This window comes from Cyrtonyx montezumae, unplaced genomic scaffold (genome assembly GCF_038088225.1).
Source record: "Cyrtonyx montezumae isolate F1298 unplaced genomic scaffold, pur_monq_1.0 scaffold_23, whole genome shotgun sequence".
Lineage (NCBI taxonomy): Eukaryota > Metazoa > Chordata > Aves > Galliformes > Odontophoridae > Cyrtonyx > Cyrtonyx montezumae.
Window position 1 is genome coordinate 266,933 of NW_027071970.1, and position 139,882 is coordinate 406,814.

Consider the following 139,882-nt stretch of genomic DNA (forward strand, 5'->3'; position numbering starts at 1 on the left):
TCACCCTAACCCTAACACTAACCCCAACCCTAATCTGTGCCCAAACACTAACCCTGAGCCAAAAACTTACCTTAATACAAAATCTGAACATAACACTATCATCAAAGCCAGTCCTCACCAAACCCGCTGAAATTAACTAAATCCTTCCCTAACATTTAATGAAAGACTAAATCTTTAACCTGAACCCTTACTCTAGCCTAACAGTAATTCTAACACAAACCCTAAACCAAACCCTAAATCCAATCATACACCTAACCCTATCCGATAACCTTAAACATACCCTAACACTTACTGTAGAACTAAATATTTAAACTTAAACCTAAACCTAACCCTCACCCTCACTCTAACCCTAAATCTTAGCCTTACCCTAACCCTATACCTTAACCTTAACACTAACGCTAACTCCAAAAGTAGTCTGCACCCTATCCCTAAACCCTAAGCCTTACACTTACCCTAACCATAACGCTAACCCATAACCCTAACCCTAACCCTAAACCAAACCCATACCCTGACCCTAATTCAAAAAGTAACCCAAACCCAAACACTACCCTAAACCTAACCCAACTCGAACTGCAACCCCATCCCCAAACCCAACACCAACACCTAACCCCTAACCACACCCTAAACCTAACCCACACCCTAAACTTAATCCTCACTGTTGCAAACCAAGGTGTTTGCCGCGTTTAGCCAAGGTTAACCCAGAGTGACGTGGGGAAGCATACACATACTCAATGTGAGCAAGCTTCAATTTTATTAGCAAATCGGTGCCTATTATATAGTATTTTCTTACAAAGATCATGCAGAGCACTCGTGATATGTGTTTTCTGATTGGTTAGTTTTAGCTTACATAATGCATTCCACACAAAGATTTGGTATGTTACACATTATCACTTAAGTACACTATGAGCTACGCGGTATAACATTTTACTTTCTTGATCTTGTTCTGGTTGCTAAATCAAGTACATGTTATTCTTTCTTCTGCACGCGCCATTTCCCTGGGGGAATGCTACGCGTTTAAGCGACCATGCTGTCCCAAATGTATCGTTCCTAACATTTCCCCTGTTTTTTCTTTTAAAGTAATAGAGTCGTGACCTCCTTGCTCTATTAGTCAATTTTGAAAGATATCAGCTGTGGCCGCAAGATTTCCTTGTGGCGTAACTAGTCGGACTGTGCAGGAGACGACTATGCGGGCCACAATAATAGCTACAATGATGATAAGTATCCACTTTATATTTTCCTTAAGCAATTCATATAAGCAGGATGAGAGTCCCGGAAAGATTGACCGAAACCAATCATCGATGGGATTATGGTCTTTCATTACCTGTTGTGTGTGATTGAGCAACCAATGAATTTTATTATGAATAGATTGACTATTATCAGATAGGTTAAAGCAACACATACCCTCAAAATCTTTACAACTATGCCCCTGTGCTAGTAATAAGAAATCAATGGCAGCGCGATTTTGCAGTACAGCGTGTCTCAAGCTATTCATATCCTCCAACATTTCTTCAAGAATTAATGATGTAATATTACTTTGCTTAACAGTCCAACAAGCTAGTCTCTCGATTTTGGTTAAGGCTTGGGCTGCTGCTACACCTGGAACCAGGAAAGAAGTGAAGACATTTGCTGTTGTTGTCCATAGTTTTATCTCGTCCGAGCACTAGGTTGTCAGCGCTGAAGCGGCTCTCCGATGTCGACGACTGTTGCTATTGATCAAGGCTTTGGAGATATTCAGCCATTCCTGATGGCGAGGAGCAAACAAAGTTAATTTGCCAAGATAACATGGTCCCCCTACTATGTTCTTTGGGAGGCCTGCCCAGGCCCTATCGCCACATATAAGGAAAATTCCTTAGCTGACCGATTATTTAGTAAAAACTCTCGTCTCCTAACCCCTCCTTCAGATGTATAACGCAAGCCATAAGCATTTCCTTTAGAGAAACTAAAGAAAGACACTTGTCCAAGATTGACCTAAATAAGGACTATGAATAACCATTAGTAGTTTTGGATTATTGTGCGCAAATTTTTCAAAGGTACTACCTAGACCAAGCAACAAACAAGTAGTTTTAGATCCATTTACATTATCAACCGCGCGGGATCTCAGTAAATCCAATTCCTGGGGGTCCCATGGCAAGGAACTATTGAGGCTACGGATTAAACATGCACTTTGGGTTGCAGGCTCTGAGTATTTACAGGCAGAAACATTTCTGACATATGCCTTGAATTCCCGAGTCTCGTACCCTGGCCACCCAATTAAACAGGTACGAAAGGGCTCTCCAGCTGATTGTAAGCTAAGACAAAAATCTAGATTATGTGTAAGGTTTGCCCATGTTACCCAGACATTTGAACTAGATGCCAATAGCGGTGGTTGCCTGGTCGCTGCTACCGGGAGAATCAGCAGGAATGTCAGGATGTTCCATAGCAACTCGTGTCCACTTCGTAGGGACCCATAGTGGACCTGTGGGAGTAAGCACACACATGTATCCTCTACCCATAAATAATACCGGGGCTTGATCACACCAAACTCCAGATTTCGGATCCCGATACTTTACACGCATTGCAGATTTTTGAACAGGAGAAGGAGTGTCCTCAATTCCCTGCTGGTGTTTGAGGATAGGTGGGACCGATTCTCCTTCTAAAACACATAAATGATTCAATGTAAAAAGAGCATGATGTAATTTTTGACCGGGATCTGGATGGTCAAATTTATCGAGATACATTTTTAGGGTACGATGCGCTCTTTCTATAATAGCTTGACCAGTCGGAGAATGTGGAATGCCGAAGATATGCTTAACTCCCCACTTTTGAAGAAATTGTTGAACTTTGACTCCTGCGTAAGCTGGGGTATTATCTGTTTTAATACTCTGTGGAACTCCCATAATTGCAAAACATGCAGTGAGATGACGAATAACATGAACTGCTCGTTCTCCATTTTGAGCGGTTGCCCACTAAAACCTTACTGTAGGTATCGATTGACACATGTAGGTAATGATATCTGCCTAGATTACGAACATGAGTAACATCCATTTGCCAAATTTCAAGCGGACCAAGTCCTCTAGGATTCACGCCTATACCTAATCCTGGGCCATGGTTTGAACACTGAGGGCATGCGCGAACAATAGCTCGTGCGTCGGTCAATGAAATATCAAACTGCCGTTTTAAACCCTTCGCATTTTGATGACGCATAGCATGAGTCTGCCGAGCCAGCTGAAATGGGTCTACAGAGAGTGCGGACGATACTAGTTGATCAGCAATCGCATTGCTTTCGCCTAGACCCAAAGTAGTCCGATGGCTTCTAATGTGCAAGGCACAATATTGGGCAGTGCGAGTGGAAATGGCTCGCTTCAAAGTACATAGTAAGGAAAACAATCGCTGATTAGAAATGTCTCTTATGCGCGCTCCCTCGATTCTTTGAACAAGTCCTACTACATAGATCGAGTCCGAGACTATATTAATAGGATGATGTACCCAATTCAGGAGCGACCATACCACAGCCAGGAGTTCGAGGGTCTGTAAGGAATCTTCAGGCGTAGCTGTCATCACATGTGATTGCCACTGCGTCTGATTTTTACATACTGCTGCTGCTTTTCGGGTCAGAGTTAGTTTTAGGGTTAAAGTTTTTGTCTTACAGAAAGTGTTAGGGAAGGATTTAGGTTATTTCATAGGGTTAGGTGAAGATTGGCTATAGTAATAAGGTTATGTTTAGATTTTGGAATACTGTTGCGGGTTGCTTTAGTGTTAAGGTAATCACTGTTATGTTGGAGTCAGACTGCAGGAAGCTGCGGCTTAAAGCCGCTCTTCAGTGTACGGCAGCATGCTGATTCGCATCTTTCTTCAGCGGCTCAAGTAGCAGAAACCGCGATTGATACGCTTTAAGCGGAATCTGAACTTCCGAGCGATTCGAGTGTGACGTTCGTTGCCGATCCAGCTCAGTTTTGTACGGGCTAATCAGCGATACTCCGGTGATGAAGTTTGTTGGAAAATATTTAGCCCGGTTCGGCAGACTGGTGTCTGCGAGAATCACTGGAATCTGCGAGAGGTACAAGCTTCACTCAAATTTCGCTTGTACATTGCTAAGAGAAGAAGAGCATACAATTTTGGGAATCAGTAATGTTCGTGTGATTGAAAAATAAACGGGGAAAGATGATGACTTAGTGTTGAAAGAAAACGACATCAAGAATCTTCAGAAAAAAAATTATGAATACGTGGACGGAAAAGGTCGTTTGATGCGGACATTCGTTGCCGTCGGTTGCAGAGCATAACGGGAACAGAATCTTTCCCCCACACTAACATCGGCGTTCTCCTCATCTACAACGCCAGGCAAGGATTATGTCATAAGGGTAATCACTGATCTGTTGGAGTCAGACCGCAGAAGGCTGCTGTTTAAAGCCGCTCTTCAGTGCATGGCAGCAGGCTGAGTCGCGTCTTTCTTCAGCGGCTCAAGCAGCAGAAACCGCGGTTGATGCGTTTCAAGCGGAATCTGCTGTGACGAGCGATTCGAATGTGACGTTCGTTGCCGATTCGGCTCAGTTTCGTACGGACACATCTGAGATTCTCCGGTGATGAAGTTTGTTGGAAAATACTCGATTCTGTGTGACAGACATCAGAATCTGCGAGAGGAGCCAGTTTCACTCAAATTTCGCATGTACATTGCTAAGATCAAAAGAGCAGACAATTTTGGGGAAGGAATCTGTAACGTCCTTTTGTGCGAAAAGGAAAAGGGATTGACGAAGATTCAAGAAGAAAAAGACATCAAAAAGTTTCTGAAATGAAGTATGAAAACGTTATCGTCTGATGCAGACATACATTGTCGACGGTAGCAGAGCAGAAAGGGAACAGAATCTTTCCACCACACTAACATCGGGATCCTTCCCATCTCTAACGACAATTCCAGGAAGGGATTCTGTCATAAGGGTCATGAATTATCTTTTCATTCTGTCATAATCACTGAGATGTTGGAGTCAGACCGCAGAAGGCTGCGGCTTAAAGCCGCTCTTCAGCGCTTGCAGCCGGCTGATAAGCGTCTTTCTTCAGACGTTTATGAAGCAGATACCGCGATTGATGCGTTTCAAGCGGAATCCGAGGTTAAGAGCAATAAGAGTTTGACGTTCGTTGCCAACTCGACTTAGTTTCCTGCGGGCTCATCTTCGATGCTCCTGTAATGAAGTTTGTTTGGGAAATTTTCGAACCGCTGTTGCAGACAGCAGAATCTGCGAGAGGAGCCAGCTTCACTCACAATTCGCCTTTTCTAACCTCAGAAGAGCAGACAATTTTTGGGAAAGGAATCAGTAACGTCCTTTTGTGCGAAAAGGAAACGGGATTGACGACGTTTCACAAAGAAAAAGACATCAAAAAGTTTCTGAAATGAAGTTTGGAAACGTGAACGAAAAGGATCGTCTGATGCAGACATACATTGAACACGGTAGCAGAGCAGAAAGGGAACAGAATCTTTCCCCCACACTAACATCGGGGTCTTCCCCATCTCCATCGACAACGCCAGGAACGGATTCTATCATAAGGATAATCACTGCTACGTTGGAATCAGACAGCAGCTGGCTGCGATTAAAGCTTCTCATCAGTGCACGGCAGCAGGCTGAGTCGCGTCTTTCTTCAGCGGCTCAAACAGCAGAAACCCTTTTTGATGCGTATCAAAAGTAATCTGCTGCTACGAGCGATTCGAGTGTGACGTTCGTTGACGATACGGCTCAGTTTCGTACGGGCACATCTGAGATTCTCTGGTGATGAAGTTTGTTGGAAAATATTCGATCCGGTGGGACAGAGATAAGAATCTGCGAGAGGAGCTACTTTCACCCAAATTTCGCATCTACATTGCTAAGATCAGAAGAGCATACAATTTTGGGAAAAGAAATGAGTAATGTTCGTGTGATTGAAAAATAAACGGGGAAAGACGATGATTCAGAGATGAAAGAAAAAGACATCAAAACGTTTTTGAAATGAAGAATGAATACGTGAACGGAAAGGATCGTCTGATGCAGACATACGTTGCCTTCGGTTGCAGAGCATAACGGGAACAGAATCTTTCCCCCACACTAACATCGGGGTCCTCCACATCTACATCGACAACGCTTACATCGACAACGCCAGGAACGGATTCTGTCATAAGGGTAATCACTGATATGTTGGAGTCAGACCGCAGAAGGCTGCGGCTTAAAGCCGCTCTTCAGTGCATGGCAGCAGGCTGAGTCGCGTCTTTCTTCAGCGGCTCAAACAGCAGAAACCGCGGTTGATGCGTTTCAAGCGGAATCTGCTGCTACGAGCGATTCTAGTTTGACGTCCGTTGCCGATTCGGCTCAGTTTCGTACGGGCACATCTGCGATTTACCGGTGATGAAGTTTGTTGGAAAATATTCGATCCGGTGGGACAGACATCAGAATCTGCGAGAGGAGCCAGTTTCACTCAAATTTCGCATCCACTTTGCTAAGATCAGAAGAGCATACAATTTTGGGGAAGAAATGAGTAATGTTCGTGTGATTGAATAATAAACGGGGAGAGACGATGATTCAGTCTTGAAAGAAAAAGACATCAAGAATCTTCAGAAAAAAAGTTGAATTCGTGGCCGGAAAGGATCGTCTGATGCAGACATACATTGTCGACGTTAGCAGAGCAGAAAGGGAACAGAATCTTTCCCCCTCACTAACATCGGGGTCCTCCCCATCTACATCGAGAAGGCCAGGAACGGATTCTGTCATAAGGGTAATCACTGTTGGAGTCAGACCGCAGCTGACTGCGTTTTAAAGCCGCTCTTCAGTGCAAGGCAGCAGGCTGATTCGCGTCTTTCTTCAACGGCTCAAGCAGCAGAAACCGCGGTTGATGCGTTTCAAGCGGAATCTGCTGTGACGAGCGATTCGAGTGTGACGTTCGTTGCGGATACGGCTCAGTTTCGTACGGGCTCATCTTCGATGCTCCTGTAATGAAGTTTGTTGGGGAAATTTTCGAACCGCTGTTGCAGACATCAGAATCTGCAAGAGGGGCCAGCTTCACTCACAATTCGCCTTTACTAACCTCAGAAGAGCAGAAAATTTTTGGGAAAGGAATCTGTAACGTCCTTGTGTGCGAAAAGGAAAAATTGAGGGAAACTGTGTTTCTGAGGAATCTAGAAGGTCATCAAGAAATGTTAAAGAAAAACTGTGAAAATGTGTACTGAAATTATGTTCTGATGCTATTATTCTTTGCAAATGCTTGCTGAGCCGGCAGAGAACAGAAAATTCCCCTCACTAACGAATGGGGGCAGCCCAACTTTCCTATAAACACCATGAACGGAGTCTGTTATAAGAATAAACTACGTAATGTTGGAATCATTTGGCAGTGGAGATAAGCCGCATTACAGAGCAAGGCAGCCGGCTGATTAGCATTCTGCCTTCGGAACTGTAGAAGACACAAATTTTTTCAAGCTTAATCCATGGTTATGAAGCGATTACAGCCAGACTTTCTCCCTCCATTCAGACCTGATTATTTGAAAAGATTTGAAAGGTTTTATAACCAGTATAAAAATTTCTAGAAAGTTTAAGGGTCATGGTTACGGTTATAGTTCAGGGTTATAGATTAGGGTTAGGGTGAAGGTTAGTGTTAGGGTTAGTATTAAGTTTAGGGTTAGGGTTAGGGTTAAGGTTACCTTGAGGGTTTAGGATTAGGGTAGGGTTTAGGGGTATGGTTAGGGTTCTGTTTAGGGTTAGGGTTAGTGCTTGTGGTAGGGTTAGGGGTAAGTTAAAATTTAGGGATAGGATTAGTGTTAGTGCTTGTGGCTGGTTTTGGTGTAGGGGTAGGCTAAGGTTTAGGGATAGGATTATGGTTAGGGTTTGTGGTTGGGTTAGGGGTAGGTGTAGTGACAGTGTTAGGATTAGGGTTATGGTATAGAGTATATGATTAAGGTTAGGGTTATTGTTGGAGTTAGGGTTAGGGTTTGTGCTTGTGGTTGCTTTTGGGGAAGGGTTAGGTTTAGGGTTAGGGTTAGTCCTTGTGGTTGGTTTTGGGGTAGGGGTAGGGTTAGCGTTAGGGTTAGGGGTTACAGTTATAGGTTTGGGTTGGGGTTTGTGTTAGTGTTAAGGATAGGGTTAGGTTTAGTGTTAGGGTTAGGGTTAGGATTTGGGTTAGAGTTTGGTTTTGGGTCAGGACTAGGTTTAGGGTTAGGCTTAGGGTTAGCGTAAAGGCTTCAGGTTTAGGGTCATAGATTAGGGTTAGGGTTAGAGTTGTTGTCATAGATTAGGGTTAGTTTTAGGTTTAGTGTTCCGGTTAATATTAGGTTTGGGGTTAGGTTTTAGGGTCGGGGTTGTGTTTGTAGTTGTGTTTGTGGTTGGTGTTGGAGTTTGGGTTAGGGTTAGGGCTTGTGGTTGTGTTTTGTTGTGAGTAGGGGTAGTGGTAGGATTAGGGTTTGTTTCGGTTTAGGGTTAGGATTAGGGTTCGAGTTAGGGTTAAAGTAACATTTTAGGGTTAGATTTAGGGTTAGGGTTAGTTGTATTGGTTAGGGTATAGGTTTGGGGTTGGGATTAGGTTTGGTTTGGTGTTGAGTTAGTTGTAGGGCTATGGTAAGGTTTAGGATTAGAATGTAGGGTTACGGTTAGGTTTATGGTTAGGGCTTTGGGGTTAGTGTTGAGGTTGGGGTTAGGTTTAGGGTTAGGTTTTGTTTTAAGGTTATGGTTAGGGTTAGGGCTAGGTTTAGATTTAGGGTTAGGTTTAAGGTTTGGCTTATAGGTTCATAGGTTCATAAGGTTGGAAAGGACCTACAAGATCATCTAGTCCAACCATCCTCCTATCACTATCCCTACCCAACTAGATCATATCCCTTAGACAGAGCAGTTCAGAGCAGTTCTTCAAACTTTTCTAGAGAGCACAGGCACCAGCGAAGAAGGGGCGTTAAGAACATTGGATTTAAATGTCTGCAGACGGCTTTTAGTTCTTTTCTCCGACAGGGTGCCAGCCTCAAATCCTTCTGTGTCCTAAACTTTTGTGCCAGCCCCAAGGTGCATTGCTCCACCAAACTTGCACACCTACCTGCAGAAGCACTGCATATTTGTAAGCCAAGCTCATACATATTCAGCAGGTTTCAGGACATTTCTTTACATACTCAATGTTTTCATCCCTCTCCCTGATACATGAACTTTGGCTTTCTTAGGTGGTCCCATCCCGCATGCCCCCTCAAACTGGTTGCTTCACTTCCTGCTCTCTGACCACAGTGTCCCCACGGCCCCCCCATTCCTTCTTTGTAATCTCCAGGGACTCTTTCCCCCCTGGTCCACCTCCCATCTGACCGCTAGAGTCCCACTTGCCTCCAGTTCCCCTTTTCTGATCCCTAGAGTTCTCTTCCACTCTCATCTAAGTGCCTTCGCCCTCCCCCATTCTGACCCCTAGGGTCCCATGCCTCCCCCCCACCTTGAGTATCCCCACTCTGTCCCCTGTCTGTCCTCTCTCCATTCTGACTACAGGGTCCCCTGTCCCTTCTCCCCATCCCCCCATAGTGAACTACAGAGTCCCCTGTCCATCCCCTCGCCCAGCCCTGTCCCCACAAGTCCCTCCATTCTGACCCCAGGGTTCCCTTTCCCCCCCCACCCTGAGGTCCTTCCTCCATCGGGTCTCACTATTCTGTCTCCAGAGTCCCTTCCCCCCCCATCTCCCCCACACCCATCGTATTCCCCCATTCTCATCCTCTTCCCCCTCCCTCCTCCTTTGTCCCTTCTGTCTGACCCTCAGCTTTTCTTGTCTCTTCCCACTCCACATCTCCTTCTTCAGACCCCCAGAACATACCCTTGCTTCCAATTCCCCCTTCAACTCCCTTTCTCAGCTCCCAGGTTCCCTTTCCATTCCATAGAAGCCCCCACAACCCCCCAGTTTTCCCTGTCACCCCCCTCTCCACCACCAGACCCTGTTTCATCCCAATAGAGACCCTGCTCACCCTTTTATCCACCCTTTATTCCCAGACCCCCTTTCCTCCCAACACAAGCCCCATTTCCCTCTTTCCCTCTCTCAGTGACCCAAGTTCCCCCTCACTCCCCTCTCTTTCAGTCTCCATGCCCCCTTTCCACCCCATAGAGGCCCCTCACAGCCTCTCAACTTCCCCCTTTACCTCTCCCTCTGCTCCCACACACTCCTTCCCCATCAGAGAAGACCCACTCAAGCCCTTCCCCCCCTCCCCTTAAATCCCTGCAAACCCCTTTTCACCTACAGAAGCTCCCCTACCTCTTTCTCCCCTACAACCCCTCTGTTCACACCTGGAGCTGTGCGGAAGGATCTGGAGATGTCCTGGAAGGTTCCATAGACGTGCTTTCTTCATTGCTTTCCCCATTCCCCTTTTTACCACCCCCCCTCTCCTGTTCCTTTTCCTCCCCCCTTTTTCCCCTTTGGCTTCCCACCCCCCCTCCCCTTCCCCTCATTGTTTTTATTCTTTATTTGTGTTTACAACAGTACCTCTTTCTACTGCCAGTGCTCATCTCTGTCAACTTACTATTGCAACACAACTTTCATAGTCACACTTTCTCTCCTTTCTGGAAAGTAAATACACAAATTCACCTATATCAGATGAGAGTCTATTATTCACAACTGCTGTGAGCTTTGTCAGGCTAGTTACTTTCTCTACTCCTCAAGTACTCTCTCCCTCACTACCTCTTCACATTACCTTGAACTCTTGTGCTTTTTTCTCCCTCTATATTACTTTAATTAACGAGAGAGAGAGAGAGAGAGACCTCCTGACATTTAGCATAAGTTCTTGAAACTTTTCCAGAAAGCAAAGATACCAGGGAAGAAGAAGCAGCATAGAGAACATTTGATTTGAATGTCTGCAGACAGCTTCTGTTTCTTTTCTCCTACAGGGTGCCAGCCTGAAATCCTTCTGTGACCAAAATGAATGCATTGGACGAAGCGCCAATTACTGGAAGAAAGTTCTAATTGGTTTGGAAACCATCCAAAGGAGCAAAAGTGTCCCTGAACCGACTCATCCTCTCTTCAGACATTTCCATCGTGTGGACATTCAGCTGCAGAAGGATTGATCAAAGATCAGAGTAAGGGGGGTTACGTGTCAGCTTGTGGTTGTGGTTTAACCTGGAAGATGGCTGAGCACAATAGCACCTGGTAGGGAATATCCCTGTTTTTGTTGTTTGTTTGTTTCTGTTATTTCTTGTTATTGTTGTTTTTGCATTGTGTAACTCAGTGGTTTTGTTCCTGTAAGACTGCTGCTGCTGAGATTTGGGAGCATCAGAATGTGTCTGATAAAGTTCTCAAAAAAAGATTCTTTTTCACCCTTTTTTTCTTGTATGAGAGGAAAATGAGTAAAGTCATTAACCTCCTCCTACCTGATTACTTCCTGGGTGCTGAAGTGCGCTCGCTGTTCCAAGTATCCGTGAGTCTGTTGGGTAGGCCTTGTCTTTTGCTTTGGTTGCAGGTCTTTCAGGTTGCAGCCTATGTAGAAGAGGTACATACAGCATTTGCAGTGTTGGAGTCAGTCTTGCAGTTGATGGCAAAACAGAGGATGCTTTGCTATTATTAGAAGCTATGAAGAATGTGGTTTCGTCCTGGAATCTTGCCAAGGTAAGTTCCTAACTTGCATTACCCCCAGTGCATTTTCTTTACTTGCATTCCAGCTGATTCTGATTAATCTAAATGCTCTTGTTTGGCTTTGCCAATGAAAGGCAGATTGGGAATGATGATGTGTTGCCAGAAGAACAAGAAGAATGCCAAATCTTCTTAACAGAAAGCATTACCCAATGAAGGTCATTGTCGAAAGCTCCTCAGCTCTGTCGGTAGCCAACACAGTGCTTCTTGCTGCTTCTTGCTCAACAGCTTGTTTGGAGAGATGCAGTGGTGTGGCTTACTGTTCCAGAGTGAAACCAGTTGCAGACTTTGCTTGAAGGTGAGTGAAAACTGACTTGTTGCCTCAAGACAGAAAACTTGCCTAACTGCAGTGGGTTGATCTGTCCTGGGCAACTTCTTTAGCACACCAGAACATGGAATGTTTTGACTCCTGCAGGTGACAACTTTGATGTGAACAAACAGCATTTTCCTGCTGTCTTCTTAGTGAGGTTGATAGATTCCAAGTGGAATTCATGCTTGTGTGAGTTGTCCTCTTACGTTAATTTTAACAGACATGGGGCTTTGCTGGGAAAAATATATAAATAAATAAGGAACAAAGCAAAAAGAACATTTCTGTCTTCCTGTAATGGAAGCCTGGTGAGCTGTTGTACCAGAGTTCAGCATGCAGCTTGGAACTAGAGGATGTCTTCTTGAACAGTAAAAGTTTCAGATACAGCTCCCATGGCAATAGGTTGAGATCAGTTTGTAAAAAGCATGGGTTTCCCACAAGTACTATGAAAGAAGTCCTCTTCAGCTGCTGTTTAATGTCTTCTGGAACTTCAAATGCACAAACCTATTCAGTAGTATGTGTTGCTGCAGACAGCTTTTCTTTTATTCTCAGGCCTGAATTTTGCTTCTTCACCTCTGCAGATGACACCTGGATGGCTCTTCTCCATAACCCTATATTGTTGGATGTAAGGCCATCCATATCATAATCCTTGTGGCAGTATCAAGATGCAGGCTTGTTCCTGATCTGAGACTTGGATTTCAAAGGCAGTAGTGTAAGACGTAATTGGGCTCGGAGGTTGGAACTTGTTATGTTGCAGCATGCTCTGTAACTTGTCTGTCCCAGCATTCTGCAACTTGGTCTGCTTATGCTATGGATGGAGAGAAAATGTGTAGGCTCCAAATCTATTTCTAACTACTTCAGAATTAGTTCTGGTCTGTAATAAGGGAGTTGTGGGGTTAGTGTTGCTGTTGTTCTGAAGTAATTTAATCTTCATATTGTGTTCAGTTTCTGTCCAAAGATGAGAAGACAGCTGTGCCATCAGGAGATCCACCGCGTGATGATGGAGCTATCACCTACCCCAGAGCAGAGAGCTCTTGCTGGCTTTCTCAAGCTGCCTTCCACATCCTTCTGTTATGAGAATAAGCTTGGATACATACTTGAAGCGGAAGTAAGGTAAGGAGTGACCAAGTTGAATTTTGTGTTGCTACTTTAGTGGGGAAAGGGTATGGTACTACTGTAACCAGCAGACCTGATGGCTGCTGCAGACCTGATGACCTGTAGTTTGTCCTGATGGGCAGTAATGCTCCTGCCATCTTCCTTTTGGGCAAGGATCTCTTGTCTCCATTCCCACGTCTGTTTTGTGTTACTCTTAATAAAATTACCAAGGTGCTTGTTGTCTGAAAACAGGAAACCTGTGGCAGACATCCAGGCTGAAGAGCTGTCACTGGTGTAATAAAGCACCTGTATGCAGACAGGAATGGGACGCTGACTTGCTGATGTGTACAGCTCTTAAATCATATGGAGAAACATATGTTTGCTGGGCTTGAAATCTGAAGGGCTTAAAAGCTCTGTTATGAGCATCGATGAGAACTTCCACTCATTTCTATAGTTTAGATGAAGACTACAAAGTCTATGAAACAGTTGTTAAGAAATGTAATGGAAGGTGATCATAAAGGAAAAAGGAAATTGCAAGGTATGCCTGAAAACACAGAACTTCTGAGATGCTGACATTTCAACTTTGAATCTATAGGACATTTAGGCTGTAAGGTTATCTGGGATAGTGAGTTAAGTGAGTTGGTTCCCTGAGATAGGTAGTTTTAGAAACACTGATGCTGAGGTCAGAAAAGCAGCACCTGTACAGACAGTTTTAGCATCAGTGATTGATATGTGAGCATTATGTGCAACCTGAATGAGAAATGGATGTTTTATCTAAACAAGAGCATCAAAGTGCTTTCCTAGCTGGAGACCTTCTGCCATTCTTTTGGAGAGTTAAGCTTCAGAAAGATGAATGGAAGACCAGGGCAGGGAGGGAGATGGAAAAATGTTCTACAGCTGTGAACATTTGCTACTTCTGCAGATAGTTTATGTTCATGATGAGTTTATCAGTTAATCAGTAGTTCAAAAATAAAGTGCATTGTTTTAAAAGCCAGCTATATGTTTTCTTTAGGTAAAACTACAAGCGCAGAGGACTGAATTTGTTTGCTTACATGCTTGTGGTTTTTTTGACAGTGCCTCAAACCTTAGTGTTTTGTACCTGAATCTGGAAAGATAACAGGTGAGGTTTGATTTTGAGAAGATGAGTTTCTGAGTGCTAGGAAGAGATGGCATATATTGAGCTATCCGATACAGAAGCAAATGTCACAGAGTGCTAGGAGTAGAGGCAGCTGCAGACTGACATGTTCATCGTTGCATGGAAGTTCTCTGATAGCAGTAGGAAACCAAGCCTTGCAAACGTGCAGTTCCTGTGCCACTCTTTGGAATACTGGTGCTGTGTGAAAAGTTCCAGCCTTCCTTGAAGATGTTCTGGGTATCATGAGGTTAATTTATGATGTAGGTGCCAAAGACTATCTCCATATTAAGCCTCCTTGTCATCTTTTTTCCACTGATTTTGGTTCTTTGCAGTAGGCATCCCAGGCAAGATTGAACTGGGACGTGAATGTGCTCCTACTTCGGCGAATCAACCAGCTCCTGGGGAGATGGGTGCAGGACAAACTCTGAAGGCTCCTCCTCCATCTGCCGGAGGAATCAGCAGCAGTGCTCAAGATGAGAGCCTGGAAGACTCTCGGATGGAAGTTAACATTCAAAACATGGAAGTATGAGCAATGTCTTTACAGAAATGTTTGTCACTAAATTTGTAGAATTATTCTCACACCTCTAAGTCGTGACTGTCTTCACATTGTGAGGAATAAAACATGCATCAGAGGAAATGCACTGACTGCTCTGACTTCGCCTCAGGTCTTTTCTAACACAGTTTCCTAAATTACAACATCTGTGGTGAATACAATTCCTCCTGCCATGTATGTAAGAGTGAATTGATTTCAGAGAGATTTCAAAACAAAACAGTTATCACTGATATCATTGATACTACTTCAAAGGTACTTCGGGGACTTTAGTCAGCTGTTGTGTAACACCACGATTAGAAACAAAAGCTGATCTGCAGGACAGAATCAAGATGAAGTGAAAATTGAATGGGTTTTGGAGCCATTTCAGCATTTTTCCCTTGATTTTTCCAGCTCCAGGAACAAGAAGAAGCTGTGAAGGGATGAGAAGCATCCCTGGATAAACTAAAAGAGATGCGGTAATTTAATGATACTTACTGCTTTACTTGCCATTATCATGGTTTTATGATTTTTTTGGTACTGGTATTCCACATCATAACATCATGTAGTGCATTTGGAGTTAAAGAGTTAATGCTCCAGCTCCGTGGATCATCAATAGTTCCAGGTATACCTGTCTCAGAAGAGAAGAAGAACTGCATTCCCCAGAGGACTGTGCGATGCTTTGCATTTTTATGTGTTTACGCTCAGAGGGAAAGATAAAAACACCACTCAGCAGTGGGTGCTCGCTGCCGTCCGCCTTCAGCGTTAGTGTAAGGCCTTTGGTTTATCGGACACTCTCTCTTGCTCATTATATTTGATTTATTAGCTTTAATTCCAATTATATTTTATTATATTGTGTTATTTTGCTTTCTGATATCTTATTTAGTAAATTAGCTTTCCTCCTCAGATCATTGCTGCTGTTTTGTTTCTAGGCCCATTTCCCTTTTCCCTTTCCCCTTCCCCTTTCCTGGGGCGTGGGTCCGTGGGTCCCCCACACCAATCGTCACGGAACCAGGCCGAACCTGCCCGTAAACTGTTGACATTTTTGGCGCCCAACGTGGGGCAAAACCAGCTACCTTAGCCAGGCAGAGACGTACTTTTTAGAGTGAATCTCTCTTTGCTCTCAGAGCTTCGTTAGCTTATCTGTACTGCAGGTGCTGTACGGCAAAACACGACCTTGAAGTCTGGGCGTACTGCCAGTTGTCCTGGGATATTTGTAAACGTTTTGGGTGCTGCCAGCTAGTTTTAGTTAAGAAAAAAAAATGCTTTATCTTTTTAAACTGCTCTTAAAGGGAATGCTTTTCATCGTTTTTTTCCCTTGTAATGCTCAGAACGTACTGGGACTTAATTAAGTTTGCCAGTCTGATCCATGGAGCTTGGTCTCTATGATACGATATGATATGATAAACTAAAAACACTGATGGAAATACCTTCCTGGCTTTTGTATATGATGTGGCATTCTGTTCCAGAGGGAGTAACTCCAGATTAAGTTGCTAACTCTATGGAACTTGTGATTTTTAAACAGACTCCTGGCCTCTCCTTTGAATTCATTATGCATTTTCTGAATGCTCATCCAATGCTTGTAATGACTGTGGTGTCAGTCTCCATGAACGTACTCCTCATCAGTATCTGTATTTATAATACTTTGAGAAAGCCTTCCCCAGAGCCAGAGAATACTGACTGGCAGGGAGTTTGGAGGGACTTAGGAGAGACTTTAGAGAAATGGGCATCATCGGTGTCATAGAACTTTTCTCCTGAACACCTGCAAGATCCTGAGAACTTAAGCAGATATTTGAGACAAATACAAACAGATCTGAGGAGGCCCAAATTATTTTGGGTCTGGCTGATGCTTACCGGGCCTTATTCAATACTATCCCAGATTGGCATGGAGTTTTTGAAATAAAGAGAGAGAGTCTCCGAGTCAAAAGGGACAGTCTCCTGATCCAGAAAGAGAGTCATTTAGCTGACAAACAGACTCTCCAGTCCAATCTAAATGCCCTCCAGACCGAGAGAGACACCCTCCAATCTGAGAGGGACAACCTCCGGTTTCAACGAGATAATGACAATTTGGGACTGGAGGTTGGGATAAAACAGCAAGGGCTTAGGGGTGGTATTTGGGGGAAATAATGTTGGAAATGTCTGAGATAATATTTTAGGAGACAGGATCTCTAGTGAAGAAATTTTTCATTTGCTATTGCAATGGCAGGCATCCTGCCTACAGGAGCTTATCTATGGGAACACCATTACAGCTCTTATACTTTTTCCCACAAACTTACACCCTGCCCTCTTTTCTGATTGGCTGGGTATTCCAGGTTCACAATCTTACCAGATATACATTTGTTAATTACCTTATGACATTTGTTAATTTGTATTTGTCATAAACGCCCAGAGTCCAATCAGAGATTTTGCAATATTTTATTACAGTCAAAAGGCGAAAAGCAGTAAGCAAACAGTGCTGGGTGTGCCAGGGAGTCTCTGCTCCAGCAACAGCACACACCGAAAAGACCAACCTCCCTTCTTTTATACACAGTTCCACCCGATTCCCCAAAAGTCTCCTCCTTCCTTCATTCCATGTCACTTTGTCCTTCTGCGCTTGCATAGGCTGTTGCTAGGGATTGTATTCTTCCCTCTGGGGGTCGTGAGGAGGAAGATAAGTTGTCTTCCTCAATGTCCTTCTATTCATCCTTGGTTCCAGGCATGCACACATTGGGTTAGTTGTGCAAGGATAATTGCTCAAGGTTCAGGCTTAGTTAAAGGATGCTGATACAACATTTTCTCTGGCTTATCGGGGGCCCACACATACATCTTGTTCTCTCTTTATCTCTTTTCTACCCTATAAGAGAGTGTTTGGGCATTTGTGATTAATGTCCATGTTATCTCTAGTACAGCATCATCCTTGAGTCTGCCCCCCTTCCTCACCCTATTGACACAAATCATCAGTCAGATTTCACATATTCTACCTTGTTCCAGCAAAGGTTTATATCTGTAAATTACATTCTGATACGTACTCTATCTTGCTTCCAGCCAGTCACCATCCTATTGTTTCCAAGATGTCTCAGAACCATTCTTATCTATTTACATGGTGATTTGTGATTCTCTCCCAGGCCTCTAGGCTTCTTTTGTTAAACAAAGTGCACCTGGGGAAGGGGGGGGGGTGCAGGTCTTCTGGATGCCTCTTCAAACAGGCAAGTTCCAACTTATCCTCACTTCCTTGTGCATGCCAAGAGACAAATGTAACAATTTATGTTTAACCAGTATGAATGTAATTAGCTATACCTGTATACTGCTAATCAATTTACAATCTTTATTTCTAATTTCTGTGATGCTAGATGGCCATTGAGACCATGAAATGGAATTTGACATAAAATAGTGAGGATTTGGGGCTTGATTTGTGGTGAAATATAAAGGTTTTAGGGCTGGTGTTTAGTGTGAAATTGTGAGCATTTGGGACTGGAATTTTGAGGTGAGATAGTGAGGATTTGGGAATGGAGTTTGGAGTGAAACTTTGAAGGTGTGAAGGGAAATAGTGTTTGGGACTAGAGTTTTGGAGAAAACAGCGAGGGTTTGGGGCTGAAATTTGATGTGAAATAGTGAGACTTGCAACTGCAGTTTGGGGTGAAATAGTGGGGGTTTGGGTTTCAGATTTGGGTGAAATACTGAGGATTTGGGTCTGGTGTTTTGGGGTAATAGTGAAGAGTAGGAGTGGAGTTTGGGGGAAATAGTGAGGATTTGGGGCTGGGGTTTGGGGTGAAATTGAATCACAGAATGACAGAATTGTAGGGGTTGGAGGGACCTCCAGAGATCATCTAGTCCAACTCCCCTGCCAAAGCAGCTCCCTAGACCAGGTTGCACAGGTAGGCATCCAGCAGGGTCTTGAACATCTCCAGAGAAGGAGACTCCACCACCTCTTTGCGCAGCCTGTGCAAGTACTCCACCACTGCACTGTGAAGAAGTTCCCATGCACATTCGTGTGGAACTTCCTATGCTTTGGTTTGTGGCTGTTACCCCTCGTCCTATAGACACACACTGCAGAGAAGATCCCAGCCTCATTCCTTGGCCTCCTGAACCTTAGATATTTGTAGATGTGGATCAGATCCCCTTCTTTTCTCAAGGCTGAACAGACTCATGTCTCACAGCCTTTCCTCATAATGGGAGGAGTTCCACACCCTTTATTATCTTCGTAGACTTTCACTGGACTCTTTCCAGGAGATTCCTGTTCTTTTTTTTTGTAGTGGGAAGATTTGGGGCTGGAGTCTGGCATAAAATAGTGAGGACTTGGGGTTGGAGTTTGAGAGATATAGCAAGGATTTGGGGCTGTTGTCTGGGGGTAATAGTGAGGGTTGGGGGAAGATATTGGAGGGAGATGGAGAAGATGTGGGGAAGGGTGGTGAGGGAGGAGGGGGTTGAGGGTAGATGGGAAGGTGTGGGGACACAGCTAGGGAGTGTGGGGAAGGGGTGAAGAAAGAGTTGAGGAAGGAGTTGAGGGGGTGTAGGGTGAATACCCAAGAATAGTACCCACACAGAATAATGAAGATGGATGGTATATTTTTGTATGGCTTATCCAAATGGTATAAAGACAACTGGTAAATAAGGAAAGGCTCACCCAGAATTCCATGGGGGAGGGATCTCCAAGAAGAGATCCTTCCCCAGTGGTGCTCAGCCCTAAAATGGGGTCTGGGAGAGGTGAAGCCAGACTCCACCCCTTCTGCTCACACAGGTGAACTGCCTTCACCTGTGCTCCTGCAGCTGACTCAGTGCTCACCTAAGGTGATCCATCAGTGGTTCAGGCTGTGATTCAACAGCTCCCATACAGGGGGCTGTTGGGAGGGTGTGGGGGAAGTTGGGATGTCTGGGGAGGGGGTTTGAGGGCAGGCAGTCACTGTGGGGTGGAGGAAATGGGGGCTTTTGAGGGGGGTTAAGGACTACTGGGGAGAGCATGAAAAGGGATTTTCAGGGGCGTGGGGTAGTTATGGCGCTGGGTGGCCTGTTGGGGGGTGGGACACTCACTATCCTTCTCATCAATATCATCCACCTTGTACCTTGGAGGGGGAGGGAGGCAGCAAAAACCAAAGTCGGCTTTGGGGGCATTCTGAGACATACAGCTTTACATTGCTCAGCAGCATTTGTGCAAGGATGGGCACGTGATCAGGTGGTGCTGTTTTTCCTCTATCAGCCTGATAACGACGCATCTGCCTGCTCGTTTCCCGCTGTTTCAGTATTTCTGAGGAGTCCCCGCGGAGCGGTTTGTGCCCCTTGCGATAGCACTGCGGCTCTCTGCTGCCATCCGGTGGTCATCGGAAGGTACTGCACACACTGCCTGTCAGTGCAGGGTAGCGCCTCTGACGCAAGAACGCGCCAGGTAGAGGGGCTGCTTACCTGCGGTGCCGGGTGGGTTGCCCGGGGCGGTTGGAAAAGCCCGTTCAGCAGCTCCTAGAAAGCTCGGTATGCCGTTTGGGGTGACCCCGGAGCCGGTGAGGTACTGGGGCTGCTCCGCACTGGTCTTGGGAACGACTCCACGCCAGTACCGTTCCTCTTAAGTCTCTGAGGTGCTCTGGATCCCCTTGCGCAGCGCAGCATACGCAGTACCGAATTCTCTCCTATGGGCAGCAGCAGCGAGTGCCGCAGCCCTAGAGCGGTCAGCCAACCTTTGCTGAGGTGCGTGCGTGGGCAGCCGAGAGCCGAGATGGCGGTAACCCGCGTGGGCTCGGGCATGAAGATGCGGAAGAGGATAAAAGACAGCACGGAGTAGGCGGGAGGAATTGCACGGAGCTGACAGCCTTGATTACTTTTCTCTCCTGCACAGGGGCTTAGGAGAAAACCACGTCTTGTGGACGTCTATGAGCACATGCGCGTTGCTGCCTAGAGGACTTTATCACAGATATCACTTTATCAAGATGGCGGATTTACTGTGTAGAAGGGTTTGAACTCCGCCACGAGCAGTGCCTGCTGTACCATCAGGTGCAACGCTGAGCAAATCGAGTGCTGCGGCGTGCACAGTAAATGGTGTGTTCCTGGGGTGGACTCAAGCGTAAAACCGCGGAAATAGACAGAGATCCTGAGGGAAGGTGGGAATATTGCTGAGCTGGTGGTCAAAGAATGGACTGTTCTGCCGCATCTGAGTACTTCGCAGAAATGGGTGCTGTTTGTACGTTTGCAGGCACATGCACGCTTGCCTGGAGGACCATTCGCAATAAAGATTGGCGAATTAGCCGCGCAGGGAGGTTAGAATTCAGATATGCACTTCCACATCTCTGTGCGTGTGCGTGGCGGTGTATGGAGGACCAGACACGGACGGCTGCAGTTCCGAGCATCGGCCACACAGGGGCACTAGAGACTGCACAAACAACTCCCATTGGCTTGACGCGTGCCCACGTTAGAGGGGAGAGCGGAAAAAAGAAAAAATCCAAGAAAACAAAGGAAAACTTCTCCAAACCCAAGAAACCTGTGCAAAGTGCTTATAAATATCTAAAAAATAATCAAATTGATGTTGTCATGCACCTTTTTTTTTGTGCCAGCGTTTATTACATTGTTCCTCAGTTTTCTCACACCAAAATATGATCATCAAGCAAATTTAATGATAACAAAATGAAAGCACATTAGCAGAAAGCACAGTGTAGTATTAATGTTCTCAGCCTCTGTTTTGTTCGTATCTTCATGAATTTGTTTACAAATGCCTTTCTTCCACTCCATTTTATTTTTACTTTTCTTTTTTTAATGCAATAACATGGTGTCAGGCCCTAACAAAACCTCAGACAGTCACTGCACAAAACTGCAGCTTTGAGCTTCTTGTGGACTACTACATTGTTTCCACAAAGACTAATAAAAACTGCAGTTTTCCACCTCAGTTTACAGATGGAAGAAGATTAATTCACCTGCATAGAAAGAATCAACGCCCCACAGCTGCCTCTCACAACACAGCCTGAAGAGTTGTGCAGGATGTGCTGAGAAGGCTGCTGAGAACATCTCAGAGCCCTCTGCAGCACCATAGCATACGGTGCATACACATGCTGCCTGTACCTCCTCTCTATTGTCTTTAGGATTCAGATTACTGTGACTGCTACCTTTTTGGTGACTTCTCTGCATTAGTTTGAATGGGTTTTTAGGGTAAAGGTATAACCAATCATCGTAAAGGTCATTGAGGTTGTGATTAACATTACTTCCTGGGTTAGGATTATGAATATTTTAATGATGTTTTCTGCATTACAATTAGTGTTAATGTTACTTTCACTCTAAACTTAATATTCTTTCTACTGCTACCATTTTGGGTTAGATATGATTTTAGCATTGGGTTAAGGATTAGGTTGAGAGTTACATTGTGGATTAATACAATTATCTTCAGAGCTATTATGGTTCAGGTCAGGGTTAACATTAAGGCTCCCTCCCAGCCTATCAGGCCCCACCAATGCCATCCTGTGCACATCGCTACTTACTGCAGCACTGTAGCTGGTAACAACAGGCAAGAATTGTGAGGGACTCATCAGAGAAGACTGAGGTGAAAAAGTTGCTAACTGCTTGTCACACAGTCCTCTAATGGTTGGTTTGGTAGGAGGGTGTTGGGAAGGCAATGCCCATCCTCACATTTTGTGCAAGGCTTGGGACAAACCAAGGCTGCCAGCTATTTATTCTAGCAGAACAGGAGGAAGACAGTTCAAAGCTTATAGGGAAGCTTGTTGCCTGATCATAAATGCAGCCACTCTGTCAGCTCCAGTTCTGGGAGAACAGGGTTACAGCTGTCTCAGCTCATACGCAGATGAGTGCAGCAGCATGAAACAGTCCTGCATGCTGCAGCCCCCACCTGGGACCTCTGCTCCCCCCTGCACTGCTTCCTGAGCTCACCCCAACACCAAAACTTGGACAGAAGAAGGTAGTGTCAGCATTGTTCTTGAATATATGTTTTGTGGGTTTTTTTTTAACTGAAAAAAAAAATCCTAAATTAAGAAACAGAAAAATGCACACACTGTGCTTTCAACACTTGCTAGCATGTACAATCAGTGCACTTGTGGCTTCTACAGCAGCTTTGTCTTACCACCAGGCAGATAAGCTGCACAAACCTCCCCCCCTCCTCCTCCACTGTCCAGACTATGCCAATCTTTGCACCTCAATGTATCCAAAGATCAGCTGGGAATCATTTGAAATCACCACCATGGGATACTGTACACAAAGCTCATTATTTCACAGCCAGCCTTCCCCAGTTTGCTTTGTATCTGTAGACCACAGTGCCACCCATGTCACCTTCAGCAAGACTGGCTCTCCCCAGCCCAGGTGAGCACAGCACAGCAAGGGACACAGCAACACAGTGGGTCTGAGGCCACTCCTAACAGCATGCTCAGAAATTTGAGCTCATGGAATTTCTGCGCTCCACAGAGCTGGAGAATCAGTGTGTTGCTGCTACCCCATTACAGGGACACAGGCAGAGCCATACCTGTTCCATAAGTCATTATTCTCACCACCCCAGCCCCAGAAGGCATTGGGGAAACCACTGATCTTCCAGAACTGTTCAACAGTCAGGTCACTCACCCAGCCAAAGAACTCATTATAGGGCAGGCTGTGCAGGAAAGAGAGGTCAGGATAAACCACACAGAGAGTCAGCCACACACAGCCCCTAGCAGTACTGTGAGAATACTCTCCCTCCATTCTCCTTTTAATGTTTTACTTTGCACTCCTGCCTTTTATAAAAAACAAAAAACAAGCAAACAAACAAAAAAAACCAACTTGCTCCTTATTTATTATTGCAGTGCAGAGGAAGAACAGTTCTTACAGGTACATGTACTTGTCCAACTTGGCTGCAAAGTGTCTCAGCATCTGTCCACACCTGTAATAGTTGCAGCTGTTTTCTAGTATGTGGTCCACACCATGGAAGATCAGATAGTCCAAGTTCTTCATCCCCATAGAATGTCTATGCCCAAGATGTACTCTGGGACAGGGGCTATAAACATTTTACACTCCCAGGATGGGAGACACCCAATCTCCAGTTTTAACCATGTTTGGGTAACTGGAATGGTGTCTTCCAAAACCACTTGTCATCACACTGTCACCATTAAATCTAGTCAGATCCCCATAAATTATCAGTGTCTCTGTTCCTGTATCAACCAGAGCCATGACCCATTGTACATTCATCTGTGACCAGAATATCATTAATTCTACTTAGGGCCTCTGGTCCTGTCTGGAGGCCCTAGGGGAACCAACATTCCCTGTCACACCATAAACTTCTCTAGGTTCAGATCTTTTACCTGAGGAGGCTCAGGCATTGTAGCCTGAGACACCTACAGGGGCTTTTTCTTCTACTAGAGACTGTGAAGTCCTGTATATTCTAAGTTTTTGTAGGATTACTCACACTCCCAATTTTCTGGGAGTACTTTGAAATTTCTCATCATGCCTTAGTTGTTTCTATAGTTGGAGTAGGATGTGATTAGGCTGCCCATCAATCTTAGCAAAGGCAAACCCAGCTCATATCAAACCATTAAGCATTTGTTTTCGGGACACCCATATGGGGCCTGATCAGGGTGCCTGTGGGGCAGCCTTCCTGGTTGTAATCTGTAGTACCTCTGCCTCTTCTACTATTCAAACATTGCACTTTGCTCTTAAGTGCTCCATTTCCCCTAAACCTGCTACCAGCTGGGCAGCTTGTTGAATAACAGCCTCCAAAGCCACCAAGGAGTTTAATATGGAAACTAAGGCTCCATAAAGATGGGAAGGAGCCTGTTGCAGGATTAGGTCTCTCATTCCTGCTATGAATTTTTCTAAAACTAGGCTCTCAAATGCTTCTGCGTATATCGCCTCCCTCATACTGAGCTCTCAGATATAGGTCTGAAGATCATAAACCTGTTTATAATGGTATGTCCATTTTATTTGGCTATGCTAAATGGCAAGCTGCTATCAACCAATCTATCATTGAATGATTCTCATTAGTGTATTGAACAGCAGCATATAATCCCTGCCTAAGGGCTGAGTGTACTGTAATAGATGCTCATTTAGATGTCATTGCTGACATTTCTATCCCATTGACTTGAATGCTTTCTGCACCTGAATCCCACAGCCTTAATAACCAACATGGCATGCTTTCTCTGGGCTTCTGACAAAAGTGGGTTCATAGGTTCATAAAGTTGGAAAGGACCTACAAGATCATCTAGTCCAACCATCCTCCTATCACTATCCCTACCCAACTACTAAATCAAATCCCTTAGCACCTCACCTAAACGCTTCTTGAACAGTGCTTCTTGAAGTGCTGTACTAAGTCCATTAATTCATTTGCTGCATATGGACAGGCCATAACATACGGATGCATCTGAGCAGGGTCCCCCCCGCTGATCTATCCTGTTTCTGAGTTATTACAGGACGGATCTCAAAGGGACCCATTGTGGATGGGGCTTAGAGCTCCACTTCAGAAGGTTTATCTTCTAGATCACCCAGGTCTTTTGCTTCAGAAACCTGTGTGTCCTCTACTAAAGTAGTACATAGTTGTTTTACTAGGAAATTCAGATTTGTTTTCTTTGCTGTTAATATGCCCAGTTGCTGCTCTAGTTTCTCAATTGTTAAAAAGTTGGTTTTCATTTCCTAAGTTATTATTTACTGTTTCTATTTGATTTAAGGCCATCAACAGAGGCAGTATTACAGTGGACACGCCTAGCTGTTGCTTTTTTGGAATTAATACACCCTTACTTAATCTGTGAAAATAGTCTACTATGCAGGATGGAGAAAAAACATCCCCCATAACATGCAGGGGACCCCATTTCTCAATTATCATAGCTGGTCTATAATATGGCAATCCCAGAAATCCTGGGATCTGACCTGGAATGGTGTGATCTAGAGGGGCAGTGCTCTCCCCCCTACCTCATTTAAAGATATTCCATATAAAGGACATCTAAGTGCTGAAGCCTGCCTGGCTCACCAAATGTAAGGTGTTAGATTAACAGAATGAATAATACCAAATGGTATTATAACCAAGATATTTTATAGATAGCATAGTTAGACAGAGTATCGTGATGGAAAAGATATAATAAAAATAAAGAGAAAAATATTTACCTGTGTACTAGGTTCACAATAGAAAACTCCAAAAGAGTAATCTCCAAAAAGAGAAATTCTTGCCGTGGTCAGCCCTTAAATGGGGTCTAGGAGAGGTGGAGCCAGACTCCACCCCTTCCAGTCACAGGTGAATTGCCTTCACCTGTGCTCCCACAGCTGAATCACTGCTTGCCTCAGGTGATCAATCAGTGGCTCAGGCCATGATTCAACAGTTCCCATACAACATATAAATATATACATATCTGAAGAAAAAAAACAGTCAAAATTCCTAGCCTGCATTTACCAACATAAATTACTTCCTTCAAATGTGAGAAGTTCAGTTCAACCCGATTTCCAATGGAAATTGAAACTTTAATTAGAACAACAATTGTTAAAGAAATACCTGAGTCATTTACACTGCTGTCCCTCTTGGCATAGGCACTAGGGACCACCTGCTCATACACCTGAGCTCCTATTGTTCTCATGTTTTCATGAATCATGATGCCCTGGTCTTGCATAATGAAGAGGGAGGTGTTCACTGCAAGAACAAACATACATTTCCATGAGCATCACCTGTTGCATTGCTTTTAAAGGACATCAATGCTTAATGATTGTTTCCTATGTTTTTCTCAGTCGTCTAACAATGAAGTTAAAACCGTTCCACTTCAGCCACAAAAGTACATGCTCCACAACAGATGCCAGCCTCTCAAGCACTAAGACACATTTGCCCTCTCTTGTCACAACAGCACTGCCCAGCTTCACTACAATTCATTTTGCGTGCATCAACTCACGGTGGCATGGAAATCATTTGCCATGGGCAAACTGAGTGGCATGGTGACAAATGGGATGTCACTACAACAACAGATGGATTCATTCCTTAAACTCTGGGTATGGTGAGGGAGATCTGTGGTTAAAGAAAGAAAAAATATGTATATAGATCCGAGTTCCTTAAGCCATGTAACATTTCTTGCCTTTCCAAGGCTCACAATACACAACTCTCAGTGATAGGGAATGAGAAGCCAGCTTTGAAGACACTGAAATAAAGCATAAGTGAATAATTATTTAGCAGCACTAACCATCTCAAAGGTATATAAGGCAATAACCAATTCTGGGAATAAAAAGGAAACTGAATGACACTGTTAAACAGCCCATCCAACTCGCACCAGCAGTACAAGTACTAGCTTTAAAAACACTTTCTTAGCCTCGCCTCGTTACATACAGCTAGAGAGTTTTCCTGTCTGCAGTACTGCAGAAAGCCTGACTGAGCGAAAAGAAACACAGCTTTCACAAAGCCTGTAAATCTGGTACTTTCTCTTTTTGCTAAGCTGGGGGCAGCAGAAGGGGAATGATGAACATATGAACCACAAACTTCCTGCCTACAGTACAAACAGGCACTGGTGGAAGGAGCAGAGACAGTTGCAGCATTGCTCAGCTAAGACAGAACATGCTCAAGGCTTGCATCTCATTTAAGACAACAAACAGCAAAATCTTTTTTAATGAAAAACTTAGAAAGGCAAGCAAAATCAAGCAGATTAAACACATCTATCTATGTATCTATTCAGGTACAAATGGCAAGCAACAGTCTGGATCCTAATTGGCAAAGGTATTGATCCAAACACATAAAAACAAGTCCCAAATTAAACTGAAGAAATAAAGGCAGATAACAGGTACATCCAATATACTTCATAGAAGGTTTTGCAGAGCCACAGTTAATGGTATTTGAAGAGGCAATGGTGGAGATACTCTTATCTGTAGTCAAAGTGTGCTTAAAGGCATAAGGAGCATTATAAGCAACGCTTCTGGAAAAGTATTTTTTGAAACCACATTGCCTAATCTTCTATCTAGTTCTTCACATGTTATCATTCAGAAACTGCATTAAACCAGGTCAGCAGGTGGTTGGAATAGAAGAGAGTTATCAGGAGTAGTCAGCATGGGTTCACCAGGGGAGGTCATGCTCGACCAACCTGATGGCCTTCTGTGATGTCATTACTGGCTGGGTGGACGGGAGGAGAGCAGTGGATGTATTCTACCTCGATTTCAGCAAGGCATTTGACACTGTCTTCCACAGCATCCTTATAAGAAAGTTGAGGAAGTGTGGAATAGATAAGTGGACAGTGAGGTGGGTTGAGAACTGGCTGACTGGCAGAGCTCAGAGGGTTCTAATCGGTGACATGGAGTCCAGTTGGAGGCCTTTACTTAGTGGTGTTCCTCAGGGGTCAGTGCTGAGTCCAGTCCTGTTCAACATCTGTCACACTCCAATATAAAGGAGGGAGACGAGGTTCTTTAGATTATGTATATACCCAGCGTGAGATTAAGAAACAACGGTTCAGATGTTGGTCCGACCAGTTTATTACCACTATAAACCAGGGAGATGGGGAAGGCAGACACTGTTAGGGTGATGGGGAAGGGAAGGCGAGCGATAGGAAAGGTAGGAAGGAAGCAAGGGCTTGTACAAAGCAGGGACAGTCACCAGCCAGGATCCCAGGGGCGGTCCGGTTGCAAGCGGCTCCGACGGTCCGAGGCAGAAGAGCAGGGGCGGCAGAAGCGGGGAGAACAGCAGCAGCGACGGGCAGCCTTGAGCAGCAAGCAGTTGTCCGTAGAAGCAGCACCGGGTCAGCACAGGAGGAGGGGTGCGGGGTCAGCACAGGAGAAGCGGCGAGGGGTCAACCCCCGGAGGGGCAGCAGCGAACAGTGATCAGCTCGTGAGGTCTCTCCAAAGAGAAGGCCTCTTCAGGAAGCAGCAGGCAGTGATCAGCTCGGGAGGTATCTCCTAAGAGAAAGCTTCTCCAAGAGGAAGCCACTCCAGAGAAAACCCTCCAACTTCGTGGCTGCAGGACCCCTCTATTTATCTCCCAGATTTCTCCAGTCTACCTGATGAACCCCTCGAACCCCTCCTGCTTGGGCATCAGGCAGGTATCGCCTGAGATGGTTATCTCCCCCTGGAGGCGAGTTCCACAAAAGAGTGTTCAATGGCCACTGAGCTGCAGCTTAGGCTGCCTCAGACATGCCCATCAGCTTGTCCCATAGACAAGGGATTTCACAACCCTTGCCCAGGTCAAGCTTGGACATGTTCGAACATGTTCATCAGCAACCTTTTAGGCAATGGTATAAGATATTAGTCTCTTACAACATCTTCATCAGTGACGTTGATGAGGGGATGGAATGCCCCCTCAGTAAGTTTGCTGTTGATACGAAGCTGGGAGTTATGGCTCCACACCATCTCACTACCATTCAGCGATCCCTGGTGTCAATGGTTTATGGGCTGGTTTGGCCCAGCTCCGTGATGATTGGTGCAGGGGACCCATGCCCCCAGAAAGGGGAAGGGAGAAAGGGAAAAGGGAAAAAGGGAAATGGGCCTAGAAACAAAACAGCAGCAACGATCTGAGGAGGAAAGCTAATTTACTAAATAAGATATCAGAAAGCAAAATAACACAATGTAATACAATATAATTAGAATTAAATCTAATAAATCAAATAAAATGAGCAAGAGAGAGTGTCCGATAAACCAAAGGCCTTACGCTAACGCTGAAGGCGAACGGCAGCGAGCACCCACTGCTGAGTGGATCTGAAAGAGAGTGTCTCGTAACACACAAACAGTTTTTTATTTTGCCCTCTGAGCAGAAAAACGTAAAAATACAAAGCACATAGTCCTCTGGGGAATGTAGTTCTTCTTCTCTTCAGAGACAGGTATACCTGTAGCTATCAATGATCCACGGAGCTGGAGCATTAACTCTTTTACTCCCAACGCATTACATGATGTTATGATGTGGAATACCAATACCAAAAACCATGACAGTCCACCCCATATTCCACATCACTGCATCATGCTTGATATATATAGAGGAACAATGATTAACATGCTAATCAGTACACACATACACACAAAGACATACATGTATATACATGGAATTACTGACTGCACTCCCTCAACATCAAATTCCTTTGTGAACATCCTCATTCTTCTGCCTCACTCATCAAGTGGACCCAGGTCCCTGAGCAAAAACAGTTCCATGGAGAGCTTTGCCCTTTCCAGAAGCTGGAAGAATGGAAACTGCTTTTCCCAACATGTTCTTTACATGTACTGCGGGGTCCTTATCTCCCTCTGCAGTAGGTAGAGAGCTGGATTGGGCAGGACCATTGCTTTCGATGGATCCTCGAGTATTGACCAACCAGGTGGCTTCTGCCAAATGCTTCTCCCAGTGTTCAAATGTTCCACCACCCATTGCTTTCAACATTGTTTTTAGCAACTCATTGTATCTTTCAATTTTACCAGAATCTGGTGCGTGATAGGGGATATGATAAATCAACTCAATGCCATGATCTTTGGCCCAAGTATTTGCAAGAGAATATTTGCAATGAGTCCCATTATCGGACTCTATTCTTTCTGCAGTACCATGTTGCCATAGGACTTGTTTCCTGAAACCTAAGATGGTGTTTCGGGCGGTAGCATGGGGTACTGCATATGTCTCAAGCCACCCAGTGGTTGCTTCCACCATGGTGAGCACATAACGCTTACCATTGCGAGTTCGTGGCAAGGTGATATAATCAACCTGCCACGCCTCCCCATATTTATACTTTCGCCATCGCCCTCCCCCCTGGAGAGGTTTCATCCTCTTGGCCTGTTTAATTGTGGTGCATGTACCACAGTCATGGATAACCTGCATAACATGGTAATAGTGTCCATAGTTAAGTCCACCCCTTGGTCTCTCATTCAAGTCCCACAAGGTTGCATAAAGACTCTTGGTCCACCCCTGCAAGGACTGTGAATCTGCCTTCAGAGCAGCCTTCAGGATTCCATTATACCTTTATATATTAGGCCTGCTCCTGTTGGATTATAGGGCAGGTGAAACCGCCATTCGATGTTGTTGTCTTCAGCCCACTTTTGCACAGTTGTACCCGTAAAATGTGTACCTTGGTCACTCTTGATGAACTCAGGAGTCTCATATGATGCCATCAACCTAATTAGAGCTTTGATAGTATTGGCTTGGTTTGCCTTTGCTTCAGGATAGGCTTGCATCAGTCTGCTTGCTGTGTCAACACAGGTTAGGGGATATCTGTCCCCCTCAGATCGAGGAAGGAGACCTATGTAATCGATCTGCCATCGTTGTAAAGGGTTGTATCCTCTAGTGAGATGGGCTGTTGTTTCCGGCAGAGGTCTTGGTCTCATTCGTGAGCGTCACAGTCCTGACATGCCTGGACAATATCCGGTAACTGTATGGGCAGCCCCCATGCTTTAGCTGCTGCCCACATGGTTTTCTGTCCTGCATGCTGTAATTTCCGATGCAACCAATGGGCATTATCTTCGTCTGATGTATTTCCTAGCCATCGAACTTGAGCCAAAGTGTCAGCTTCATCATTGCCTGGTGACTGCGAGGGTTGATGTCCAGAAACGTGGTATGCTCACACAGTCCTGTGCCTAACCACATTCCATATATCAACCCACATATCTTTGCCCCAGATAGGTCGAGCAAGGATCGCCCAGTCCTGAGTGGCTCACTGTGCTATCCAGAGCGTGAGCCCTCGGTAGACTGCCCAGCTATCCATGCAGATATTCAATGTGCCGTTGCTGGGCTCTTGAGTTATCACCATCCACACAGCTCATAGCTCAGCCCACTGGCTACTTTGTCCATCCCCTTCTTCGAACCATATTGTTTCAGTTGAGGGATGGTATGCGACAGCTTGCCACCCACTTGGGTTTCCTCTGCTGGATCCATGTAACAGGCATCTTCTGGAATAGGGTACTTTCCCTCCTGTACAGGACTCTTCTCTGGGTGAGTGACAGTTATTTCCTCAGGTGTTTCACTGTGATATGTTACTGGGCCAAGTATCTTCTGCAGTTCTTCCTTCAGTGGAGATGATGACAGGCAGCTTCTCTGACTGAGGTAGGCAACCCAGCGTGCCACTGTTTGTGATTGGGCCACCCCTGTCTTAGGAATGTGGGTTAGATCTTTTACCCACCCCTGAATGGGCGAAGTTGTTTTAACAATAACTTCTGCAGTTTGAGTTATCAGTTCTACCACCTGCAGTGCAGAATAGGTAGCCAATAACTGCTTCTCAACCATGCTGTATCTTTCTTCTGCTCCGTGCCAAACCTGTGACCAGAACCCAATTGGGGTTCGAATGGAGCTCTGGCGCTGCCACAGCCCCCAGCCAAACCCTTCTTGAGTTACATGCACAGCTAGTTTGGCTGGAAGGGTCGGATCAAATATACCCAGCACCTGGGCCTGTTTAACAGCTATTTTTGCCTGCTGGAAGGCCTCTTGCTCCATTTTACCCCAATCCCATACTTGGCCTTTTTTTGTTAATCGATATAGAGGTTTTAGGAGTTGTGCTACGTGGGGTATAAAGGATCACCAGTATCCTAATATACCCAAGAACTCCTGCAACTGTTTTGGTGTTGTGGGAACTGGGAACGCTTGAATCTTATCTATGATTGCACTGGGTAAGACCTTAGTCTTACCTGACCAGATAACACCCAGGAATGTAACTGATAGCCCTGGTCCTTGTACTTTCTGTGGGTTTATAGCTTTTTCCTGTAAATAAGTAGTTAATGATGGTACTGCCTTCTCTAATGCTTCAGTTGAGTTGGATGTCAGCATCAGATCATCAATGTAATGGTACATTTTGATGGTAGATGGTTTGTTCCAATTTGCCAAGTCACGTGCTATCAGGTTATGACAAAATGTAGATGAATGCACGTATCCCTGAGGTAGAACTTGAAAAGTCCACTGCCTGCCCTCCCATGTGAATGCAAACTGGTCTTGAGATTCCTTAGCAATTGGAATGCTAAAAAATGCATTTGCTAGATCCAAAACACACTGATATGTTTCTATTTCTCTACTTAACGTATCCATGAGGGAGGCAATGTTGGGTATGGCTGCATGTATCGGTGGAGTGACTTTGTTTAGTTCTCTGTAGTCTACCGTCATTCGCCATGTACCATCTGCCTTCCTGGCTGGCTGTATGGGGGAGTTGTATGGGCTGTGTACAGGTCTAATAATCCCTACTCTCTCCAACTCCTGCACAGTCTTGGTAATTTCTTGCCCACCAGAGTCTATATTGTTTCGTATTTGTGATCCAGCGGGGCTGTGGCAAACAAATAGGCTCAATTTTTGCATGGCCCCTAAAAATTGCCTGCATTGCCTGGATACTAATACATCTTTCCCTTAGTCTGAACTTTCCCACAGTGTTCTGGAGAGTCAGACCCCACAAGATGTCTGTCCCCAGTATGTACTCTGGAACTGGGGCAATAGATACCTTGTACTCCTGGGGTGGAAGATGCCCAACCCCAAGTTTCAACCACGTTTGGGTTACGGGGATCATCTGCCCCCCGGGCCCACCTATCACAGCCTTAGTACCCAGGAATTTAATTGGGTCCCCATATATAATGGATGTTTCTGCTCCGGTATCTACCAGCACCATCACTCGTTGTACAGCGTTTAGATGAGGTGCTAAAGGATTTAATTTAGTAGTTGGGTAGAGATAGTGATAGGAGGATGGTTGGACTAGATGATCTTATAGGTCCTTTCCAACCTTATGAACTTATGAACTTATGAATTTTTCCTCAACCAGTGAATCATTAGTTCAACATAGGGTCTCTGGTCTCCTGTAGAGACCCTAGTCCTGGGGAATTTTGGCTACCCTGTCATGCCATCAGCTCTGCAATCCCCAAGTCTTTTTCCTCTGATGGCTCAAATGTGGCTGCCCGGGCCGCCTGAGGAGGTTTACGTTTTTTCAATGGCACCATGAAGTCTTCTAGATTCCATGTGTCTTGTGGAATGAGTTCTATGAATTCCTTCCCTTTTTGAGGAGGATTGGAATCTTTGATTTTGGGGCAACTGTTTCCATAGTTGTAATAGCACCTGATTAGGCTGTCCATCAATCTTTTCAAATTGAACTCCTGCTCTTATCAGGTCATTAAACATCTGTTTCCTCGATACCCTGATGGGTCCAGATTGTATTATCTTAGAAGCTGGTCTCCTAGGTCGTGGTGGTGGATGGATCTCTGACCTTTCCACCACCATTTGGACATTGCACCTAGCCCACAGGCGCTCTGTCACCCCCACATCTGCCACCAACTGGGCAGCCTGTTGTATGATGGCCTCTGAGGCCACTAGGGGTTTCAGTATGGATACCAAAGTACCATGCTGATGAGGTGGAGCTTGCTGCAGGATGAGATCTCTTATTCCTGCTGAGAATTTCATCAGGTCTGGGCTCTCAAAATCTTATTCATAGATTGCCTCTTTCATACCAGCTCCCGAATATAACTTTGCAAATTGCCCATAGAAGACCATAGACCTGTATTTAATGGGATATCAGTTTTGTTTGGCCATGTTATATGGCACACAGCTGTTAACCATTTGATTAATGAATGATTTTCATCATTATGTTGGACAGTGCCATATAGCCTCTGTCTGAGGGCAGGGTGAGTGGTAATGGATGCCAGTTCTGAAATTGCTGGCCCATTTACCATAACACCTTCTGCCCCCACGCCTCATAAGTGGAGCAGCCATGCTGGTACACTCTTTCTCGGTTTTTGTCTAAACCTTTGTACTAGATCCATCAGTTCAGCTGCTGTATATGGGCAAGCTGTTACATGTAAAGTGCTGTGGGCAGGGGGCCACTGGTCAGGGGGCAGCCCAACTGGTCTCTCCTGTGTTTGTTTTTTTTTTGTTGTTTTTTGAGTTACAACTGGTTGGATCTCAAGGGGATCTAGCTCCAGTGGAACCTCAAGATCCGACCTTTTAGTGCCTTCATTTTCAGAAACCAGGTTATGTGGGTTGTCTTCTACAGGGTCCCCGGTAACTTCTAGAGTAATATTCTGGACCTTCCATAAAGGAGTGACCGGTTTAGGTATTTTTCCTGTCAAAACTGCAATTTGTTTTTCCAGTTCTTCAATATGGTCACGTAAGAGTTGATTTTCATCAAGCAGACCCCCTTCAGTTGCATTCATCTGGTTCAAGGCCATCAGCAGTGGCCATGCCACCGCAGACGCAGCTAACTGCCGCTCCTGAGTAGTCAGGATGTTTTTGTTATGAGAGAGAAAATACTCAAGTAGTCAGGACAGGGATTCATGGATATTTCCTCCGCCTCGCAGGGGGCCCCATTTTTCAATAATAGTAGCAATCCCGTGGTATGGGGATCCTAGGAATCCCGGGATGTGCCCGGGCAAAAGGTCATTTCAGGGGGTGGTCTTTTCCCATGCAAACCACCCCACGATATTACTCAGAAATGTCATAGTGAATGTTTTTAAAGGTATTAGGCTGCCTGGCTTGCCAAGTGTAAAGCAAGCAAAGGCGGTGACAGAGCCTTTATTTGAGGTACAGGCGCTATAGAAAGAGGTATTAGAGATAAGGGGAATGAACTCACCCCTCCTGGCAACCATTTAGGTTAAGGAACGCGGCCGCCTCTTGTTTAAATACTGGTGCACTGGAAGGAATGGAGCAAGGGGGGGGAGGCAATCTGTGCAGGCTCTGAGCGTATCTGTGCTCCCAGAAGCACAGTTGGAAACACCACCAAGAGGGAGAGAGCAAGAGGACGGGTGGACCTGGGCTCCTCCACTCCGGTCACTCAGATGCCCATTCACTGGTACAGGCTGTGACCAGGCAATCCCACTACACATAAGTCAGTGTAAAGATAAAGCACTGGCCACCTCTCTCGTTCAGCAATATCTAAGACCAGTTGGACAGCCTTTATGTCTGCAAGTTGACTTGATTCTCCTTTTCCTTCAGTGGCCTCTGCAACTTGTCATATGGGGCTCCACGCAGGAGATTTCCATCTGTGATGCTTCCCACAATATGACACAATCCATCTGTGAACAGGGCATATCTCTTTTTTCATTGTCTAGTAGTTCACTGTATGGTGGGGCCTCTTTAGCTCATGATACCTCCTCTGCTGGTAATGTTCCAAACTTTTTACCTTCAGGCCAGTCCATGATCACTTCTAGGATTCCTGGATGACTGAATGTTACAGTTTTATGATTTTTGTTATATTATTGATATTCCACATCATGTAGTGTATTGGGAGTTAAAGAATTAATGCTCCAGCTGCGTGGATCAGCGATAGTTCCAGGTATAACTGTCTCAGAAGAGAAGAAGAACTACATTCCCCAGAGCACTGTGCAATGCTTTGTATTTTTATGTGTTTCCACCCAGAGGGAAAGATAAATACTGTCTGCGGGACTGTCTCTCTTCCCTTTGGGATGGAGCTCAGCAGTGGGTGTTTGTTGCAGCCGTCCGCCTTCAGCGTTAGCGTAAGGCCTTTGGTTTATCGGACACTCTCTCTCCTGCTCATTTTATTAGATTAATTAGCCTCAATTCCAATTATATTGTATTATACTGTGTTATTTTGCTTTCTGATATTTAGTAAATTAGCTTTCCTCCTCAGATCGTTGCCGCTGTTTTGTTCCTAGGCTCATCTCCCCTTTCCTTTTTTCCTTTTCCCCTTCCCCTTCCCCTTTCCCAGGCTGTGGGCCTGTGGGTCCCCTGCCTCAATTGTCATGGTACTGGGTCAAACTGTCCCACAAACCGCTGTCACTGAGGTTCCCCATCTGAGCTCACTGTGTAATCAGCACACTCCATTTACTCCAGGTGGCATCAGTAGCATGATGGGTAGAGAGAACCTTTCCCTTAAACACCCAGTTCAGCACTGGCAGTCGAGGTGCCAGGAGGAGCTGCGTTTCAGTACCGATTACTTTGGAAGCAGCTCGAACCCCCTTGTACGCGGCTAAGATCTCCTTCTCAGTTGGAGTGTAGCGCTCCTCAGACCCCCTGTACACCCGACTCCAGAATCCAAGGGGTCGGCCTCGGGTCCTTCCAGGAGATTTTTGCCACAAACTCCAAGTGGGACCTTCCTTTCCAGCAGCAGTGTAGAGGATGTTCTTTACATCCTGTCCTGTCCAGACTCACCCCAGGGCCATGGCATGAGCTATCTCCTGCTTAATTTGCTCAAAAGCCTGCTGCTGCTCAGGGCCCCACCCAAAATTATTCTTCTTCTGTGTTACCTGATAGAGGGGGCTCACAATGAGGCTGTGGTTTGGAACATGCATTCTCCAAAAGCCCTCAACACCCAGTAAAACTTGATTCTGTGTCTTACTAGTGGGTGGAGACATGGCAGTGATTTTGTAAATCACATCTGTTGGGATGCTGACCAGATGCAACTAGTCATGCACTGAGCTCATTCACATGCACATAATCAACCAATCATAGGCAAGGACAAGATGACTTTGTACGAGATTAAGGAAGAGATAGTAGGCTTCTTGGCTAGCAATTTACGAAGCAGCAACCATAGAAACCGCAAGGCAGGAACCAAGCTTCAGCCAATCCGGAGCTCAGGTTTTGCAATATGCATAAGCCTCATTAAGAACCTTAACATAAATATATGCACTTTGCTAATGAAGTTGAGACTTTCTGATCAACATTTGGTCGCTGCATGTCTCCTTCCGCTCCGACACTTGGCCAAGTTGCTCATCCAGCAAATATCTGGACAATTGAAGTCCCCCATAAGCACCAGCACCTGGGAACATGACGCTACTTCTAATTGCTTATGGAAGGCCTCATCAACCTCCTCTTCCTGATCAGGGGGCCTTGTAATACACACCCACAACACTGTCACCCTTACCTGTTTAGTTCTATCTGTTCTGCTTTCTTATTGTGCTGTCTCTGCATTCTTGTTCTTAAGTTTACATTTACACAAGCCACTTGTCCTTCAGTTTGTACCCGTTTAAGATATGTGATGAGCTGTTCTCAGGATTCAATCCCCCTTTTCAATATAATAGGCAAATTCTTTTGCCTGCAGTATCCCACTGTCCATTCTTGAAGTACTGTCTTGTTTCCACCTGGTGGTTCATATGATATCTCCTCCAGGTGGCATAATCATCTATACCTTTCTGACAGCACCAGAGAAAGCACTGTACAAGTATGCAAGTTAACACTGTAAAGACAATTAGTATAACTTGTTACAAACAGTTGCTTTAGTCAAATTAAGTTAGGGAGCCAGCTAGTGAGTTTATTCCATGTGTCTGTAAACCCAAATGAAGTATCATCCTGGGCTACCTGATGAACTAGGCTGCTCTTTTCCCAGGTTGCTTTTATATCCATCTCTACTTCTTTTTCTCTATTGATAAAGGCACAACAAGTATTAACTAGTGCAATTGCAATTCCTCCTTTAGCTGCTAATATGTCTGGGACTACTCAATTCTGCAACACTGCTTAAGGATGAAACTTCTACTTGCAGATTTTCTAGGGCTCTTGCAGTCACATTCTCTATTTGTTCCATGGTAGCCAAAATACGGACAATCACCCTCTCCGATTCACTAACCCCAAGGAAGGGTATTGTTGTGGTTTTGTGGTTTTGATGCCGGTATTCCACATCAGAGCATCATGCAGCAGTTAAGGAGTTAATGCTGGGGGAGCAGCAGAGGGGAGGGGCGGAGCTCCGCACCGGATGCAGGCGGCGCTCGGTCTGGGCGCGTTGCTCTGGGCTGCCGTGGAGGTTCAGCATGTGTGCTTCCCCTGCAGGTCCTCCTTAACGTAAGCTCATAGCTTTTGGTTTGGAAATTTTTATCTCTCTCTCAATTGTTCAATTTTATTAGATTTAGTAAAGTTACCGTTCCTTCTCAGATCGTGCCGTTGTTTTCTTGTAGACCCATCTCTTCCCGCTTTTTCCCCCTCCCCCTCCCGGAGCGCGGCTCTGCTCGGGCGGCCGCGCGGCCACTGACGCAGTTTTTTTTTCTCTCCCCTCTCCCTTCTCGGTTTCCCTTGGGTCACTGTCACGGACAACACCGTGACAGGTATATACCACCTGATATATTTATAATTCTGCACTGGAAAGTTCCCTTTCCCAGTATGCCCCACTTTTACCGTATTTCCGGTACTAGGATTGTACAATTACCTTGTTCAAATACTTGTAGAGAGTGTCTATTCCCCTATTTAATCACAACAATGTGTCCATATGGGTATGCACCCATCTGTCAGCTTACTCTCTTCCTTTCTAAATCATTAATTAGATTCCTATCCTCTCTAGAATACTTTACAGGTTCTGACTCATGTTCAGAAAGTTGAAGTTTACCATCTGGAAATAAAGCCAATCTAATTTCCTTCAGCTTCCTGTTTTCCCACTCAATTCACCATCTTATTTCCAATTTCCTGTACAGTGTTACCTTTCTGCTGTCCTTTACAATGTATAATAGCCACACTTTTTGATAGATTCACATCATGCTGAATTTGTTTTCTTTGTGTGTGAGTAATCCACAAAACTACTTCTGTCATCCAGTGTAGGTCTGGCCAACTGGAATAGACAGTCTCCAAGCAGTCATGCACTGCTGGATCAGAGGTAGCTTCAGATTGGTGTTCTGGGCATTCAGCAAACTTCTTCCTTCCTTTTCTTTGCTCGATTAAGTTTTCTGTTGATAACCTTGATAAACATTTAAACCAAGAAATTCAGCAAACTGACAGTCCATTGCACCCAGTCCTCTTTTGTTAATTGTGACATCCACGTACTGCAGTAAAGTTCTACCTTGTGATGGAGGAATAAAAGTCTTGAGCTCACAAGCTGATTGGTTCTCAAAAATCACTGGGCTTTTCTTACAACCCTTGGTAACACTGTCCAAGTTAACTGAGTCTTTTCTCCCCATATTGGGGTTTTCCTTCTAAAAGGCAAGTAGCTTAAAACTTTCTTTTGCAAAACCAGGCAAAAAAAGGCATCTTTCAAATCCAGAATGGTAAACCCTACCTAATCATTGGGTAACATGGATAATCAAGTGTATGGATTTGCCACCATTAAGTGTATATCTTGGACAGTTCTATCAATTGCCCTCAACTTTTGAACTAAATGATAGCTCTGGCTGTCTGATTTTCACCAGCAAGATTGGGGTGTCATATTTGGATTTACTCTCAATTAATAATCTGAACTACAAAAAGTTACTTATTATTTCTTCTATCCTTCTACAGTCTTATATCCTCAAAGGACACTGCTTTATCCTGACTGGGCTGGCTCTCACTTTTAACTTAACTTCTGTCGGGGCTACAATTTTGGCTCTGCCAGGCATCCCTGATGCCTGCACTCCTAGGTATGACTGATTTAAGATTTCTGTAACTTCTAGGTGTACAACATTGTTTTCCCAGTTGAAGTTTTATTGGTCCCAAAAGTAAGCTTTTTCTTGTTGGCCAGTAGCTACTACTGTTACAAAATCAGCATCTATGGGTAATGAAATAAATTCTTGATTTGGCACAGAGAAAGAGGTACCTGTATCCACCAGAAAATTAACCTCTGTACCCTGCTCCCCTAGCTGCGATTTAACCAGCGACTCTGCTAGGGTTAACTTCCCAGGCTCCCATCATTCAGCTTTTGTGATCAGAGAGTTCCCCTTCCCTCAGCCTAGGACAGCTTCTACACCAATATACTATTTCCCTGCAGTTTGCACACTGCTTTCACTCCAGTGGGGGAAGAACCATCCCCAGGCACTTCCAGCCCCCCCCTTTTCTCTTCCTGAGGGAATCTCTGGGTCCTTGGGCCCTGCTCTAGTTCTGCAACAGTAGCAGCTGCTATTGTTCTTCCCAATTTCCTTGATATTTTTGTTCCTCAGTCAGTTTTTCCAGTCCCTCATCTCTCTTTTCAGTCCTGAAATCCCTGTTACACCTTGCTCATCTTTGCCTTCCTCAGCCTGTGTCTTTCCCAAATCGTTTTCACTTTCCAAACTTTCATCGTTACAAAAACTACTAACATTATCTTTCAGCCTCCTCCCCCCGGAAGCTTCCAGTGCTATCGCTGGGATATCGGGTTTCCTAGATCACTGCAGATGTTGGCTATTCTCACTTCTAATACCTCGTCCCCTCCCGGCTCTGCTCGCAGTAACGTGCTGTTACAGCGGGAGTCTCCGGCCTCGGCTCTCTCTCTCACTTCGGCTCTCTCTCTCACTCCGAGAGTTCTGCTTACAGCTGTGGGCTGGGGCAGTGCAGGGGGTGTTCCAGTGCCGGCAGGCATCTGCCTCAGCCGGCGCAGATCACAAGTTCCTCAAACTCTTCCTTAACCCTTTTGCAGTTTTGTTTTTTGTTGTGTTTCTCCCCCCCCCCCCCAATTCCACAATATGTACCTTCAATTACAAAATCCACGAGTCAAACAATACAGTTCTTCAGCTTTCACAAAAACCCAGTACTTGGTCTCATGATTAGAATACTCAGTTATAAAAAATCTGGTCTTGTTACTTCATTTATGTTCCCGATTTCTCATTCATTGTTTCCCATCTCACCAGTGGTGTCTTTTCAGTGACCCAAAATATAACACAGAGGGGCTTGAGTTATGTAATGAACTGTTCTCATGATTCGTAATGTGCATCCTCTCGTAAACTCATCTTTAGTGTGCTTGGACCAGTAAAGGGCAATGTGTTTTTTCAGTGATTATTGCATACAGCCCCCAGATGGTGCGAAGAGCCAAAACACTAATTGAATACATATTGTAAAACTAAATAACAACAAATTACTTTTTACTTTTTGTGCTTTGAGATAGTGAAAATTACATCGTTTGTCAGCACCACACAAGTATTCACACAGTGAACCTGCCAACTTATTATTTTACAAAGTCACAGAAGCCCGACTTTAATAATCTAATAAAAAAATACCTCTGCATAATAACAAAAAGCACGTCTTCACCAGCACGCACATATGCACATAAGCAGAAATACTGTTGGCAGTGAGGGTCACGAACATCGGTACTGGTAGTGGTCACGGGGACTGGAAACACTAGTTCTGGGGCCGCACGTGGGGACGGGGAGCATTAGAGCCGCGGGCGCACAGGCCGAGTCATGGCCCCAGCACAGCCCACTCCCATCAACGCCCCACCCCCATACCTCCTTTCCAATTCGACCCCGGCGGCGGTGGAAGCAGGAGGCGGCCCCGCGGAGCGGCGAGGAAGAGGCGGACGTGCCGGTCCACGGCGGCGGTGCCCACCGGGACTGCTTGGAGCCCAGTAGGGAACGCGGCTGCTGGCCGTCGAAGCAGTCCCAGGGCGGGAAGCAGTTGGAGGTGAGCGGGGCTGGGGAGTTGGTGCTGCCCAGCCTGCCTCGCTGTCCCCGCTCCCAGCGCCTTTCCCCTTGTCTCCCCGCGCAGGTTGCAGAGCTGCGCTCTGTCCTACAGCGACGAGTCCCTGTTCGGCACCGGGCCCGGGCGTGGACGAGGAAAGCAGGCGTGACCAGGCTGCGCTCTCTGCTTTGGAGCCCGCCACCGGCCCCTCGCTGCAGCCGGGCTTCCCCTCCAGCCCCAGGGGCACCTCTCTGCCAGGCACCCGCCCCTGGGACTTCGCAGAACGGCCCGTAGCGGACTCTGGGACGACTTGGCGAAGCCGGTCCTGCGTCTGTGAGCATCTCGATAGCTGTTCGGATGCTGGCGTCCCGGCTGCTCCCCCTGGAGGATGCTTGCAGTCCCTCGGCCTGCTGAGCATCTCTTGGGATTGGCCTCGCCTTTCTTCAGGCAACGCCACGGGAGAAAGGTGTGAAAACCAGGGCTTTCCAGCAGCATCCACCATCCCTCCCATGTGGGCTCGGTCAAAAAGCGTGTGTGGGCCTTCTAATGCCAAGAGCTCCGTGGCAGGGCATTCCTGCAAAGCCATGCCTCCCTGGTGGTAAAATCTCGTGGAAACCTCGCTCTGTATGTACATACAGCACTCACCTATGTGACCTGGGGATTGGCCACCTGGCAAGAATGTCTGCAAGGACCTGGGTCTGATGGAGAGCGGAGCTGTGCCATGTATGGAGGATGAGCAGTATGATCGCAGCACTGTTTGGACAATGACCTGGGCAGAAGGCAGTCCTGCAGCAGTGGAGTCTGATGGCTGGCTGGCTGCGGTGGCAACAAGAACACCAACTTGCAGCAACCACAAATCCTCAAAAAAGTCCTTTTGCCTGCAGAGTCTGGCCAAGAAGGCAGAGCCACAAAGGACGGGATCCAGCTCCAAAAGAAGCCTTTTTCAAGGAACATTTGGATGTTGTGTTGAGGGACATGGTTTAGTGTGAGCTACTGGTGATAGGTGAACAGTTGGACTGGATGATCTTTTAGGTCTTTTCCAACTTCGGTGATTCTGTTCTATTCTAAGCCACGGGTACAGGTCCACCATTGCTCAGGCTGGGATGGGGAATTCAGGTGGAGCTCCAAGAGTGGCTGATGCTAGGCAGGGTTCCTGGAGACACTGGGTGAAGAGACTAGAGGGCAAGAAGCATGAGAGGCAGCTGAGGTAGCTTTTGGATAGTTGGATTTAGTAATCCTTGTGCATCTCTTCCAACTCAGGATATTCTGTGGTCCTTGGCAACCACTGATTTCAACCTCTTCTTATCAAAAAAGCATGAGTGCTGTTGCAGCAGTGCCATGATGTAACCAAATAAATGGTCAAAAGGAAATCTGCTGGGGCCTAGTGTTTTGTGTGCAGGGTGCTGCTGGGTATCTGGCCCTGGCAGCAAGCTCAGGCCTCAGTGCAACTAATGCCTCCAAACGCTGTTTCAACAAAACCATTCCTCCCCTGTTTTTGTCCCTTAGGTGGTAAAGGTCTTGGTCTTGAGAGGCTCTTAAAGAAGTGCCTGCATCTAGGAATGCAGGTGGCAAGGAAGGGTCTTTTAGCTCCCCTCCCACACAAGAGAAACTTTCTCTCAAATCCACTTAATGACAAACCAATACAGGACAAGCACAGTATGATTCTCCTTCAAGGCCAGCTGGGCGTTCTTGCTGCAGAGAGTAGTAAGCACTCAGCCTAGCAAGACAGCAGTCAGCAGTTGCTGCCTTCAGCAGGTGCTCACTGCACACCTGTGTGGAGGGATTCTTCTATCTATCACAAACACCTGGTTGAACTGCACCTGGCTGCAGAATTGTGCCTTTCCAAAGCAACCAAAACCAGAATGAATCATGAGAACAGCTTCTCTATAGTAAAGACAACTGCAAATCATCTAGATGGTTGTTGCAGCACCTCAATGTCTCTGTTTATGGTTGTAAAGATAAGCAGAAATAGGGACAAGTAGTCTTCTTCGGGGTACACTGCGAAGGACAATAATACTTGTACATGGCAACAAAAGTGCTACTCCCTGCTGATTTATCTGTTGGGCCAGATGTATTACACAAACAGAGAACAAAACTTAGAAATGAGGGGGGGCCATAAATCAAACTAATACAAGAATGAGGAGGCAGCTAAGCTTGTTGATAAGAAAGCAGGACGGATATCCTGTTGTCCCAACAAGATAACCAAACAGATGTCTCTCTTAAACAAAAACCCACAGGAATGGTGAGGAGCTCTCCCCCTTCAAGGTTTGAAAATTTACAGCAAAAGTGACCCTTAGGTTTAATACCCTCGATAACCAGAGTTTGGAATGTGATGAATATGCATGTGATATACCTTTAAATATGTATTCATTTCTCTCTTTGGTGTGCATGGTTGGTGGAGAGATCCCCCATGCACCCAGTGCTCTAATAAGGGGAATACCTGCTTGACATATTGCTTTCTCGTCACCAACTGGTGAGCCAGCCAGGAGACTCTCTGCTCGACTGCAGGACCCGCTGAGAGGGTGTCACGGTGTTATCCGTGACAGTGACCCAAGGGAAACCGAGAAGGGAGAGAGAAAGGAAAGAAAAAAAAAAACTGCGCCGTCAGTGGCCACCGGCTACCCGAACAGAGCTGTGCGCTCCAGGGGGAGGGGGAACAGAGGGAATAGATGGGTCTACAAAAAACAACGGCATGATCTGAGAAGGAATGGTAACTTTACTAAATCTAATAAAATTGGACAATTGAGAGAGAGAGAGACAGTTTACAAACCAAAAGCTGGGAGCTTACATTAGGGAGGAACTGCAGGGGAAGCACATGTGCTAAATTTCCACAGCAGCCAAGAGAGAGAGAGAGCAGCCTGGCATCCGGTGCAGAGCTCCAACCCTATGCTGCTGTCTTCAACACATTGCAAGAACCGTCTGGACCGTGCGTGCTTGGCCAAGTTGCTCATACAGCAAATATCTGGACAATTTAAGTCCCCCATAAGCACCAGAACCTGGGAACATGATGCTACTTCTAATTGCTTATGGAAGGCCTCATCAACCTCCTCTTCCTGATCAGGGGGCCTGTAGTACACACCCACAACACTGTCACCCTTACCAGCCTGCCCCTTGATTCTCACCCACAAGCTTTCCACTGCTACATCACTCTCCCCCAAGTGGAGATCAATACATTCTAAATGCTCTCTCACATAAAGAGCAACTCCACCACCCTGCCTTGCCAGCTGATCTTTCCTAAGAAGCACATAGCCCTCCATGGCAACATTCCAGTCACGAGAGCTGTCCCACCACGTCTCTGTGATCACAATGAGATCATGGCCTTGCGACCGCACGCAGATCTCCAACTCTTCCTGTTTATTTCCCATGCTGCATGCATTAGTGTACAGACACTTAAGGGAAGCAGCATCCCCCCGCCTCTCACCATGCCTAGGAATTCCACTCTCTTCACCCAGCAAGCTCTGATTTGAGCCTTGAACTACCCCCTCGGTCCCAGTGGCCCTCATTTTGTCCCCGTCCCCCTTCATACCTACTTTAAAGACCTGTCAATAAGTCCCACCAGTTCCTCAGCTAGAATCCTCCTACCCCTCTGAGACAGGCTGCTGCCACCTGCAGCCGTCATGACAAGTGCCCTTTTGGGAGAGGGTTACAGTGCTTTTGCCACAGCCCCTCACCTCCCCCAGTACTTCAATAGTATTGGTAGGGGTAGGAGAGGACAGACAGCTCACTGCAGTAGGAACACAGTCTGCCTGCTGATTCCCCTCTATCACCTGTTTGCAAGGCGACAGGGGACAGCATGCTCTGGGTGGAGCCTCAGCTGCATGCCAGGATCTTGGAGCCAATAGGGACTGGCACCACCAATCAATCTCCTTCTCACAATCCTTTATGGTCCTCAGCCTCTCCACCTCCTCCTTCAGGCAGACCACAAGACTGAGTAAGTCATTTACCTGGTCACACCTTACACAAGTGCTGCCTCCATCGCCTGGCACTGCAAAGGCCTGGCTTTGGCACTCATCACAGCCAGTGACCTGTACACTAGCATGCTGTTTTGGGACCTCTGTCTGGGTCTCCACATTTTTTCTGGCAGTAGCCTTCCGCCAGGGGGCAGCCATGGCAAACCAATAGACTCACTAACACTAGCACAAATTAGAATAGCCTTAACAAGGGTGCGAATGAGCAACCCTGCCCTGCTACTGGTAGTGCTGGCTCTGCTCTCACCCTGTTACCAGGTCATTGACAGGTGCTCCCACACCTGTCACTAGTTTCAGTGACAACGACAGTGACAATACTCCTCCTCTTCATCTTGGTGGGCAGTGCCCTCCTAGAGGCTCTTTCTGGGCAGTGGGCACGGATGGAGAGCCGTTGCCCTGACGCATCAGGTTTAATCCCCTCGATAACCAGAGTTTGGAATGTGATGAATATGCATATGCTATACTTTAAATATGTATTAATTTCTCTCTTTGGTGTGCATGGTTGGTGGAGAGATGCCCCATGCACCCAGCGCTGTAATAAGGGGAATACCTGCTTGACATATTTCATTGGTGTGTCAAGTTACTTTGTCGGATTTCTCGGCATCAAGGAAATGAGCCTCGATGGGATATTTCAAGAGGTGCTGGTTCAAATACCTTTGTGTTTCTTTGAAATCCCCTGTTCCCTTATTATTTGGAGGCACTGTCTTGTTATGGGTACTGTCTTAACTTTGAGCCTGATAAACTTCATTTTTATGTTGGGACAGAGATAAAAGCTGTTAGGTCTGCGGGCTTTTCAAGGGGCTGAGAGAAGAGCAGAAGTGTGATTTGGACACTAGATGGAGACAGCAGGATTAAGAATCGGCATAGAAGTGCCCTGTTTCCTAACAGTGGGTGGATGCTGTGAAGCAAATCAACAAATTGCAGTAACTGTCCTGAAACCACCTCAGAGAACTGCTGAAACCTGAAAGCAGGACAGAGAGTACAATACTGAAGTGCTGGAGTAATCTGAAAATGAAGAGGGGTTTTATCTAGAAAACAGGTTTATGGTGGCTTGGCTCTGCTGTATGACCAGGTCTGACCAGCTCACCCCCAGCTGCTGTACTCACATACCCTCCCTAACCTTGACCCAACCATAACTCTTTGTCTTGTCTCTCAGGAACAGAGCAGGCAATTCTCTGATTAGCTTAGCTTCCAAGATCAGCTATGCCAAGCTCTAGGTCCTGCAAGGAACAAACTGTACTAGAAAGTTGTTTGTGTAGTCAGTGTTAGCTCACTCTGCCCAGCCTACATACATGTTGTGCTGCTTGCAGTGCTGCTCAAGACTATCAAAGCACTGTATGCAGGTGTTGGCAGAGCTGAGGCAGTGGCTGGGGACAGCAACTGGTCCTGTACGTGAGCTGCTTGCTTGCTGTTCACATTTGAGTTACTACAGCAATATTCAACTGAAAACAGCTGCACGTTGTGGCAGTGTGTGCATCCTGCCTGTAGTCACTGGAGTGAAGCAATAACCCCGTGTGGACAGCAGCACTACAGCAGGTTTCATCTCCTCTTGTGCTACCTTTCTGAGAGCCTGCCCTGATTCTCAGTGCTACAGTGCAGGTGCGTTGTGCTGCGTCCTCAGGTGCCAGCCACGCTCTGCGCTGACGCGCTGCCGGCGACCCGAGTGGGCCCAGGCCCAGCGCTGCCGCACCGCCGCCACTGCTGCTCGGTGACCGCCGCTGCTCAGTGACTGTTGCTGCTCGGTGACTCTCTCACTTCATAGTGGATAGGGGCGGGGCCTCCTCACACAGCCAAATAACAACCCGCGTTGCCCGCCCTTTCCTTAATGTCCGTTAAGTGTGAGGCATCCCCGTGATGCCGCCCGCATAACTTCGAGCCAATCAGCATCCTGTCTTCCCCAGATAAACATCTCCGCCACCCAATGATGAAAGGAAATGCTTAGGAGGAGGCGGGAACAATTCGTCTCCGCTCGCCGGAGGATGCGGTAAGCTGACGGTGGGCGGGGAGTAAGGGGATCCGAGCTCCGATTGGCGATCTGGAAGGAGGCGCACCCCTGGGCGGCCAATGAGGGGTGGCGGGGGGGGGGGTTTGAGCGGCGCGGAGGTGCGGCTGTGGCGCCCTTACCGGTACCGTCGGTGGAGGCCGAGTTGCGGGCGCGCCGAGGTCAGCCCGATCTAGGGTGCCGCTGGGCGGGGAGCGGAAGGGCTCGAGGACGGCGGCTGCGGGAGGTGCGGACCGGCCGAGACCTTGCTGGGCTCGCGGGGACGCAGCGGTGTTGGGCAGCGCTGCCGGGGCCCGATCTGATTGCGTTTTTCTCCGCCTTTAAAGGAATTCGACTTGGTGCTGTCCGCCGAGCACGAAGGAGCTCTGTGCACGCGACTGTACCGAAGCTCGAAGGGGTGCCCTGCGCTTTCTGCCCTACTCGCCCCGCGGGCGTCGCGTTCTCGTGGCCCCACACTGCCCCTGAGCCTCTGGGCCGGGTGTGGGGTACCGCTGGGCGTCCCCGCCGCCCCGACGGTGGTACCTGGAGCTGCTGAACCGCAGTCTGTGGGGATGCAGGCACGTGCTTTCACGTTCTGGAGGCTGGAGGAGGCCCCCGATGGAAGATTTCCTGGGAAAAGGTTTTGACAAAACTGTTCTGTGCGTGGAATTGAAGCAGGTGTTATTTGAACTTCTTGGAGGAGGTGCTTCGGGAAGGCCAGGATGGCCGTGAGCATGGACGATGACGTCCCCCTCATCCTCACCCTGGATGGCAGTGGTAACAGCTCCTCGGCCCTGCTGGGCAGCCAGGATGAGGAGGAGCTGCCTGACAAAAGTAAGGTCACACTGTCCTATCTCTGCCTGCTGTGATGTCCATGTTGGTGGCGTTGTCCTGTCTTCTGAGTTCCAGACTTGGCAACTCACAGGGCTGCTGTTTGGCATCCAGCAGCTGCCTGAAAAACCCAGGCCAGGATCTGGCTGTTGTGCTGCTTGGTACAGGCAGAGCCCACGCTGTAGCAGGTGGGGCAGAGGATGGGGAGGGATTGGCCCTAGTCTATCAGGGCATAGTCTGTGTATATTTTATGCATATTCTATCTGGTTTCCCCATAACGCCCTCTAACTCCATGCCATTACACTCACCTCTCCCTGCATTGGTGCAGAGCTTCTCCTTGGCACCAGCCTGCGCTGCTGTCCCATTGCTGCCCTGTCAGGTGCAGCAACTGCACTTACGTAACTTGGTGTTTTTCGAGAGTGAGGATCTGGCCTTTGCAGCTGCTGTTTTGCCTATTTCTAGTTTATGTTCTCACTTCTGCAGTAAGGAGGTGGATATGTGGTGATAGATCTTGAAATCCTTATTGTGTTGTTAACAAAGAATCAGGAGTAATTGGAGACAACTTATACACAGCCCTATTAACCACAGTTAGTCAGTGGAATATACCAGCCTTTGGCTGTTAGGAGAGGGAAAAACAAAGTCCCCATTGCTCAGAAGCATTGCTTTCACCTTAGTGTGCATTTGTTAGAGCCATTACCCTTTGCTAGGTGGGATGCAGGGACTAGGTGTATTTAAGCATGTTCAATGAGTTCTTGTTTAATGCAATATCTCACTGATTGTATTTTGTCAGTTTTGTTGGATGCATCTCTCTGACTCCCAGTTGACACTGCAGGTGTGTCCACCTGCACAAGTCTTGCGATCCTGTGCAAGCTCTTGTTTCTGCAAGCATGACATTTCTAACAGATACGTGGTTTGCTGGCCTGTAGTTCTTCACTGCATTGTACCTCTGTTCCCCATCTCCTCTGCGATTCTGTGGTTTGATTCCTTCTTGCAGTCATGCAGGTTCCCTTAGTTTTCTCCTCTTCTGACTTCCTGAGCTTGTTCCTAGTTTCTCAGGGTCACAGTTTTTCCTCTTCTGTCCCACCCCTACAGCATCCATCCCTGGCTAAATTGCCTACCCTGTCCTGCACTGCTGCTCCATCACATCTTTTCATTTTCATTTAAACAGGAGGCTTTGTTTTGTCATGTATTTATAGGCATTCTACTGACTACTTTTATTCGCTCTTCTTTTTTTTTTTTCCACCCTGTAAAGAAGTTATTTGGGTTTTACTGTTTAATTAAAGCCAACAAGTTTGTGTTGAAGCTCAAGATTGCTGTGTGGTTTTTGAAAACTCATTTCCTGGAATTCCTTAACCTGGGTGTCTGTTGATATTGAAGAGCTGTTACTTTGCTATATGTTTTTAATTACTGTTGAAGTTGATTTTGCTGAAAAAATATTAAGCTTTTTCTATGGAAATGATCTTGGATTATGCTGGGCTTTCTGAAGTCAGTGATGCTGCAAGTGTGGAATGACAGATTGATGTGGGAAGGCTAGCATAAGCAGCTTGAGAGGCATGTTTGTCTCTGCGAAATGGGAAGCTTGAGCGAGTGAGTGCACCAAGACCATCTCTTGCAAAATAGACTTGTTTAAAACTGGGACATGTGGTTCAGCTTTCCTCCTTGCTCCTGAAGAAAGTGTACTGTGCAACACAGAAAAGTTACCTCTTGTAGAAGCTGTGAAGAATTCCAATGCATCCTCACTCTGGTGAGGATTGGAATGGCATTAACAAAAGCATGCACTTCTGTGTTCTTATCAGAGGCTTGTCTTCTGGCGGGATAAATTGTGTGAGAAGTCCTGTTTTCAGGAGAGGCAAAGCCTGCCAGAGTGATGAGGATATGGAGACTGGGAAAATAAATTAGGAGCTATTTCCTTCTGTTTTATTTTTTCTTATGCCTAAACTCTGACTAGAGAACATTCAGCCAGATCTTGGAGCATCAGCTCTGCTGTTACTGTGCCTGGCCTTGGGCTGCTGGGGAACAGGTGACAAGTTAAACACAGTACATTTATTCAGGTTTATTCCCAGGTAGAAGGGGAGCAAACATCCACTGACTGCTTCCCAGGGGATGCTGAGGGAAAGGCAGGGTGGCTGTAGCCACCCTTACTAACCTCCAGTACATGATTTAGTGTAATAAAAAGTTGCATGCCTGTTCTGCGTTGCTGTGTCCTTAACTGCTTCAAACTTTAACCTGTATTCCAGGCTATCTCAGATCTCTCATACAAAGATGTGTATGTGTGTTCAGATCTCAATACTGTTGTTTGTTTGTTTTTAAATGTGCCATTCAAAAGTTGATCCATGACACAGCTTTCGCAGCCAGGTCCTTCAGCAAATGAATCTGTAGTCTTAGACTCTTAGATTTGTTTGTCTGTAAATACAGTCAAATTACAAGATTGAAATAAGCCTTAATAGGGTTTTTTGAAAACAAACTTGTCGCTGATGTAAAAAATACAAGACTGAGGGGCAAGAGTATGTTTCTTTCAGAATCTTGCAGGAGAGGTCTCTGAGTGATTGCTTTGGGATTTAGAATAAAAGGGCTGAATGAGAAAACTGTGGAAAATGGCATTCTTGAAGAAAATGTCCAGCTGCAAAAAATAATCTTCCTAATCATGCAGCTATTAAGCTCATAATGGAAGAAAATACTTGTGTGGGGAGGAATATTGAAGCTCTGCCTTCCTTGTCTTGTACTGATGTATGTATCTGCAAAGGAGTCCCCATTTTCATCAACCTTGGAAGGTCAGAATCCTGCAGAGCCAACTGGAATTCAGACTGCAGCCAGAAAAGTGTGGTTACTGCGATGCAGAAGGTTCTCTGAATGCACTGTAGAGGACTGTGATGCTGAGTAATTTTTTTCAACAAGCTCCAGCAGCTGGAGGAGGAGGAGAAAAGAGCTTTCATCACTTTAATCTATGACTTACATTAATTAACATGATTCCGCCCTTCCTTGGTACAACTTCTCTGAGAATCTGAATGCTCTATGCACTGTAAATAAACTTCCCAACACTTGGTTGTCATGAATAGATTTTACAGAAGGCAAAAAGAGAGATGCTGTTGTTTGACTGCCCAAAGTCATGCACTGAAAATGGTGAGCAGGAACCTGTGCTGAGTGATTTCTGATCCTCCCCAGAACTCCAAGGAAGCGTTCAAACAGAGTTCTCAGAGTGTGAGGCATGTTTTTCTTATACAAAGGCAGTGTGGATAGCCTTGAAACTCTAGGACAGTGTTTCTCCTTGAGCTGATGGGAAGTGTAAGAAATAAATGAGTACTCATTGATTTATCTTTTATTAGAACAGATATAAAATTCTCCTTTGCCTCCTGCATGGAAATTGCTGTAGCCTCAAGTGGGGTTCAGTGTGATCAGTGCAGAAAGTACAGCTCTTAGTGTTGTGAAGGGAACAATGATATTTTATGTCTGTTTCTCCCACACAATGGATTATGGCAAGTGGAAGATGTCTTTAAATTCTGGATTCTTAGGAGAAAGCAACTGCATCTGCTATTGAGGTAAAAAGGAGTTACTTTATATGAATAAGTGTGTTGTTTTCTACAAGCATTGCTGGAAAAAAGGAATCTTTAACTTTGAATAGTGAGGTGAGCCTTTACAGTCTTGGTTTCATAGATACATTAGGTTGGAAAGGATCTACAAGATCATCTAGTCCAACCATCCTCCTATCACTATCCCTACCCACTGAACTACTAAATCAAATCCCTTAGCACCTCATCTAAACGCTTCTTGAACAGCGCTAGGGATGGTGCCTCAACCACCTCCCTAGGCAGGCCATTCCAGTGCCTGACCACTCTTTCAGAGAAAAAATGTTTCCTCAAATCTAATCTAAATCTTCCCCGGAGCAACTTGTGGCCATCCCCCCTCATCCTGTCATTATTTATCTGTGAGAAGAGGCCCACCCCCTCCTCACCACAGCTCCCCTTCAGGAAGTGGTAGAGTGCAATAAGGTCTCCTCTGAGCCTCCTCTTCTCCAGGCTGAACAATCCCAGCTCCCTCAGCCGCTCCTCATAAGACTTGTGCTCCAGACCCCTCACCAGTTTTGTTGCCCTTCTCTGGTTCCTGCTGCTCAAAGAGTAAATTTTCATGAAAAATGGAGTCAGCCTGACATTTTGTGTAGAAAGCTTGGGTGGTTGGTTAAGTGTGCCTTCCCAGTCTGTGAACTGTTGTGGAGCAGAAGGTAGCCCAAAGTCCGTAAAAAGAGTACGCCTCACTGCAGGTGAGGATGGAGGAGCTGGCCCAGTTGTGTGTGGAAGAGGGGCTGGGTTTGGATAAGGTGAGCGCTGCTTGTGAGCAACCACCTCTGTGACTGATGCGTGCCTCTTCTGGAGCACAGCTTGAGAGCATAGTGGTGTCTGCTGGGCTCTTTGGGGTTGCTGAAGGAGGGTCTGGCTTCTTGGCTTGCTTCTGCCCTGTTCCTTGATTAAATGTGCCAAGAGGCTATTGGCAAAGCTGTTCTTCTAATTGGCTGAGTAAGAAACCCTTGTGATGTTTTTGAACGCAGAGACAAATTACAGCATGAATTAGGAGTTGTATACAACAAACTCATCTTTCTTTTGAATAAACTGTTTAATAAACCAGGTAAATGCATGCCTCCAGTAGTGACACAGCATCCTGAACAGCTAATATTCTTTTGAGACACAAGCACAGCCTGGTTTTAAATGTCTGCAGTGATCAATACAACCTGAAGTGATGGACTTCTCTGTAGGATCTGTTTCTAGAGTATGATTCTTATCAGTTGTAGAAGAAAGCAAGTCTGTCCTCAAAATCTGCAGCTTATCTGTTTGGCAAATCCCTGTTGTCTTCTTCCTTCTCTTGTTTCCTTTAGTGCAGTGAGTGGAGGAGGGAAATTGCAAGTGTTAACAAGCATGTGTTTTTTTTTTTTTCTGATGGGCTACAGGAATGGACAGCCACTGGAAATTGGATAAATACCTGTTTTTGTGAGAATGCTGTGATCACACAAACCTGTAGCAGCACTGCTTCATGAAGAACTGGTGTAGCTGTTGCAAAAACATTCTGACTTTGCTTCTTTTGAAGAAAAATAGGTATTTTAAGTTAGCTAGCTAGTGTACTTAATGAATTGTCTGTGATCTAGTTTTTGATCTTTGAGTTCAATTGAATACTTAGAAGCTGTTTGATTGGACTTGGGCACTAGTTATGCGTGGAAATGCTGCAGCTAACTTGGGAAGAAACATGGGACAATGAAAAAAAGCAAATGCTTGCCATGGCCTTGCAGACCCTGAGATGTCTAAGAGCCTTTAGGTTATCTAGTTGCTTTCTTGAATGCTACGCATGGTTTTTTCTCTCACTGTGGCTCCTAGTTTTACTAATTTGTCTTCAATTAGTTCCAGTACTGAATTGTTGTTTGTCTCTGAAGGTCTCTGCTCTAACCTAACAGTGTTGCTTTTCTGTGATTCCTGCCAGTGCTCTAATCCTTGCCTGGCCTAGATGATTTGTAGTGAATGTTTTAAGCAAGCAAAGCAAAACTGCATCTGAGATGAGCGAGGGGTGAAAATCTTGGAAAGGGAAATGAAGACCCAAAACATAAGGAGATTATTGTTTTTCCCTTCAGTCAATTTCTCCTCTACAATTAATTTCTCTGGGTGATGAGCTCTGTAAACTTCAGAGTAAGGAGGCAAATGCTGCTTTTTATGCTATGTTGGACATCTTTCAATATCATGTTAGAAATAGTGAAAAATATGTTTCTGCTGTGAAGTTCCAAATGCATCATCCTCTGGAATCTCATTTATACTGGGAATTCAGGATTTAAGGGTGGACTGCCTTGGCTGTGCTTAAATACTTGCTCTAATGAGAGGGTAGAGCTGATATCTGTGATTCAAGAGAAGCAGCACTCCATGTTGTCCAGACCTCACAAAAGCATTTTTTTCAGAGTCACAATGTGAATCTCCTGAGAATGTGGTACCTACAGAAGAGAAATTGAGAGCAGAGTGAAATACCAGGAGGTACTGTGGGGTGCAGTTTGTGTGTGTGTTTATTCCAAGCCTGCCTTGTTTTCTTAGCCCTGCAGGAGATCAGTTTGCACAATGCACACATTGTGTGTTTCACAGTAGGATGCTTTGTCAAACAGAATCCCTGCACTGTTGACTCTTCTGTGCTGTAAAAAATCATAGTGAATTAATCTTGAATGCCCCATGCTGTTCAAACCTGAGCAAGTAGAAGTGTATACAAGGTAAAGAAGACTTGGGTTAGTGTTCCATTATCCCAGAGTCACATGGTTCCTTCTCCTTTATCATCACCAGTGCGCTGGTGATGGATGTCTTTTATCCTTGCTGTAAATTTGTGAGGAGACTGCAGAGGACAGTGAGGGCTCTTGAAGCTTCTTTGTGCTCCTTTTGTGAAGACTGTGCAAATGACCTTGCTGCTTAGACGGGAGCATCCAGTCCCTTTGCACATCTCTTCTCTGGTGCACTGTGCTCACCTCCTTTGTGTGAGTGCAGAAGAACAAGCAAGGCTGTGTGTTTCCTCCCTGTGCGGACTACTTTAGGTGGTAGATGTGTGAATATGGCCCTGTGCTACAGTTTGGAGGGCACCGCTTTTCAGACAGGTGGTTCTGGATCTATAAAAGATGTAAAAGAGCCTGAAAGTGTCTGAGCTCCAATTTTCAATCACCAGCTTTCCATCTCTAACTGGTCTTTCCTCAACCTCTGCAGCTGACTTGGGAACATTTGGCTTAGGAAGTGGAACAGCAGTTGGAGAAAACAGTGATTATTTTTTTCATGGCTTCCCAGGGAACACATCAGTTTATTCATTTTTCCTCTTGTTTTTGTGGCTCCTATAGATTTTTAAGGCCCGATAGTTGCAGGATATTCAGTTTAGCCAAGCTTTTTTACTGCCAAATTAAAATGAGCCAAGGCTGAGCGCGCTGAGTTCACTCATCATAACTAATACAATGCTTTTCAAGAACTTCCTTTGCCCTTGGAATCTTCACTGAGGAATCCTGCCTGCTGCTGTAGCCCCCCTGTGTTGAAATCCCATATCACCCATTTGAATGCTGTAAGAAGTGCTCTATAAACTAAACAGGAGCATCTGTGAAGTGGTTAGAGTTGCTGTTGATTGCCATTTCCTTATTGCCTTCAGGGGATTTAAGCTCGAATTTGCTGGAAATAGAATTTATGAGCCAGAACGCTCCATTTCTGATCCTTAAGCTGGGAAAAGCGTGGTGAATCTGATAGGTCTTTCTCTTGCTTCCAGTGTTTCTGGCTTTTGATCTGGAGCTTGCAGGGTGCTCCCTCTGTCTCTAGGGTAACTGTTTTCTGCATATTGAGACGCTGCCTGATTTTTACACGACCGCTTTCTTTATAGAGAGCGGTCGAAGCAGCTTTAGGATTTCAGCCATCTGCTGTTTGGAGTGGATTAAGGGTGCAGTGCAGCAGGAACTGGTGCACCTGTGCTGCTGGCTGAGCTGGAAGCAAAGCAGGCGGGGGGCTATGTATAGCTCTGCTGCAGCACCACAGTGACAGTGAAAGGTCTGGAGGACATGGGGGGGTCTGCTGGAATTGAATCACAACATGGGCATTTGAGGCTTGTATCCAAGAGCTGCTCTTCTGATCTCAGTCTGGCTTGCAAGGAAAGTCTTTGCTTTTGTGCTTATACAAAGTGAAATTGAGGTTGTGTGTCCATGTCCAAACCCCAAATGTTGTTCTCTTCTGCCCAGTGTTGTATCATCACACCCATAAAGTGAGTCCTTTCATCGCTCTCAATGACTTGAGGTGTCCCATAGGCAGCCATGAATCTCATGAGTGCTTTGATGGTATATGCCTGGTTTGCTTTTGGCACTGGATAGGCCTGCATGAGCTCACTTGCAGTCTCGACACAGGTTAGGGCATATCTTGCCCCCTCAAACTGAGGGAGACGTCCTATGTTATCAGCCTGCCATTGCTGTAGAGGATTGTGTCCTCTAGCAGCATGAGCTGTTCTTTCAGGCAACAACCTGAGGAGGATCAAAAAAGCCCACCTCTTAAATAAATGGCTTAAGAGTTGGTGCAACCATAGGAATTTTGGTTTTTTTGACCATGGGGCACTCTACTCAGCACCTGTCACGACGGCTGCAGGTGGCAGCAGCCTGTCTCAGAGGGGTAGGAGGATTCTAGCTGAGGAACTGGTGGGACTTATTGACAGGTCTTTAAAGTAGGTATGAAGGGGGACGGGGACAAAATGAGGGCCACTGGGACCGAGGGGGTAGTTCAAGGCTCAAATCAGAGCTTGCTGGGTGAAGAGAGTGGAGTTCCTAGGCATGGTGAGAGGCGGGGGAATGCTGCTTCCCTTAAGTGTCTGTACACTAATGCATGCAGCATGGGAAATAAACAGGAAGAGTTGGAGATCTGCGTGCGGTCGCAAGGCCATGATCTCATTGTGATCACAGAGACGTGGTGGGACAGCTCTCGTGACTGGAATGTTGCCATGGAGGGCTATGTGCTTCTTAGGAAAGATCAGCTGGCAAGGCAGGGTGGTGGAGTTGCTCTTTATGTGAGAGAGCATTTAGAATGTATTGATCTCCACTTGGGGGAGAGTGATGTAGCAGTGGAAAGCTTGTGGGTGAGAATCAAGGGGCAGGCTGGTAAGGGTGACAGTGTTGTGGGTGTGTACTACAGGCCCCCTGATCAGGAAGAGGAGGTTGATGAGGCCTTCCATAAGCAATTAGAAGTAGCATCATGTTCCCAGGTTCTGGTGCTTATGAGGGACTTCATTTGTCCAGATATTTGCTGGATGAGCAACTTGGCCAAGCACGCACGGTCCAGACGGTTCTTGCAGTGTGTTGAAGACAACTTTCTTATGCAGGTGGTGGAGGAACCGACACGGGGAGGGGCGTTACTGGACCTTGTTCTCACTAACAAGGAAGGACTTGTTAAGGAAGTAAAGGTTATGGGCAGCTTGGGTTGTAGTGATCACGAGATGGTGGAGTTCAAGATCCTGAGTGGAAGGAGCAAAGCAAAAAGTAGGATTGCTACCCTGGACTTTAGGAGAGCCAACTTTGATCTCTTCCAAGATCTACTTGGAGCTATCCCGTGGGTTAGGGTGTTAGAAGGTAAAGGGGCCTGTAAGAGCTGGCCAGCATTTCAACAGCTCTTCTTCCAAGCTCAGGATCAGTGTGTCCCTGGGAGCAAGAAATTGGGAAAGGGTGTCAGGAAACCTGCGTGGATGAGCAAGGAGCTAATGCACAAACTGAAAGGGAAGAAGAAGGTCCATGATATGTGGAAAAAGGATCTGACCACTTGGGAAGAATATAGAAAGGTTGTCAGGGCCTGCAGGGATGCAACAAGGAATTCTAAAGCACATCTGGAATTGAATCTGGCAAAAGTGATAAAGGATAATAAAAAGGGCTTTTTTAAGTATGTTAACAGTAAAAGGAAGATTAGGGAGAATGTGGGCCCCCTACTAGGTGAGGGGGGTGTTCTGGTAACAGGAGATGCTGCGAAAAAGCTTTCCCTTAGGAATCCCAGACCCTGGAGTTTAGTGAGAGAGTCTGAGGAATGGGAGGCTTTCCTTCAGTCAGGGTAGACGTGGTCCGTGAGCATCTAGGCAATGCTGATGTTCATAAATCCACAGGACCCGATGGGGTGCATCCACGGGTGCTGAGGGAGCTGGCGGAGGTGACTGCTGAACCACCCTCTATCATCTTTGAGAGGTCTTGGAGAGTGGGTGATGTGCCTGATGTCTGGAGGATAGCTAGTGTCACTCCAGCCTTGAAAAAGGGCAAGAAGGAGGATCCTGGTAATTTTATAGGCCAGTCAGGCTCACCTCTGTCCCTGGAAAGGTGATAGAACAGCTTGTTCTGGATGCCATTTCCAGACAGTTGGAAAAAAAGGAGGTTATCAGGAGTAGCCCGCATGGGTTCACCAAGGGGAGGTCATGCTTGACCAACCTGGTGGCCTTCTATGATGTCACTGCCTGGGTGGATGGGGGAAGGGCGGTGGATGTGGTCTAACTTGATTTCAGCAAGGCATTTGATACTGTCTCCCATTACATCCTTATAACAATGCTAAGGAAGTGTGGAACAGATGAGTGGACAGTGCAGTGGGTTGAGAACTGGCTGACTGGCAGAGCACAGAGGGTTGTCATTGGCGGTGTAGAGTCCGGTTGGAGGCCTGTGACCAGCGGTGTCCCCCCAGGGTCTGTGCTGGGTCCAGTCTTGTTCAACATCTTCATCAATGACCTTGATGAGGGGATAGTGGCCACCCTCAGCAAGTTTGCTGATGATACGAAGTTGGGAGGATTGGCTGACACGCCTGAAGGCTGTGCAGCCATTCAGCAAGACCTGGACAGGCTGGAGAGCTGGGCAGTCAGAAACCAGATGAAATTTAACAAAAGCAAGTGTAGAGTCTTGCACCTAGGGAAGAATAATTGCATGCACCAGTACAGGCTGGGGGATGAGCTGCTGGAGAGGAGCTCTGCAGAGAGGGACCTGGGAGTCCTGGTGGACAACAGGTTGACCATGAGCCAGCAGTGTGCCCTCGTGGCCAAGAGGGCCAATGGCATTCTGGGATGCATTAAAAAGAGCGTGGCCAGCAGGTCAAGGGAGGTGATCCTCCCCCTCTACTCTGCCCTGGTGAGGCCTCATCTGGACTACTGTGTCCAGTTCTGGGTTCCTCAGATGTAAAGCAAGCAAAGGCGTTGACAGAGCCTTTATTTGAGGTAAAGGCGCTACAGAAAGATGTTAGAGAAAAGGGGAGTGAACTCACCCCTCCCAGAGAACGTTTATGTCAAGGAACGCGGCCGCCTCTCGTTCCAACACTGGTGCGCCGGAAGGAAGGGAGCGGGGGAGGTGGGGGGGGGGCAACCCGCGCATGCTCTGAGCGTGTCTGTGCGCCCGGAATCGCCGCCGGAAGTACCGCCGAGCGGGAGAGAGCGGGAGAGAGCGGGAGAGAGCGGGAGAGAGCGGGAGAGAGCGGGAGAGAGCGGGAGAGAGCGGGAGAGAGCGGGAGAGAGCGGGAGAGAGCGGGAGAGAGCGGGAGAGAGCGGGAGAGAGCGGGAGAGAGCGGGAGAGAGCGGGAGAGAGCGGGAGAGAGCGGGAGAGAGCGGGAGAGTGGGTGGGCCTGGGCTCCTCTGCTACACTCCACCCCTTCACAGCATGAACCAGCAACTGAGCAGGTTAAGCATGATCTCCTGCTGTTTCAGTGGCTCAAAATACAAAAAACATCGCGACGCATGTACAATACCCACCACAATGTAGAATGTTAAGCCACTGAAGGCCATTATTTGTAGTCCCTTCTTGTAGTTTTCTTGGGCCAGTTCTTGATGTTCCTTCTGGAGGCATATCTTCTTTAAGGACTAGTAGCAGTTAGATTCACGCTTGCCAGTTCTCGAAAGTTCAGCAGTCCACCACCAGATGTCAAGATGTTTCCTCATGGTCACTGGAGCGTGCTGGAGTGTGTTGCTCCTGCCGGCTGTTCTGTGAACTTGATAACCTCAAGGGGAGTAATACAAATGTTTAACAGGTACAAGGAGGGGTAAGTCTGCCCTCCATGGTAGGATACAGGCCGTATTTTGGTCTTGAGTCAATACCTCTATCTGCACCAGGGCATGTCCTGGCCTCTGATACCATACCCTTTGGCCTGATATTTGTGGCTGGATCACTATATCAGTACCAAGGGGGAAATTCTAATTTGCCATAAGGACATGATTAATGTCCCCTTTGCAATGAAAATTGGAGTGTCAACTACTACCTCTGCTGGCCATGCACCGACCACAGGAGGGTTTACCGATCTCCCAACCTCTAACAATCTCCCTCAAGGTGCAAGGCGACCACACCATTTTGGTCCTCCTTGCACCTTCCAAGGCCATTTTACCTTGTGTTTCCCAGGCTGTAGGTCCTCATGGGGCAGGGAGCAGAAGATTATTCATGGTGCCAACTTGTGGCTTAAGTGAGGTGTCGTTGCTTATGATTTGTATGCTAAGTGGGGAGGCCCAAGTTGTCTGAAACATTCTTAAAGTGCTGTGTCTGCCATCCCTCTGTCTCTCATTCAAGTCCCGCAGGGTTGCATAAAGACTCTTGGTCCACCCCTGCAAGGACTGTGAATCTGCCTTCAGAGCAGCCTTCAGGATTCCATTATACCTTTATATATTAGGCCTGCTCCTGTTGGATTATAGGGCAGGTGAAACCGCCATTCGATGTTGTTGTCTTCAGCCCACTTTTGCACAGTTGTACCCGTGAAATGTGTACCTTGGTCACTCTTGATGAACTCAGGAGTCTCATATGATGCCATCAACCTAATTAGAGCTTTGATGGTATTGGCTTGGTTTGCCTTTGCTTCAGGATAGGCTTGCATCAGTCTGCTTGCTGTGTCAACACAGGTTAGGGGATATCTGTCCCTCTCAGATCGAGGAAGGAGACCTATGTAATCAATCTGGCATCGTTGTAAAGGGTTGTGTCCTCTAGTGAGATGGGCTGTTGTTTCCGGCAGAGGTCTTGGTCTCATTTGTGAGCAAGCATCACAGTCCTGACATGCCTGGACAATGTGGAGCAGGCTGTTATTTAAATGCTGGCTCTTACTCTCTCAGAGCAAGTTATGTCTGTAGGCACAGCGCCTGCATGTAACAAAACAATGTCATGCAGTGCATTAGCTCTTCTGGTTAGCTTGTGCATTGGTTTAAGTTTAAGTTTTTGTGGTGCAGATGTTAGCAGGGACTTAGTGGTCCTCTAAACAATGCAGAGTTTGAATTGTATTCAACATAAGAAGACAGGCAGCACAATTGATAAGAGGCAATAATGTATAAAAAGTGGTTTATGCTGAGGGACATCCGCTCATCATTTGTGCGGATTCAGCTCCCTGTAATGTGACGGCTGATAGCATGAAGTGAGCTTATGTTTATTCTGTAGGAACTATCTGCTTTCTCAAATAAAAGCGAGGGGGGGAACCTTCAATTGTCTTGTAGCACTAACCAGAAGTGGTAACGTGTATGTTCTGAGAACTTGTGCGTTACCTAGGAAGTTGAAGTGGCTTTCTTGAGGTTCACAGCCAGCAAGTGCTGTGAGAATTCAGCAAGACAAAGAACCCAAGGCTGCTGCATGTGTTCTGACTCGGTTCCGCTGAGTTGAGGTATTCAGGAGTGTGCTCTTTCTCCTGCACCTGTGCTCTCTTCGAGATGCTCTGTTTTTCCCATGCAGCAAACTGATGGTAAATTGTTTATAGACTTCTTCGTGGCTGTTAAATTCCTTCCCCTTACATCTCCTGAAAACAGAATTGGCACTAGGATAATTCAGGCATAAAGAATTGGTCTGGGGATGCTTCAGTTGGCAGAGATGAACTGGCAGCCAGACACTAAAGGCAGTTATTCTGCTGTCTCTCACCTCTGAGATGCATGGCTAGGAGCTAAACCAGCTGTGCATTCCAGGCGGCTTCCAGCTTTCTTTCTCCCAGGTAGGTAAGCCTGGCCTTGAAGAGACAAATGTGCGTTCGTGCCTCAGCACTTGAATAAAAGGAGCAGTTTCTTATCGACTACATTAGTGAGGAGTGGAACAATAAATCAGATGGAGGTGAACCTATGCGATGCAGTAGACACTTAGAAGAGAAAATGCTGTCCTTGGTGCTGATGCAGTGCTAACAAACTTGACACCTTTAGGAAATGCCTGCTTCTTGGACACAGCTGTTTCTGAAGTTTGCCTGTCTTGTGTGCTGTTTAAAATCTGGTCTTTGGGACTGAAGGTACCTGTAGGTCTTGCATTGCCACCTTTTCTTTTTCTTTTTTTTTTTTTTTTGTATGTTTTCTTGGAGCTGCATCTTCTGTAGTGGGTGAACCACATGTTTCAGCTGATGGAGGGCTGTCCAGGAGAGAAATGCTTCTGAAAGTTTTCAGAGGTAACAAAGTCTCTGCCATCCAATTTCTGTTCATGTTCTCAGAAGTTGAGTTACTGAGGGAACCAGCATGGCAGTCCAATGCTTCAGCCAGTCCTGTGTGCAAGCTCAAGAGGATCCCCAAGACAGCTTTGGTGCTGCTGGGATCTGCTGTCTTCCATGGTGCATGTACAGTATTGCTAGATTCCTGGTTACATTTCTACTGAACTGAAAGCATAAACCTGTGTCTAGCAGAGTTTGAGTAACAACAGGAATGCAGTCAGGATGGATGGTATAAGAAATTGGGGTGGTATGGCACTGAGAATTGCAGTGCTTGAAATGAGAAGACGCTAGTTGAATGGTGAAGTGCAGCAGTCACTGAGAAACTGCAACCTGGGCTGCTCTGTGCACTTGCTGCTTGCACGGGGATCAGACTCATCAAGGGAGATGCTCGCACTGCTGAGGTTGAATTGCATATCTGTGTGGACTTGTGCAGCACGCTTAGGAAGCATGCTCAGCCCTGAACAATAGGCATTTCTGGAAGGGTGTCCAGCTCGAACTGGGACACTGCTCTCCCAAGAAAAGATCTCCTTGAGAGAGAAGTGATACACCTACTTGCCTGGGCCTCTCAAGGCAATGTGAATGAAGATATCCTGCCTCCAAAGTCTCTCATCCAATGCACTTCTTTGTTTGATTGCCAAGGGAAATGCTCCTAGTGTATGCAACTCCTTACACTAGTAAAGTGCATTTTGTTGTCCTACACTGAGTGTATGGGGTATGTCAGCAGCATGAATGACATATTTTAACTATAGGAGCATTTTTGCTGAATTATATAACTTGCCCTGGCTTCCATGCAGTTTGCAGCTTTCTGTCAACAGGGTATGCTTACTAAAATAGCATTGTGTGGACAGGCTGGCAGCAAGCAGCACCACCAAGACCTTTCTCAACCTTCTAAGAGAAAACCCTGTCAAAAAGTCAGGTGAAGACTCATGGCTTTGGAGTCTAATTGGAGGCATCTAAAGCTGTTTCAGTGAAATACTGTAAACAGCTCTAGGATCTAGAAAGCAGAACATCTGCAAAACAAGCTAATGAGAGTCAGACTGGGGGAGCTCTGAGGCAAATATAAGAGCTAGCCTGTAGCTAGCTGATAGGAGGTTAGCAGTTGGATCTTCGGATTATTTTCATTTATTAAAACAATTGTAAGCACCAGAGATCAGCCCTGAAAATCCTAATTGTTTTCAGCTTAGTATCAAATAGCCTGGCTGGGAAGAATAGCTTTTCCCTGGTTCCTGGTTCCTGTGAATGCGTTCTGTTCTCCATTTCCTCCTTGTCTCTGCCCTGTGCTGTCAGAATGGCTGCAGGAACCCACCTGCCCTCTCCCCATCTCCACATGAGAGAAATTTGTTTGCCCAGAGAGCATTTAGTTCCCCTAAGTAGGGAATTTGTTTTGTGAAGGGAAAGGTTTGGGCTCTGTCCTTTTTCTTTTTTTGAGGGGGTTATTGTTTGTTTTTTTGTTCTTTACTGTAATGATGACATATGGAAACTATTTACACAGGAGCATGCTCCACTGCACTGAGTGGAAATGTTGGAGTCCTGGCAGTATCATTCCGGATGCCCTGTGTAAGCAGCCAGCTGGTTGTTCTTTTTCTTTTTTTTCCTGTCTTTTTTTATTTCCCCTCCCTCTTTCTCGTCTCAAGGAGCACCAGGGATAGTTGCACAAGTGTGGAAGGAAGCTTTGCCAGCTGTGAGCAGCTCCATTTGTATGCTATCATGCCCCTCGTACCATGAACTTTGCAAACCTCTGTCTTTTTTTTCCTGAAGGAGGCAGGGGAGAAGTCTTGCTATAGCAGGTCAGTGGTGTCAGCACTCTGACTCTTTTCTCAATTAGTTCATCATGCTTGCTGGTGAGCAAATCCTACGGCATGTCAAAATAAGAGAGCTTGGTGTACAAAGCTTTTCCTTACAACCACACTCATACTTGAAAATCCCCTTGTCCACCATTTGAAAATTCAAACATCCTCCTCTAGGACAGTAGCAGGGAAGCGCTTTAACCAACATCTGAGCCACCTTCCTCAAATGGGAGGGGAGAATGCGTGGAGTTCTGTGGAGAAGAGAGGAAGAATTCTGTCCCATAACTGATAACTAACTTCGGGAGGGAGGAGCCCCGGTGCTGCCTTACGTCCTGCTTGCCAGGGCCCCCGTGCCACAGCTGCCATGCATTGGAGAGATCTGCCTGCCCTCTACCTTAAGGACTGTGGGAGCCCTGTGGAGAGATCCTCTTATCTCATTGAACTCAGTACTAATGGTAAAGCTGCTGGGGAAGTTCTGCAGCACGGAGCAGGGTTTGTATTAGTCTGTATCACTGTTATCATGGGAGCAGCTGAGGAAATTAGCTAGCTGGAAGGCTGCCAAGCAAACAGTCAGAGATGCTTTTCAAATTTATTATTGTTTTTTATTATTTGTTACCCAGATGATGTTCTTGCCTCAGGGGTGCTGGAGCAGTCTTCTGGTACCTGATGGGGAAAGGAGCTGATCCTCAAAATGCAACTCTGCACTGAAATGCTTTGCCAGTAGTTTATTCTTTGTGGTGTCTGGAGTTTTTTTTTTGTTGTTGTTGTTCGTTTGTTTCGGAATTGTATCTCTGAGAACTGTTCCATATTTACAAACTTGATCTTGCTGGGACATCTGTTCTGTGTCAGCTGTGAGTCTTTTGCATACGAAATGCAGAGGGATATCTTTTTTTTCTTGTGGCACAGCTTTTCTTAGAGTTAGTCCTTTACGAAACAAAGTTTGTCTCTGAAAAAATTATTTGAAGATAGGAGGTACTTTTTGGTAGGTACAGCATTCTGGTGTTTTGTTCAGTATTGCACAACTTTTTGTGGATTTGCATGTGGTGTGGTCTTATGTCCTTAAACGCTTGAATATGTTCCATTAACACAGTGGCATGGTTGGTAGCCTGGTTTACATGTCCTTTTTCCCCAGAAGAGCTAGTGTAACCAAGGTGCTGATTCCATGCTTCCTCAATACCTTTTGAATTGCTGGAGGTGGCTGGGTGTTCTCCAGGTGCTTGCTTTTTGTAGAAGCTGTGCAGGGGCCTGGGCTCTGCTCCTGCAACTCCACCGTGCAGCTCATGCTGTTTGGATGTGCAGGAGCTGTGGTGTCAGGCTGGAGAGCTGCTCTCGTGGTGCCACAGCTGGCACAGACGGCTTTGGGTTTGGTGTGATTTGAGGAGGCTGTGTTTGGTACCCATCACCTGGCAAAGTGTAGGGATGTTGGGCAGCAATGGGCCTGGCTGGGTTCACTTTGTTCTCTGACCCGGCATGGTGCCTGGGGGTGGGCTTCTGCTGAGAGCAGTGAGGGCTGGGGAGTCTGCATCGATGAGGCAGCACTGGTCTGCAGTAGTGAGCCATGAGGGCCTGGCAGGGACAGTCCTGCAGCTCTGTGAAGCAGTATGGGCCAAAAGGGGTTTGCTGTTAGACTGTGATTGGAGGGAGTCTGTCTCTTTGAGATGTGTATACAGTAAAAGCTTCATAAATGATTGGTTTTAAGAACATTGTAAAGTTCATAATGTAAGACTTAAGGGTTTTGCATGTTGCTGTCATCTTTTGTTAAAGAGCAGACTGACCCACAGATGCATTCCGATTCTGTAGATGGACAAAAAGCTCCATCATCTGCTTTTATATTAGAGAGCTGTGCTCATTTGAGATTTTTTTAAAGAGACACTGGGGAAGAATGAGCTGCATTGAAACATGCAGACTTGGAATGGTTTTCTATATGGGGAAAGCAAAGAGAAGCAGGCTTGATGCAGTGCTGAGAAAGTCTCAGCTATCTGTGTGGTCTGGAAAGCTCACACACAGCTCAGATAAGTGTTACCTTTGTGTGGTGGGGTGGGAGAAGTCACTGTGTTTGTGCATGAGACTTTCTGACGTTGCAGGAGTGAGCCATGCTATTCCTCTTGGTGGATGCAGAGTTTCAGGTGCAGACTCTTGTAACTCCTGAGGGCTTTCTAGAAAACCTGAGTCATACAGTTTATCAAGGGTTATTTTACCGTAAAAAAGAGGTGCAGCAAATTCTCAACATGCCATTGTAAGAGAGGAAAAGAATCTTACTGTCACTTTTCCCTACTTCCCTAACACAGAACAAGCTACTCTGTCGTAACTTCTATGCTTATAAAAGGGGGAAATCAGCACTTTTTGTGTTGTCAAGATAATTTTAGATGTTCCCTCTTAGGTAGCGTGAGACTATGGTGGATGAAAGTGCCTAAGGATGAGACCTCTGTGTGGTGTGGGAGCTAAGTGGGTCTCACTTCTGTGGACCTCTGATCAGAGCCAGAAAATAAAAAGTTCCCATCCCAGAAGAAGAAAAGATGCTTTTTTTTTTTTCTCCACAATACGTGATGACTGTTATGTTTTTGTTTTTATTGTTATTTTCATGTATCTTAATAACACTGAGGCTTTAGAATGAAACACTAGCAAGTATTGTGGTATTTCTACATGTGCCCTACTTAGCTTTCCCCTGGGAAGGGCACTCTGAGTGTACATGCTTGGAAGTTCCTTTTTTGCAATTGAATTGTATATGTAAAATGGAATTTTTAATTTTGAAATCCTGTACAAATGTTCAATAAAGCATTTCTTTATAATGCTTTATTGATAGCAAAGACATTACGTAAACAATTTAAATCTGAGATCAGCAAAATCCATATTTTTGTCCTTTTTCCTTTCACTGGAAGGAGATCAGTATTCATCTGCACCAGAAAGAGTGTGCAAAGATTCATTGTTTCATGGCTCTGGAGAGCTCTGACAAAATGAGTCTTTCTCCTGGAAATACCATGCTGCTGCTGTTGGTGTACTGTACAGCCTCTGTTATTAAACTTGTTTTCCATATTGTCTGTAGTCCTGTGCTCTGTTCTGCCCCAGTCATCTTGCCACTAAATGCCAAAAAACAGTGTTTCTCTGTCAAGTTCATGTCTATTTAGTGGGTTGGACATCCTCAGAGAATTCTGTTAGCTTATATGTAGTTTGACTGTTGGTTGTATTTTTGGAGTGTGACAACACAGATGTCATGAAGGGCAGGTCCTACCTGACAATACTTGTGGCCTTTTATGGTGGTGTAACTGTCAGTGAACAAGGGCTGCTGTCATCTGTCTGGACTTTGGTATGGCCTTTGACTTGGTCCCCTACCTAACATCCTTCTCCCCAAATGGGAAACATACGGATTTGGTGGGTGGAATGTTTGATGGATGAGGAACTGGTTGTGAGACCATACCAAGGGAGTAGTGGTCATGGCTCAATATCTGGATGGAGATCAGTGGTGAATGATGTCTCTCAGTTGTCAACACTAGGACTAGTGCTCTTTAATATCTTCATCAGTGATACTGACAGTGAGATTGAGTGCACCCTCAGCAGTTTACAGATGATACCAAGCTGTATGGTGCACTCCACATGCCTGCGGAATGGGAAGTTCAACAAATCCAAGCCCAAGGTCTTACACTTGGGTCTTGGCAACCACTACTACCACCAATACAAGCTAGGGGATGAAAGTATTGAGGTCCCTGAAAAGGACTTGGGAGATATTGGTGGATGGCATCTGGAAATGAGTCAGTTCTGTTCTCTCACAGAATAGAAAGCCAACTGTATCTTGGGGTGCATCCAGAATAGCATGGCCAGCTGGGCAAAGGAGGGGATCCTGTCCCTCTGCTCTGCACTGTGAGACCTCACCTGGAGTGCTGTGTTCAGACGGCAAGTGCTCAGTGCAGGAGAGACATGGGCCTGTTGGAGAATAGACAGAAAGAGGCCACAAAAATGCTCAGTGGGGTGGAAAACCTCCCTGCAAGGACAGGCTGAGAGAGCTGGGGCTGCACAGACTGAAGAGAAGGCTTCAGGGAGACCTGAGAGCAGCCTTTAGTATCTAAAGGGACTGTGAGAAAGAAGGGGTCAAACTACATAGCAGGGTTTGTTGTGACAGGAAGAAGGGAAATGGTGTCTAAGTGAAAGAGTGTAGTTTTAGGTTGTTTATAAGACAAGTCTTTTACAGTGAAGGTGGTGAGGCACTGGCACAGGCTGCCCAGAGAGGTGGCAGATGTCCTGTCCCTGGGGACACCCAAGGTCAGGCTGGACAGGGCTCTGGGCAACTGATGGAGCTGTGAGTGTCCAGGTTCATTGCAGAGGGTGTTGGCCAAGGGAGGGGCCTTTAAACATCCATTCCAGCTCAAGCAGTTCTGTCTGTGCCAGGAGGCCCATTTATTGCATTACATAGAATTCTGTCTTTTTTGATGATTTTCTAGGAGAATTCCACTGTCGAAGTCTGAGTCCTAATGTGTCTTTTAAAAGTTCCTGTGGGAACAGTTCATTACTCTGTGTACAAACTGTCAGTTTTCTTGGGTTCTCTGCCACATCTTGATGCTTTTATCTCACCCTACTGCTTGCCTATTTTGTATTCTCCCCAGTCAATCTCATTGCTCACTTAATTGCAAATCAGTTTTTCTCTTTTTCTCTTATTGTACTGCTGCAGATGGAGGTAGCTATGACATTAATGATGCATCCAGTCCTGCTGCAGGGGACTGCTGTGCGCAACAGAGCTCTGCCCAACACAACTGGGAAATGAACTACCAAGAGGCAGCAATCTACCTCCAGGTGAGCCCTGATGCTTGGTGTGCAGTGCAAAAAATGGTGTTCTGAAGTTATACAAGCTCTTGATTATAAGGAGAGAGCTTCAGTCTCCAGGTTAAAAAGAAAAAACATGTTTTAGGGAGGAGTCTGTTCAAAGATGTACCTCAAAGGGTATGACAAGATGTGGGCAAACACTGAAAATGGTGGTGCTGGCTCCCTCACCATCCTTCCTCCCTGCTCCTCTTTATTCTCTTTCAAAGAGAGTTGAATCGCAATTTTAGGTGCTTCAGACCCAATTGATTTTGTTGCCTAAGCTGCTGCAGGGTGTCTGATATTTGCTTCTTATAGTTCCTTCTGTGCAGAACTGAAGAGTATTGCTCCCCTGATGCTTTATAACCTGGTGATTATCAGAGGTGCTCTGCAAAGCTTCTCTGAACTGTTGCAGTGTCTGATGCTAATGTACGCAGCAGGCTTGGCCCTTCAGGTGCAGATTAGTCTTGCTGCTGTCCTGACCGATGGCCATAATGACAATATCCTCGAAATGGAGTAGATGTAACTTAAACAATATGCGGATTGTTTATGTGAACCAGTAGCTGCAGGCAAAAATCTTATCTGAATAGGAGGACTTTACTGTCCAGACACATTTTGAATCACTTGGCTACCAAGTGGCAGAATTTAGACTGTTTTTTCATTCTGCAAATGCATGTTTTCAGGCATGAATGAGAATGACCTGCTGATCTAAGCTAGCTCTCCCTTGGAGTGGGGGGCTTGCACTGGATGGAGCTTGCTGCTGCTGTTGTCCTGCCTGCAGTCTGGCTCCTTGACCTGGTAGTGTTTGCTCCTACTCAGAATTTGAGCTTGCCTGTGATAGGCCCAAATGAAAAGCATTTAAAACTGTCTGCTGGATTAATCTTGAATGCCTTTCCTCTTAAAGGAGGTCTTGTTTCCTAGTCTTGTCATCTGTTCACAATCATAGTTATTCTATTGCAAATAGTAGTAGTTTACCGTCCTTTCAGTAATTGCTTTTCTGGAAATGTGTTTTAATAAATACATACTTGAATATCTCAGCTGGGGAAAAGTAATCTCTCAGGACAGTTTCCAAGAGCCAGTAAGTTTCCTGATAAGTGTCAGAAGCCCCCTGGCTTGAACCATTGGCTCAAGAAAGAAGTTGCTGGATGGTTCTACATGGAAAAAGCTGCTCTAAATTCTCAAACTAAATTTTATCGTAGAAGTAAAAGTGTTGATGATGGAGCTATTTAAAATCAGCTGTAGGCAGTCTGTTAAGACAGAATATTTGACCTGTTAATATTAAGATCTCTTGTTAAGTGGGAGTGACAAATCAGATATGTCTTAATTTTCTGTGGAGTTTGTCTCTTTTTGCAAATTCCTTCCCTGCTTGGGTTCCAAAGCACGTTTTCTCACAGGCTTCCTACAAGGCCAAGATAAGGAAGAGAGCAACTGTCAGCCACGTGTTCTAGAGCTTATCTGTGTGTTTTTGTGTTCTGTCCTGGAGAGTTTTAATCAAAGAAGACTGCAGACATGTGAAGATGGTTGCAAGCGAATGATGTGCAGTGTTTGTGTTAGGATATAGACTGAAGTTTTCTCTGCCTGCCTTTATAAAAACCTTTTATAAAAGCCTGCTTTTGTTTTTGAAAAGACTATAGAGTTTCCAAAGCAGGGGTTTGTAAATATTATTGAGTTTCATTGCTGAAATGTGCTTATGAATAGAGGGGATGCCCCATGCATCTTAAGTATTCTTTAGTAAGCAGAAGAATGTCAGTCTGTAAAGTGGGAATACTCTGGGAATTATATGAAGTTAGGTAGAAAGCTCTGGTATATTACTGACTTGCTAATGCTGTTCTCTTCTTTATTATCCCTACTGCCTTAGGAAGGAGAAAATAATGATAAATTCTTCACTCACCCCAAAAATGCCAAAGCACTTGCTGCCTACCTCTTTGCTCACAATCACCTTTTCTACCTAATGGAGCTGAGTGCGGCGCTGCTTCTCCTGTTGCTGTCTCTCTGCGAGGCACCAGCTGTTCCTATGCTCCGTCTTGGCATCTTTGTAAGTACTTTGGGGGCATAATGTAGAATTCTGTATGTTTTGCCGGGATGGGTAAGAGTAAAAAGAAATTTATAAGGAGAGGAGGGAAGGTAGCAGTAGCAAGAGAACCATCTGGCTTGTTCCGTAAAATGGTTGACAGCAGATATGCCACCCAACAAAACATCCTGTTTTATCTTTTTTCATCTGATGTGCATAGACCAACTTTGAAAGTGACACTTTTCATGTTACCAAGTTTGTGCAGATCTTAACTTTTGTAGCTGCATAGAAGAATTTTTTTTGTGTTCATTTTTTTTATTACTTTCTTTTCCTGAGAATGCTCAAGAATATGTGTATGTTTTGACAGGGTGACTTAATGAAATAGAAGAAGGGCAGGTCTTGCATCTGGACAGGAGCAGCCCCAGGCACCGATATAGGTTGGGGATTGACCTGCTGGAGAGCAGCATGGGAGAAAGGGACCTGGGGGTCCTGGTGGGCAGCAGGACAGCCGTGAGCCAGCACTGTGCCCTTGTGGCCAAGAAGGCCAATGGTGTCCTGGGGTGTATTAGAAGGGCTGAGGTTAGTAGGTCGAGAGAGGTTCTCCTCCCCCTCTACACTGCCCTGGTGAGACCACATCTGGAATACTGTATCCAGTTCTGGGCCATTCCATTCAAGTACAGGGAACTGCTTGAGAGAGTCCAGTGCAGAGCCACCAAGACGGTGAAGGGTGTGGATCATCTCCCTGACTAGGAAAGGCTAAGGGAGCTGGGTCTCTTTAGCTCGCAGCAGACTGAGGGGTGACCTCGTTCATGTTTATAAATATGTAAAGGGTGAGTGTTGGGAGGATGGAGCCACACTCTTCCCAGTGACATCCAATGACAGGACAGGGGGCAATGGCTGCAAGCTGGAACATACGAGGTTCCACATAAAGATGAGAAAAAACTCCTTCATGGTGAGAGTAAGAGAACACACCTGGACATATTCCCGTGTGACTTAATCTAGGTGTTCCTGCTCTGGCAGGGGGATTGGACAAGATGAACTTTCATGGTCTTTTCTCATCACTGACATTCTGTGATTCTATTAGGGTTGTTACTGTTATCCCAGCAGCACTGCTGGTTCTTGGAACCAGGGACAGGTTGCTAAACCTTCTCATGTCCTCTCCTCCTGCAGTTGTGAGATCTCTTCTTAACACATGTTCTTGGAAGTTTTGCACTTGAAATTTTATATCTAACCCTCAAAAAATGCAGTTTTCAAGAAGAGATGAACAATGATGAACATGGTGTGTAGTGTTTTTGGTCTACAACTGCTTCATAAGGTACCACTGTCAGGCTCAGTGCTAGGAGCTGTAGTTCCTGGTGAGAGAATCTACATCTGCTTTTGGAGCTGCTAGTGGCACCCTGGAAGTGTGCTAAGATGTAAAAGAGTTTGACAGCCTTTGGGTCCAGGTGTTCCTCAAAATGAGTCAGAGCTGCTTAACTGCATTTGAGTTTTGAGATGTGACTAAAGTAGAAGTTGTAAGAAATTTATGCCTTCAAGGTACATTTTACATGTCCTAACAGAGAAGGGGTCCTTTCACGCTGACAGAAGTTCCTGTTCCTTTTCCTGAGCTTGATCAGGACACTGTCTGTGGTTATTCAAAACCTGTTCCAAGAGAAAGTTCTTCACTGTGTAAATTCTCTCTGCAGCTCTATATTGTGCACTTCACTAAAAAATTTGCAGTCTCAAACTGCCAAACTCACATGCTTCTTGGAGAGGCATGGCCTCTGTTCTTGTGTTTGTAATCAGAAGCACTGGTTTAAGCTTTGCTGTATTTTAACAGGTCCATGCAACCCTAGAACTGTTTGCATTAATGGTGGTAGTCTTTGAGCTCTCAATGAAGATGAGATGGTTGGGCTTCCACACATTCATTAGACACAAGAGGACTATGGTGAAGGTAAGTTCACAGAACTACAGAATCATAGGTGTTGGAAGGGACCTCTGGAGATTGTGTAGTCCAGTCTCCTTCTAAAGCAGATTCCCTACAGGAGGTTACACAGGAAAGTGTCTAGGTAGATTTTGAGTATCACCAGAGAAGGAGACTTCACAGACTCTTTGGGTAGCTTGTTTCAATGCTCTGTCATCCTCAAAGTAAACTTTTTTCTCACATTTAGATGGAATCATAGAATCATTAGATTTTGAATGGACCCTTAAAGGTCAACTTGTCCAACACCTCTGCAGTGAACATGGATATCTACAGCTCGATCAGGTTGCTCAGAGCCTGGGCCAGCCCAGCCTTGAACATCTCCAAGAATGGGGCTTCCACCATTGCCTTTGGGCAGCCTGTACCAGTGCCTCACCACCTTTGCTGTAAAAGACTTTTTCTTATATCCAGTTTAAATTTACACTTTTATTTGAAACTGTTTCTTAACTTGTCCTATTATCCCAGGCCCCACTAAAGAGTCTGTCCCCTTCTTTCCTTGTAGCTCCCCTTTGGATACTGAAGGCTGCTCTCAGGTCTCCCTGAAGTCTTCTCCAGGCTTAAGGCTCTCATAGCTGCAGCTCTCTCAGCCTGTCCTTGTAGGACAGATGCGTTCCATCCCTTGGAGCATTTTTGTGTCCCTTCTCTTAATGTGCTCCAACAGATCCATGTCTCTCCTGCACTAAGCACTCTTCATTTGGATGCAGTACTCCATGTGAGGTTTCCCAGTGCAGAGCAGAGGGGCAGATTGCCTCCTTCACCCTGCTGTCTGTGCTGCTTTGGAGTAGCCCAGGCTTTCTGGGCTGGCTTTCTGGACTGTGAGGGCACATTGCTGCCTTGTGTCTAGCTGCCATCCACCATTACCACTTAAGTCCTTTTTGGCAGGACTATGCTCAACCCTTTCATCCCCCAGCTTGTATTGGTAGTGAGGATTGCCTCAACCCAAGTGCAGATCTTTCACTTGGCTTTGTTGAACCTCGCAAAGTTCTCCTGGGGTCACTGCTCAGCCTGTCTAACTCATAATGTTGAAAATTCCTGTGTTACAGTTTGTGCCCGCTACTCCTTGTCCTGTTTCAGGACACCACCAAAAAGGGCCTGACTCCATCCTTTTAACACTCACCCTTTAGATATTTGTAAGTATTTATAAGACCCCCTCTCAGCCTTCTCTTCTCCAGATCTCTCAGCCTTTCCTCATAAGGGAGATGTGGGCCCCTCGTCATCTCTGTGGCCCTCTGCTGGGCTGTCTCTAGCATTTCCCTGTCTGCTTTGAACTCTGAGCCCTGAGCTGAACACAGTGCTCCAGATATAGCCTCTCCAGGGCAGAGGAGAACCTCCCTCTCCCACACTCTGTGCAGTGCATCTCAGGATATTACTGGCCTTCTTGGCCATGAGGACGCACTGCTGGCTCGTGGCCAAGAGGACACCCAGGTCCTTCTCTGCAGAGCTCCTTTCCAGCATGGTAAGAATTCTATACTTACCCACATTGAGTCTCATCGTTTTCCCCTCCCCTCAGCTCTCAGCCTGTCCAGGTCTTGTTGAGTGGCAGCACGGCCACTTCTTCCAGCTTTGTATAATCAGCAAACCTGCTGACAGCCATCTAATTGTTGGTATTTCTCCATCAGCATCTTTGGGAAGCAAAGAACCACAGTAACTGTTGACCTTTATTGTAGGAGTGCAACTTAGAGATCTGTCTCAGCTGGTAAATGATTTTTGTGAGGTTTCTAAGCTCTTGGACACACTTCCCACCTTTCAAGTCCCTAAAGAAATGGGTGATCGGTGAGAGCTTTCTCTTTCCCAAGGGAGACTGCAGCTGTGCATCTCATTAAACCCTTTTTTGCAGACCTGTGTGCTGTTTGTACAGTTCATAGAGGCCATTGTGGTGCTGGTGCGACAAACCTCACATGTTCGCATAACGAGAGCTCTGCGCTGCATATTCTTGGTGGACTGCCGCTACTGTGGTGCAGTCAGGAGGTGAGTGCTCAGGTCACTGGATATTCTACTCTCATGCCTAGGTCAAGGGTGGAGGAAAACTATGCTGATCCTGCATGTACCTTGGGGAAAAGAAATATCTTTCACAAGCATTTCAGCTCTCCAATCTTTTGTAATTGAGATTGAAATGTACTTGTCGCCGTGCCTACGTAGGGAAATTTTACAGGTATTAACTTCGGCTGTACTTTCAGAACACAAGCTTAAGTGTACTGTCCTCAGCAGCATAAGCTTCCTTATAGAGCACAACATGTGCATTGTCTCCGGCCTCCTACATTTGCCTTTTAAACTGCTCAGTGCATTATGGAGGTAATGCATCTGGTGAAAGAAAGTTGACAGAGTGATACTCATCACTTGCAGTACCTGAGCTGACTGCAAAGAGGTGATAAGTAGTTTGGAATCAGTATATCTCACTCTACATTTAATCCTAGGAGGGGAGTGGGAGGAAGGTCATTCTCAAGTGTACTTGTTTTGCTGTTCGTTTTTTTTTTTTTGTTCACTTAAAATGTAGAGAATAAAATATGTAAGTTTTAGTTTATTAATTTTTTTTTGTTTTCAGAAATCTGCGTCAGATCTTCCAGTCCCTCCCACCATTTATTGACATTCTTCTCCTCCTGCTTTTCTTCATGGTGATCTTTGCCATCCTGGGTAAGTTGTATTTATGGAAGTATGTGTTTTTGGTGCTCTCAGCCAGTTTGTCTCAAAAAGCAACACAAACTGGATGAGTATAATTATGACCAGTTTCAGAGTCCTGCCAAGATTTTCCATTTGTCTCATTTCCATCACAGACATCTGGATGGCAGAAATAAATTGAGCTGGAAGATCTATGATATGAGCATTTGATTTTGGGACAAAGATCTTTGTGATCTCTACCACAGGGTAGTTTGTGGTATGTGTGCTTGTGGTTTCCAAGTTACGTCTCTGTCAACTTCAATAAGTTTAGACTGAACTTCTGTGAAGGCATGTCTGTAGCGTACCTGTTACAGTCCCATCTTCAGAAAGCTTGTTTTCCTAAAGTATCAGTGGAACATCACTGAGATATATTAACAATTAAGTATGGAGAAGACCTCCCAGGTATTCAAGGAACATGGCCCTGGCAAAGAGCAAAGTCAGGACTCTGAACTTCAGGAGAGCAAGCTTGTAGGTCTTTAAAGAAATAATAGGATGAGGTCACCTGGGAAATTGTCCTTAGGGACACAGGAATGGAACAGAGATGGCAGCTCTTTAAGGACACCTTTATGAGACCACAAGAGCTCTCTGTTCCTCTGCATAAGAAATCAAGCAGGAGAGGCAGGAAACCAGCATGGCTGGTCATACTGAAGGAGAAAAAGGAAAAGTATAGGCAGTGGAAGCAGGGGTGGGTTCACCAGGAAGAATAAAGGTTGCCAGTGGATGCTCCATCCTTGGAGACATTCTAAGCCAGGTTGGATGGGATCCTGGGCAACCTGATATAGTGGTTGGCATCCCTGCCCACAGTAGGGACATTGGAACTAGATGATACTTAAGGTTCACTCCAAACTAAGCCATTATATGATTCACTGCCGCCTGGTTATTCAGGGATGGGAGCAGGAAAGCCAAGGCACAGAATTGGTTGGATGGTCACAGTCAGAGGGTTGTGGTCAATGGTTCTATGTTCAGGTGGAGGCTGGTCATGGGGACTTCTTTGGGCTGATGCTCTTCAACACCTTCAGTGGTGACACAGATGATGGGATTGAGTACACCCTCAGCAAGTTTGCTGATGCCACCAAACTGAGTGGTGCAGTTGACACAGTCAAAGGAAGGGGCACCATCTAGGGTGTCCTGGACAGGTTCTAAAAGTGGGCTCATGGGAACTTAATGATGATCAAAAAGTCCAAGTTCTAGGTGTTGCACTTAGGTTGGGGCATAGAATGGCTTGGGTTGGAAGGGACCCCAAGGATCATCAAGTTCCAACTCCCCTGACACAGGCAGGGCCATCAATCTCCAGATCTGGTGCTAGACCAGGTTGCTCAGGACCCTACAGAGGGGTGGCAGCAGGCAAAGAAGGCATTATCTTCTTGTGTTCTGCCCTTGTGAAGCCCGTTCTGGAGTACTGCATCCAGGCCTGGGGCTTCCAGCACAAGAAGGATGCAGAACTGTAGGAGCAGGTCCAGAAGAAGGTAATGAAGGTGCTCAGAGGGCTAGAACAACCTCCCCTATGAAGAAAATTTGAGTGAGCTGGGCTATTTGTCCTGAAGGAGAAAAGACTCCAAGGAGACCTCACTGTGATTTTCCAGTACTTGAAGGAGCTTATGTAAGGCAGAAAGGGGCCAACTTTTTACACGATCTGAAGGTAACAGGACAAGGGCAATTTGCCTTAAACTAAAACAGACAAGATTGAGGTTAGATATTAATGAGAGGGTGGTAAGGTACTGGAACAGGTTACAAAGATAAGTTGTGGGTGCCCCATCCCTGGAGGCATTCAAGGCCAGGCTTGATGAGTTCCTGGGCAGTCTGATCTAGTGGTTATCAACCCACTTCCTGTGGCATGGGGTTTGGAACTTGATGGTCTTTAAGGTCCCTTCCAACCCAAGCCGTTGTATGATATTCTTCACTTCATGATGCAAGAGAATGGCTTTCTGGTTCTTGGTATGACTTTGTTCTTTGAGAATAGAGATCTCTTGCTTTTGCTTGAAATTAAACAGACTTCCATGTTTCTTCTCTCACCTCTTCTCCCTTTTCTTCTGTTTCTATAGGTTTTTACTTGTTTTCTCCAAACCACTCAGATCCGGTAAGTGTCACTGATTCTTTGAACTGGAGCTGAAGTGGTATCTTGTCTAATTTAAGAATCAAGTATTACTGTGTAGACATGGCTTATTTCTGTATGGTGATCTGGGAGGCCAGATGTTAACTGGTGCTAACAGTAAAAAGAAATACACAGGCTATGTCTGACAAGGCAGTTGGCAGTCTTAACCAGGGTTAACACCTGCTGGAAAGGAACACAGTACATGGAACTTCCTCAGAGTCCTAAAGGGAACTTTCATGTAATTGTTCCTTGTTCTTGTTGTCTTAATTCAGGCAAATAGACTACTTGCTCCTGTCCCTAGGGAAAGGAGGGTATCTGGGTGAAAGCTTGACCTTTCCAGACAAAGTCAGCAGCCACTGGTTGCTGCTGCGTTATAAGTCTGTAACTTACTGGGAGTGATTACTACAAAATGTGTCGATTAGCTTTTAATTGTTCTAAGCCTTCTAATGCCACCTTTCGGGGTCCTTTAAAAAGGACCAGAGCTGAAGTACTCACTAGGAGGCATGAGGGAGCTGTACTGAAGTGCTGGTTTTCTAGTTTGGTTTTGAATTAAATGTCATTGTGGAATTCTGCTTGTGTTTTATCATGAGTGTTTTTTCTTTCAGTACTTCAGTACCTTAGAGAACAGCCTTGTGAACCTCTTTGTACTTTTGACCACTTCAAAGTAAGTTTGGAGCTAGAAAAGCACGTCTTTCTTTTTATCCCAAAAGATATTCTAGCAGAATCAAGACTTTATTTGCAGAAATACTGTCTCCAAATTTAACTACTTCTCTCTGCATGAGAGATATTTTCCTGGGTTAGTCTGCATGGGAAGAACTGGTATTTTGTTTTAGGATGCTGTGACCTCAAATGCAGAGTTATCTGTAGGTCAGTCAGACCAATTCACCCTTTTGAGGGCAACAAGGGCAAGATTAGGCCTGGGTCCAAGGAGAGAAAGTTTATATTTGTACTTCTTTGTCAGATAACAGTTTACTGTTCTGAAGTAATTTATTCCTCTGCTTCACTTCCCCTATTTAGTAAAAGGGGGGGATAACAATGGTGGGTAAATATTGATCCCCTGTTAGGGAGAGCTCTGAGGATTAGGGAATTAGCAAAAGACAGAATAAATCGTTCTGTAGTGTTCTTTATACCAGGGTATACTGCTGTCAGTGCTACGTGTTACAACCTTTAGCCGTGCTACCAATCCACTTTGTTTTTTTCAGGATGTACAGGGATTTTGCTTTTCCTGTTTACTGTGCTTCCATGTTCTTGCTGCTTATTGCTAGTGCCATAAGCAACTGTGATTTGTAAAAAGTGCAGGTCCATGAATGTGGGTGCACACACAACTTGTCCATTTACCTACATAGTGGGAAGTGTGGCATTTGAGTGCTTCAGCTTCTCTTTTGGATACAGTTTTCCTGATGTGATGATGCCATCTTATGCTCGGAACCCTTGGTCGTGTGTCTTCTTCATAGTGTATCTCTCCATTGAATTGTACTTCATTATGAACTTGGTGAGTGCCCTGTTAAAGCATTTGACTTCCCTCTGCCCAGATTTAGAGTTTATTGCCCAACAGTCTTCCCTGTTCCCAAGAGTGCTCTATAGTAATCTGAGACCCTTTGGCAGAATAATTCTAGAAAGGGCAGTTTATCTACAGTTAGAAGCCTTCTAATATTTGACCACAGGGAAATGAACTGAATGACAGGAAACAGAATGATACTCAGTATCTTTCAGCTTTTCTCGCATTCATGTCATGCTTGGACTGACATACTCAGTTGTACAAAATGTATTGTCCTTTCCTGTCTTAATTATTCATCATAAAATGGCATTTCATTATTTGTACTTTCCTGAAATCCCTTGTAAATCTGTTTGGAAGGGGTGGAATTGCTAAGGATGACAGGATTTGAAGATTGCTGATGCATGCAGTGTGAGAGTGGCTGTTATACCTGTTCTGGTTCTTTCAGCATGCAGGGCAGGGCCAAGACCAGCTCAGGTGAGGATGTGGACAGTGAAAAGGGAGTTTTCAAAGTTGCTGAGGAATTCTGCAACCCAAGGGAGGTTATTTTGATGCTTGGAACAAGCTTAGGTTTTACCACTGCTGTATTAGAACAGAGGGTTAGTTTTGATGTTTGCCAAAGCTGCTCTGAGATGAGTCCAGACAGTAGCCCTCAAAACCCACTTTCCAGGTATTTTAGCAAACCTTTTTGTATTGCTTTCTGATGGAATACATGAGATTTAGCCCTAGCTGTGAAAAACAATAGTGAAATACTAAGAGGCCAGAAATATCTGGCCCTCTTCAAAAAATTAAAAAAAAGAAGGACAGTAGATAAATGCATATGTGATATGCTCGTTGCCCTTATCATCAGTGAGACTTAAAATCATAGAATCACGGAAACATAGGGGTTGGAAGGGACCTCAAGAGATCGAGACCAACCCCCTTGCCAAAGCAGTTCCCTACACCAGGTCACACAGGTAAGCATCCAGATGGGTCTTGAATATCTCCAGAGAAGGAGACCTCACAGACCCCCTGGGCAGCCTGTGCCAGTGCTCCGTCACCCTCACCGTAAAGAAGTTCTTGTGCACATTCATGCAGAACCTCCTGTGCTGCAGTTTCTGTCTGTTCCCCCTTGCTCTGTCTCCACACACTGCTGAAAAGAGTCTGGCCTCGCCACTTTGTCCCCCACACCTCAGATATTTATACACCTGGATCAGGTCCCCTCTCAGTCTTCTTTTCTCAAGGCTGAACAGACCCAGTACACTCCGCCTTTCTTCATAGGGGAGATCCTCCAGGCCCTTCACCATCTTTGTGGCCCTGAGCTGGACTCTTTCCAAGAGATCCCTGTCTTTTTTGTACTGGGGAGCCCAGAACTGGACACAGTAGTCCAGATGAGGCCTCCCCAGGGCAGAGTAGGGGGGGAGGATCACCTCCCTTGACCTGCTGGCCATGCTCTTTTTAATGCACCCCAGAATGCCGTTGGCCCTTGGCCATGAGGGCACACTGCTGGCTCATGGTTCCTCTTCAGCCAGTGCAGCACTTTGTAAGATTCCTCTTGCAGGCAATGCCTCTCTATACTGAATGCTCCTGCCTGTTTGATAAGTTCTGGCTCAAATTGCTGTATAGACTAATGATCAAACCTTTCTTGTCTTCTCTCTGTAGCTTCTTGCTGTTGTGTTTGACACTTTCAATGACATTGAGAAGAGGAAGTTTAAGTCTTTGCTGCTGCACAAGCGCACAGCCATACAGTATGCCTACCGCTTGCTCATCACCAAACAGGTACAGCGTGTTGCAGGAGACTGAGAGCAGCCTCTGGTGTTCTGCTGCTCTGCTGGCAGGCAGGGAGGTCAGCTTCTGGAGAAATTCAAAGTAGTTTGAATGTCAGCCTCTGTGCAAGGCTGTGGAAATACCTCAGTAAAAGGAGAGAAATTTGTCCTGGAGTGCAGGAGGTCATTGATTTCTCCCTGATTCTGTGTGGGTTGAACACAAGAGCTTAAAGGAGGGGTGTGTTATACTTGTGAAGTTACAGCCTAGCTGCTAGCTTCTGCATGAATAAATGGTGTAGAGACAGAAGTCATTCACCTACAGAACAATTCCTTAGGGGGACAGAGCACTCCTCCTTTTAACTTACAGAGCAGGAAGAGAAGTAAGGCCCAAGAATACTTTTCCTTTGGTAATTTGATTCATGTTAAGGGCACATTAGTTATATTAAGGGTGTCTAAGGAAGAGCTTATAGTCTGAAAAATGTATCAGTAATAGGGACCTATTAGGTCATCTGTTCATTTCCCAAGAAGGGTGGTTGAACTCTGCTTAGGATGTCTGACTGAACAGCTTGTACAGGATGGGGACAACAGCGAACAGCTCTGCATGTGTTAGAAGAACCAAGTGCCAGGATAGCCTTCTGTATTCTGGGATAAAATCAGCAGATCTAAATAAATAGCTTCTGGTACTTTGAGGGTCAGTTATCATAGCATCTTACAGTAATATAGAAGCCCTGCTTAAAACAAATCCAGAGTGATAATTAAGTATGCTAGTCTGTATATGTTTCTGTCTGATGTCTCTACCCATGACATTCCTGTTTTATTTTTTTTCCTAGAGACCATCTGGAATTTCCTTCAAGCATTTTGAAGGGCTGTTGCGGTTTTACAAGCCTCGGATGAACACCCAAGAGCGATATCTCACTTTTAAAGCACTGAATCAAAGCAATACTCCTTTACTCAGGTAGGATGGTCTTATTGTAGCACCTTGAAGTTTTTGCCTTAATGTGCCACAAAGAAGTGTTGAAAAAGGCATAAGGAGAAAAGCTGAATTCTTAGTTGTAGACATCTAATGATACCACTAAGAGCCTGAGAATTTCAGCATCCTTTGCTTTCCAATATCTGAAAGCTGTTGCAGGCCTGACACTGAGCATTTAAATAAGCACTTATGTTGTAGTTTCTTTGTTTTTGTGTCCCTTTTCACATTTTGTTACATTGAAAAGAACATTTTCAAAAGTGCTAGAAAGGGTTTATACAAGTAGTTAAGACAGTCCAAGATTTTTGTGGAGAGTAGTACAATCTCTGTCCCTTGGAGCTTGCTGTCTAAGCCTGAGTTCTTTCCTCAGTGGTAGAATTCCAGAGTTTAGCAGTCAGTTTCCTTTGTGGGCATTAGGTCATATAGAGAATAAGGTAGCATTGCATGCTATTTTGAGTATTGTCAGCCAGTAACCTCTGGCCAGATCAGGAAGAGGTCAGTGTTGAGTTATCAGCTGCAGCTCTAGTAAGGAGTTTACAATTTCCTACTGATGATGCTTTACGAGAATGATTAAGGATTTAATCAACTCCAAGGCTCTGATCAGGTGTTTCTTTCTATTTTGCAGTCTAAAGGATTTTTACAATTTCTATGAAGTTGTTGGCTTAAAATGGAAGGTAAGTATATATTGGGTGGAGAACAGGGGAATTGATGGGGACAGGAGATCAAAGGAAGCCAGTGATTAAGGAGAAGGTGAGAAACAAAGACAGTTTAAAAGTGGATGATAGGGGCAAGGTGGGTCTCCATCAATGCGTATTTTCCAGGTGATATAGCATTGATTTATTTTGATGGTGGCTCTTGTGCTTCCAGGCAAAACGAAATCGTGAGCACTGGTTTGATGACCTTCCACGGACACCATTCCTTATTTTCAAAGGTTACAAGCTATGTTTAATTATGGCATGTATTGAAATAAAAAGAAAAGCATTTCTATACAAAGACAGAGTCCTCTGAAGGAACTTCCTCTTTTTAAGTAGAATAAGCTTGGCAGTGGTGAACTAAACCCTGAGTGAGGTTGTGGAAGACTGTTTTCTTTTATCAGCATAGATGCTTTTCAGCACAGGGAATTTATGGTTACTGAGTCTAGCAGAGTTTGCAGGTTTGTTTTTCCATGTCCCAGGTAGCAACTCAGAGGACTGACTGTGGAGTGGGACCTCTGTTGTCACAGAAGCTGCTAGGCTTCTTAGTCCCACTACATACCGATCAACTGCAGCTGCTCAGGATTGGGAAGATCTGAAATATCTGTCTATGTAATCTTCCTTGCAACTGTAGTTTATCTTCCATGCCCCAAATTTCCTGATTGAATGTAGCCATTCAGAAATAAGTTCTTATTGTTTTTGGTGTTTTATGCTGGGAGGAAACAGTTAACACCATCTTGATTCAAATGTATCATTGTCATAAGGGTCCTGCCTATCTTGGCACTTACCCTTTCTTGACAGCATATGTTCTTCATCAGTTGTTTTTACCTTTGTCTACATCACAAAACTAGTATATGGGGGTGGGGGAAGGCATCTGTGGGTTTAGGGTACTGAGTTCATTGCCACAAAAATTCTTGAAGAAATTTCAGCTTGGTCTCAAAAAGTTTCTAATCTGCTTAGTTTCTGTGCTGAGGATTGGTATGAGAAATATCTCAAAAAAGAAAATAGAGGAAGCTGTATGTGATGTATAGAAGGCTGTTTAAGCATTTATTTTATCATACTTTCCTTCCTGCAGGCATCAACATCCTTGTGAATTCCCTTGTATTCCAGTACACTATGTGTGAGTAGGAGCAACAAGCTCTTTGAAACACTCTCTTGATTGCATGCATCAGGGGTGCTGTTCTGTGCTAGGCCCTCTAAGAATGCAGCATATTGGGCCTGTTCTTTGGGCTGAAATATGGTTCCTGTATGAATTCTGGAGTTTGGATGGAGAGAGGGAGGGAATGTGTCTTTGTACCAACCATTACTGCAGCTTGAATTTGCAGCTCTAACTGTGTTGAGTCTTCTGGAGTGGCTTACTCGTTCAGTATTTCACCAATACACTTGTGGATCTTACTATGCAGGAATTGGCTCGTTGCATTTGGTGGTTAGCTTTCATAAGCCTTGAGGTTTTTAACTTGCAACTGAAGGGTGCTGGATAAGGAACTACCTTGCCAGTCAGCCTGTTTGCCCTTCAGAAGGTGCATGCGTCATTGCTGCTGGAGGGATTACTTGGCAACTGCACTGCCAGGGAGATGATTCTTTCCTCCTTTTGAGGAGGAGGAGTTCTTATTCGTGGTGTTGCTTCTTGTGTCCTAAACAGTCTCTTTCTGCTCAATAGTTTGTTGCCTTTTTTTGAGCATCAGAAGGGAGAGATTTTTGTAAATTAAGACACTAAATAAAAGGGGAGGGTAGGGGTGTGTGGAGATCTGAGTGGAAAGGTAAAATCCTGCACCTTCAGATCTTGGGTTTGAATGGTGGAAAGCAGTGACAGAGCTAAGATGACTGGGACTTAGCACTGCTTGGGGCACTTCCTTTGTCCTGTGCTGCTGGAGATGTAGTGCTTCTTAAAATCTTGTTGCAGAACTAGGATGAAGCTGAATGTTCTGCCATGTTATTACCTGTGTATAAAATAATTTTTGGTTAAAAAAAAAAAAAGGTGTGATTTGGATCATTGGTTTGATTTTCTTTCCTTCTGGAGACAAAAGTCTGAGTAGGAGTTTTGTGACTTTTCCAAGCTGAATTCAAATTGTTAGTTGAATCAGAAATACTGACCCTACCACATGCCCTATATTATAATCTTTCTGTTATCTTCTAATCTACAAATGTTTTTATATTGGATTTTTACTTTATTTTTCAGATACTGTGGTGGCTGTGAATGGAATTTGGATTCTTGTTGAAACCTTCATGCTGCAAGGTAGGAAACTTCACAGCTCATTTCTTGTCTATGATGGTGAGAGACTGAATAAAGGGAAGGCTAGAAAAAGTTCTTCTTGTGTCTTGCAGGAGGGAATTTCTTCTCCAGAAATGTCCCGTGGAGCTACATAGTCTTCCTCACAAGTAAGCTGATGCCACCCAACATGGCTGTGTTATTTCACAATGAATTGAGGATGGAGTGAGGGAATAGACAGCTCTATTGCCAGAGAACACATTCACAGGATACTGCCAGGATAGAGAGGAAAGTAGATGGTTCCTCTTTAAGATGTCTTTCTGCAGGTCAAGCTTAGGCTACCTGTAGCACCCATATGCTGGATGTGTTCCCATAGAATAAAAGGAGGTGTACAGGCAGGACTGAATTCCCCACACAACATTCTGGCCCTTATATATGGGAGCTTGTGCCTCTGCATTTGTAGCATGCTAGCCAAATTAATTGCTTTGTAGGCCACTCTGAAGAGAAATGTGTTGCTTTGGGGGGAAAATATTGTTTTAGTCATCTCACAATAAGGATGGCTGTTTGGTGTCTGTGAAACCAGTGTTCAGCATTCCTCTGCTCAAGAGACTGCTCATCTGTGTGAACTGCAAGGCTTTGTAAGCAGCATCACGTGGAGGGCTAATATTTCTGTTCATAGCTCTCAAATTGTTTTACAGTCTATGGCGTGGAGCTGCTCTTGAAAACCACTGGTCTGGGACCTGTTGAGTACCTGTCCTCAGGCTGGAATCTGTGAGTGCACAGTAAGGTTTTGAGAGGCGATAAAAATTGCTGCATTAGAAAGACTGACTTGTAATAGGAAGCGAGTGCAGGCTTCTGCACTTGGCCATGTTTATCCTGTTAGGGTGGAGCAGCACCAAGTACCCCCTCTGAGCTGAAATACTAGAATACTAGCGATGTATCATTGCTTTTTTTTTTCTTTTTTTCATTTCCAGCTTTGACTTCTCAGTCACCCTGTTTGCGTTTCTGGGGCTTATGGCACTGGCATTTAACATGGAGCCGTTCTACTTCATTGTTGTCTTAAGACCTCTTCAGCTCCTGAGGTGAGACAGGGAGGTGGTGTGGAGAGCTCAAAGAACAGGTGGGGAAGAAAACAGCAATGTATGTTTTCCATCATTTCAGCTGGGGACTGAACTCCTAACCAGGAGAGGGCAAGGATTGCTCTGTGGGTACGTGACCATGGCAAACACGAATCATGTAGAGTAATGAGATTAGCCAGTGTTATCAGAATGAATGATAACAAAAACTTCGGATGGGATATGAAATTCCATGCTCTGGAGCTTAAGCTGATCTCTAATAGAGATCAAGGGATTTACTGGGGGCAGATTATCCGATGTCTGCCTTCGTGGGGTTCTTACACCTCCTCTAAATTGTCTGATGCTGTTCAGAGAAAAGCTCCTCTGTCAGGGTGAGACAGTCTGAGCCAGTATAATAATTTCCATTGAATTACCTGAAATTACAGTTTTCAAAGGATACTGCTTTCTGGGGTGAAGTACAACCCTGCTCTGGCTGTATCTCGCTTTAAGCAAGACTGAGGTTTGTAACCTCTTTGCTGCTCACTAAAATGGGTCTGTTTTAACCCTCTTGTTTTAAGGTCCACTCACTATTGCAGTCCACTGGGGGAGTAGGTGGAAGGCATTTGAGAAGCAAAGTATTGCTTTGTTAAAGGCATGCTAATGCAGTTCAGCTTTTCAGTGAGGATTTAAAGAATACTTTGATGCTCAAGTGGGAGGGTGGAATGTTTTCTCTGCTGCCCCTCTGCCAAAGCTTGTGTTTGGTACCTTTGCTTCTTCATAAAGGCTGATGGCATTGACAGATTTGAAATTAGCAGGCAGTGTGGTTTCCTTTCATTGATTTTTATATGGTCGCAGAGTAAACTCGGGAAAGGTTGTGTCTGGAGAGAAGGATATTGAGTCCTGACTCTGTACATCTTTTGACTCTTGCAACTTTTTTTCTAAATAAAAACAATAATTTAAAAATGTTTCATCATGCTGCATAAGATGCGGGCCTTTCCTTGCGAGTCATTCATCCTGTAGGCACCTACCTGGATGTGTCGTAGGCATTGAACAGCAGAATGTTAGGTAAACAGAGAACAAGTGGAGATCCTATGAATATGGTGTCAGGAAACTTTACCTGTTTGTTAACCTGGGAGGTACAGAGAGCTGTGATATTTTTTAATATTCCCAGCAGCTCTGGAGAAGCTGCAGTGCGTAGGTAACTTCTAGCTTCTCCTTTCAGACTCTTTAAATTGAAGAAACGCTACAGGAATGTCCTGGACACTATGTTTGAGCTGTTTCCAAGGATGGCCAGGTAATGATTTACTCTCTCTGGATGGAGAAAGGGGTGTGAAGTTTAATGTCTAGGGCTGGGGTCCCTTTTTTTTTGGAGCAGTTTGTGATGGGAAGCTCTTGAATATCCTGGAGGTATTCAAGGAACATTTAGACATTGTGTTGAGGGACATGGTTTAGTAACTGTTGGTGGTAGGTGGACAATTGGACTTGCTGATCTTTTAGGACTTTTCCAACCTTGGTGATCCTATGATTCTGGGATGCTTCCTGTTTCTGTATGTTAGGATAAATAAGAGTTGATGTTTAACTTTTCTATCCCCTGACTTTTGGTAAGAGCGAGGCCCATTTGTGAGGAGTATCGGGATGAATGCACTCAGTCCCAGTTGTTTCCTTGTTCTTCATACAGACACTTCAGAGCATTATTGTGAAATGGTGGGGCAGAAGGAGCTTGGTGTTTGTGTGGGGCATCGTTGGATGTTATTTTCTTGGAGCAGAGCATTTTAGGTAGAGAGCATTGTTCTTGGCACTGTCCCAGCATCTAAGGATGTGGAGAGGGCAGAGCCAGTGTGTTGGTTTTCTAATTAAACAAACTTCACTACACAGTTTTTTTAGCAGAAAAAGTACAGTCTGGGAGGAAATCTAAGAAAAATTACAACAGCCCAGAACATTTCTGTTTTGAGTGAGTGGAAAGCTCCTTGTCCTAAGACCTTATGAATGAAAGTACGATGAGCATGGTGTGTCGATTTTCAGTGCTGCTTCCTATACCTTGGAAATTCCTTCCAGAGCAACCAGCCTGTGACTTTGTATTTTCCCTGCCTTAGTAACAGTTCAGTAGCACAGTATTTGTGGTTTTTGCCTCCAGCCTAGGTTTAACCCTGCTGATCTTCTACTATTGCTTTGCCATCATTGGAATGGAATTCTTTGCTGGTGTGGTCTACCCGAACTGCTGCAAGTGAGTGCTGCAAATCCATCTCTGTCTGCAGTGTGTTTGGTGCTAAGCCAGTAGTTGTGCCTCTGGTAGCCCTGTCTTCCTGGAGGGTGAAAGGAACAGAAAATGTATGAATGGGGCTTCATAGCTAAGGCAGTGTGCTGTGAAAGTCTACGTGACATGCTTCACTTCTCTTGGTATGATTGGATTATATGGCTTTTACACTGCTTTTGGAAAGGAAATATTTGATTGGTTTTAATGAGACCTGTATTGCTCCTCATGTAGATACACTGGGAGAACTTCTTTCCGATATTGTAACTAGGAACGCTTTTAATTTCAGGTCTTGAGCAAAGTTGAGATTTTCATTTCTGTTACACTAGAGTTGCTCTGATGTATGTTACGTATTTAGACCTAACTTTCTACAAGATAAATTCACTTTGAATTCACCTCATCTTGTGAGCTAAGCTATCCTGTGCCCTTTGCATCCTAAGTGATGGCAAACCATGTAGAAATGCTAAGCTTAAAGGATGTGAGCTGAGGAGACAAAAACATTTGGTTTCTCTGGTCTCATGTTTGCTGAACAATTAGAAAGACTCTCTGGGCTTGTGCTAATCTCTGAAGGTTTCTTCTCAGAAAAATTAGTTTTAGCCAAGAGGTAGAAACTACCACCCAGCTCACCACCTTCTAAGTGTTTCTGTATTTATAACCTGTATTTCTGTATTTATAACAAAATAATATTGCAGCTCTCTTCTCATTCTTTGTCATGGTTTCTTCAACCAGCACAAGCACAGTCGCAGATTCATACCACTGGGTGAACCACACAGTTGGCAACAAGACATCTGTGGAAGAAGGTTATTACTATCTCAACAACTTTGACAACATTTTGAACAGCTTTGGTAAGGACACTTTTTTCCCTAGCAAAGGTTATTCCATAGTGCATCTGTGTTCCTGCAGAGCTGGATAGCAGAACTGCAGTGCTCATGTAGACCTTGGACTCTCTGAGAGTTGTCCTAGCACACCTCAGACAACATCTTTCTCTTCTGTACAATGTCATCTGAGTAATAGCTTGCTCACTTTCAACAGTCAAGACTCATCTCTTAAAAGCCAGTGTTAAGCAAGCATATCTGTTATGACTGGTAAGCAGTCTGGATTTCCAGAAATATTTAAGAAGTGTTTCAGGTTACTTTCCTTCTATAGAACTAGCAGTAATGCTAATGTATTTATTTAAACCAACTGATGAAGAATAATTTGAATATGGTAATTACTCTTAACAGTTTTTCTTAATCTGTGAGCAGAGATGCTTATCTCCTGGGAATTTCAGAGATATCCATGCTCTGTTGGGAAAGGGTCAAGTCTGTTTCTTAGTCTGAAGAAATACAGATTAAGCCACGTTCCTGTTTCTGTGCATCTACTCTCTTTTGTCATCAGAGGGAAGATGACAAATTGCAATGATGAGGACCTGCATTCTGTGTCTGGAATTGCTAGTTGTGTTGAAACTTGGTATCTTGCTTCAGTCTACCCTGTCAAGTACCTTATTTAGAAATCATTCTAAAGCAGGTCAGGTTGGATAAAGCAATTGTCTTTGTTTTTCTTCTACTTGTATGCAGTTACACTGTTTGAGTTGACAGTCGTCAATGATTGGTACATAATCATGGTAAGTAAACCTCAGCTACAAACAGCACAGTCTCTTGCCAGTTGAGCTTGATCTTTCACGCTACTACTGATTTCTTCCCCTAGCATTTGGAGATGGGCAGGTCCCAGCACTGTCACTTGCTGTTGTCATGCAGTTGTTCCTTTAAATTCCTGGGTGATATTTGACCTCTATGACATGCCACCTGACATGTTTTCTTGTTGAACTTGACCAACCCTAGGCTGAATTTTGCAGTCTGGACAAGTGAAGTCACGCTATATTCCAGTTTATCACCCTGCTGTCCGAGCTGTGTTCTCATAGTAACAATGGTTCATACAACCACAGGCCTTGAGTGTTCAGTGTGTCTGCATATAGGAACATTTCATTTTGCTTTTAGAGACAGGTTACTTTCAAGACCCAGTTGGGGCACTGAGAGTTGTGAAGGCAGTCTCTGGGGTTAGCTATGGAGCTGTGAGTATGATAAAGATGGACAGAATTTATGCTGCCTTACTTCTGTTAGCAAGCAGTTAATAATAAGTTCTCCCTACTTTTGTGTACTAGTGACATTTTTCTTGTCTTCTCTAGGAAGGGGTGACATCTGAAACCACTCACTGGAGCCGCCTCTATTTCATGATCTTCTATATTGTGACCATGGTAAGTTTCTGAAGATGCTTCCTGTATCAAACTGAGGAGATGTTGAGGGGAAACAGCTTTTACTGTGTTACTGAGGGAGCTTCCATCCCTAAATGAGCACAGCTTTGTTCCTCTGCATAATGGCATCCAGAAAAGGGTGTGAGCCCACATCACTTGCAGGAAGTTATATTTATGAGCATCGACGAAGTTGGTGCTGCACAAGTCTGGGCCTTGGGTAAAGACTAGGTCAGCACAGCCTTTTTTGGGCCCCTTTGTGGTTGACTGTCACCAGTTGACTTTCAGACAGATGTGTGAATTGGGATATGTGCATATTGGAACACCAGGAGCTGAAGCACAAACCAAAATGCTCAGCTGTCTGTTGCTGAATTGGGCTGCAAGAATCCCCCAGCAGCAGCCTCCTGATCTCTTCTGTTCATGTCCTCTCCCAGGTGGTGATGACAATCATTGTGGCATTTATTCTGGAGGCTTTTGTCTTCCGCATGAACTACACTCGGAAGAACCAAGATTCAGAAGGTCAGAACTGAGGACTGGCTGACCCATAACATTGCATCTTCTCTCTGGTGTCTTATGTCTGGAGGAGAGGATCAATTGACTAGCAAAGACAAGATTTTTTTTTTTTTAATTTTTATTTTTTTTAAAGCCTGAATTCCTAAGCTCATTCTTATCCTTTTGTATAATATTTCTATCTGACCTTTCTGTTCTGCCCATTGTTTCTCCCTGCCATGGAGAGCAAGGAATGCTGCCTGTCTAGTCTTCTCTGTCTCCCAGTTGTATTTAGACTGGTGACCATATGCTGTGTTTGGATATACCTTTTTGAACCTTTTAAGAACAGATTGTGACTGGTCTCTCCATCCTGTCACACCTCTGTGAGTCATCACTTCCTCACTGTCCTTTGTTTCCTGAGCTGTGCATCTGTAGCTTCAAGGCCTTCTAATTTAGGCAACGTCAACATAGTCATTTCTTGAAGGCCTTCCCTGCTATTCCTAGGTGATTTACACCCAGACTTATCTATTCAAACTCTCTGTAAACTAATCTTAATTCTTTATAATTTTGTGCAGAGAGAAGCTACTGCACTGTGGTATATTTAATGCCAGAGGAATCTTCCTCACAGAAAGATGCAGTGAAGACCCCAGTCATAGGAGTAGATGTGATTAGCTCATCTGATCTTTCTTAGGTGCCAGAAGATCCAGATGCGTGGCATCATGCCAGTAGGAGCCAGGCATTATTAGTTGCAGAATCATTCTTCATCCTGATTCTTCATGTACCCAGTTTGAAGGGTGCAGTGAAAGGCATTAGTTAACATTTACTTCTCAAGCTGTGTTGGGCAGCTGAAGGTGAAAAGGCAGCAAATAGTGTTTGATTGTTTTGCTGGTTAGCTTGCAGGTAGCAAAAACTACAAGGCTTTAAAACATCAGGCTCCTTGGTATCTTAAAAGCTGAGACATGCTTGCTGGCTCTGCACGCTAATTTTTTTCATCCCTCTCTTGTTGGAGAACAAGGATCTATGTGTTCCAGTCAAGAAAGTAGATGTAGACTGTACCTGACATCTAGCTTGGGCCTGTTTGCTTTGCCTTCCAGGGTTGTGGAAGCAGTATTCATCTTCCTGACTTCTCTACCTGTTTCTTTTTCTTGCCTGTCCAGAAGAGAATGGCATTGTGTTGGAGAAGGAGATCTCCAAGGAGGAAGTGATTGGGATAATCGAGCTGTACAAGCAGAGTTCAGCTGACACCGAAACTTCTCAGCTGCAGAAGATTGTTTTGCAGATGGATAAACATGGGGTAAGAGGAAACCCATAATGTAGGTTCTTGGCTTGAAGAGAGGAAGACATGCCAGGCCCACAGGTACCTTTTTGCTATCTTCCAGAGGAAATCTGTATGCATCTTTGTCATATTTAGAGCTGAGCTGTAGAGAGGGACTCTGTGGAGCTGGCACGAAGTTGTGCTGCTTTGGAAAAGTAGCAGCTGAATTTCCTCTGTCCTCTAAATAGCCCTGAGAAAGACTCATTACAACCTGCAGACTTTACATAGAGCTCTCCTGGCCCAGTACTGGCTGGAAAGAGCATATTTATCTTTCTCCTGAAAAGCTGCTCTCTTATTCTCCTGTCTCTCTTTCTGTGCCATCATATACTTTCATCTGAACAGTCTTGAAGCATAATGCAACAGTGCATTCACATTGATTCCAAACACAGTTTTCTTATCACATCATTGCTTACCTTTTTGTTCCAGAACAGGATGGACAATTGGAAAGATGAGCTGACTTGGCTAAGTGCTGTTGTGTCAGAGAATTGCTGGCTTTTGCAGCAGTTCTCTGGGAGGAGTTTAAATGATTGTTTTAATAACAGCTATCATATTTGTGCATCCTTTATATATGAAGTGCCAGTACTATAGTCCCTTAGTGGACCTGTACTTACTGTGGTTGGCTTGGTAATTAAAAGTTGAGTTCTTGTTCACACAGAATAAGAATAATGATGCTACTTAAAAACAGACTTCAAGACAATTAACTGAAGGATGATGTTTTCAGCCTTGCAGTGGAGTACAGAATGATGGTCTAGAGTTTCTTTGGTGCTGTTCAGATGACTCATAGGCAGAGAGTTATTCATAACTCAGCCTTCTGCTTATGTGATCTAAAAAGTCTAGGCCTGTGAACTAAGTTGTATGCACTAAGCAAATGAGAAGTATTCTAAGCTGCGATCTTCCTTTGGAAGGTTGAATTTGAGCCTTGCTCCAGATGGTATGTTCTTCTGACAAAACTGAGTGCTCCTGACAGAGCTGTATCCATTTAAGCTGGTCTCCTGCAGCTCTTTGTAGCCTTCAGGGATCCCTGTAAATACCTCTCAGCCTGGAGCAGAGGCCTGTATTTAGTCATGTGTGCTCTAAAATGCCGTTGTCTCCTAGCAATGAGAAGAGCTTAGAATAGCCTAAGCTCCTGAGTGGGTGACAGGCATCTTCCTGAAGGATGCCAGAAGCTCCAGCACTGCTCCTGTGAGATGCTTAGTGACTGATGAATGTGTTGATCTCCTCCTTCCCCCCTAACTCCTTAGCAAGTGTCAACGTTGTTTCTGGGACGCAGATCGAGGACGAAGAGTGACTTGAGTATGAAGATGTATGAGGAGGAGATTCAGGTATGTGGATGAGTTGGAAGTACCAGGAAGCAGAACAATTCACATTGCCTAGAATTACAAACTGACATTTTTAAACACAGGAGGCATTCTCCCTCTGAGACTCGAGCAGCTCTGTGAAAAGAGCAGGCAGTAGAGGAATTGTGCTTTTGATTCATCGGTGCTGGTGTTTGGGGACTTTGTTAAATGTGTCAGAGCCTCCTCGGTGGGTTCAGGAACCCAGCTGTATTGATGATATGCACCAGCAGTGGTAGTAACAGTGCTGGCTACGTGTAGCTGCTCAGCTTGCCAAGCTTACTCACGCTCATGAGCGTGGGCATTGGTTACTGGGCTAAGAGCATGTGTGTGGTGTGTTCCAGGGACTTAGCTGCACAATGCTAATTTGTTAAGGCACTCAGATGTGATTGTGTTTGAGCTTGGGTGTGTCTTATGCAGAAACTAAGTGGTCTGCAAGTGCCACTTGTTCCTTCAGAATAGTAGGCAAAAGAAGATGGGAAAAGTTCAAGTCAGCTGATTCTCTGGATTGTTTAAGGCATTGCTGTCAGTGTTCTTCAAGGTTAGGAGGCTTATGCCATTAATTTGATTACTTTTTGAGGACCATGGACTAGTATTATGATTAGCAGTAAAAGCATTAATCTCATAACCATTTGAATGTTTCCTTTGTGCCCTGGGAAGCTAGCTTGTGGCTGAGTCTTCAGTCCTGCTAACAAAAATAAGCACATTAATTGTTGTGGAGGGAATGATAGTCCACAGTTAAGCGCCCTGCCTGTTCTGCTTGGTCTCTGACACAGGGATGTAATGTCTTGTAATATCCTGGGTGCAGTTTTCTAAGCCACAGACATCACTGTGATGTCACTGTGACAGTCTCTGGACATTGGGGAACAGCTGAGTGTGATGTCTCCTTGCTTTGGTTTGTCAGGCCTGGCAGCTCAGCCAGCTGTAGCTCAGCCACAGTTGCTCCTTCTTGCTCAGGCTGTGAGTGCTGATATGTGAGCACATCCTTCATGGTTGTGCTGTGGTTGATATGGAGACTGGGCTGTAAAACAGGGCTTTGGACGTGTCCTTGTAGACTGGGGGTCCTGCTGGTGGCTGTGCAGCAACTTCAGGGCTGAGGCTGATCTGTTCTGATATTCTGTCACAGGAATGGTATGAGGAACATTCCAGGAAGGAGGAATCCCAGATACCATTGCAAGAGTCTGCATCTGCTTCCCAGAGCTTTCTGAAGCCCCTGAGCCTCCGACAACGTTCCCAGACTGTCATCTAGGCCTGACTAGTGCAAGCTGCCTTCTATGCAATAACGTAGAGTATTACTTCACAGCATATACGTTGGGATGATGTACATAGATCTCTTCCATGTACCAGCTGGCATTAGGGATGAAAGCTCTTCCATTAAGCAGCAAAAAAAAACAGGTGGACCCATGTAAGACTGCTACAACCAGACTGAGCATGATGCCTGTGCTCAGCACAGAGTGAGCTTCTTGGACAGAAATGGAGACCTTCTCCCTCTGAACTGCTTCCCAAGCTTAAGCCTGCTCTTTGTCTTAGCAGTAACAAACCCTGGGGAAAGGGATGTGTAATCCATTAACAGCAGGACATGCACTGAGGCTACATGCTTAGAATTTAGAAATAAAAATAAAAAATAAAATAAAAGCCCTTTTTGAGAGTCTGCTTCACTTAAAGGGTACTATTAACCTAGGAATAAAAGAACAAGGAGAGAGGTTGTTTTTGTTTGGTGCTTGTTTTTTGTTGTCTTTTTCCTCTCTACCCTTCCTTTTGCAAAGCAAGAAGGGGCATGATATGCAACTTCAGCTTTTGAAGAGCAGTCTGCCTTTTCCCTCCTTTTGGTACACCTAGATGCACTCCCTTTAGTAGATCCAGCTCTGACTGTTGAGCTGTCCTCGAGCCATTCTGTGGCACCTGGTGCCAGAACTGAGGGGCAGAAAAACAGAGGAGACAAACTCTGCTGTAGCTGTCCAGTATCTGCACCTCTGCATGTCAGTTATGCCCAGTGTACTTCCTGGGATTCCTAGGATCAGAATAACCTCTAAAATCCCTCAGCTCTCAACTTCAGAGAAGGGTGATTCTGCAGGGTGACCTCTGTCACTTCACCACCTGCTTGTAAATGGCAAGTCTTTGGCCAGTCATTAGTTCAAATAGATGACTGTGAAGGAGAGGACTTTGTAGCTGCAAGCCTGTGGCTTATTTCTGCGTGGGTCTGAAGCTTATGGATAGAGTCCATCGAACAGGTTGGCCCTCAGCTAGGTCATTGCTTTGTTTGAACAGGAGGGTGAGTCACAGCACAGCATGTGCAGAACTGTTGCTCAGGCTGGCAAATGCTGACTGGGTCATATCTTAGGAAGTTCCTCTGCTGAAGGGCTTTACTGTTCCCTTGAATTCTGGATGCAGAACTGTGAAGGACAGTGATTCTTCTCACCTGCTTGCTTTTCAGTGTCTGGCATGGAGGCTGCCAGACCTGGTAGCTGGGGAAGGAAAAGAAAGGGGGAATGGGGCTCCCTTGCCATCTCTGACACGTTAATTGTGGGATGATTGCAGGTTGCTTCATCTCTTGTGCTTCATTACTGTGAAGTAGTGACAGCGTGTCTCTGAGCTCCTTTTTTATCCTGTCACCACAGAAAATGCTGAGAGTGAAGAGTGTATCTCAGCATGGAAGTTCCCCTTACCTCTTGCTGTTTGATCTTTTCTCAGGTTCAAATGTACAGTGGACCTAGCAGGGATGGGAGGCTTTCCCCTTCCTCTGGGTGAACTGGGCAGTGGGATGTAGGGAATGGGCACACATCCCATATACCCGTTTTTCTTTTTTTCTATGTAGTACCACCACATGGCACAAGGACAGATGGATAGACTGATCCTACATGAGTAGACGAGAGCATTTTTGGGGGAAAAGATGAGATTTTCAGAGGCAGGCAGTGTGATCTGTGCTCCTCATCTCTGAACAGCCAAATTCCCTGGGTGCCTCTGGGCAGTTGTTTCCCTTCTGGGTACTCCAGGTGGTATGAAACTACTTCTGAGCTGAACTGTGAAGGACCTTAAAGGGCTGTTTTCCAAATCATAAATTTGACCATAAATTAATGAACATTGCATCGTTTCTCTTGCTTCGCTGTGTTGGGCTGCAGCCTAGGAGACTTACCTGTGCTAGTCCTGGGGCTGAGGGAGCATTGTGAAAGTTAGAAAATAAAATGTGGTTGTGTTTAAATTCTTTGTTACTATGCCAGTGCTGTCATTGACTTTTTCTGTAGCTGTAGCTTCATGCTGTGCTGCAGGGGCACTGAGCTGCTCACACATGGGGGCAGGGCTCTGGTGCTGGGGAGCAATGTCGAAGCCCCTAGACTGGGCTGTGGGGCTCAGGTGTGGTTTTTATGGTTCTGTACTGAGATGTTGGTTTGTCCCCATGTACACACTGTATTGGTGTTTTTTGTTTGTTTGTTTGTTTTTTAGCCAAGGAGGATCACAGAAATTTACTTCTTTGGAAAAAAAAGTTCTAGTACTGGGGCTTCCCCTGCTATTTACTCTTCATTCCCCCCACCCACAGACTAACGAGACAATCATTTTGTAGGGAACAAGGGAAGAACACTGCAGGATTCTGTATGCTGGTCTTTCATTTATAGTTTTATGGACATGTCTGTAAAACGTTCTCTAGATTTTTCAAGCTAGAAGCAGCAGCTTACTTTCCTCCTGATGCTTGTTTTGGAAGGAGGGCTTGGTTTCAGATTACAGATTGCCACATCCCTGTGTCCGCCCTCTCCCCGTGGCAACTGCTTGCAGGAGCACTTGTCACATGCATGAATTCTTGCTCCTGGCCCTTGCCAGCTCACAGCCCAGATTCTGACCCCCTGCCAGTTTTCTTCTGTGTATTACACTAATGTTTTCAAACTTTTTGTTTTTGTAGCTACCCCCGAGGGGTAGGAGGGGCTGCAGAAGCCATTGCTCCTTCACCTCAAGTGTCTGTGTTGCATGGTGGTTGTTGAAAGCTGGGGTTGGAGGCAGTAAATCCAGGGCAGAGCCAATAGCAGCCAGCAAATTGAATCTGAATTCTTATGAAAGTGCTTATCCAGCCAGAGACTTGAGGAACAACCTGAGCCCAGAAGGAAAGAGAAGCAGGCTAGGAGAGCTTGAAAGCTGACAGCAACAGAGTGCTGCTTGTGCAACCATCCTCTGTCCTCACAGAGCAGCACTAGGGTTTACCTACAGCAGTGCATCCCTGGGAGTGGCATCAGAGCTGGTGGCTGCAGCCAGCGCCGACCCATGCCCATGCACTGTACTGCTTCGCCAGCAACTTCAGCTGCCATGTGACTGCTGTTGGGCAATGCACAGGCAGTGACCCCAGAGGAAGCTGTGGCCCTAGGCTGTGTTGCAGGGCCTCTGTCTCACCCCAAGCAATCCCAGGTCCTCCCCTGTAACCCAGCCCCCAGCCACGGCTGCACACACTACCTTGCAGTAAACACCACCCACGGAGGCTGTGTAGTTTTTAATTGCAAGTTGTCAGTTTTTACACTGTCTAAATCTAGTTTTGCCAGAGGCTATTGGCTTGTGGGAATCTGAGTACCAAGTCCTTTGCTACAGCTCAGTCCATGCTGTGCGTGTCCAATAAAAAACAAACAATATTTTTCAACCTGAATTAAAAAAAAAGCAGGCTTCTGTGGGCTGCTCATCAGCTTTGCATGCATTAACCTGCTCTGGTGCTTTGCATCACCTTAACACCTCTGCTTGCTCTTTCAATTCACCTGCTGAAGACTCATTACAAGGAGCAGCAATAGACATTCCTAAAGTTGCACTCAAGCCTTTACTTTCTCAGTTTCCCCATAGTGCATGGCTGCTAGCCCTGATCCTGGCCCAGAGGAGCCCAGATGGAGACAGAGGTAAAGGGGTATCCCAGCACGTGCTCTCCACCAGCCGCTCCAGTCCTGTGCCCTGGGGCAGCAGCCAAGCCTTTACCCTCATCTTTGTTCAGAGACACCTCAAGTTAAACAAAGTTCAACAGAGTAGAGCAAGGAGATGGCTAGTGCCTAATAAAATCCTTTTCTTTTCCCCAAACACAACCAGCAATTTTGTCAGAGAGCAAACGTGGTCCTGTGGGCTGCGACAGGGCAGGGACATGGCCCTGCAGCACTCAGGTGGCAGTCAGGTGGATCACCCTGAACTCGGTGAGCAGGGCCACACAGAGAAAGGCTAAGTAGTAGAGGATGAGGCAGATGCCGTACGCCTTGCCCAACTGGAAGCACTGCGCCGGCACTACCACAAAAGAGAATGCCAGGCTCAGCCCCAGGGCCCCAGCCAGGATCCATACCAGGAGGCTGTCAGGCTCCAGCTGATGGGGAAACAAAGGGATATTGGGTGACAAGGAAGTCCTGCCAGTGCCAGCCCTGCTGTATTGCAGCCAGCAGCCTTACCTTTACCACCACCAGGCCACTGGTCATCTGAAGCAGGCAGCCCAACCCCACACCCACCAGAATATCTGAGGCCAGTTCAGGGTGAAGAAACAGCACAGCATTCCCCCAGCCCTGGAGGTGGGGACAGCACCATTTCTCTATCCCAGGCTGGGTAGGCCATCAAAGTTCAGAATGCTCGAGGACAGGTGGCTTTGGCATGGTCTGGGGTTCCCTGGGGAGGCAGAGCCTCTTCCCTTCCCTCCCTGTGGGGGATCTCAGGATGGATCCTGCGCAGTTCAGATCCCCCTAGAAGAAGGCCCGAGTAGCACCCCAACCTGCCTCCCAGCACCCAGCTCCCCAAAGGATACTGAAGATGATGCCCCCAAAGCAGGCAGAGAAGGCCATGCGGGGGTAGCCCTGCCGTGCCATGGTAAGGTCAGAGAAGGTATCTGCAGGGCAAGAACGGGAGATGCTGTGTGCTGCCCACATCCCACTAAGGTATAGCATGCCCCAAAGCTGGATAACGCAGGGCCCTTACCTCCAATGCTGTTGCCCCATGCCAGCAGGGTCAGGCCCAGCACAGTGTTGCTCAGCTCAAAGATGATGCCCAGGGTCCGCAGGATGTTCACTAGCTCCGTGGCTGCTGCATTGATCCACATAGCACTGGACAGGAACCCGAGGAAGGCAAATACCTACCGAGACCAGATGAGCTGGGTGCTGGCTGTACCCTCTCAGGGCAACAGAGGCACGGTCCTCTCCCAGATATTGCTCGGGGACAGGGGCACCTTACACAGTGGTATTTGGGTGGCACTTCATTGCATGTGCTTAAGAAGATGATGAGGGCTAGGATGGAGCCAGCCAGAGTGACCAGTGCCCAGACTGGGAAGACGCCCTGGATCTGGTACAGCCCATCTGCATCAGGGAGAGAGAAAGGGCAACCTCATGGCCCCACAGGCTGGGGAGGACCCTGCCAGACTGGGGCATAACACCAAGCCCTGTCCCCTGAAGCCAGTGCTCTCCTGCCCTGTTTCTCCCCTGAGACCTGAACAGAGGGGCCCCAACGAGCTCAGTGATGGGCCCTGGCTGCAGTGGCACAAGAAGATGGGTCTCCTGATGGGAGACCCTGGGGGGGATGGGCAGGATGAGGCCATCCCACTGCAAGCCAGGCCTTCAGTGTGGGGCTTCGGGGCCATCCCAGTCTTGGCCTCTCCTTGGGGTCTGTGAGGGTACATAGACTCTTACAGGCCCCTGACTTGAGGGTGAGGACACAGAGCAGGGGACCAGTGATGATGTGCAGGCAGTTGAGGGGTCTCTTCCAGTTCAGGTCTTCCTTGTCAGGGTCCACCACAGGTACAGTGAGCAGCAGCACCAGCTCCACAGGGACCTGGGAGGAGGGGGCTCATGAGTGCCACATCCCCCAGCACACTGCCCTTCTCCCATACCCTCCTGCTCACCTTGAGCACTTTGAAGAGCCGCCAGTACCAGGGCTTCCTCCTCCACTTGCGCTGGTCCAGAGGATTGAGGGCAGTCCTGAAGATCTGCAGGGAGGTCTCACGGTAGGGCAGCAGGGGCCGGTACTCTTCACCTGTGTGGGGCCACAGAGCTGTGCTCTCCACAAAAGTCCCCCAGCCCAATCTGCTGCTGGAGACAGCCCCACAGCCCACCTTACCGTACTCCCCACAGTTACTGCCTGAGGACTCCTGCTCCTCAGCATCTGTTGGTATCACTGTGGGGGAACAAGGGGAAAGCGAGGGAGTGTCGAGATACCTCACTGGCACCGCAGAGCACTCCTTACCTGGCTCCTGTGGCCCAGGGTGGGGCGGCCTATCCCCATGCTGCCAGCGGTGAATCCAGGTGCACAGCACCACAGTGAAGACATAGAAGATGTAGAGCCCCAGGTACCCTGCCGTGGGGACAGAGAGGTTATGGGCCCATAGGCTGCTCCCATCTGCTCCTGCACCATTATGGCACTCACCTAAAGCTTCCCCCAGCGTGATGTGGCCAAAGTAGAGGACCAGGAAGGTGAGGAAGACAGCCACCATGTAGAAGGTGATGTCCCGGAAGAAGGGCCTGGAGGCCACTGTGACAGGCTTCACCAGGGCAATGCTCCCAGCCACCACCGTGGTCACGAAGACGCCAGCGCCTGCCAATGCAATGCAGCCCAATCAGCGGGGTCCCTGCCCCCCCAGCCCCCGGCCAGCCCAGCCCTCACCGAAGACGGCCCCAACTGCTAGCCCAGCCGTGCGTGGGTCGGAGAAGGCCACCACGGCGCTGAAGACATCCGGTGCCCCATTGCCGAAGGCCAGGAAGGTAACACCATGGAGAGCAGCGTCAAGGAGCACCCCACCGTGCCAGGTCCCCATGATCCCCCACTCCACAGCCCCACGCCCCCATCCGCCAAGGATACTGCCACGTTGTGGGACAGCTTCAGGTTGGTGGCGATGGCAGACAGGTTGGGGCAGAAGCTGGAAGCGCACAGAGAGGGGTAACAGCGGCGCGGGGACGCGGCGCGGGGCCGTCCTCTGCTCCGCGCGCCTCCGGGGTTACTCACAACTTCTCCGCCGTCACTCCGAGAATGACGAAGAGATAGAGGAGCCAGAGTACCTGCGGGCGGAGAGCTGCCGCGTCGCCCGTGGCCGAGCATCCCCGGACGGGGCCGCCAGTCCGCCTCCCCCGTCCCCGCGCTCACGTAGAAGCCGACGGGCAGCGGAAGCAGCGCGGCGGGGAAAGCGCAGAACGCGCCCCCAAGGTAGTCGAGGAAGCCGCCGTCCAGGCGGCAGTCCGGGGTGCTGCGCACGAAGCGGCACCAGTCGGAGCTGTTGTGCTTCCGCACCTCGCGGCACTGCGGGAAGAGCTGCGTGTCCCAGGCGCGTCCCAGGCGCGTCCCCGGCGGACGGGCAGCGTTCCTCCTGGGGTCGCGGCCGCATTTCCGTCCCTGCCTCAGTTTCCCCCTCCGTCTCACATCCGTGGGGCGGCGGCAGAGGCCGACACGAGGACAGGACCCGTCACCCCCGCCGCTTCGTGTCCCCACTCACGTCCACGCCCCGATCGTGTCCAACGCTGCCACACCGGGTCCCCGCGTCCAGAGCCGCCGGCGGACCCGCGCGCTGGGACCCGTCGTGCCCCGCCAGCGCCCCGGCCACGCTCAGCGCCCCGGCCACGCTCAGCGCCCACAGCGGCCCCATCGCACCCCACGGCTCGAGGGGGAGCTGGCGCTCATGGGGGGCGGGAGCAATGGCCGGGGGGAGGTGGTGGGGGAGAGACGCGGATAGGAGCGGGAGTAGAAACACAAACGGAAACAGGTAACAGGGACAGAAATAGGAATCAAAATGGGAAAGAAAAATAAAAATATAAAATAGGAACAGTGTTAAAAATAGAACTACAAATACAAACAGAAATAGGAATAAAAAGAGGCCGGGCCGCACCGAGCCGCCACGGCTCCGCTCCCGCGGGAGCGGAAAAGCAGGGGCTGAGCGGGACAGGGAGGCACCCAAATCCGGGGAATAGCGGAGATCCGACGAGCGGCGAGAACACGGCTCCGCTGGCAGCGGGACCATCCGGGAACCCGCCCTACCCCCCACCCAGCATGTCACGCAGCCCCGCCGTTGTACTCGGGCAGCTGATTTCCCCCCCGCCTTAAAGGGGCCGCCCCCCTACGCTCTTAAAGTGACAACGCCTCTTTGTCGCACAGGAAGAGGGGGCAGAGGGTCCACCCGGCCGAGGCCCCGGCGCTCTTAGGGCACCGCGCTCAGCGTGGCCGTGGGTGCGAGGCCGTAGGTTGGCCTCACGGCAGAGCGCCGCCGTCACGAGCGTGCCAGGTCTCGGACGGGCACTTGAGGGGGTGTCGGGATGCTACCAGGCAGGTGCCACAAGACCGGGCCGGGCCGGGGGAGATGCGTGTTCCCCGCGGGATGGGGGGCTCCGAGCCCTCTGTTGCTTGGCACCTCCCGGGGACTTTACCCGCTGGGTGCAGCGGGACCGGGAGGTAAACCGCCGAGATTGCGTAAGGCTGCAGCTGCTGCTGCGCTCCCATGCCGCCCGCGTCACACACCGCGCAGAATCCACGGCGGGGCAGGGCGGCCGCGGCAAGGAGGCCGTGGGGTTGCCCCCTGTCGGGCGCGGCGTGGCCGGGGTGCTGACGGCCGTATCCCCCCTGCGTGGGGCTGGGAGTTTGGGGCCACGCAGAGGGGATTGGGATGGAGAGGGGGAGGAAGAAGCGTCGGACGTCGGGGACGTTGTGGGACCGATGGGAAGAAGTACCCATGGGGTGAGGAGAGGCCGCACGAGACCCGGGCGGCCGCGGTGTGGGGACGTGGCTTATTTCGCATCCCGCCCGCTTCCCCTCGTCACGCCCCTGTTCCGGGGTCGGCCCGGCCCCTCCCGCGATGGCGGTGCCGTGAGTGCTGCTGCCGTGGTCGTGTGGTTGTCGGGGACCGCGGTCGGCTTGACCCCTCCGCCCCGCAGCTCCTCCGTGCTGCTGGAGCCCGGCTCGGGCCGGCTCCGCGTGCTGCCCAGCCGCCAGCCCGCCGCCGTCGCTTGGGCCGAGCTCAACGACCACAATCGGGCCGTCGGGTAAGGGCCCGGGGATGTACGGGTCCGTGCGCGACCACCCCGGCGCTGCCCGCTCTGATCTCGCGCCGTGCTCCAGGTGGGTGTTCTTCGAGGCGGCCACCAACGCGTCCTTCAACGACAGCCTGCAGACCTGTGCAGCGGGACGGGGACGGTGTGTGCCAGCGCCGTTACCGCAGCTCGTCTACATGCAGTGGGTGAACACGGCCGTGGGCTGCTGCGGGCCTTTGCGCTACGAGACGCAGTACTGCCGCCGGCTGCGGAGCTACCTGGAGGCCAGCCTGGCCTGGATAGAGGAGCAGACGGGCTCCGGCTGCGACCGCACCTACTGGCGCCAGGTGGGGCCGTCCGGGCCGGGACCGGGACCCTGCAGCCCTCGGGAGCCGTCCCCGGACCGTGGGGACCGCCTGTCCCCATTCCCCCGTCTCCTTGTCTCCCCAGGGTGCACCTGGTGCTGCAGGGACTGAAGGACAGCTACTGCGGGCACATGGCCCTCCCCGCCGACTGCCTCGCACCCTTTGGTTTCCTGTGAGGAATGTGCTCCCCCACCCCTCGGGCTGGGCGCACCGAGCTTCCCTACCCCAAGCTGGGAACAGTGGTCAGCAGGGAGTGCCCTGGCCTGATGCCCTGCCACTTGCTGCAGCCGGGGGAGGACCTGGAGGACCTGGAGGTGGCCTTCAGCCCTGCAGTGCCCGCTGGGCATTGGTATTCTTGCTCAAGCTGCTGCCAGGACCTGCTGGTGGCCCACGACACCTGGGCACCCTACCAGCCATGCTGCATCTTATCAAGAAGTACACGCTGCCCTACCACACTGAGCCTGGCAGTGTGTGTGGGGCTGGAGGTTGTGCTGTGTCCCCACCTGCTGCCTGAGCCCCTACTCTGCTTCCCCAGGCACCACCTGCATTCCAGGCAGCGTCCAGGTGTTCTCCTGCTACCCCAGCACCATCTTCTGTGGAGATGACTTCTACATCCTGAGCAGCAGGCTGGTAAGTGCCACCTGTGCCCTGGCCTCGCTCAGCCCTGTCCCCACAGGTTGCAGTGGAGACCACCATTGGGAACAGTGAGTGACAAGGCATGCTGGCAGTACCTGCGGCCTCAGGGCAACGTCCTGGAGTGGCTGTGGAACATGGTGGCCAACTGGCTGGCCCACAGCTGCACTGAGTGGGACAGCATCTTCTTGCACTTCAACGGTGGCATCTGAGTGGGGTGGAGGGGAGAAATGACCCCTCCTTGGAGTGTCCACCAAGGGATGTTGTGCTCTCCCTCAGGTACAGCAGCCAGTGGATGCTGGTGGACTACAAGGTGTGCTCACCGGGGCGCACTGCCCTGCAGCAGGGCCTGCTGATGGTGCTGGAGCAGATCCTGTGAGTGCCTCTCGCCCTACAGTGCCCAGTGGGCCAGGGTGGGCTTCCTTTGCTGGTGGCATGGCGCTTTGATGGTGGTGGCCCTTCTGCCAGCAGTGGGGCTGCTGCTCACAGTTCTCCTGCATGTGGGTGATAAGACAGAGCTGCTGTACCAGCAGGGGTACTGGGACAGCTGCAACATGCTGCAAGCTTCATCCAGCTTCACCTCTCTGCCCAGCCCTACCATCCCATGCTGAAGGGCAGGCAGGGCTGACTGTTCCTGCCCCCCTGTCCAGGTACTTTGAGGAGATCTTCAATGCCAGTGGGAACCTGGAGCTAGTGCAGAAGTATGGTGACTGGTTCACCTATGACAAGAACCTCTGCACAGAACCCAGGTCTTCCGCAGGAACCAGATGCAGGTCCATGACATGGATTTTATGGTCTGTCTGATGAGATGGGTTCTGGCCCCCTGCATCTTCTTCCAGCTTTCACCCCTAGGGGTTTTCCAGTCTTTGTGTCAGATTTTCACCGCAGTCGTTGCGTTCCTTCTTGAGCCTCATCTGTTTCTCCCTACTGCCTGGCAGGTCCAACAGCCACCTGCAGGACCCACTGTTAACAGTGCAGGTGCTGCAACCCACCCCACAACACTGAGAATGCCATCTCCACTCGCTCCAATCTCAACCCAGCTAATGGCACCAACCCCTTTGCCACCTTGTGCCAGCGCTGTCACGGCAGCAGTGACACCAGGGTGGGCATTGCCCTGGCCCCTGCTATGACATCCCTTCCTGGAGATCACACCTCCACTCCCCTTTCATAAGGCAACCTTCTTTGACATGACCCACACCTTTGGGCTGGTGGCTGCCAGCAGGCCAGCATGGGACAATGTGCCAACCTTCCGCTGAATCACATCCCCCTGCAGCCACCTGCTGTGCATGGGCTACCCTGACCTCTGGAGGTTTCCCCCCATCAAGGTCCGCTGGGACTGAGCCAATGCTGTACATCTCCATGCCTTTCCCTGTGTCTGTGGGATGGGAGGCTGCAGGGAACTGCCCCCTACATTTTTCTCCCCCCCACTTCTCTCACCTTTTGCTGCTGCATAATGGGCTGTCTGCCAGTGGGCTCCGACCATTAGTCCCAAAACCTAGCACAGAAGGGATACCTCCCACAGGGCTCCTGATTCTTGGGGCTGTCTCTGGAAGAGGGGTTCCAGGAGGTGGGGGCTGGTACTCAGACAGCTGCATGGCAGGGAGGGGTGAGTGGCCAGGGTTGGTGTAGCAAAACGCTCTGCATGCAGCAGAGGTGCTGATGGCTGTGCTTTGTGCTCAGCCTATGTTCTGTGGTGTGTGCAGCAGTCCTCTGGTGCAGGAGACTTTGTTCTGGCATGTTCCCTCCTCTGCTGGGTGCTGCCCCAGGAGCACAGCGCTGGGATGCAGCATGTCAGGGTTCTTGGTTTCTGCATCAGACTGCTCAGCAAGGACTCCTTTGGATTTGGAGCATCAGCAGTGTGCACAGCACCTGGCTGTAGGCCAGCTGGAACAGGCAAGCAGGGAAGGAGCTGGGGCAGTGCCTGCCCTGGGACAGGGTAACCATCCTTGTCCCTTTTGTTTCCCCTCCTCAGCCACCTGTGTCCCCCCCCAGCCCCAAAACCTCCAGTGCAAAATCCTCTTATTGCAGCTCCCTTGATCTGCTCCATGCGGTGCAGCTTGTTAGGAATAACGAGGTCATTACTGGGGGATTAATGTGCTTACATTAGACAGTGCTTTGAAGGTACAAGGTTCCCAATGGGTCCAGACTGGCTGATGTCCCACAGCCTCGGACCTGGCTGTGCCCCTGTCACTCCTGGTGCACAACTTATTTGTCACCTCCTCAGCAGTACAGAGATGGGGATGGGCAGGGTGTGATGAGGATGGGGGAAGCTGTGCCAATTGTGTCTGCTGATCCTCCTGACACTGCAGGTGCTGGTTGGGTGTCATGTCACCACCTGGTACCCCAAGGGGAGTGGGGCACGGTGCCTGCTGGGCCTGCCTGCCTGTGGGCTGTTGGCTCTGAGGCTTAGTGATGGTGTGACAGTATGATTTCTTTGTCATTCATGGCCAGCTTCATCAGGGACATGGCTGCCTTGCCTGGTGTGTTTCACCCCCTTTCAAGCCCTCCAGTCAGGAGGACAAAAGCAGAGGGACAGGAGCCCCAGCTGATCTTCCCCCAAAGCCCCATCCTCCTCCTCCTTGTCCAGGACAGAGCTGTCCCTGGGGTGCTCACCAAGCAGTTCAACTGTTATGTCATTTCCGGTGCCAACAAGCTACGGCACAGCTGCCTACATGGGCTGACTGCCAATGGGACAAAGTCCTCAAATCTTCCGGGAAAGTACACTTCTGGTGCAGGACCTGGGGACGCAAACGCAGTCCCTCCAACGTCGCTTTGCCCTCCTCGGTCTCCAGACATCGTTCTGAGATATGCAGCAAACCCCGCAGATGCCAGGTGCCACGTGTCATCTTGTGGACATGGCAGCCCAGTGTCAGGGGGGTGAGAAGCCCTTCCACATTGTGTCCCCACTCCTGGAGAGCCTGTCCCTGTCTCAGGCAGCAGGGATCCAGGTCTACATGAAGCTGGAGAACGTGCAGCCCACTGGCTCCTTCAAGATCCGGGGCATTGGGCACCTCTGCCAGGAGGTGGGTGTGCTACATGGGTGTGAGGCCTTGGGACATGGTGGGGTTCTATAGCCACATCCTTCCTATGTCTCTTTCCCTCCCCCCCAGGCTGCCAGGAAGGGCTGCCAGCACTTCGTTTGCTCCTCAGGTAATTGGGACCTGCGTGGCGCCCAGGAGGACTGTGGGATGGGGGTGGTGGAGAACACCCCCCTGTTCCTGACACCTTGTTCTTGTGCCTTCTCAAAGGGTTTGGGGGCTGGGGCTACTCCAGGTCAGGTGTCCCTTCTCCCCCCAGCACAGTTAATCCTGTGGATCTGGGATGGGATCCTGGGATCTGGGGGCGGGGGGGGGGGGGGGGGGGGAATCGGGAGGTGGAACTGCTTAACCCCCCCCACTTTTGGCAGGGGGAAATGCAGGCATGGCCACAGCGTATGCAGCCAGGAAGCTGGGACTGCCAGCCACTGTGGTGGTGCCCAGCAGTACCGGACCCAGCACTGTGCACAGGCTGGAGGAACTGGGGGCAACAGTGGAGATCTACGGGAAGGTACAGCACCCACACACCATGCTGGGGCTAGGGTGACATTGCACCCCTCTGCAAGGTCATGGATATGCGCAGACCCAGTGTCCCTGTCTCAAAATACGTCACCCACATCCCATGCGGTTTTCTGCTGTCCTTGTGGCAGCAAGAGAGGGGTGACAGGGACAGCACACTGGAGTGGGCTGCAGCCCCACTGAGTGTCCACTGCCTCCCAGGTGTGGGATGAAGCCAACCAGAGATCCCTAGAGCTGGCACAGAATGAGGGCTGGGCCAGCATCCACCCATTTGACCACCCCTTGGTTTGGTGAGTGCTACCTGTCCCTGTGCTCTGGACAGGCCACAGGCAGCCGCTCACTGTCCCCATCCCACAGGCAGGGCCATGCTAGCCTGGTCCTGGAGCTGAAGGATGTGCTGGACACTAAGCCTGACGCCATCGTGCTGGCAGTGGGAGGTGGGGGGCTGCTGGCTGGTGTGGTGGCCGGGCTGCAGCAAGTGGGATGGCTCGATGTCCCCATCATCACTGCTGAGACCTGGGGGGCCCATAGCTTCCATGCAGCACTGAAGGCTGGACACCTTATCACCCTGCCCGACATCACCAGGTGGGTGTTGGTGTCAGCATGGGGAGGCCTCCATCAGCAGAGAGGTCCCCAACATGATGAGACCTAGAACATGAGAAAGCAGGGGGCATTGCTTCTGGTGGTGAGCCACGTGTCATGAGTTGGCAGGTCTCAGCCAACCCTGTGGTGGAGCCCCAGGGGAGCAGAGGGTCTTGGGGCTACTCTGACTGTTCTTCAGCATAGCCAAGTGCCTGGGGGCCAAGACGGTGTCAGCGCGGGCGTTGCAGTGTGCCCAGGAAATCCAGATCATTTCAGAGGTGGTGGAGGATGCTGAGGCTGTGCGTGCTGTGGAAAAGTTCCTGGGTGAGTGGGGCACAGGGACAGAGATTTCAGGAGCATGTGATGGGGACAGGCACTCAGTGTGTCCCCATCCCTGCAGATGACGAGCGGATGCTGGTCCAGCCAGCGTGTGGCGCAGCACTGGCCCTGATCTACTCAGGGCGGCTGCAGAAGCTGCAGCATGAGGGCCGCCTGCAGAATCCGCTGGGCCGTGTGGTGCTGGTGGTCTGCGGCGGCAGCAGCATGACAGCAGCACTGCTGAGGGACCTGAAGAGCCAGCTGGGCCTGGAGTGACCACCACGCCCCTTGTGCCCCCCACGCCACCCATGGCCCCCTGTGCTGCGGTAATGGCTGCTGGATGTGCCCAGCACCTGCTGCTATGCAGGATTGGGAAACTGAGGAGTGGCAGCATCCCTCCTTGTGACCCTGACAAATGGCCCTGGGGACAGCCACGTCCCTGAGCCCCTGTGACTGGCACTATGATTCCTCACTCCAATTAGTGAGTGCTCCCTCTCTGACTGATTACTTTGCTACTGTCTCAATGCATTATTGTTCTAATGATTATTAATTATTAGTCTTCTCCCATTTCTGCTGCATTGTCTGCAACAAGGTAGTTCCTTGGCAGGACTGTGGGGCCTTGCTCTCACTTGGGCTCCCAGCTCCAACGGGGGCTCAGTTTACCGCCACTGCTCCACCTCACACCAGTTGATCTATTTCACCTCAGTGTCCATTTTGCTCTTTCATGACCCCAAACCCCTCTCACCTTCCTCCTGCTCCTCCAGAGCAGCTAATAAGGCTCCCCTTGCCCACCCACCACCCAGGAGCCCTTTCCTTCCCGCATTCTTTTATCCCTTTTCCCCAGTAAATCCCCCTGGCCCGGCTGACCCACACTGTGCTTCCCAGAGCACCCACCCCATAAATCAAATTCCCACCACTCCATTGTGGGCAATATCTTATGTGTTTCTAGGGAGCACCAGAGGCTGGAGTGTCTTATTACAAGGCATGCAGTTAATTATAAGTGGTCAGCCCAACCTTCTCCCACAATTTTTTATCCTGGGTCCAAAACCTTCTGCACCCCAACCTCCTCACACAAAGTCCCAAACTTCATCCCAAGCCTCCCCCCCAGGCAGCCTGGGATGGGTGCAGTGGGTTGGTGCACCCCCTGGTTAGCAGAACATCAATAACATGATGCTAATAACAATAGCAGTCAGCACGTGCCCTTGTGCTCCATTTTGCAGCCCTCATGACAGCGGCAGGGGCCCTCACGCTGCCCGTACACACGCTATTGCCCTGGGGTCCCACCAGGGCATTCTGTGCCTCAGTTTCCCTTGTGCTGAGTGCTTTGGGTGTCCCCAGCTTGGCTGTGGCCCCTAATTACTGCTGATCATGGCACAGGAAAGATAAATTCCTCCGCTTGGCTGAACAGGGAAAATACGCAGCGAGGTGGCTGCCTGTCATCTATCACCGGCTCTAGGCAGCACTGCCACGCTGAGACTTAAAATTCAGGTCAGAGAGAGGGGTTCTTGGAAGCCAGCAAGGAAAGGTAATTTATTCTGTTTATATCTTTTTACTGCAAGACAAGGCTGGGGGTGGGGGGGTTGGAGAGGGGGTAACACTGTGCCTTGATTTTGCATTTTAAATATTAGCTCAATGCCGCTCATCACTCAGACCCCACAATGAAAAGGACTAGGTGCCGGAGCAGGTAACTAAAATGGTTTTTATTCACATTGAACAACACGAGCTGGTCATGCTGATGGCCTCTGCAAGGAGCAGTGGGGACAGGAAACCCATGGTGCACTCAGAACACAACTTTTTATTTTCCTTTTTCATTCTCTTCTATTCTCTTCTTCCCTTCCCCCCCCACCCTGCTATATCCTCCCACACTCTGCTTACTGCCACCCTTCCCCAGCCTCCAAAATAGAAAAAGTCAGAGCTTCCAGTGACTAAAAGTATAATAAATAATCAGTAAACACAAAAACATACTTTATTTGTTTATCCTTTATACAAAATAAAGAAACTAGAAGCAAAAACTGTAATACATCCTCAGTCCGTGGGGCCAGGGGGGCTCGGCCCTCCTCTTCTGCCGCACTGCTCGGGTAGGTTTTGTTCTCTCTTTGTCTGTTTCTGTTTTTCCCATTTCTGCCTCTTCTCAGTTTTCCCAAGCTCCATGCACCCCTCTGCTCATCTGTTATCAAAATTTGGGCCCCAAACCACCTCCTCCTCAGGGGTATAATGGGAACAATGGAAACAAGGGCCCAGGAGTGGCTTAGGGAAGGTCCTTCTGTCCCTCATCCCCCTCACCATAATGCTGGGATGAGCGGAGGCTGAGGAAGGGGGTAATTAAAAAGGGTGCTAATCAGTGAGTGGAGAGCCCCACGGCAGCCCCTGCACCGGTGGGACCCGTGTCCTGACGAGTTCAGCTTTGGTCCGAGAGCGGTGGCTCTGACGTGGCGTGGGGAGCTCGGGGCTGGGCACGCTTCAGCATCCCCTCTTCCCACTCATAACAGCACGGGGGTGCGGAGCGGTGCGGGCGGGGAGGTAGCGTGGTGTCTCCGTCCGGGGGGGGGGAGCGACGGGAGGATGCGGTCGGACGTCGGAGAGCGCCCGCGGCGTCGTGGGTGCCGGTATCCGGAGATGGGGCCGCGGCGAGCCGTGCCCCGGGGCTGAGGGGCGGGAGAGCCTTCCCCCTCGACCCTACCACACTGCTGCCTCGCTCAGCTCCGGGTTGGGGTGCCCGAGGGCCCCGCTGTAGCCGCTATTGCTGGACATGGAGAAGGGTGGGCTGGGCCCCCCGCTGAAGACCTCCCCCGGGATGGGGTGCAGCGAGCCCGTCATCCCCGGCTCGGGGCTGGGGGTGTCGGGGTGCGAGATCATATCCGTGTACCTTTGGTTTTCTGAGGAATGGTGTCCGCTTAGGGGGGGCTCCAAGGGTCCCAGGGGCGTGGAGCCAGGTCCTGAGTTCTGTAGGTAGCTGGGGTCGGCCGGGGACTGGGCCTGGGAGGGTGGCCCGTGGGGAAAAAAGTCATAGTTGCCTCCTGGCCCGTAGTAGTCACCTTGGTAATCTGCAAGGATAGAGGAAGGTTGGAGCTGGCCCCTGGGGCCAACACCCAGAGTACCTACGGGAAGTAGGGCTACACCCCCATGCAGGTACGAGCATGCTTCCCCCTCCCCCTTCAAAATACCCTCCTGGAATGCTGCTGGAACAAATGTGGGGCTGAGCAGGGAGAAAAGTAAGCCCCTCCATCCTAACGGCTACAGTGCTGGTGGAACGGGAAGGGGGGTTGGTAGAGAACAGGAGGGGCTGGGGGCAACCCTGTGGGGAGAAGGTGGGCATAATTTTATTCTTAGTTACAAGTGAAAAATATGTGCATATATATACATATATGTATATATATTCTTATGCATGCATTTATATATAGGATAAAAGATTATATATATATATAATAGGAAAATATATCTAAAGGAGATATATAAATAAAGAGGAGATACAGGGGAAATATAAAAATAAAATGGAGAATACTTTAAACATAGGAGGAAGAATATACACTATTCCTATATATATTAATCATAGAGGGGCTCTGGCAGCAGTAGGGGTAGAGGGGAACTGGTGAGAGCACTTTGTCAAAAAGCAGGATAAGTTGCCCCACATACCACAGGGTTCCCTGTCCCACCCCATCCTGTCAGGGTGGTGGTGACCTTCCATATGCTGCAGGCTTGGGGGGGGGTGGGGGGGTGGTAAGTGGGACAAATGCAGATTGAAAGGGGCACAAAAGCCCACAGCTGTGGCCTTGTTTCCTGGGAGAGGGGCTGCACTGCTGCCACTGCCACCACCCCGAGCCTAGGCAGCAAGGGAGGACGGGGAAGAACAAAGGCAGGGAAGAAAATGGGGAAAGGATGCAATGGGCTGGCACGGGGATGGGATGGAAGGTCCACCTCCCTCACCTCCGTAGTATGTGTAGGCCGTCGAGCCGAGCATCTCAGACTCGTCGAGGCGGCCACCCAGGGGCCGCATCCTGCGTGGGCTGCGGAAGAAGGCGTGCCGGCGGGCACCCAGTGCACTCAACTGCTTCATCCGGCGCTCTTTGGACCGGCGGTTCTGGAACCAAACCTGTGGCCAGACTGGCATCAGCACCTGGGGCTGAGTTGCTATGGGTGCCCCCAAATTCTCAGGGCCAGCCCTCCCCACTTAGGCCAGGGATGGATGGGAGCAGGGATGGGTTATCTTGCTGAAAGGGATTTCCCAGCTTGGAGTTGTTTTCATCCTACCCCCGACGCTAGTATACCCTGAGGAGGCAAGAAAAGGGGTCATTAAAGCCCCATCAGCCGACTGTGGCCCAGGGGGTGCACCATCCTCACAGCCTGCCTGTCCCTGGAGAGTTTTCTTTGCTGGGGGAGCAGGATAAAGGAAAGGATAAATGCAGGGGTCATGGCAGGAGGTGGGGAGGGGGCTGGAAGCAAGCTGGCCATTGAGAGTAGCAATAAAAGGGCAGTGCAGCAGCCTTCCTCAGGAGCATTCTCCCTCCAAAGCACAGCTCTGTTGGCCTGGAGACATCTGCATTATTTTCCCCTACATCTGGGCATATTTGGAGTGTGCACAAATCCTGCTGATCCTACTCCCCTCTGCAAGGAACTGGGCCACCTCCAGCAGAGCCAGAGCATCCTCCCATATTAACGCTGCTAGTAAAGCCCATTAATCCCTATATTTCCACAGGGACTTTCTTGCCTGGGGGGGATAGGAGAGAGAGTGGGCAGCACGGTAGGGAGACTGCCTGCAGGGCACAGTAGCCTCTCCTTACTTTACCTCCTGGGCTCATATCTAGGGTTTCATCCACAATCCCATCCTTTTCCCGATGGGGGTATGCTGCCCCCCCCGACCTCTGCAGTCACAGGTCTGCACTGATTGGGTCACTGACGTCCTGGGCCAGCCCAGTGACACAGTGGGATGGCTGTGGGGTGGCCGTACCTGGATGACCCTCATGTTGAGTCCAGTCTCCTGGGCCAGTTGCTCACGGATGTGCCGGGTGGGCTTGGGGGTGGCCGCGAAGGCAGCTTTTAGGGTCTCCAGCTGCTTGGCCTTAATGGTGGTGCGGGGCCCCCGCCGCTTGGTGCCCGAGTTCTGCTCCTCGTTCTCATTGTTGGTGGTCTCCTTGTCTGAGGAGGTGGAGTTGTCTGTCTCCTTGGTGTCATCCTGCATGGGATCTTGGAGATCCGGGGACAAACTCCTGTCTGTACATGAGGACACTGTAAAGGAGAACCAGAGAGGAAGGGGGGGGGGAGGGGGGGAGTGAGAAAAGGCAGATGGCTTAGAAGAGAGATTGACCCCCCTCTCCACTGCCCTCCCCTTCCCACCGAGCCCAGATGCTTTTCAGGAGAGGGGAGGGGGTGCTGGGCAGCAGCAAGAGGTGCAGACAGCCGTTGCTGTCCAACACAAACAACACCAACACCCTAGGGCACCCCAAACAACAATGAACTCGGGCCAGTTCGGCCCTATACATCCGAAAGGCAGACTTGTCGACACCTCCCGCCCACTGCTGCACAGGGGCTGTGCCACCGGGAGGGGGCACACTGGGGAGGAGGTGACCCCACCAAACACCCCGCAGCATCCGGCACTTCCCCTCTCGCCCCACGCTGCGCTTCTCACACCAGGAGCTGAGATGCACCGCTGGGAAAAATGCAAGAATGTAGGGGCTCGTGAGAGAGTCCAGTCACTGCCTTGAACCTGGCTCACTCCCCCCAGCCACCCCCCCGGACTCTGATGCCTGCACCACCCAGGCCAAGCTCTACTCGCCTCGCTCGCAGCAGCGGCCCCACTGACTCGCGTGACAGGATCCGGCCCCAGGTGCTGGACGGAGAAAGAGCCCACGGCAGGGTGTGAGCGCGGGCGGCCGGCACTGCTGGGCCAGCAGGAGGGGGCCTGATCCCGCGGTCCTGATGCAGAGACAGCTTCCAAGGAAGTCAAATGGGAGCTTTGCCTCTGGGTGAAAGGAGGCGAAGGATCAGGCCCCCGGTGCGGGGGACCGGACAGCCTCGCAGGGGTGGTCCCGGTTTCGGCGGGTGCATGGGGGGCTCGGGAGGGGCTGTGCTCAGGGCAGCCGTGGGATCCATGCGTGTCTGCATCCCGCGGGGAGCACGAGGTGAAGGCTTGCACCGCAAATCCACCCCCAGACTACGGGGCATTGTGGGGCCAGAAAGAGAAACCTCAGCACCGGCAGCGCTGGGAGCACCGGGAACGGCAGCGGGAGCATTGCACTGCCCGTGGGGAGTGGGCAGGACTCGGCCCCGCTGTAGTTCGGTTCCCCGGGCTGCGCCATGCATACCTGAGTTGAAGCTGCCTTCCTTCAAACTGGGAGAGTTCAAATAGTCCTCTTTGCAAACAAATTTGTTTTCGTCTATGATATACAGTTCCTCGCCCGTGGAGAGCTGCTTGTTGCAAACCATGCAGGTGAAACAGTTCAGGTGGAACACTTTGTTCCGGGCTTTCCGGACCAGGTCGCTGGGGGAGATGCCCTGGGAGCAGCCAGCGCATTTGGTACCAAACCTCCTGTACGGGAGAAAGGCGAGAGGTGAGAGCTGGGACGGGGCCGCACTGCGCCCCTCGCGTCTCGGAGCCTCCCATCCCCACCCCATTCGGATCTCACTTTTCGGATTCCCAGAGAGGCCCCGAAAGGCGAGGATTTATTTCTCCGTGCCCATCGGGGCAGAATTTCGTTCTCCTCCCGCTCCTAACACATCCCTGCTGGACTGGGGGGTGGCAGCTGCAGAGGAGACGGAGGCACTTCGGGGTGTGGTGCGGGGCACCTCGCGTTCCTCTTTTTTTTTTTTTTCTCGTCTCGGAGCTGCTGCTTTGCAGAGCTCCGGTTTCCCTTCTCCAGGAGATTTTTATTTATTATTATTTTTTGACAGGGGTAGGCGAAAATTTAGAAAAAGAATTCCCCGAGGAAAAAAAAAAAAAAAAAGACAAAACCCCACACGGCAGCTACCAGGCTACGGGGAGCAGGGGCTGTCAGGCCCGGAGGGGAGGCTCCGAGGCTCTCCTTTTCCCTCCTAGCCGCGGCACAACTTCAGCCCCCCACGCTGCTGCCGGCGACGTTGATGTAGTGAAGGCATTAGAAGTCGTAACTCATTTTCCCCTTCCCATGCCGGCCCTTAATTTCCTCCTCAGCACCTTATCACAGTCATTAGGGGCATTTAAGATGCGGCGCAGTGTGGGGGCCCCCGGGTTGGGGGGTTGCACAAGGAGCGGCGTTTAGGTGGGGAAAGGCTGTAGTGGGGGCCGCGAGGGGGGAAACGAGTCCAGCCCTGGGGTCCCCGGGCCTGCTGCGAGACGAGGACGACAGCAGAGCGGGCCACAGACCCGGCAGCTTTCGGAGACAAGGTCACCCAGGGCGGGGACTGAACAGCTTCGCCTCCCGGCTCGGGATACTGCGCAGTCCCCTGGCACCGCGGGGCCGGGACCGCTCCGGAGAGGTGCGGCGAAGACCCCCGGGATAGATGGACGAGGACTGGAGGGGTGTCCCCCAAGCGCCCTCCCCTCTAGATCCCAGAAGGAGCCCCAGAGTCCTGCTACCCTGCTGGGCTGGGAGCGGCAGTTCTGTAGCCCCTGGAAGGGTTTGTGGTTGCTGGGGGCTCGCTCACCTGAAAAAGTCATTCTTGCAGTAGAGTTTTCCTTCCCTGGAGAAGCATTTCTCGGTCAGGTTGCATTTGCACTCGCAGCACTGAACGCATTTGATGTGCCATGCCCTGTCCAAGACGTTCAGTAGGAAGCGGTCCAAAATCGGCCTCTCGCAGCCCGCACAATGCACCATCATTACCGCACCGGGCAGGAAACGCGCAGATGAACGGAATCAACCCCGCACCGTCACACGGCGAGGTCTCAAAAATTCAGACGTAGGAAAGAAAAATACTACTAAAAAAAAATAAAAAAAACAGAACCAACCAATCGAAAAAAACAAAAAACAAACAAACAAACAAAAAAACAAACAAACAAAAAAAAAGGAGAGAGGGAATAAAAATAATAAAAAATAAGAAGAATAAAAAAAATAAATCAGAAAAAAAATCAGGGAGGGGGAGCGAAGCCGCTGTCAAGTTCTTCCCCCTGTTCTCTCCGGAGCCTCGGTAGAAAAAAAGCAATGCCCCAAGCGAGAAAGAAAATCCCGAGCCCCCCCGCGGAAGCCCCCCGAGTCCCTGCGGAGCGGGCGGGGAGCTGCGGGCGCGCTGCTGGAGGGTGCGGGAGGGGTGCATGTACACTCCCGCAGCGGCCGGCGGCCCCGGTGCCTCGCTGTGCTCCGCCGCTGCGCCGCCACTCTCATGCTGTCCCCATCGCCAGCTTTGTCCCCCGCCTTAGTAATTCGCGCATCCTTATTCAGATTTGGTGACGTGGGAGCCCGCGTCGGACGGGTAGCGGCCAATGGCAGCGCGGTGGCCATGGCAACCTCTTAATTTATAGCATATCTAAATTGGCTCCAGCCTTGTGCTTGGCACAGAGGGAAAAAAACAACGCGCCTCTATTGTTGAGGGTGGCTTGTACCTGCTCCACTAAGTGAGTACGCACCTGGCTTGGGTTGCCAGGGGGGCTTTGCTCAGCCTTTCTCTCTCTGTCTCTCTCTGTCTCATTTTATTTATTTATTTTTTAAATTTAAATTATTTATTTGATGGGGATGCTCGTTCAGGGTCCCGAACTGGGACCATCACCTGTTCTGTCACTATTTGCACCACTCCCGCAGCTTTTCTCCCCTCAGCCCGCTCTGAGCCCGGGATGGGCGGTGAAAGCACGGGGGGGGGGCGGGGGGGATCGAAGGGTGAGAGGGGGAAGGAACCCGGGGGTGGGGACGGGGGAGACGAAAAGTTACGCGGCCCCGTGCAGAGCCGTGCCCCACCGCCGGCCTTTGTCGGGCAGCCGTGTCCCGTTCTGTCGGGGGCTGACTCCGAGGGTGGGGGGAGAGGGATGGGCCGAGGAGGAGGAGGAGGGGGATGCCGGGGCCGGTGGTCGCCACACTTCTCTGTTTGTGCTCTTCAGTTCTAGGTACGGCAGAGCTGCGACAGCCGGTGGCGGCGGTGGGCACCGGGACACCGGGATTCGAGGCTGGGGTGGCCCTCCCGTTCCTCCCTTCCCCGCAGCAACCCCTCTACATTCGCCCCCGCTCCTTCTCCGCGCCGGGGGAGGAAGGACCAGAGCGGCCGGGGTGAAAGACTCCCGGAAGCGGTCAAAAAAGAAACCCAAAATCCACTAAGGGCATCGCCAGGGAGGGGAAGGAGGACTGGTGAGTTTGGGGAGAGAGACCTGAAGAGTGGAAATGCGGAGACCGACAACAAAATTAATGAAAGGGAAAAGAAAGGGGGGAGAGAACAGAGAAAGAAAAGAGAAAGCAAGAAAGAAAATAAAACGAAAAACACAGAAACAAAACAAACAAAAAGCAGAACAACCACAGAAGAAAACAAAAGACAAAATAAAAGAGAACGAGAGAGAGAGGAGGAGGAGGAATAAAAATAAGAACGAGGAGAGTGAGAAAAAAATTAAAAACACTGAACGAAAAAGGAAGGAAAAAGAAAGGGAAAAACTGACGATAAAAAGAAAAGGAAGCAAGGGGAGATGGGGAAAAAGAACGAAAAAGGGAAAATAAAAATTATAAGAGAAAGAAATCGAGAAGCAAAAGTAAAAGAAATGAAAAAATAAAAATAAAAAAGCAGAAGAATGAAAACGAAAGGAGGAAAAGGTTAAAAGGAAGGAATAAGAGAGAGCGGAAAATAAACGAAAAAGGGAAAGCCAGAAAAGAAGCGCGTGAGAGAGCGAGCAAGAAGAGGAAGTGAAAGAAAACAAAGAGAGGAGGGAATTCAGGAGGCAGCAACTGGAAAAGAAAGAAATAGGAAGGAAAAGGGAAGAGGAGTGGAGAGCAGATGCCGCTCGGTCCCCGAGCCTGCTCCCGCCGCTTCTTCGCCAAAGTTTGCTCTCGGACCGATCCGCTCTGCGGTGTTTTACGCTGCGGGAAGCGGCGGTGCGAGGCCATACCTCAGGGCCGGGCGCATCTCAGTGCAGCCCCGAAACTCTGCGGGAGCACGGCCGGGCCCGGACCCGGCGATCTGTTCGCCCGTGTGCGTGAGTGCCCGCGGCGATGCGTGCACACAGACACACATACGTATGCGTGTGCACCATCGGGCGCGGGCAGCGCGCGGGCGGCGGAACCGCTTTTCACGCTCGATTTTATTTCAACGACGGCTCCCGGTGCGCCCCGTCGACGCCGTGCAGGGCTGCGTGGCCGCGCCGCGCTCCCGGCCCTGGGACCCACCCCCCCCCCGTGCCCCCAGCGAGCCGGGACGCGGGCGGGGCCGTGGGCACACGGCGCTGCGGTTCCCCCCACCCCCCTCGCCGGGCTCGGCCCCTTATTTCTTTGTAAAGTCAAAGAATAAATAAAGGCAACGGGGAGGAGAGAATAAGAACGCAGCCCGGTGGACCCCCAGCCCGCCTCCGCCAAACGCATTCCCTCACCGTGCCCGCCGGTAAATAAGCCGGCGGAATATCGTCTGTATGTAACCAATAAACCTTCCGTGCTTTAACAGCGCAACGCGCGGAGGAGCGGCGTCGCTTATACAAGATGCTGACGGAATTTACTACATTAAAAAATCCCCTTTCAAGAATAAAGTGTATCAACTTACAGCACAACAAACGACAGAGGGATAAGTGAAACAGACAAAAGACAAACAAGATAATAATCTGTTTCCAATCAGTTAAGCCCTGTAGAATTTGTAATACGCGGTTTGCATATTCCCCCTGTGTTTTGTAATTAATTATCTATCTGTTAGGAAGCACGGCCGACGACTTTGTTGATATTTCCAACTAGTTTTGGTGGCGCCGCCGGTGAGCGCGGAGCAGCGCGGAGCCGGGAGCCGAACCCGATCCGCTCCCGTCCGCGGGGCTGTGCGAGACTCCCGCCGCTCCCCCCCCTCCCCCCCCCACCAGCAAAAGGGGGACGGTGCGGTTTTAACATTAAACAAACCCAGCAAGCATCTCCTCGCCGGGCCATAGGCGTTTCTGAGTGACTGCGTTACAAATTGTAAATTTAAATAGCTCACAGGATTCATTACCTCCCGCGTCTGATTTCACCCAGCCGTGAAAAATTGTCCTGGTGTACCACTGAGAAAGGGTTTGCAGCGAAGAGCCCCGGTCTAATCACCAGCTTTCTCTCTCCAACAAAAGTGTAATTATTTTGTTTTGAGTGTAAATATAACCCACGGTAAAAAAAAAAAAAAAAAGAAGAAAAGGAAAGAAAGGTAAACCTCCAGCAGCGTCTGAATGCATTACGGAGGCGTTTAAAAAGATCTGTCCTAAATTAATGCCAAGGTTAAAGGGGGGAAGGTTAAGGGACGTGGAAATTTCCGCGCACTACGAGTGGCAGAGGTGCGATCGCGGAGCGGGTGCACTCCCACTGCCCGACCCCGCTCACAAAGAACTGCACTGCCCCGCGCCGGGGAGCAACCCCCTCACCCACCTCCAGCGCCAGGTCCCCGCCGCTTTTCTCATCTCGGTGCCGGGGAGCGGGGCCCCCCGCCCAGCCTGGGTCTGTTTTGGTGAAAGGTGACAGGGGGTTGGATGGGGAGAGAAAACAAACAAACAAACAGACAAACAAACAACCCCCTCCCAAACCGCGATCCAAACAAGGGATCGGGGATTTTTTATTTTTTCTTCTCCCCTCTTTTCTGGTTTTAAACGATTTGATTGTATCCTCCCCTCCGAGCTTCAGCCCGGGTTGTCGGAGGAAGGAGCGGCACAAAACGAAAGCCGGCGTCAAGGTGGGGCCCCGGAGAGGCGGAAGGCTCCGCTATTAGGCTCGTTCGGTGCCGTTTAAAGGGAGTGGGGGGCAAGTGGGAAAGAGAAAAAAAAGTAAGAAAGAAAAAAGATCAGAAACAGCGAGCAAGCAAGCAAAGAAGCAAGCAAAGGAACAAACAAAAAGCCCAAACCCACGAAAACTGGAGAGGGGAAACTGCGCGGCTGCGGAACGGCGCGGAGCCCCGGTGCCGGCAGCCCTGACCCGCTGCCCTCCGCTCCGCTTCTCGGGGACAGCCAGCCCGACTCCTGCCCCTGCCCCGGCCGAGCCGCTGTCCCCCGCTGCTCCGTCCCCAGCTCCGGGCCGGCTTTCTCGGAGAAGGGATTTCTCTGGTGTTTCATCGTTTGCTTTCCCTTTTCCTTCTCACAGCCGTTTTAACCGGTTGATTTTATTACATATATATAGTATATTAAATACTTTTTTTTTTTTTCCTTTTCCCGCGGATGGCAGTAATTGGAGAAGCTTTAATTGCGCCCCTCGAGCCCCTCCTAGATCCTGCGCGATCCCAGGGCCCCATTGCCATCTCGGCAGACCCCGGCTCTGGCCGCCCCCGGCTTTCCCTCCGCCGGGTCCCTCTGCCTCCGCACCGCAGCCCTGCCGCTCCCTACGGTGCCGCCGTCGGCTCGGACAAAGCCGGGCTGCGCCACGAGTCTCGCAATAAAAGAATGGGAGCCTGCCGAGACCACAACGTTGGAAACTTATTTGCTTGGAGGTTGTGAAGAACTAGCTCCAAATTTCCTCGGGCAATCCCCGTCCCTCTTCAGCCTCCCGTCAAATGTGACCGCCCCCCCGGAGTGGCTGCTTGGGCCGTTCCCACCCGCTCCCCCGCCGCCTTTCCCGCTAATGAGCGTGTGTGTTGACATGGCGAGGCGATGCCCCCGTTTGCCTTTGTTTAGGAGGTGTGAAAAAGGGAATCTGCATAAGAAAAGCCGGCGGCAACCGCGGTGCTCCGAACAGCGCTCGGCGGAACTGAGTGATCCGGTGCGTGGGGACAGCGCACCGTCGGGCAAAGCCCCTGGAGTCGTGGGGTGGCGGGGTGCAGGGATGGACCTGAGACTCGCCTCGGTGTTGGCAAGGGGGGCTGGAGCTCACGTTACCCTAGAGGAGGAGGGGAAGAGGCGGCGGAGTGGTGGGGCTGGGTCGCACCGAGCCCAGATGTGGGTCATGCTTCATCTTGGGACTGATGGGGAGGAGGCACGCGTGGAGAGTGTTGGGAGCGCCCTGAAGCCGCGTACGTTGATGGACAACGGAGCAGAGAGGGCGGTGGGAGCAGCTCCTGGAGTGGGGGTGCTTTTGGGAAGGTTGCTGGCGGAGGGGAGTGGGGGTGCCTGTCTTCCACGTCCTGGAGTTGGGAAGAGACACGAAGACGAGAAGTCTTGCTCCGAGGCGGGTCTGGAACCGTCCTTCGGGATGAGCCCCGGGCGGGGAAACCCTCCGGGGAGTCACTGGCGACCCCGAGCCGCGTGGGATCCTACCCGACAGGTCCCGGAGCTATCCAGGGTCCTGAAATGAGCGGCCCGAGCGGGCACCGCGGGCACCAGGCATCAAGTGCAGTCCACAATTTCCCCCCCGGTCCTTCTCCGTTTATTTCATTCTTTAGCCTTATCATTCTTTCCCGTTCTGCTTTACTCTCCCCCTCCTTTTTTTTTTTCCCTATCTCAATTTTTTTCCCTATCTTTTTTTTTTATTATTATTTTTTCCTTATTTGTTGCTCTTCTTTATTTCTCTTTGTCTTTCCATCTTTGTTTTCGTTCCTTCCTTCTTCCTTCCTTCCTTCCTTCCTTCCTTCCTTCCTTCCTTCCTTCCTTCCTTCCTTCCTTCCTTCCTTCCTTCCTTCCTTCCTTCCTTCCTTCCTTCCTTCCTTCCTTCCTTCCTTCCTTCCTTCCTTCCTTCCTTCCTTCCTTCCTTCCTTCCTTCCTTCCTTCCTTCCTTCCTTCCTTCCTTCCTTCCTTCCTTCCTTCCTTCCTTCCTTCCTTCCTTCCTTCCTTCCTTCCTTCCTTCCTTCCTTCCTTCCTTCCTTCCTTCCTTCCTTCCTTCCTTCCTTCCTTCCTTCCTTCCTTCCTTCCTTCCTTCCTTCCTTCCTTCCTTCCTTCCTTCCTTCCTTCCTTCCTTCCTTCCTTCCTTCCTTCCTTCCTTCCTTCCTTCCTTCCTTCCTTCCTTCCTTCCTTCCTTCCTTCCTTCCTTCCTTCCTTCCTTCCTTCCTTCCTTCCTTCCTTCCTTCCTTCCTTCCTTCCTTCCTTCCTTCCTTCCTTCCTTCCTTCCTTCCTTCCTTCCTTCCTTCCTTCCTTCCTTCCTTCCTTCCTTCCTTCCTTCCTTCCCTCCCTCCCTCCCTCCCTCCCTCCCTCCCTCCCTCCCTCCCTCCCTCCCTCCCTCCCTCCCTCCCTCCCTCCCTCCCTCCCTCTTTCTCTCCTTGCTTTCTCCCTCTTTCACCCTCTCTCTTTCTCTCCTTTTCTTGCACACCTATTTTTGCTCACACTATTTATCATTTTATCCTCTTTTTTTTCACATTCAGTATAGATCTCTTTGTCTTCCTTTCCATTATCCCTTCCTTTCCCATCACACTCCCTTCTCCCACACATAGGTGTATTTGCCAGAAAGCATGGAAATTTTGCAAACATGATGATATAATTAGAAGGCATTCATCAGAGCCTCCCTGTCTCCCTAGTGCTGTGGAACCATTAACAACTTCACTCCCATGCAAGTCAAGCTATGCTCCAGACGCTGGATCCAGGATAGCTGCTGGCAGCATCTTAGCATGATGCTCTTACTCAGCTCAGTGCCTATGATTAAAGCTGGAAAACAAACTGCCGCAAGTGGGATGGGCAAACACAGATCCTGCCCCCAAAATATGGAACCCAAGAAAAAAAGTCATGAATGAAAAAACACAAGTGTCATGGAAAGGTGGTGCTTGGAAACATTCCATCTCTTCTTCAGAGATACTCCTTTCTTTGTACACCCCTTGCATTGCCTCCAGGACAGTGAGTAGGCTGGACCATCAATGTGCTTGGGCCATTGCTGTCACTTGGGCACACGGGCACCCTTCTATTTACTCCTCTCTTCCCTCTCCTCCATCCCCCGTGAAGGAGAAGGTGTCTCCTCTCCTTAACCATGCCCAGGTGCACAAAAGCAGCACACCTAATGGTGGTCCCACATCAGTTCCAGTGTACCGATGTGCCACGGGTCAGGGGAGAAGGAGAGCAGAGTCACTGTGGGCTGAAGAAGCAGTGGGTTGCTTTCCATTTTTCTTTAAACGCTTATCATACATATATATGTCTGGAGCAAGACAAAAACCAGCATGGGGCAAGCAGGTCCAGCATTTCCATGGAAAGCAATCTCTTCCAGATGGGATGTACAGGGCTGCTCATTGGTGCCAACTGAGCGGTGAGAGAAGCATGTGGTGTCAGAGATGCTTGGTGAGGCAGAGGCACCCCAAGAAGCATCCCGGGCACTCAGGTGAGTCCCAACCCTGAACAGTCTCAGCTTTTGCAATGCCTAGATGGTGACAAAGCTCCTCCATCTCTAGCATGGGCTGGTTCAGTGGATTAGCAAAGGCAATAACAAGCATTCAAACAAGAGATCTGTTGGGCGGTGCTCTACTTTATTATGTTACTGTAAATGAATGATGTTTTGGGCAGCCTCCCATATGGGCTCATGTAAGCTTAACAAGTGGATTTGGGTAGGGAATACAGGCAGGGCTGATGCAGGATTGTTTATTATGAAAAAATGAAGTATCTCTATGGGTATACACACATGTGATGGCAACGCACACATATACATCCAGCACAAACAACACAGGTGAGGCCAGGGGAGCACAACCTTCCCTTGGCACTCCATGCAGCCCATTGTAATTCTGCCCATATATTCACGCACACAGATCCTGGGTACAGATGGCATGGAGCTGAGGAGTGAGCATGCTCCTCTGTGCCCCAGCACCCCAGACTCACAATCAGAGTCTGTGATCCCTCTGCAGAGTCTGAATCTGATTCTGCACTTGAAAGCCAGTGAGGATGAGATCCAGGAGAGGCAGGTCAGGTCTTTGGCTTGCAGACACTTTGGATTTTAGCAGGGACTGTACAGACATTGCTGAGAGCACATCTTGCCCTGGCTCACAGTTTCTTTGCACTGGTGAGGAGAACAGCAGAGAACAGAGGAGCTGCATCTTGCAGCTCCGTGGTCACTCCTCACACGACATCTCTCTTTGTTTCCCTCAAACCCTTTGAAAGCCAGGCTTTGGCTGGCCACAAGCTGCGGACAGCAGAGCTGCAGTGGGCTGGGGACAATTTGTTTGGGTTTTTTCCTCCAGAAGCATAAGGGATAAACACAATAATTTCAAAGAAGCAATAGCTTCCTGCTGGAGAAGCCAACAGGGACCTACTGCAAACTCCTGGTATGGTGTGTAGCTGACACTGATTCAATCTGACACCTGGGTGTCTCCAAAGCCATCACATTGTGCACTGCAAATGTATATTAACATTAGTATGCATTGGCACAATATGGATCCATTATTCCAAATGCTTATGAGAACTAGGTGCTGCATAGGAGCAGCTGCTGCTTTTTAAGCCTCAGAGCATCAATACATTCATAGATTTTAGGGCCAGAAGGGACCCTGCCGATGGTGCAGCCTGACCTCCTGCAGAGCGCCAGCCTCAGAGGCGTACCCGCTAAACTCAGCCTGGTAATTCATCCATCTCAGCATCCTGCCTGGCACCTCCCTGCCTGCCATCCCTGGCCCGGGCTTGGGGCTTGCACCAAAGAAGTTGCCACTGCTCTCAGTTTCATCATTCTCCTTGTTTATCATCAAACAGGACTTTTTTATTCCAAAGTTTGGCTTTTGGAGATCTGGCTTCTCACCACCAGGTCCTCCTGAGTGTCCCCTCTTCTCTCACACTCCCTTCTGGTACATGTGAGGAAAATACTTTTTGCCTTTTGTTGAAGTGGTGAGTGCATAACAGAAAAAAAAAATGTCCTGGAATGTCCATCTTGAGAAGGGTTCCTGTGGCTAGGAATGGTATCTGGGAGATGCTGGTGTTTGGGGTTATTTCCTGACTGTGAGATACAACAAACTGAAGTCTTTGTTTTGAGAAAACTGCATGCATACATTCCGCATCAAAAAGGTGAGGCAGTACAAGTGAGAAGTAACTCCAGCTCTCAGGCAATGGAACAAAAAAGAGAAAGAAGAAAATTAAAAAAGGAAAAGAAAATCCACTATGAAATAAAAAAGAATCAAAAGTTCTATCACACAAAAATATCTTCAGACAACACTGGTGAGGCTTCTCAAGACAGGTGTCTGTAATTCACATCCCCAAATAGGTGGTAAATGTCCTGAGATTGGCTCCAGAGTTATGGATTTGTTTCTTTGGTCTCCACTCAGTTTTGGTGACAGCAGCATTGTGGTGCAGGAGGAGAGGCAGTGCCACCCAATATCCAGGACCCGATGTCCTGAGTTGACGTTGAGGTTCAGTGATCCTGGGACTGGAGGATGTGGGGCCCACAGGGGTTGGGCAGCTCCCCCAGTGCAGGGACTGGGACGTTCACCCCTCAGCTCAACTCCCTGGGTGAAACAACTCCTAGGAGACCAACACAGAGCTAGACATGCATTCACATCCCTGGGTGAAGGTGGTAGCAGTAAAATTTAAACAAGCCAAAGCATCTTCTCTCCTTGCAGGGAGTTATCGAAGAAACTCCAGGCTGGATGAGCTTAGTTGATTAAGAGGAAGCTGGACCATCTTGCAGGAGAGAAATTCCTGGTGGCCTGGTAGAAGCACTGAGACCACAGCTGTCTTGGGTACCTTGCTGTGCCTGGGAGAGTGTCTCAGGGAGTTGCTTGAGCCCTCGCCCCATTCTGCTGCTCAGCTCCTCCTCTGTAAGAAGTTTGTATTTCTCCCATGTGGGGTTTCTCAGGGTCTGAGGAAGGAAGGACCATTGGTGCTGCTGGAAAAGATGCCTACAGCACATCTCCTGCTATCCTACCTTGAGTGAATTGCCTCTTTCTTGTCTGCTAAGCTGGATCCTGGTTTGCCTTTTCTGTTCCACTGCTTGGCTAATGTCACAGCAGACATATCCCTCACCTCTCATAATCTCTGACAATGATGAGAGGAAATGAAAAAAGATTATTTAGTATCATTTTTTCCTTCTACTAGATGTTTCATGTAGGAAACACTTTCAAAGAAGAGGGATGAATCACACAGCCACAGAAATTAGAGATGGAAAAGACCTTTTAGGTCAGCCAGTCCATTTCCCTGTGAATGCAGAAAAGCTTCTGAGTGCAGTTAGATTTTCAAGGACTTTGTCCAGTTTGAAACAACTTTGGTAAAAAAAAAAAAGCTCTGACTTCAGTCCATTCCAAGCCAGCTGTGGCTGAAAAAAGGCTGCTTTTTGACCAAGTGTGATTTGAAGGCTCCAGAACTTGATGCTAGGAAAAGTGCAAACCTGCTGTATTGCTGAGGCTGCTGAGAAGATGCTGTGCAGCCAGGGGCACAGGGCAACAGGATGCCACCCTCGGCTCTGTGCTAAGGGGTACTGAGATCCTGCAGAAATGTGCTTTCCAGAGGGAAGGGAGAGAAAAGAAATAGCAGGGAAGTGGGGAGGAGGGAAACCCATGTTTACATTAATGTTCAAAGAACCTTCCAGTCAAGGGCTTTGCTGCTGCATGTAGCCTTTTGGTTATATGAACTTCCTCCTAGTGACTCTGAATACTTACATTTATTTAGTTAGTTATTTAATAATCATTATCAGGAGGCAGAGAGTCGCTGAGCATGGTTATTTACCCAGAGGATCTTTCTAATCAACCAGGAGGGACAGCATCCCTTGTCTGTGCTGACCTTGTGCTGTTAGGAATGGAGCAGGCTTGCCAACACTCCCCTGGGTACAGAGCCTTAATCTCTGTCCCCAAACCCAGCCCTGAGCCATTTGGAGATAACCACGTTACAGAGACAGTGTCACAACTTGCCACCTCCTCATAAGTGGTCACCTGCCAGCTTCAACTGGAGGTGTAATTACCACCCTTTAGGCCTGATCCATCTTATTCCCCTTGAAGTAGATGAGGAAACCTCCCAGACTCTGCTGGAAGTAGTATTAATGTCCCCCCATCTCTTTTGCCAGGATTTATCTCCTCTGAAGACAGGTGTCCGCCTGGAGCAGGAGGACTGGAGGGAGCGGGTGCAGTAGGGAGCGGGACAAGGGAGAGAGAAAGAAGAGCAAACACAGGTCCATTAATCCACAGTTAGTCTGCCTTTTTTGTTAGGAAGATGAACTTGATGAGTTAATTAAGCCACAGCCTGTAAAACCAGTTTATTTGCATAGCAAACTCCTGGGCCAGTGTGCTGTGAGCAGGCATAGACGTGCAGACAATTCCGGGGAAATTACAGCCTCATTAATATGCTAATCTGGTTGCAGGCCTGGAACGAGTTTTGGGTTTGCAATGCTTGGGGGGGTTGGGGGGGGGGGGGTTCGGAGAGGGTGTTGCTTAGCAACCTTTCCCTCCAGGTATCCCTTCTCTTGCTTGCCCTTGTTATCCCCCAAGGATGCTGAGGGACGGGGAGGACGGGGGGCTCTGCCACTGTCACACACTAGTGAGCAGCGTGCCAGCACTCAGCACCACCTCCTGGCTGCACTCCACTCCCAAATTCAGTACAGAGGTGCATGTGCTCTCCATTCCACCCTGCCCACCACTGTCCACTCTTGCTGTTCCGTGAGCCTGGTGGTCCCTGCCTGCCCCAGGGTGGAAGCATTAGGTGTGCAGGGGTCTGCTGCACCTCAGACCCCAGAACTGATCCTCGGGCTGTGTCTCTTTCTGCATGGTTTCCTTCTATGCCTTCAGCAATATGGTGTGGCAGCATGCAGGTACTGTCACTGTTGCCAGGGTAAGGGACATGCCCTGCTGTTCCTGTGTCTCCCAGCACTGGTGCCTGCTGGCTGCCTCCCAGAGCTTCTGCTGCCCTACCAGCACATTCCCATGGGGCTTCTGCAAAACCAGGCCAGGGCCTAGCAGGGGACCTAGGTCAGTCCCATTCCATCCCATGCCTCTGTATATGGACAGTTCTTGCAGTGAGAGTCAGCTGAAAGTCACAGCAGGGTGTGCTCAGCTCCCTGCTCGACCACCACTGTCCTAGCCCCAGTGACCCAAGATCTCACTGTGAGATGCCTAAATGGCTCAGAGGGGTGATGAGGAGTTGATGCTGGGTGGATGGCTCTCCTCTCCCAGGATGCTCTGCTGAGGGCAGGTTAGGAACAGCAATCTCTATTCATTCACTAGGTCACTAGCTTTCTCTGAAGGATTAACAAGCATGCCACCCAAAAACTTGTTGCAGCAGAAGCAGCTGGAGGAGGCTGATGGACTCCTTGAATCAGTGGGATCACCAGTGGGGACTCTGGTTTGAAAGAGGAGCTGCTGCCTTCCTAATGTAGAGTGCCAGACTCTAGGACTATCCACCCATTAACTTCCATAAGTTCAAGTATTTATTGTTCATATTAACCCAAAATGTGCTGAAGAGAAGAAAAAAAGGAATTAATGTGCCAGATCTTGCATCCACCTTTTAGCTTATTGTACTGCTAAAGCAGTATTAACATTTAAGGTATATGAACTCTGCTTTGTTTGTGCCTGAGGCCAGGGGGTTTAAGCCAGTGCTAGAGTTAATAGCGAGTGCTGGTTAGAAAAAGCCTATTATGTCATAAAGTTGGAATTTCACTTGGGCTGCGGCCATGGGCTCTTTCCAATCGAGACACAATGCTGCTCTCTCAGTGCACTTCAGCTCTCTTGCCTGCTCTAGCTCTCTCCCACTCGTCCTCAAACAAAACCAGAATGGGGAAATATTTTTTCTTCCTGGTACTGGTGAATTGAAGAACAATGTGCAGGTAATTGCTTCAGATGCTGGCCAAGGAGTCTTGTCCCATCACAGTGCTGGGAGTTGCTATGTGGCCAAATGGTCTTGGGCACTGGTCAATCTGCCATGTAGATGTCAGCTTCCTGGACATCTCCTTTGTTGTCTGAGTATATTGATCCAGCCTCTACATGTGTGTTATACTTCAGGTAGGGATTATGATTGCCTCCTCTGTCCTGCTGGGATGAGCAGGAGGAAAGCTCCACTCTGCTCCCTGAGGCACCAGGCTCTCCTGGCAGCCCTTGCGGTTCAGTCCTGGTTGCATGATGTTTGCAGGGAGCTGGTGTGTTCTTGTTTGATGAGAATTACTCCAGGTGCTCCCTGCATACCGTGACCCCACAGTGACATGCCATCCAATGGAACAGGCTACCTCGGCCAGTTCTGGGGCTACCAAAAGTCACCTGGCCAGGAACTGCCACAGTTTTCTGGGGTTCCAAAAGCTTCAATGTCCATCCAAGACCTTTATTCATACCAAATAACACCTCTTCATTTCACGTAGATGCTGAGCAAATACCCAGCCCAAGTAACAAAGTGCCTGTTTGGCATACCCATACCACTGAACAGAGGCAGATGTTGATCTCCATGGGCAATGAAAAGCCTTGAAGGCCATGACTAGCCCCACCTTGACCTGCATCCACACCGTCTGCCCATACTGGGAGCTTCTGTCAAATCTCATCAGAGTCTTCCCTCACTTTTTGAGTTTTGCTCTGGGTGTACCTACTTCAGCCTTGCCTATCCCTGGCCACAGATCCTCTTGGTGAGGACATCAGCCCACTTCTAGGCTTGGTGTTGGCCCTATCATGTCATCGGGAATCTGCCAGATAGTCCTTGGGCTGTGCTGCTGGATCTGACTTGCATTTCCAGATGCAAATCTCCTCATTACTGCTGATGGGGACTCACTGGCTTGGAGGTGATGGGATGGATCCTGCAATGCCCCTGGGCACTGCTGTATGCTGTCACAATGGGCAGTGCTGTGTGGAGCCTTTGCCAGGCAGAGCCCTTCACTGATGTGAACGTGACTTTGGTAAACCTCAGTTTATCTTTGCTGCATCTGAGGCTTGACTGACTTGCTCTTAAGCACAAAGAATAATAGAGCTGTGGCTGCTTTCACAATCCAGTGCTCCTATTATGTTCCCATGCATAGGGTAGCTATTTAATTGATCCTACTGAGGAAGACTCCATAGAGAAAAGAAGACTTTACCCTTTAGGAAATCAAATATTGCATTTAGCCTTCCTCAACTCCAGTGTGTACAACTTCGCAGCTGCAAGCTGGGGGTAGTGTGTCCAACAGCATGAGTGACTCCCTCACAGCACTGCACACTGAAGAATCAGATTTCCAGGGGGTTTGCCATCGTATTTTTTAGCAAAGTTCTGTTTCTATGCTGTGGGAAGGCAGTGGGGTGGTGTCTGCATAATTGGAGAGCCCAGTTATTCTGAGCAGTTTGTTTACCACATCTACTAGCTTGGTGTCTGACCATTTTAGTCTCAGCTTTTTGGATTCTTTCCTCTGTGGCTATTAGCTAGCAGAGCCACACAGACTATGAAAATAGAACTGAGCCCTATTTGAAATTCAGAGGGCACTGTCAAGCCCATGTCACTGCCAGAGAATAAATAAATACCTTCTCTGAACAAGTCAGGAACGATGTGTCGCTGGGCTCATTCAAGGTCATACCCATAAACATGAAAGAGAGGCAGGAAACAAACCTGAACAAGGCAGAATCCTCATCCCTCATTCTCCTGCAGGACAGAAATCCCTGCTGCAGGAGTACCAAGCACATAAGGGACAGAGACTGGGTAAGTGCTGGAGCAGCCCACATGCCTTTGCTAGTGTCCTGTTTAGGTGATGGGTGGTTGAATGGGGATGTTTTGGAATGGCTGGCTGCGCCAGTGGGTTTCAAGGTGGTCTGATGTTGCAGCATGCTGTGTGTCATCCATCATGTGGGCTGGTGGGACTTTTCCATAAGGGCACTGGATCCTGGCCCCAAGGGTGCCTTAGATCTCAGTGTGACTAGAGGATTTCCCAGGATCTGTGTTTGGGGTTTTCCCAAAACTTCTCTGTTTTCAGTGAGGCAGGTGATGACCAGCTGCTTTGTGGATGTCCAGGTGCTTGGCCATGCACCAGCAGCTCACCCTCCTTCTGGTAGCTTTGCAGAACTGAGCATTGCTCCTTCCCTTTTTTTGTGTTAGGTGCCAGGTATACCACACTCTTTTTCTCCAATCTGTGCTAAACTTGTGGGGAAAAGCAAACAAAGAAGGAGAATCCAACCAAAAAACCATCCTCACCCTGGCAAGAGCCCTCTCTTCCCATGCTAAGTCTCAGACCCCAGGTCCAGGGCTGCTCAGCTCTGACTCTCCATGACACTCCTCACCCTTTGACGAATCCTGGTGTTTAAGAAGTTATTATACCTTATTATGAATTGGATTTTAATCTACTGTAAATAGTCCAATCATTATAGTGTCATAAGAAGCAATTAGCTCCCCTGCTTGCTTATATGCATGAGGGGAAAGCTTTAATATCACAGAGCTATGTGGGCTTGATGGGGCTTCAGCCTCCACGCATGCAGGAGTAGGCTGTGTTCTCAGGGTGTTAACCTGCTAGTGCCTGCTGCGTCCTTTGCCTGTAGGTGTCTCCTCTGTGTCCTGAGGAGATCTCCAAAGGGAGCATCTCCTGGGCTGATACCAGCCTGGGATTGCTCTCTTTGGGTGTGTTCTGCCACACAGCTGGAGATCTGGAGGATGGGTGCAGTTCAAGCAGATGTTAAACTGTGTTTTCTTTGTGTTGCTCTTAACCCAGTCTCAAAGGGGATTATCATCTGCAAGGGGGAGAGGTGTCCAGAGTCTAGTCCCTGCCTTGCCTCAGGAGATTATTTCCAGTCTCAACAATCTTCTCCTCCTATGTGGAGTGGAGCAAATTCATTATCTAGAGCTGGTATCTCTGTGGGTTATAAATGAGCCTATCTCCTCTGTGCCCACTTTACCTGGAGCTGGGAAGACTGGGTGCTCGGATGTCATGGCTGTCCCCACTGGTGATGTGCATGATGAATAACACCTCCCAGTTAATGGGTGCCAGTGTTCCTCCATCAACAAGGAAGGCGTGGTATCCTCAGCCCTGGTTGTGTTCAGGGCACAGTGGGAGCTTTGGTCATTGTTTTAGGGGAGCACTGAGGTGGCTCTACCTGCTGATGTGCCTGCAGATGAACAGTGTGTATGGAGCAAAGCTGGAGATGTGGAATTGTGCTGCAGCCACGATACCTGTAACAGAGGCATGGTGTATGGTGGACATAAGTGTTCAGTGCTGTCCCCAGGCCTGCTGCTGAGACTGACACTCACCTTCATTCCACTTCCAGCAGGGATTTGTCTGGGAAAAGACTTTCCTTGCCTCCTCCAAGGATGGACATGTTGGGAATACAAGAAAGTGTATTTAGAGCAGAAGCTGTGGAACAGGATTAACAGCATGAGAAAGGAAGGCTGAGAACCAAGGGCACTTCCAGATGAAAAGGAAAACAAGTTCAGGTAAGCTGTGGGATGGCAGATCCTAATTGGAGGAAGAGTGCAGAACTACTATGATAATCACAATCAAAAGTTACCTCCTCTGGGATGTGTTTTGCAGAACTGTTAACTGCCGGGAGTGTTTTTAGAGTTGTTTTTCTCGAGGCTCTCTACCAATAGTTGTGTACTATTTTCTATACACCCCTGTCTTAAACACTATAAGAATAAGGCTGTCCAGGTAATAAAAGAAGCCTGATCACTCATATTGAGTCCTGTCGTGCTTCCCCACCCGAGAGCAATCGAATCGGACCCAGATTCCGCAGCATGGACAGTGCTCTGTCTTTCCTCCCTTCTTGCCCTTGAGGTCCCATTTTTGGGAAGGGCTGTGCTCTCCACTCTTGGGAGCTCTCCTGCAGAAATTTCCTCACATGGCTTTGCCCCAGGAACATAACCTTCCTGCTAATCCTTTCTTTGCCACATGAAAGGAGCTGGCTGCCTGTTAATTGCATGAACCTTCTCATGGACAATTGAGCTGGCTGTGTGTGTGTGCATTCATGCTGCCTGCAAGTTCTTGTTTGATTCATGCTCACAGGTGACTGAAATGAAGCCAAATTTTTGCAACAAAGCACGGCACTGCTGGCTGTGTCCATCTGCATCCAGGCAGCATCCTTTCTGCCAGTGCCCATTTTTGCCCCAGATTCTGTTTTTAAGTCCTGCAATGATAAATCTCCTTTGCTGAAATGCTTCACATCTGGACACACCTCTGCCTGTGACCTCCCCTCTTTGTTTCTGGCTGCATTTACTGGTGAATATCTCAATCTTTGGGGATGCGAGCAGTGTGCCTCCTTTCTCCACCACTTTCCCTTGCTTATCTGCTGAGATCAGGGCCAAGCTGCCCTGGTGGTTGAGGCAAATTGTGGCAAAAGCTTAAAGCAATGCCACCATCTCCACCTTATGAATGGAGGGGGCTGGGGAGAGGAGCGAGGGAAGCAGCTTGTAATTACAGAGTAAGAGGCGACGATAAAATTATAATGGGAGAGTTCTGACCCAGCCGAGCCAGTTCTGTGAAGCTGTGAAATAAATTTAGCAAAAGAGTGAGGGCACAGGGGCTCTCAGGCTGGGTTATAGCTGAAATACTAGTTTCACAAACAAGATGTAAATTGGATTGCAAATATCTAATTAACCTCTTTGCTTATTTTTGTTGGGAAAGGCGACAGATCCCAGCTGAAGCTGGCACTGCGGCTTGGTCTCCCCACGTGAGAGAGGATCTGGAGGAGAGAGGAGGAAAACGTTGGTGTGCTCCTTGCTGGGAGGCACTGAAGAGAACAGACCTTCAGGCTCAGCTGTCCAGGATGGAAACTGTGCACAATGTCTGTCCTTGCTGTGAGGGAAGGTGCTGTTTGGGTCCTCTCTGAGGTTCTTTGTTCCTTGCAGGGTGCTCTTAGTCTGCAGGGGCTGTCCTGTGCCCCACGGCTGTGTGCCCTGAGCCAGGGTTGCCTCTTCCAGATCAGACCCAGGCTCAGCAGAGCAGAGTAGAGCAGGAAAAGAGCCTTCTGTGCTGCTCCCCAGGCTCCAAGGGTTGCTGTTTATCTTCCTCGAGGGCAACTGTTTAACTTGGCTTTCAGAAGCGTAACATTGTCCCCCCACTGCCTCCTGCCTCCTCCTCACCCCAACCTCTTCTCTTTTTCCCCCCACCTTCCCCCAGGGGCCTTCAGCCAGTGCAAATGGTCCCTTGGCAGCAATGATGAAGATGGATGTCTGATTGATTCTCTCTCCTCTGTGCAACCCCCTTTCCAGCCCCCTCTTTCCTTCTCTCCTCCCTGCACCCCCCCTCCCCTCCCCTTCCATGCCCTTCTGGCAGAAAATTAAAAGGCTATTTGTTAAAGGGTGAAAGCCCTCAGGTGCAGCCCCCGGCTGGACAATTTGTCTCCATGAAAAGGATGCTATTATGAGAGCGGCTGGATCCAGGAGGAGGGGGAGAATTTGCCAGGAGAGACAGGAGCAGCAGGGAGGGGGTAGGAGGCATCTTGGAGGGACAATGCAGTGGTGGGGCTTATTGCTGTGGCTGGCCATTAGCAGGGCTGGATACCGCACAGTGGGGTCTGCCATGTGCCAGAGGGAGCAAGGCCTGTGGTGAGCAGAATTGCCTCCTTGCCAATGCTGCTCCAGCAGTGGCTCCACAAGCCCTCAAGTCAAAGGCGATAGAGAGTTGGGCATAGCAAGGGTTGCCAGGGAGCTATGCTGAGCTTAGACAACCCTGCAGATCCCCATCCCCTCCTCTGGGATCTCTTCTTGTCCAGTGAATGCATCACCAAGCACAGATATCCCATGGTGCAGTTCATCTCAGTGTGTATCTGTTTTCCAAAATTTCACCCACAGCTTTCCATCCTTCTGCCTCTGTCATCAAGCACCCATTTGTCTCTCCACTCAATTTGCTTGTGTTTCTGACTGTAGGTTTTACTATGAAAATACTTTTGAGGATCCTTAACCAATAAGGAAGACGTCCAAGGATCTGGTGGAGACTCTGGCCTTTCCTTCTCCAAAACATGACTTATCTTCAAGAATTACAACTGGCCAATGAAATACCACTGCTATGAGGAAGCTACTGTGGGAGTGAGATGTGCTCAGAGATTGGCTCCAAAGTGGGAGATGCTGAAAAAACAGAGCTGGGAGAGACCAGTGCAGGATTGAGACCCTTGGCTCACCGTTGACCCCCGCCATCAGCAAAGAAATAAAATGAAGGAAGCAAATAGGCACTTGCCTTGGCAACAAGAAGAAAAACACTTGTGACACTCCAGTCTCAGGGAAAAGTGACTCTGCTGGAACATTTCACAGAATCGACCACAGAATCACAAAATTGTAGGGGTTGGAAGGGGCCTCAAGAGATTGCCATATCCAATAGCCCTGTTAAAGCAGGTTTCCTACAGTAATCCACATTGGGTTCTACCTTACAGCTGCTGGATAGGAATCTGATGGTGAGAGGCCAATCCTCCACCTCATCATGAAGCTGGTCTGGAAACAAGTAGTGGAGTTTTGTTTTTCAGCCTTGCTGCACACAAAGCAAGACCTGAAGAGAGAGCACCTCTGCAGAATCTCTTGCTGAATGTCAGTCAGTGAGCCTTCATGAAAGAGGACAGAGCTCTGGGTACCAAGGCACAGAGAGCAGGAGAGAATTGAAGAGACTGGATTTGGAGTGAGGATGAGGTTCCTAACAACAGCATGTACAGGCAGCACTGTGCCCTGTCCAGGTGCCTCTCTGGGTTGCCCAGACAGGGTCCCTCTGTGGAAGCATGTGCTCTGACCTGCTTGAGTCTCAGGTGTAGACAGGGCTCAAAAAGTGGCTTTGAGTTGCCTGCATGATGCTCATCTATGTGGTACAGCCCTGTTGCACCTCTGATCTGGTTCATTGGAATGCAATTCTGATGCTGCAGACAGGAGCATACCATGGGCAACAGAAGGAGAGAACAGGGTGGTCAGTTGCTAATCTACTTCCACAGGAGCTGACGAAGAACCACTGCATTTCCCTTCCTTGCAATGGCTGTAATGCTCCAGACAGAAATGTTGCCATCCTCCTGCGGGCATGCTCTCCCAGCAGCTCCTAAACCCAGCTAAAATAGATCACAGTGTAAGATTTAGTGATTCAGCATTTTTGCTGCTGCAGATTTACTGACTGATGCTCAACTTTTTATCAGCAGAAGAACTGCTTGGCCATCAGGATCTGCAGCCAGCTGCGGACATTAAGTAATAATATCTTTGGGATGCATAGATAGGTTGGATGCAGCAACACAGCCAGCCGGTCAGTGAAGTAAAGGCCAAGATCGGAGCTAAAATAAGGAGGGAGCCTCCACTTGCTTCTGCAGCCTGCCAACACTAACACAGGCTTAACCTACATAAGTGCCCATGTTTCTGGTGATTTATTTTAGACTTCTCATTGCCAGAATCACCTGTCTGATCAAGAGATGCAAGTGATGTGTTGATCATGAATGAGGTTTGTGTGATGGGCAACCACATTCTTATGTAAGCAGCGTGGAGTAAAACCATTCCAAAGGGGTGTGCAAAAGAGCCCATCATCATCCCCAGGTGATGAGGCTGATGCTGAACCTGGAGAACTTGAGAACAGCAGCAGATGCTGCTGGAGGAGGCACACGTGCTGAGAGCAGGCTTTGCAGAGGGACTGTGAACAGCTGGAAGACACACAAGCAGAGGGAACAGCCAGCAAGAGCCCAGGCATTTCTGGGGCTCCAGTTCCCCTCTGACCTGGCCCAGGTAAGCTGGGGGACAAAATAAGGGAAAAACAAAACAAAACAAGAGAATAAAATGGCCCAAGTCCAAAGGGCTCTTTGGAGATGGCACAGAGTTGCTCTGTGATCATGACTGAAATCTTTGAAGAATATGAACTGGAAACCAACAAAGCACAGTGAGTATGCTGGAAGTGGAGCCTAACTGAGAGAGAAAACTGGGAGCAGATGGGTGGCCCTGCCCAGCACTCTAGGGGCTGTGGGACAGCCTGTGTCACAACCCTTCCCATGCCCTCACTTGCTGGCTTGTCTCACTTTTCTCTGGGCCTTTAAGGCTCTGTTTCAGCAGCAAAGTCCTGTGGGGTGTGGAAGCCCCAGTTCTTTGTTCTCAGTGCTAGATTTAGGGGTGAGGCTTAGGGACAGGTGATCCCACTGTCTGAGCACTGTCTGCTCCTCCTGTTGTGGCTATGGGGAAGATTAATGCTGATTAAGTGCTTTCAGGTAATCAGATAAATGTGGCATGAAAATGCTTTGGAGTGATGATGCCCATATTAAACCATGGGAAAATACAAAGGTGCCTTCAGACCTGGGGTGAGCTCGGTATTAAGGGCAAAAATGTGTTCTGGCCCTGACATGGCTCCCACCTCTCCTTCCACAGGGTCTCCTCTTGACCCACTCCTCCTTTGCAGGAGCCTTCCTTTGGAGGCCAAGATTAATTACCTCCCACTCAGCCCTTTGGGCTTCCCCCATCTGATAATGTGCGAATGAGGCTGACAGGCTCTCACAGCTTTCCATCATGCCTCTCAGCACGACTAAGCTCCAGTGGGACCATGGCATCCCCAGCCACATTCCCAGGCTCATCCCTCAACCTACAATAACTCTGAAGGGGAATGCCACAGGGGTACACCTGCTGGGATAAGAGAAATCAGCCTTCAAACCTGAATCTGCTCACACAGATTCACCCTGCTCCTGAGCATGTTGGAAGGCTTGATGGCTGAGGTTGCTTTTTTTGCAGGGACACTGCAGCTGGGGGACACATCTCCAGGTGATGTCAATTAGAAGGTACACCGACCTCCCTCTGCTCAGCTGAAAGCCCACACTCCCAGGTTGCTCACTGGAAATTGGCTGCAAATTCAGCAGCTGGTGCCAAGTAGCTGTGCCTACCCAGCCTCTCAAGCAGCTTTTCTTTCTTATTCTCTTCCAACTGTGTCTCCTGGCAGGCGTGCAGGCGGTGACATCTTGGACACTTACCCCATGCTCCTTCCCCAGTTCTGGCGCCTTCTGGGTTGCTTCCCAGGGAGATTATTTCCATTTGCTTTTCCCCTCCAAACCAACAAGAGTTTTCTTTTTCTCCTTTCCCATCAAAGTGAATGAATTTGTTTCACCTCAGAGTTAAAAGCATCAAGATGAAATGGTTCAACTTCTCCTGTGTTAGAAGGATTTCTTTATCTAAGTTGGTTTTCCAGATTTGTTAAGAATCTGTAATTTTGAGGGGAATTTCCCAATCATCCTGGGAAAGCATTCTGAAGAATGAAAAATTTGACTTTAAAAAGTAATTAAACAGATTTTCCAAGCTTAAGTCCTCTTAACATTCTCTCTGAAAGACAGAACAACATCCCAGAGAAACTGCTGTTCATCCTGGCAACGATGTGAGCCCTTGTGGCTGCAGGGGAAGCAGATGTCTTCAGTCAGGTTTGCACAGAGGAGGGGAAGGATGGATCCTGAGGTTCCTTTTGACTTCACCTCCTATGAGCTGACAGCAGTTGTCGCTCAGTGGGATCAATTGACCTCCAGTGGTTGAGCTCACATGGTCTTCCCATCCATCCTTCCCTGTGTTCCCTGCCTCTGGCAGCCCTGTGAGACAAGAAGAGCTGCCAAAGGGAAGGGAAGGATACTTCTGAGGTCTCCCCAAACACAATACATTTAACAGTTCCTTTGGCTTTCAGTCACCAGTAGAGGGAAACTTGTGGTGGCTATAGGTGTGTGTCCAGTAGCGTTGGGTCTGCTTGGGGAATTGTGAGATGGGAGCATACAGGGCCATTCCTGCAGCAATCTAGCTGTGTTCTGGGGACAGAACTACTCTGCTCATGGGATGGGGCCATGTCCATGCTGCCTTTGTCCTGGCCCTGTGTTTCATCTCCCGCCAGCATACGTGGGCTGGGGAAGCGCGGCGTGGGGTCATGTTTGTTGTGTTTCCAAGAAGCCCCTGCAGAAAAAACATCCTTGAAACATCCTTGAAACACAGAGGTTTCCCTTCTGCTGGCATACAAATGAACCCCAAACAGAGCCCACTTCAAAGCCACCGCCTAATGAGCTGCTCCCTGCCCCAGTGTGACGAGGGCCCTAACGAAGCTTCAGGATTACAAAGGCACCAGCTTTGCTTTTTGAGCTTGCTCAGCGGAAAAAAAAAGAGAACGAAGAGGGGGCAGGGAGCAGGATGCCAGCACAGGAGAGGCTGATGATTTCCTTCAGTGCCCCCCAGCCTCTGTAGTCTCTTGGAGTCCTGATTCCAATTCAATCCAAAGCCCCTGAGCATGACGGTGTGGGTCTGTGGGATTGGTCCTGGCACATCAGGGGCTGCAAATACCACCCTTAATCCCCAGCACACATCAGCCATCTACAACACATTGGCCCCAGAAGCCTGTGGCAGGTGCAGGAATCAGCTATGAGAAAACAAGGGCAGCAGCAAATACTGGCTGCAAATCCCA

The 139,882-nt window shown here is 48.2% G+C and overlaps 6 protein-coding genes across 8 annotated transcripts; 4 read left to right on the forward strand and 2 right to left on the reverse strand.

Annotated features, from left to right (window-relative positions):
- The first annotated feature begins 41,282 nt into the window (after positions 1-41,282).
- RITA1 (RBPJ interacting and tubulin associated 1) lies at positions 41,283-42,241 on the forward strand. The gene is given in 5 exon segments (XM_065738700.1): positions 41,283-41,329; positions 41,505-41,642; positions 41,727-41,782; positions 41,785-41,853; positions 41,856-42,241. Coding segments are annotated over 5 exon segments (696 nt in total).
- Positions 42,242-48,128: 5,887 nt separating this feature from the next.
- On the forward strand, positions 48,129-95,377 carry TPCN1 (two pore segment channel 1). 2 transcript variants are annotated; one of them, XM_065738733.1, is made up of 27 exons: positions 48,129-48,422; positions 68,759-68,880; positions 70,745-70,921; positions 72,717-72,830; positions 74,695-74,825; positions 75,400-75,488; positions 77,555-77,589; positions 78,210-78,268; positions 78,997-79,096; positions 80,741-80,857; positions 81,675-81,799; positions 82,437-82,485; positions 82,679-82,742; positions 83,579-83,623; positions 84,683-84,739; positions 84,829-84,882; positions 85,411-85,483; positions 85,687-85,794; positions 86,990-87,061; positions 87,902-87,991; positions 88,748-88,863; positions 89,575-89,621; positions 90,183-90,251; positions 90,680-90,764; positions 91,892-92,028; positions 93,291-93,371; positions 94,510-95,377. In XM_065738733.1, the coding sequence occupies exons 1-27, from the start codon at positions 48,311-48,313 to the stop codon at positions 94,630-94,632; spliced, it is 2,451 nt and encodes an 816-aa protein (XP_065594805.1). In that variant the 5' UTR covers positions 48,129-48,310; the 3' UTR covers positions 94,633-95,377. The 2 variants fall into 2 exon arrangements, with proteins under 2 accessions (XP_065594805.1, XP_065594806.1); XM_065738734.1 differs by having other exon boundaries at positions 93,295-93,371; positions 94,510-94,596.
- A 2,635-nt stretch (positions 95,378-98,012) lies between these two features.
- Positions 98,013-101,954, reverse strand: SLC8B1 (solute carrier family 8 member B1). The gene is made up of 15 exons (XM_065738735.1): positions 101,791-101,954; positions 101,445-101,597; positions 101,307-101,359; positions 101,164-101,220; positions 100,968-101,074; positions 100,731-100,898; positions 100,551-100,658; positions 100,425-100,481; positions 100,210-100,340; positions 99,998-100,139; positions 99,546-99,667; positions 99,294-99,447; positions 99,124-99,204; positions 98,777-98,841; positions 98,013-98,694 (listed from the first exon to the last, which is right to left on the reverse strand). The coding sequence occupies exons 1-15, from the start codon at positions 101,938-101,940 to the stop codon at positions 98,497-98,499; spliced, it is 1,746 nt and encodes a 581-aa protein (XP_065594807.1). The 5' UTR covers positions 101,941-101,954; the 3' UTR covers positions 98,013-98,496.
- A 19-nt stretch (positions 101,955-101,973) lies between these two features.
- PLBD2 (phospholipase B domain containing 2) lies at positions 101,974-105,662 on the forward strand. Its single transcript, XM_065738701.1, is given in 16 exon segments — positions 101,974-102,006; positions 102,447-103,327; positions 103,404-103,670; positions 103,766-103,852; positions 103,931-104,091; positions 104,094-104,147; positions 104,216-104,327; positions 104,329-104,383; positions 104,385-104,530; positions 104,593-104,687; positions 104,800-104,872; positions 104,964-105,045; positions 105,048-105,119; positions 105,250-105,282; positions 105,284-105,415; positions 105,486-105,662. Coding segments are annotated over 16 exon segments (2,451 nt in total). The 3' UTR covers positions 105,654-105,662.
- Positions 105,663-106,087: 425 nt separating this feature from the next.
- SDSL (serine dehydratase like) lies at positions 106,088-110,785 on the forward strand. 2 transcript variants are annotated; one of them, XM_065738749.1, is made up of 7 exons: positions 106,088-107,336; positions 107,424-107,463; positions 107,720-107,859; positions 108,069-108,157; positions 108,225-108,452; positions 108,579-108,773; positions 108,850-108,938. In XM_065738749.1, the coding sequence occupies exons 1-6, from the start codon at positions 107,121-107,123 to the stop codon at positions 108,742-108,744; spliced, it is 879 nt and encodes a 292-aa protein (XP_065594821.1). In that variant the 5' UTR covers positions 106,088-107,120; the 3' UTR covers positions 108,745-108,773; positions 108,850-108,938. The 2 variants fall into 2 exon arrangements, with proteins under 2 accessions (XP_065594821.1, XP_065594820.1); XM_065738748.1 differs by having other exon boundaries at positions 106,095-107,336; positions 108,649-108,773; positions 108,850-110,785.
- Positions 110,786-111,443: 658 nt separating this feature from the next.
- LHX5 (LIM homeobox 5) lies at positions 111,444-116,573 on the reverse strand. Its single transcript, XM_065738633.1, has 6 exons — positions 116,385-116,573; positions 115,067-115,290; positions 114,538-114,723; positions 113,713-113,990; positions 112,692-112,857; positions 111,444-111,811 (listed from the first exon to the last, which is right to left on the reverse strand). The coding sequence occupies exons 1-6, from the start codon at positions 116,555-116,557 to the stop codon at positions 111,444-111,446; spliced, it is 1,395 nt and encodes a 464-aa protein (XP_065594705.1). The 5' UTR covers positions 116,558-116,573.
- Between the last annotated feature and the right edge of the window lie 23,309 nt (positions 116,574-139,882).

Coding starts and splice junctions, on each gene's coding strand:
- TPCN1 (XM_065738733.1), top strand. CDS start 48,311: ATGGCCGTGAGCATGGACGATGACGTCCCCCTCATCCTCACCCTGGAT. Junction 80,858..81,674: donor GCTTGCTCATCACCAAACAG/GTACAGCGTGTT, acceptor TTTTTTTCCTAG/AGACCATCTGGAATTTCCTT. Junction 87,062..87,901: donor CTGTTTCCAAGGATGGCCAG/GTAATGATTTAC, acceptor TTTTGCCTCCAG/CCTAGGTTTAACCCTGCTGA.
- SDSL (XM_065738748.1), top strand. CDS start 107,121: ATGCAGCAAACCCCGCAGATGCCAGGTGCCACGTGTCATCTTGTGGAC. Junction 107,337..107,423: donor TTGGGCACCTCTGCCAGGAG/GTGGGTGTGCTA, acceptor CCTCCCCCCCAG/GCTGCCAGGAAGGGCTGCCA. Junction 108,774..108,849: donor TGCTGTGGAAAAGTTCCTGG/GTGAGTGGGGCA, acceptor CCATCCCTGCAG/ATGACGAGCGGATGCTGGTC.
- SLC8B1 (XM_065738735.1), bottom strand. CDS start 101,940: ATGGGGCCGCTGTGGGCGCTGAGCGTGGCCGGGGCGCTGAGCGTGGCC. Junction 101,221..101,306: donor GGAGTGACGGCGGAGAAGTT/GTGAGTAACCCC, acceptor GTGCGCTTCCAG/CTTCTGCCCCAACCTGTCTG. Junction 98,842..99,123: donor CTTTGGGGGCATCATCTTCA/GTATCCTTTGGG, acceptor AACTGGCCTCAG/ATATTCTGGTGGGTGTGGGG.
- LHX5 (XM_065738633.1), bottom strand. CDS start 116,557: ATGATGGTGCATTGTGCGGGCTGCGAGAGGCCGATTTTGGACCGCTTC. Junction 114,724..115,066: donor GGAAGGCAGCTTCAACTCAG/GTATGCATGGCG, acceptor CCTTTCACCCAG/AGGCAAAGCTCCCATTTGAC. Junction 112,858..113,712: donor TCAACATGAGGGTCATCCAG/GTACGGCCACCC, acceptor GTCTGGCCACAG/GTTTGGTTCCAGAACCGCCG.